Below are 144,179 nucleotides of genomic sequence, written 5' to 3'. Positions count from 1 at the left end.
GTGTACCCCTCTTGATGAGCAAGACTGGTAAAGTCATAACAATGGACGAGAAGGCTGAGGTACTCAAAAACTTCTTTGCCTCAGTCTTCCCAGGCAATCTCTCTTTCCACACCTCTTGAGGGGATGATCTGCAAGATGGGGACCGGAGGAGAAAAGTCCCTCCCACTGTAAGAGAAGAACAGGTTCGAGACCACCTGAGGGAGCTGGTTCTGCCCCTCTACTCCACTCTGGTGAGACCCCACCTGCAGTCCTGCGTCCAGCTCTGGAAGCCTCAGCACAAGAAAGACATGGACCTGTTGGAGAGGGTCCAGAGGAGGGACACAAAAATGATCAGAGGGATCATGGAACACCTCTCCTGTGAGGACAGGCTGAGAGAGTTGGGGTTGTTCAGCCTGGAGAAATGAAGGCTCTGGGGAGACCTTATTGCAGCCTTCCAGTACTTAAAGGGGCCTTCTAAGAAAGATGGGGACAGACTTTTTGGCAGGGCTTGTAGTGATGGGAAAAGGGGCAATGGTTTTAAACTAAAAGAGGGCAGATTTAGACTAGATAGAAGGAAGACATTTTTCACAATGACTGGTCATGCTCTATGTCAATGATAGGGGGAAGGACTTGCAGACCTTTGGGTCCAGAGCCCTGACATCTAGATTCAAGATGTTTGCTCTTCCAAAGAGCTCAGCTTGCTTTACAGAGCACACTTCAGTTGGCTAATCTCAGTTCTGGTAACGAGGACTTCATCTTGTCATTTGAATAAGTTGTTTTTGCTGTCACTGAAGAGGGTACTGAATTATCCTCGCAGTACCACATTTCAGCTTTTTTTCCATACGTTAGTTTGACTGAGTAGGTGACATCCTGCAGAAAAAGGAGATCTCATTTCTTAACAGAGATTAGAACAACTTATTGCTGCCTCTGGGACTGTGAGCTCATCTTTGAGTTGGCCTTACTAATTAGCAATATAAACTCCTGCTTCCCTTATGAGATTGGTTCGCAACTGGATTTTGACAGAAGCTCTGAGGGTCACGTAAAGAATGTTCTGAGGGACTCCTCGGGATGATAAATTAAAGCAAAGCTACTAAAATACAGTGCAATTCCTATTGTGAAACACTTAGTGTGAGATATTGCTTGCTGTGAAATATCTTTTGAAGTGCCTGTTTTCATGCTCTTTATTTCACCACCTATTTTTAAAACAAATTTTATTCTTAACACAAACATTTTTCCCATAGTCTCTTTGAATTTATGTTAGCGGGGTTGCACAGCACAGAGCACACCACCACCACTATTGCAGCATCTCTGGCAATTTATGTTAACCATATTCTGAGACAGCTTCACAGCCACCTGAGGCCACTTCATATTATGCAGTCCGAGACTTCTTGTGTTAACAGATTTAGCCCTGTCCAGAGATTTTTCAAGCTCACCTGCATTGCTGTGAGGAGAATGACCACCCCAATTCCCTGACAGCATTTAGTCCCAGAGTAATTTCCAGTGGAGATATTTTGCCTGCTTCCTTTGTTACAGAACCACAGCATCATTAAAAAGGAAGGGCTAATGCAAGTGTGTAACATCATTGCCACTTGTAAATTGTTTCATTAGCAGCCTGGGTGTATTCTTTAAACCCTGGAGTCTCAGATCATGATGTTTCCAGCTCTCACCATTGTAACAGATAATCACAAGATGTTTAAAAAAACCCGAAATATTTTTAATTTTAAACTGATCTGACTTTAAAAAGACAATATTGCGATTCTGAGTCCTACCACACAACTGGTAATATTTTGTATTTGGCACACCAGTTATTGTAAAGATGGTCTTGTCTTGTTTTCACCAAATAGGCAGCACAAACCAAACCAAGACAAGCTTAACCTTCTCGCTATTTAACAGCAGTTATATGTCCCCAAGTACTCTTTAATGATCTCTTTCAACCCCAAACTCAAATTTGTGGGTCTGGGGCAGCTGAAGACTATCAGAGCACCCATTGTAGCCTTTTGAGTCAGGGGATCTGGCAGCAGTGAGCAAGGGGAAGGAAACTCTGCCTCACCAACTGAAAAGTCACACCTGTGACTAAGGAGGTTTTTCCAGCCCTGCTGCTGCCATGGAAGAGAAACAGGAGAGGCACAGCCAGAATGTAAATGTATATGATACAGATTGTACTTTTGGCACCGCTATTCCTTTAGGATCCCATGTAGGTCTGTAGAAGAAAATCACCATGCCTGGGTTATACAGAAGTCTTTTAAGCATCAGCCTCAGTAGTAAAGTTTGGTCTGTAAAAAAAGGAATGTAAAATATTCCTGTGATTATTTTTGTCAGTGGATTATCACCACTAGAGGTGCTCCAAGCAGACAGAAAGATCCACACACAAAAAAAGAAAAGAAAGAAAAAAAAAAAGGAAAAAAATCTGCCTTAGATAGTTCAGTTGATGTTCTGAAGGAAAGGATCTGGTAAGACCTACAGCCATGGTCGGAAAGAAACTGGCTGATCTTCAGGACTTCCTGACGTGGTTTGCCTTCAAGAGGGTACAAAGCAGGCAAGAGAAAACCATCATGTTTCAGCAAAAACAAGTTGTATTACATACACTCAGTGCAGGTGTAATGATTTGATACTTACAGAGAGCATTTTCAGCTTCACGTTAAATCAAACCACAAGGAAAATGCTGTCCATGTAACAACCATGAGAGCAGACAAGGCTTCGCCTTTTCAGATTTATCTGCAGAATGCTTTATGTTGACTGGAGAAGCATTAACATTTGTAAGAGAGAAAACACCAATGTTCAAAGAAGAAGAATGGGAGTCAGGGTGCCTGTGTTATCTTCCCGGTTAAAGTCTACTATTAGATTTGTGGGATAACCAGAGCACTTGAGGACTGTTTAACCATTTGTAGTATATGCATATATGTTATTTACATGTACACACATATATGTGTGTATATATATAAAATAATATAAAAATATAGTATATCTATATTATATATGTATATGTGAATTTCAATATTAAAATTATTTATCTATAGGCATATATAAATGCAATAGTAAAAATAGTTTCAACCATTTCCTAGAACTGCAGGACTCGGTATTTGAAAGCTGCTTTAGCTCTAGGTTTTCCTTCTGGGAATTAGAAAGCTTGTTATTATTTAGGTACTTCTACCACATCCTTTCTTGGAGATGCAGGTAAGAACTCTCTTTGCATGGCACTACAGGAGATGTCTCAGAGGCAGCCCAGAGCAACACAGGTAATTTCTTGATTTGTCAAGTGCTCGTCCCCTTCTCTGCCTGCCCTCAGCTTGCCTCCTCATTGACTCCGGCCATGCACAATCCTACATCTATTTTTCCACTGTTGCATTAAACCCACAAATAACTTCAGACATGAGAAGTCCTGCTTGCTCTGAATCTTTTGCCCACGGAGACACCCTGAAGAGGAAGTACCTGTGGCCTTGGTGATGGCAAAGGAACCTTCAGATACTTAGGTAGATGTATCTTCTGAGTTGATTTGGCCCAAAATTGTACAAGGCAGTATTTTTGTACATGACAAATCACTTGGGAGCCCTTTCCAGGTCTCAGGGATATGATGTGGATTTTCCCCCCTCTGCAAACCTGGAAATTGCTATCTAGGTTTTCACCCCTATTGTTAGCATGATACATTTCCCAGTTAACCCTGAAACCTATGAGAGGTTTCACTGTTGGCTAAAGTTTGTGCTTGCAAGGATACAAAATGACAACTAACTTTTCAGGCTCCCTCCAGCAGTGGAGACTCCAGCTATGACACCTATGAGTTTCTCCCTCTACACAACATTTATACGTTGTTGGCGCAAAAACTGCTGGCCCCTCAAACACTGAAAATGAGAAACAAATGGAAGGGAATATAAGAAACACAAATGTTATTTAGGCAATTGTCTCAAATATGGAGGTTTTAATGATAATTCTAAATAATTAGCAAAATGTTGAGAAAATGGATTAAAAAGGGCTGGACTCAAAAAAAAAATTGGATCCATCATGAAATAAAGTTCATGGAAACTGTGTGTGTTTTATTACAAAATACTCTCTGACGTGAAAATGAAGAATCTGAATCAGAAATTCAGATGCTTGGAGCTTCATTGTAAAAACCTCAGCAGGCCCCATAGGGTCCCACATTCACTGAGGGGACAGTTGTCAATGCAGGAAATATAGGCAAGTGGAGACCATGTGATGGAGAGTGCCATTGGATCCTGGAGAGCAAAGACACCAAACAGCCAGAAAAGTTAAAACATCCTCAAGTGGCATTCTTTGACAAAGGAAAAGAAAGAGGATAGTGAAAGACTTTGCTAGATGAGAAAACAAATTGTTCTTCTTAATTCCAGATAATGTTTGAGGATTCAACCTGTAGAAAAGATAAAATAAAGTGTGGACAACCTGAAAGAAACAAAGCTCTGTGAGAGGAAAAAAGACCAAATTCCTCCCCCCTCCCCAAACCCCGAACCCAAAAAGCAAACCAAAAACAAACACACAAAGCAATTTTTCTAACTGGTGAGACAATAAAATCATTTTGCTTTGACCTTTTCCTCACCACTCAGACACAATAGCAATAGCTGCTATATATAAACCTTAGATGCTCTTCATCTGTGCTCAACCAAAGGATATTTACTTTAATTCCGAAAGGCTAGTGGTAAAAGGAGTTGCGGGATATTTTATTTACAGAGTGATAAATTAACCTATAGATTGCTTCTCTAAGGGTAGCTCTAGGAATGACTAGGATGCAGAGGGATCCAGATGGACTTTTTGACCTCCTTTGTTAAAGCTCGCTCCATGGTATTTGCTGGGCTTTTTTGAAAATAAAACGTTGGAGGACACAAAGCTTTATTCTCACATTTTAGTCTTCAGGCTTGAGAAGCTTCTGCATTTATGCCCTAGCAGTGTTTGCCTCCAGTAAATCTGAAGTATGCTGGACAGCTGTGGAAGGAAGGGGAAAAACAAAAAAGCCTTGCGTCTGAAACATTTGTGTTTGTGTGCATCCTACCCTGTACAGCTGGTCTGACTCAGCTCTGAGAAGATGCTGTGCAGCTGTTTCTCTGGAGCAATACCTGTGGGCAAACACAGCAGCAGAGTCCAACGTCTATGTACATCTTCCTGATCTCCAGAGTTCATTTTGTCCCTACTCTGTCATCTTTAATCATGAAGCGTTAGGCTTTTTCTTACTGGATATTCATGTGCATATGTTTAGAACTTACAGGGCCAATCGACCATTGTTCCTGTTTTCTTATTGAAGTCTGTCTTGAAAGTCAGAGCCCAGGGACTTGCCACAAGCCCAAATCCCATCTTTTCAAAACTGATTACTTCTTTGCTGGGACACTGTTTACTTTACTGCAATTGTCTAAGACGGGGTTCGGCTGGTGCAAACTGACTTCATCTCTTCTGTGAAGCTGAGGCAGGATTTAGCCTGTGTACTGTACAGCTCTGGCAAGTCAAGGCTGATGAGATGCACCCCTCTGGGTCAACTCTGCTGCTGCCTAGAGAAAGCGGCCCCAAGTCCAAAGTGGCAGTAGCAGCTTGAAGAAGCTCAGAGAAGGAGGCTCTAAAGACTAAACCATCTCATTCCAGCTCTGCTGAGCTCATCCAGCTGGAAAGGCAGGGAAGAAAGCAAAACAAAACAAAATAAGCATGCATTCCCATCTGAAGATGGGACCACTAGGCAGCTAGGCACTGACATACCATGCAAATGGAAATAATTAAGCACTAGAAGAGAATAATGGAGATATCAGTGGAAATATCGAAGGATTTTTTTGAGGAAAAATGAATGAATCTCCAGTGTCCTGAGAGATTTCCTTTTCCGAGGTAAAGCAACAAACCCCACAGAATAAATGGGGATAACCCTAAGGTAGAGTAGGAAAATGGTGAAATATTTCTCATGCTGGAAGGTTTCAAAATGTGTAAAGTAATCAATTTTAAAATGGTTCAAGTGTGAAAAAAAAAGCCTTATGGCAACCGAATATTGAGAGGAAGAGCAGCAGAACCCAATTGGCTCCATGGCAGTAGGAGACAGCAGTGATCCCTCTTCATATGGCTCAGAAAAAAGTGGAAAGAAATGACCGAATCATTAGGATTCCAGTGGGCCATGCAGCAATCTCAAATGGCACTGATCTCCCAAGGTTTTACCCACATGATGTTGTCCACTGCTTGGAAGGAGTAAATCCAGTGGCTGTGCAAAGTTGTGCATCTTTCACACATGTGTGTGCACACATAGAGTCTGTTAATACAAACTTTTAGACATATTGTGAATTCCAGAGCTTTTTATGAAGACTCATATCAAAAGGGAAGTAGAGATGAAGCATCATAGGAAGGTCATTGCTGTGCGTGAGTGGAGAAGAGCGGCTGGGAACTCTGTTTGCCAGGCACAGCCGCAGAAATTCTCTGCCTATCACACATGGCAAGGTGAGAGACAAATAATATAAGCTCCTTTCGCCTTTCCAAAGAACCTTGTGATTGCTTTTTGAGCTAGATTATTCTACAGTCTTTGTACTTGTAAGGATTGCTTTTCTAATGAGGCAAGAAAGGTCAAATGAAATTAATAGCCAAGATAACACTTATCAGTCTGATATAAATAAAGCAGCTTATAACACTTGCAATATGCCATAATCTGCAAGAGATAAAGGAGTCTAAAGTCAAAGGAGGGTTCAAAAGGAAGCTGATATTGGGAATATCTACACTCTAAATTCTCTTTTTAAGCAGATGACCGGGCCACAGTTGCTGTTTGCAGTTGTCGCTGCTGAAGCCAGTGTTGTCGCTGAAGCTTAGAGTAAGGACATCACTCACCCGGCACAGCCCAGCCTCTCCCATTCAGTGGCCTACATGTGATCCCACAAGCCTGTGCGCATGTCTTCATGCAACGGGGACCACATTTTAACCCTGTAAGTGAAACCACAGTGCCAGCAAACACTGGATAAGAGGTACACTGCAAAGCTCTCCCTTGCCTGCTTTCCTGTTTCTCCCAGGACCCTGCTGCGCCTTAACCCTGGAGACAGCTACATCACTACTTGTTTGCCTTTCTAACTCTCCAGACACCTAGATTCTTGTTTGTGTATCGTCTCCCAAAATGTCAAAGCAGCTCCTACCTTTATGTGTTTGTGACCCCAAAATAAATTTACTAGTTCTGCCTATATTCCCTTGGGAACCTCTTTCAGCAAGGTAGGAAAGTGTAAGATCATGTGTGTAGTAAGATATATGCCACACACACAGACACACAGCCCCCAAAGCCTCTTGAGAGGTGCCTCTGGAGCTTCTCTACAAAGAAGCTGAAGGCTCGAGTGTTGGGTTGGCGGTTGGACTTCGTGATCCTAGAGGTCTTTTCCAACCTTAATGATTCTATGAGAATCATTAGATCTAAGAGCTGAACCTCTGTGAGAGGCGAGTTTCAGACACAGATCTGCTCTCAGCTCTTCCTGATGATTAGATGCTATCCCAGGTGATGGGCTTTCATATGAATCATTTTCAGGATTCTAATTTCCTCCATGAATGCCAGATGTGTCTTAGGAACTGGAATTCACATTCCAAGCAAGGAGCCAGACAACTAGAAATGTAATTGCTACAGGACCTGATTTCCACTGCTCAAATTCCTCATGGGAGTTTGGTCTTACAAGCCATGCTTTAGTGAAAGGACTCCAAAGTGCCAGTGTCATTTTTGCAAAACCTTAGCTCTCCACTAGTCCTATGAGTTTTAAAACCATTTAGCAAAATCAGTGATGCACAGGTACCAGCATAACTTCTGCTTTAATTGGTTTAGCTTTTTTCCATACAGATATTAAATCTCTTTCACAATCACCTCTTTTCACTGACAAATATTTTTCCACAGTAAATAATTCATTCTCAGCTGCACACACTTCCAGACTTCTCTTAAACGTGTTCTATTGGCTGGATGGGTTTTTTCCCTTATATTTCAGCCCTGATCTTTAGGATCATTAAACATTTCCAGTGACCACATGATGCCTTTTTTTTTTTAACGGATAATTTATTTGCAACAGTAGTGTGAGATACAGTAGAATACAAGTGGGAACCAGATAATCATGTATTATTTTTATAGTGTATATTTCAGTAGATTATTCCAAATGTTACATATGGCAATTTTAAGTCCTATAACATTAGTTCTGAGATCATGGTGACTAAGCATTTCAACAATAAGCACTCTTGTGCAAAAATCATGTACATAGTTTGCTTTACCTCATTTGTCCTAAATTACAGGCTGCATCAGTATGACTTAGATCATGTGAGTGGGTAACAAATAGCTCAGTCTATATTTGCAGCTTGTCTATTTAGTAAGTCCTTGTAAAACTCAGATACACACAGGTTGATTTCAGATACAAAAAATTGTGCATGGTGTGTTTTCACCTCTCACCTTGGAAAGAAAGGTTCATGACGTAAATTCTCACATATTTTATTTAGATTAAAAATATTGGATGGTATAATATCCTGTATGTGTTACACAGACTGCAGATAAAATGTTGCAGAGGACAGAAGCCACTGCTCTGCCACCAAGCACTAGAAAGGCGTAAATTTGAAGGCCATCTAGCTTTCTAAGCAGATACTGTGGCAATTTTTAATAATCATAAAAACCCACATTTTGAAAAGCTTATATGTAAATACATGTGACAAGTCTAAACACTGCATGAGATGACTCTTGCTCCTGCTTCCACTGAATGAATGAAAGATACAGCTCCCAAATGTCTCCCCAGGAGAAGTGTAATGATGACAACTCAAATTCTGCAGGGTTTCTTTTTTTTTTTTTTTTTTTTTCTCCTGAGAATAGTTAGAATTTGGCTGATAAACTGCTCAGAATTCATGCAACCCGAAATGTATTTGTGTGCCTCAGGGCAACCACCCTTAGCTTCCATCCTTTCTTTTCTGAAATCCGGTATTTTGAATGTGTTTGTTAAAGTGCAAATATGGCGTTGGAAACAATTGTGCCATCATGGAGGAGTAAGAGACTCATCCATGGTTTTTTTAGGACCCCAGAATGATGAAATGCCTGGCAGACTTCCTGTGACATCCATCTACCATCACAAATGAAAGACATTTACCGTTTACCACCCCAACCACGAAATACTTTAGGAGGACACCACGTTATGTTATGAGGTGCAATTTAAGAGCTGAGGCCTTTAGAACATCAATCTCAAACAGTATTAAAGTATATATTTAAAAATCATATTAAGGCAGAAGGATTTCCAATCCATGAAAAGGTCATGCTAGTCTATCATTTAAGCAAATGTGACTATGGTAGAGTGATGATACCACTGCAAAACAACTTAGAGAAGCACACATCCCCGCAGGTCAAAGCTAAATCAAGTCTTAAGGGATGCTGAAGAGTGATGTTCCCTTACATGGATGGTGATCCCTTGTAGTGGAGCAGAACTGGCTGTGATGACAGCCACTTGTAAGGATTTACTTTAGGATGGGTCATAAAACTCAAGTCGAAAGAACTCCTTCCAGAATTAAGTATCTTGCTGAAAGACTCTGATTTTGGAAAAAACACAGTGAAGTGCAAGAGAGAAGCCATGAGGCCCCAAAACAGCTCAGGATCGCTTCCACTGTAGTCAGTGACAAACTCTTGCATGAGTCTCATTCTGTGGGAGCAGGAGCAGACCTACTCTATCTTGCTTTCCTACTAATGTCCAATGGCATGGCAACATCTTTTACTGTCTAGTGGTTTCTTTATTTTAGCTTCCCTTCTTTCCCCTCATCTTTTCAGGTGCCTCAGTATCTTACCTCCCATGCTCTCTTTGAGCAATGAGTTCTCCTAGGACTGGTTCTGAGCGTTTGCCACACTTCATTAATAGAAAGTGTTGCAAGGAAAAAAATCCACCTAACCGAGGTGGCTGGTGCTACGCTCATGTTACGCTCACCTTGGCAGCAGAATCAGGCTGGCTGAGGAAAATCAAACCATTTGTGTAAAGGACCCTTAAGCTTTAAAACAAATCACAGCTTCTTATTTAAATAACACAGTACCATGCAGAATCCACAAATTAAGAGGTTCTAAGGAGTGCCTTTAAATACAAAAACGCAAACCTTTGCTTAAAAATCCACCAGTGCTGTGTATTACTCTTTACCTGTTTAAGCCATGCAAAAGGTTTAATCAAAGTGTCCCTTTAACAAATACAGCATTTGAAGAAAAATAAAGCAAGCCAGAACAAATGCCTAGACAAAAAAACACCCGCAAGTTTTGATCTTTCTCATTGAATCTATTTAGCATGGTATTTACCCATCTGAGCAGAGGTATGCAGGGGTCTAAACACCACACCTGTGTTGCCTTTCCCCAGGAGACTTAGTCCTTGCTCTGGGAGGGAGCTTTTATCTGCGATTTGACATTGTCCCTTGCAGGTCCCTACCCATGCTCAAAGCCCTTGAACCGTGATGCTGTCACTGTGTCGGGGCACGGCTGAGGACAAATATCAGCTGTTTTACCTGACCCAACAGGCAGCTGCTGCTGTGATGTGATGGGGAGCGTGCCCGGCGGGAGGGCCAACGTGTTGCTGGGTCACCCAAGGAAGCCCTGTCCTGCGCCTGTGTGTTCTACACGCTGCGCCGGGGTGGAATAAAGGAGAGATCACGGCCCAACTGCAAGTGCATGAAGGAGTCACGAATCTCATGCTCGGTGCAGGGAGCTCGTGCCACGCTAACAGGGTTTAAGATAAGAAAAGTGTGAAACTAGGAAAATGAGTATGGCAGGACATGCTGGGATTATACAGCACTGCAAGTTGGGAGAGTAGTGTTACCCTTGGATCACAGTGCACAGATCTGAGGGTAGCGGTGGTTTATTATCTCGTTAGAAACGTCTAATTCCCTGTAATAAAGATTGCCTTTAGAGTATGTCAACGAACAGACAGGGCTATTACACCCACAGTCAGGTCTAATGCTTTTTTTCCCCTCTTATTGCTAAATAGGCAGGAATAGCTTTTCAATTTCAAAATAAAAACTATACAATTACAGCAATAATACCATGTTCCTGACTGCTCTGCAGCTGCATATTGTAAAACTCAAAGCCACTGATCAGAAACAAAAGCAGTAAGTCAGTAGCAGCTTTACAGAAATGTTCTGCTGGGGTGATTACATCTGTCAAAATACTTTTGTAAGGGAAAGACTGATTATGGAACATATTTCATGCCCCTTTCCCCCTAAAAAACCCTGCAAGTGCTTGCATCTTTTCCTAACAACAGATAAAGAAACCTTTGCCAGAGGTGTAATTAAGACTATACTGGAACAAGCACGGGTCATGTTCAAATAGTGAGGCATCAGTTACAACAAAAAGCCAGAAGCAGTCATATTTTCATCATCCGTTATAAAAAAATATTTCCCAATCAATGTTTCAAGACAGTTAAAAGTTAAAAACTCTCTACATTACTAATAAATTAAAAACCCCATATCTCCAACCATCTTGTAAGAAAGTAGGTAAGTAATTCAAACCTTTAGTTTACATAAATTGGCACAGAAATATGTATTTGAACAAGTGCACTGAAAACAGATATGCCTTCTTTTCTTCTGATATCTCTTATTTGAGTTATTAAGTAACAGGAAAGCCTTTTTTATTCTTTGCATGACCTTGAGAGTCTGCTAACACTAAATGGTCAATAGTCAACCCCCAGGAGAATGTTTCACTAGATAGACGATGACAAGAGGGAGCATGAAGTACAGTCAAATGCTTTGCAGCCTTATTACAGTAGGCTTCGAGATTCAATTTGAGCGTATGTACTCTCAGGAAGGGATGAAGGTAATATAGTTATACTGCAAATCACATGAGTGAAATCTGATGGGTTGATAGAATTTTATTTTTTTTAAACGCATTAAATTATCATTTTTTCAGAGGTAGTTTGCAAGGCAATAGTGATGTACATGAGTGAAAACAATACTCCTCTGCTTGACTATGGATAAAACTCTTAAATACTGTTGGTGCTGTCCCTGAACCTCTCAGAGAAAGCTTAACGGATAGGCTGTTCTAATCTGAGCTGACAACAGCCAATTAAGTGTCAGAAGAACAATCTGATAAGTAGGTCTTCATGTCTATAGGCATTTCCTGATAAGTCTTAACTGTCAATATGAATGTTAAACATCTCTATTTTTACCTCATTATTGACTGATTTATTAAAGGAGAATGCTTTAATCTCTCTTTTTTTTTTTTTTTTTTTTTTTTTTACTTTGGGGTTGTTCCAGAAAGAAGGAAAGGAGAATACTAGGCACAACTCTTAATTTGGAATAATAGATGGGGAATCCTAATTATAGCAAAGTCCTAATCTTCCAACTGAGCAGGCGTATGGTTCGGTGACACTGCTACCATGCAGCTGCCCACACCATACCTTTTAAGAAATGGTAGATGCTCAGTCTAGAGGAGATCTGTTTCTTTAATAGGTGGAAGGATATCTGTGGACGTGCTAGCAGGCTGCTCTCTGCTTTCAGTGCTTCTTGCTAGTCATACAGAAGACAACACCTCACTGGATGGATCTCTTCCCTTCTTGTCCTCACCACGGTCGATATCAATCACATGAACTATGCCAGGCTTCAGGATCAGGTCATCGGTCTCTACATGGCTCCTGTTATCGTCCACCTCGACGTACTTCCCTTTGGACGGCTGGGTAGCCTTACTGAAGACATCTTTAAAACGGCGCTTGAGTTCAACGTCTGGGCAATAGACATATTCATAAAGAGCACCAGCAAGGACTGCTCCTATTATTGGTCCCACCCAATATACCTGCAAAAAGAGGTGGAAAAACGACAGACATTAGGCTCTAGAACAAATAAAGAAGCCAAGGTGCCAGACAAAATCATGTCACTATAGACTTCACCTCAAAAAGTTCCTGCAAAATGCCCTGGCCCAATTGTTAAAACCAACTCTCCAGAAATGCATGGTCGCATAGCTCCCCGGCTTTCATGAACCAGGATGAAATTTGCCATCATACCAGTTTATGAGGCAGAGAAGTGTAACTACCGTAGCTTTCAGAGATGGCGACCTGGAGCTCAGTAATTAAGTGACTGCTCTAAAATCAGATACGAAGTTGGTCAAAAGGCAGTGTCTTAGGCAGTTAATGGCATTAGTCCTAGGTAATTTTTTTTTTTCCTTTCTGCCTCCTCCCAGTCTCTCTCTCTCACATATATTTCAACCCTTCAGAAATACTCCCTAGTCACCTTGAATCCAGTCATCTAAATCACCTTGCATCCATGAGTGTGGCTCTTTCCTAAAAACTCCCTTCATGCCAGCATTTAGGGAATCACCAGGCAGTGGGCCCCACTAAGCAGAGAAGAGGGACCTATACTGACAAGTCAGTGAGGTACAGTTACTACTTCCCTGATGCATGAAAAAGATTTCAGTCTACAAGCCTGGTTACCAATGCTCTGGGGTAGACCAGCTGAGTGGCAGTGAAGCTATGGACACCTCCCATGGACAGACATGCAGACATCCTCCCTGGCTGCCCTACCTTCTCCTGTTAATAGAAAGCAGCTTTTTTCCCCCTCTTTATGGGAGATTTAACTTATTTTTTTAAAACTTTGTCCAATAAGACAGAAGTATAGGTTCTTCATCATCCTTATTTGGATCAACCATAGCTATAACATATCTTGAGAGAAAAAAGGCTACAGATCCTGGTGGAGTCATGTATGACTTGTCAAATACAGCTCTGTAGTCACATGCAAAATATAGCTGCTCTGGCATAGCTTTGCTTTTAAACTAGCAGGAGTAAGATGATTGAGAAGCAGGCCCTCATCTTCAAAGAGAAATAGTTTTTGTCAAGTTTTATCGATCCATCTTTTTGGAGATGGCCAAGAGGCCTTCTCTACACTTTCATCGCTTATTGCCAGCTGTAGACAACATACATGGACTGTTTGCAAGATGACACATAAAATAAACACCAATGTAGAACACTGATTTTCTTTCTGCATTTTCACCCAAGGTGACAATGAATTTTAAGGAAACAAAACTTTTCCTAGTGTATACACAAACAGCCCTACTTCAGTATTTCAGATGCACATTTCCAAAATAATCCAAATTTGGCTTCTGATCCTGCAGAAACCAACAGGCAATCAGCTACCTGATTATCTAATTTGAATAAGCAAATATAACAGAGATACACAACTTTGTAGGGTCCCTATCTATTTCAGCGTGACATGACATGCAGCAGTTCTGTAACATTAGTAGGTGCAGAAGCCCACGGGCTTCTGTCAATGGCATGCCAATGTCACTGCTCTGGAGGAGGAGAAAAGGCTGTCTTTCCAAGTGACCAGGACAGTAGCTAAGCTTCTCATACAAGTTTCTCCATGGTACATTTATTTATTGTTTATAGCTTTAGTTATAAATTACAGGCTCCCTCAGAATATGGATAATTAATCTTGTGAAAAACTATGGCATTTTTTTGTACGAACAAGCCTTTCACTGGTAACTGGGTAAATCTGCCTCAGTAGGATAACTCTTGGGAACAAAGTTACACATGGTGTCATATTTGCAGAATTGGCGCCTCAGGGCCTGAAGACAATGCTTTTTCTGTTATTAGCTGCAGTGGGAGCACTGTGGGCTTCATACTTTAAAAATCACAAAAATCCTTATATGCACTGTAATATGGAGCTCTTACAGTCAGCATTAAAAGTGCCCCTAGAAGTGCTTTCCCTGTCTTTCATTACACAGAATCACTAAGGTTGGAAAGGACCTTCAAGATCATCAAGTCCAACCATTAATCCAGCGCCACCATGTCCCCTAAACCATGTCCTGAAGCGCCACATCCACACGTTTTTTGAACACTTCCAGAGATGGCGACTCCACCACCTCCCTTCATTAGGTGAGGCTGAGCTGCAATCCATCTCTACCTTATAAAAAGTGAATTGGTTTTTAGTAAGTTTAATAGTGGGATGCTATGGAAAATGACCACATCATTCACAATCTGTTTACCAAATTGTTTCCTGCGCAAACACTCCTAGTTAAACTGACGCTTTCAAATTGAAGCAGGTAACATCTGGTCTGGTCTGCAAAGACCAGACTGCAACCCCTTCATCTCTCACTGCAGGCATTTGCCGAGGCAGGTTCTCCCCCAGAAACCAGATCACAGGGGATCCCTGCCCTCATTTTACACGCCTGCCCCAGTTTGCCGCAGAAGCAGGTGAAACGTGAAGCTGACAGAATTACTTCCATAACTTCCTCAGTGTTGGTCTCTGTGGGATGTACTGGGATAGATAACTTAAAAGCAAATGATGAAAAAATCCTGACAGCCCTTTGTCGCTATGGTGGAGAAAGCGTGAAAGCAGAGTTACCCATTGGTTTTCCCATCTCCCCATAATGACGGCAGGTCCGAATGATCGAGCAGGGTTCATACTGGCACCGGTGTAATTGATCTAAAGCAGAGACAAAATGTTACTAAACTCTTCAAGATAGTTTTTCAAATTTCTACTAGTGCTTGTACTATGGGGACACCCTGGTTTTGCATGGCTTCTAATCTTGACAGCAAGTATTGTCACTCTCCACAGTCTTATCACAAAATTAACAAAGTCATCACATAAACAGGCAGAAAACCTCTGATGCAACACCCCACCCAAGGGGACCCTCCTGCTACTCCAAAGGGTTTTGATGTGGATCCATTAAGAATATAGCTGCTCTAGAAGCTACAAAGGTCACCAAAGTTTCCCTTTACTTCTGAAGTAGTCATAAAGGGACAAGGGGTCTATTTTTTATACAGACACCATTAACTTACAGCAAATAAGTGTCCAACTGCAACAGAAAATCCAATTGCTAAAGCTACTGAACCAGTGACATCACTTCGTTTTGAATCACAGCTGGCAAAAATAGTAAAAACTAGCTGAAATGTAATTATCAACTCCACCAGGAGTCCATGGCCAGCGGAAAGATCCCTGTGTACCTGGAAAAGAGGAAAGAAACACCGGAGATGAAACAAAGGTGATTTTGCAAATGAGAAAGACACCATATACATTAATTGTATTTCAATGAAAGCTATTTCTAAATGGTACACCGTGAAAGACAACAATGAAATTTAGAGGTACAGATTCCCCCCTCACTTTCCTCCCCTTTTTTTTTTTTTAAATTTTGAGAGCTGTGGAAAATTATCGCTGGACTGAGAACAGAAGGCTTAACAGTAACATCCAAGAAGAACTTCAAAGTTAGACTGCAGAAGTATAGTTTATTTTTACACAGGGATTTGCAAATGCTGCACTTCCCCTTCACCACTTTTTTCTTGGGAGCACTGTAATTTACTATTCAATTATAAATTCATTAATTAGCCCTGACTTAATTAATTTAAATTTCAATTAAAAATTAAGCAGTGTGCAGCTCAAGTGCATTTTTAATAAGTCCTGCAACAGGGCTAACTGATGGCATTCCTTATTAGTTTAGAACAAAGCTGAAATCTAAGCCACAATCTATTTCAAAAGTATGTCATTCTAAACTGATGTTTTTTCAATCCCATCAAAATGGCATAGAATTAATTTCCCCCTCCCCAGCCCATATAAAAATGGCATTTCACGCATATATTATTTAAATTTTGTATGTAAATTAACATTACCTGCTGTCATCAGATTTGGAGAAGTTCTGTGAAAGAGAACTTCTATAAAAAGAACAGCTATAGATATTACGCAGCATAAACCCATCCTAAGGAGAGCTTTAAGCCCCGTCTAGATGTTGTAAATAAACCAGAAAGCTCCTAAAAATCTCTACTTGAGCTCTCTTTATTCTGTGTGACACTGATTGTATTTTCTTTGGCTCTACGCTAGTCTAACTCAAGAGTGGGAGGAGAAGCGATTACCGCAGTGACTCCCAGGCCTCCTACCACGCTTGGCGGTGTGACGAGATAAAGGATGCCTGCGCCCACGATGGCTCCCAGGCACTGGGCAAGAATGTAGAAGACTGACTTGGCGAGGCTGATCTTCTTCGTGCAAACCATTGCCACGGTCACAGCAGGGTTAATGTGGCCTCCACTGATGTGTCCAAAGCACTGCACCATGGTTGCAATGCTGAGTCCAAAGCAGAGGGAGATAAGGACCATGTCGACAGGCAGGGGCTTCTCTGCTCCACCCCAGTTGATTGTGGAACCAAGGCTGAGGAGGACAAAAATGAGCATGGCCAAAAATTCTGCCGAAACGGCCTTCCAGAAGGGCTGAGTCCAGACTCCTTTAAACGCCACCATGATGCTCTCACACTTACATAGATGTCCACACTTACTGAAAGGGAAAACAAAGCTTCATCAGAAGTCACCAAATAAACCTTATGCTCTCCTGTTAGGGGGTTGCTATCCAGCTGACTTTGGAGAGAAGGTGGCAATGCTGAGTATCCTTGGGCTGGGACAACCACAGACTGCACTCTCAGAGCAGACTGCCCTTAAAGCATGACCAGTGTTTGAGTGTCTGCAGGACACAAGGTGACTAATCAGCCCTTGCCATAAGCCTGTCTGTGTAGCTTCAGTTCACAAAAAGCAACCCCTGTATCTTTTGAAATAAGTGAGTAAGAAAATAAGTGCATTCTTCTACACTAGCTGATCTCTGCCTGACTTAGAGTCTGTAAAGCCCTACTGCTTCCAGTGGCCTGTTGACCATCATGCTCATTAAATCAGGAGGCATCCTCGTTTTCTAAGCAGATTTGTACTTTTCACAAAGCAGGTATGACAGTTCAATAAAAAGCAATATCTTAGTCAAACCCTAATAGTTTTGATAACAGTGTAGTGTTGGGAGGTTGTCCTGGGAGCTATAAGAGAAAGTCTATTTGTTTGAACACTCACACAAACTAATATTTCAATTTATATTTATGCAAAGAACAGTTTCTTCACTGTGGACGTAGGATAAAAATTTAATTCAGACAGGAGAATAGATCCAATCCTAAATTCTGGTCTTTAAATCAATCATGCAATCAACAAAGTGCTTTCTTTTGGTCTAAGAGTGCCAAGTAAGCTGTGAAATACAGCAATACTTTCTGTACGTGTGGTGTGTAGAACTCTGTGTGGCAAAGCAAGAAGTGTCTTGATTTTCCTCTCTGTCTGGAGATGCTATTTATTAGCCTACACTGCCTTCCTGATGAGTTACAATTTTGCTAGATGTTGAGATACCTATGAAAGTGGGTCACCCAAGAAAAGTTATTTGTGGTACTAATAAATTAGGAGAATAAGCCAAAAGGGAAGCATTTTAATGAGTTTCTAAGGAATGCTAACAAGATTCTTCTCTAGAAACAAAAGCAAAAAACCTTCCACCCCTCCAAAAAGTAGAAAACAAAAGAAAGAACAGTCAGCTGCTACATTGGGAACAGAATTTCCAGCGGAAGATGGATAAATTTATGCTCAGTTATCTAAGGTAACTGAGCTACAATGCATATTTAATACCACTTACATCGGAAAGAAGCATAAAAAGCATGTGTGCCCTTTTCAAGTTATTGCAAGAGGAATGGCCCATGAATTTCTTAACAGTTGCAGCGAGTTAGGGAAAGGCAATTTAATCCTGTGACTGGAGCAAATAATTTGTTTCCCTGTCTCATTTCTTGTGTTAATTTACTGTGTATTTTGGATAGATCGTTTGAACTCTATCTCAGTTCTCTCGACTCTCAGATGAGAACAAGAATTACATTATCTCCTGCAAATGGCTGTCCTGAAGTGATTGTGATCTGAGAGACTTGAGTGGGACTTGCTCTGCTAGAGAAGAACTGAAGCCAGAAACTCAAAAGACAATAAAGTCATCCCCAAAATCTTATGATTTTGGGTCAAAGTTGAGACAAACAGAAGGATGTTTTTGTAAGATCTCATATTAACTGTCAGTTAATGACCAACTATCTAGACTAGGCTTTTTGTTCAAAATGGCTCCAAAACCATTGCCTCCCCCAATGATGAAGCTCACAGGTCTTTGGTCATTCTTACCTTTGAACCCCATGCTCAGATTCTCACTGAAACCTAAAGGCTTACCTCTGACATCCTTACTACTTCCTCAGTAATCATTTATTTTCTGGCCTAAGACACAGGTGCTGTATCTATATACTGAGAAAAGCTCATTTTCCCAGGGCATGTCCCAGGTGAACATTTCATATAGGGATGAAGCATAACCTGAAGCAGCCCATGGAAAAGAAATCTGGATGCACAGACCCACAAGGAAAGCAGGACTCATCTACGCTTTCACCCCCAGCTCATTTGGGATGCAACGTGTATTTCCCTGAACTTCAGCTTGCTAAGCAAAAAGGAAGCCCTGGTGTTATATTGCACACTTCTGCAAAATTTCCAGCCAACAAGGGCACTATAGGGGGTAGGTGTTTGGAGTATGGGAGAGAGGGGTATGGTGACTCCCAACTTCTTTGTCCGAGCATGCCTGACCATCTCTTTCTGTACGCAGGGAATAGTGAGATCTGCAAATTAATTACATTCCTTCATGCTGTAGAAGCTGGCAGAAAAGGGTGTTTGGTATTAAAATCGTGACGTTAGCTTCCTTCTAGTTGTGGAACGTCTTGGAAGAACACATTAAAAGTGAGTGTGTGTACACATGCGTGCACGTGTGCCAGAGAGACCCAGGGAGGGTACAGAAGATCACATCTTTTTCTGAACTGCTGAGCCCACATCCAATCAATTCAGTCAATATTATTCTACAGCCCTGAAAATGCAAAAATGCTGTATGCAAGCCAAAAGCATAACTCAAACACAGAAGCTTGCTCGTCAACAAAGTTTCCGTTCTTCTAAAACAGCATGCTACATGGAAAAAAATCAAAATGGTAGAACTAAACTGTCAGCTGTACTTTGATAGCTAATGATCCAAACATCTACTTTTAACACACACATATTTTTCTGAAGTAGTCTCTTTTTCTGTAATTTCAACACCCAGCAAAATGCCCAGCTGTCACGGCCAAATTTTTCTTTCAAATTGCACACCCTTCTTCCCCACAGCAAAAACCCGTACAAATGTTAATAAAAGCTTAATACTGTGTTGGAGCCCTGAGTCCAGGTTTTCCCTTAAATCCAAAGGCTATCAGCAACTAGGAATCAACACCACCTCCAACATCCACTGTTTTTTCAGCATGCAGTTAATTTAAAGGCTTGAGATGAGCCAGAAAGAAAGTGATGGCTGTGCCAGGTCTGAAACCAAAACGGGACATTCCAGCAGCTAGGATTTGCCATAAAAGTAGCAAAACAATTTTTTTAAGTAGTTGTTGTTCATGGTTGCTTTAGATAAATACAACAGAAAAACAAAAAGACACTTTCACGTTATGGTCACACATTAATTTCATGTGTAGGCACACTTGAAATTCTCTGGTCTGGGCTACCAGATTACACAGTGGACTGCGTCTGATAGGATCCAAGCTGGGTTTTTACAGGTCATGTTGCCATCAGGGCTGCAGGCATGACTATGGCTTAAAAACCGTAACAATATCAACAATAACAGAGGCTTCAGTACAATAGTCAAATGGGATTTTGTAAAATTCTTCCTTTTCTAACTAGTATCACGCCAAGGAGCAGAGCAAGCAGCCTGGAGGTGGGCTTGCAGCCAGCCACTCCACACGATGCTACCGTGGCACGGACGTTTTGTGCGTGGGACAGCTATTTACAGTGGCATCTCCGCGGCAAACCCAGATACTCCCCGATCTGCGCTGGCACAGCCGCGGCCCAGACGGACACCAGCCCCCGCTTGCCAACTTGGCGGGGAGGAGAGGGCCAGGCCACTGCCGCAACAACAACTGTACTACCGCAGGGCTCGCTTAGAGCCATTTCGCCTCGTTTTCCGATGGGCCGTCGAATGAGCGACCGACACGGGCACCCGCAGCAGGTGGGACGGGGAGGCGTGGGAGCCCACTACCGCCGCTTCTCGGCTGCGCGGGAGCTAGGCTTTCTGCGCACGCTTCTCTCCGTCGCAGGACCACGAGTGGCGAATAAAACAAAGTTTTAGGGTGCTGAAAAGGAGCGGGGGGGGTTGCAACCCTCTGCCCCCTTTCCCACCGCTAGTGTTACAACCCAAGGAGGGCTGAAAGGCGCCGTTCGTGCCTTCGGGGAGGGGGGAGGCTGGGGCTGCCCGGTGCCCTGGGAGCTGACCCTCGCTGCAAAACGCCGGGGGACGGCAGCACCCCCGAGCCCCGCCGCCGGCGCAGGAGGGCAGCCGGGCTGCGCGCTCCTCCCGCGGCCGGACAACTTGGGGGGGTCCCCAGGGGCGCGGAGAACGGGCGCCCCTCCCGCAGCCACGCACCCCCCTCCCCTCTCCCCGAAGTTTTGCCCATAAAGTCATCTTCGTTTCGGGTGGGCCGCCCCCTCCCTCCCTCCGCGCGCCGCGGAGGGCCGCGGACTCACCCGCGGCGGTCGCTCATGCCTCCCCGGCGGGCGCGGAGCCGCGGCGGCGCGGGCGCGGGAGCGCGGCGGCGCGGGCACGGGCACGGGGGCGCGGGCACGGGGGCGGGGGCGCGGCGGGGCTCCCGGCCATGGGGCCGGCCGGCGCCGCGCTCCCCTACCTGCTGCTCCCTGCGGGCGGGGGTGCTCCAGAAACCGCCGCCGCAGCCCCGGCTGCGGGTCGTTTGCGGCCGTGGGAGGATGCAGATGAATTCGGGTGGTCGGGGCTGCCTACTAAAAAGATGCAGCCAGGGCCGAAGCGAGCCCGCTGCGCTTCTGCAGCGGGGGGCTGCGCCGCATGGGGAAGCACTCAGAGGCTTCTCCGTCTCTTCTCTGCCGCAGACTGTAACGAAGGAAAAAAAAAAACCAACCACCCAAACCCCACGTCTAAGCAACTCTGCAGCCAGGAAGCTTTATCCGTCTAAAACTCCTATTAGAATTCTTCTGGTTACAAAAGAGGAAAAATGTTTTAATTTGTTGGAAGTTGCTAAATTCAACAAAGTTTTCCCTAGTGTGGAAAGCCAATGGAAGCCACTCAAAAGAACTGTTGGAATTAGACCATGATGCCATTGAGGAAATTCAGGTAGTCCTCACCTTTAGAAGAACCCATTGAATCTACAGCATGAAAACAACCCAATGAAAAAACAACCCTGCATATGATAAGAAAAAAAACAGTCACCTAAGTTGCCAGGCACAATTATTTTGTTAGAGAATGCATAGAAACTGTCACTTGAAGGAGGCAGGAGTGAAAATGGAACAAAGCATCTAGAAAATCCTTTTTTTCTCAGTGGCTTAGACCTCTGCATGCAGTAAAAGAATCTGTGCATAAGTTATATACAAAACATTTTAAGGGACACGTTCAAGTGTTAAAGTAGGTTAAAATAGCACGTACAGGGAAATTACATCTACAGCCATGCGTCCATGCAGTAACAGAGAAAGAAAGAATCAAAATTTGACATGATGATCAGCCAGCCTGTACTGGATGCACTGTGCCAGATAGCCTTTCTGAACATTAGAAAACAGTGCAAGAGCTAAAGATCTGCTTTGGGCATGGAAACCATGGACAGAAAGTAATTTCTTAGCTTCTGCTGGGAGATTGTAGGTGATTTACACCAGTGAAAAGCAAGTATAATGTATAACACTATCAGTTCAGGATGCCCTGGGCAAATTTGTACACATAGCAATAAAAATAGTCATGCCCATGTGTTAAATACTTACCAGGCACCATTTATGGTAAATGCAAGGTGATCATAAGTACAAACGTAGGTGTTTCTCTCATGTTTGCCTGCCCTTCCCCTAAAGCCGTGTCATAAAGGATACCAAGAGACATTCACAATCCGGTGGGAAAAGAAAAACAGCTGGCTGGATGTTTGCCTTTTTTGTTTTCAAGCTTCGCTTCATCTGCTTATGTCTTGAGCTTAGTCAAGAAGGAGTGCAGTCATCATTACACAGCTCTGCTCTTTCGTTTGGTGTGTTTGGATTTTCAGTCTATGCCCTTCACAACCTGCTATAGTGATTCCGGAAACTTCAAGTCCTAACACTGACCTACTGACCCATAAGCTGATCGTATACTTCATATACTCACAGACCTTCTTTTTATGTCAAGGCTGCAGGAGGAGTTCCTCACAGTGAAAGGATTTCAGCTAGGACGTTCCTCTGCATAAGATTTGTTTTACCCCTATTTCCTTTTCCCCCTCTGCCAGGAATTACTGTACAAAAAGCTCCTTTTTAGTGCTCTGTTTCAAACACCTGTGGATTCCTTTGATGTAGCTTGAACATGCCACATCTTTTCCCACCTGCATTTGGCAAAGTCATTATCTCATTATTTCTGCCTTTTACGTCATGGCTACTTCTGTCATACAAATCCTGTTGTTACAAAAGCTACAAAAGGCACCCGTACAAACATCAAATTTCTTTCCAGTTTTGGAGCTGCATGTTTCAAATCAAGGCTGATGTTGCTTTCATAGCTTTGCCCTGACAACACACTTGTTCTTCACACCTTGCAGACTCGGTTCCTGCAGCCCATTTCTTTGTTCACAAACAAAATTTACTTAGCAAAACCAATAATTGCTTTTCCTTGTCTTGCAGATAGCACATATCTGATCTTTTTGCCACTGCCACATGGAGAAGACAGAACATTAATAGCTTCTGTCACTGCTACCGTTCTTTTTGCGATAGATCTTCTGGAGGATTAGATGTGGCCACATAAACAGAGAAAGGTAACACTTTGGGCACAAACCTGGAGCAAACTGCACTGTGCCAGTTCTGATCAACACACAGACTATGTTCTGTTGAAAGCACAGAAGGCAATGAAGACATCCTTTGAGATGGCACTGAAACACAGGGGAAAGCTGCCCCAGTTTGTTCAGGGATAAATTTGTTAATGTTGGGAGTTGGGACCACAGAGACTCTTGTGCTTATGTACTTTCATCTTTATGAAACCTGGGTTAACTAATTTTGGACTTCTGCCCAAGGATGAAATATTACTCCTGCTGCTGGACTCAACACAGTTAAGGAAATAACTTGCAAAAGAATATATATGAAAAATTTTAAAACGGTGTTAATGCTCAATCCGTGTCTGAAGCGGGGGGGTGGAAATGTGCAGTGGAATCTTGCTGTGCCTCTGCTTCTCCTTCACTGAACATTAAAACTGAGTTTCTACAGTCATTTTTAGGGCACCATGAATTAAAGATCTCTGTAGGAACATAAGCCATGGTGAGGAGATGCTGCAACACGTAAGACACATCCCCATTCTGAACAAGGACTTCCCAGACAGTTGAAGCGTGATGGATCTGGGCTTTCGGTTTGGTCTGTTATGGAGGAGAGGGCACACTGCCAAAGTAGGAGAGGAATGTGCAAACAGCTAATTCCAGCTAAAACAATATGAGGGAGCGAGGCAGAACAACTCCTAGCACTAGATTCTGTCACCTCACCGAATAGCAGTGTGGGAAGAGTCCCTTCGCTCCTATGGCGAGTCGTATGGTTCCGGGGTGACTCTGTCAGATATGCCTCAGAGAAAAGACAGACCAAAATCCAAAAAAAAAGGACATATTTAGAAACACTGTGTGTTTTCTCAGCAGTCCTTTTCCACTTGTACCCAGAGGATCTGGACTGTTGTTCCTTACGTTGCTGTTGTCAAGCTCCTCAGCTCGCTCGGCTCCTCTCTCAGCACTGCTTCAGGCTTTTGGTTTCCAAAAGAAATGAGGCTTACATGCCTGTGCTCTCTCTTCCCCGCCCCCCCCATTTCTCTGGGTGTTCCTGCCTTTTCCAAAGTTGTTGAACCCACCGGCCAATTTCAGGGAGGATCAGAAGTCCCAAAGCTGTTTAGGTTCCTGCCAGCCCTGTGAGCATGACTGGCCAGGGAGGGCTGCAGGTAACCACAGCAGAGCAGGCTCCGGGAGGATTTTCAGAAGTGCTTGAGTGATGGAGGGACTTAGCTGCTGTTTTCAAAGTGGCACAGACTCCTAGGAGACTAAATTCCTTTGGCCTTCCCTGGCTCCTGTCAACAAGAGCATTTGAAAGCAGGCTGTAAGCCTTTCAGAAACCATTGACGCTTGCAGAAACTCTCAGACTTTCTTTTCTGACTGACTGGAAGTTTCATTCTGTTGCCACTAATAAATCCCCCTCCTCTCCCCAATTTATATTTTATAAGTTTGGGTTAAGCTTTGTCTGCTAAAAGGATCTTACATAAAACACCGCTTACTGAAATGTGATCTTTGCACATTTCTGAAGTTTTAATTTTCCTGCAGTGTAATCTTGTTACTTAGGTCATTCATTTTGTCACGCCTTGGTATCAGTCTGGTCCAGGTTTGGCTGCAGGGCTATGTTCTCCTGACATTTAGAGCAAGAATTCCCTGGGAAATCAGTCAAGAGATTTGACATTGCTGCTGGCCAAGCTCCAGAGGGTTTAGTTTTACTCTCCTTCCCTATTTATTGTGGAATCTGTCTGTCCACAAGCTGCACACCGAGTTCCATGCTGGAGAAGGAGAACTGAAAGGGACAAAATGGCCATTCATTTGGGAGATTCATTCAGGCTTTTCAGAAAGGTTTTACAAGAAGCTGTGCACTTATGTGACTGCTGAGCTTCCTTGGCCCTGCTCTATTACCTCCCTCATGAGACAATTTGGATTGACTGCGTTTTCTTTGCTCTCTCCCCCACCTCAATAGGCAGCAATTACAGTTGGAAAAGCAAAACTAAGATCTAGGTAGTATAGGAACCACCTGGAGGCTTTTCATCTTTAAAAATGGTTTAATTTCAACGTGGCATGGACAGGCCCTTTGCTGAGAATATGGAAAAAAAAAATCCTTTTTCTTGCCTCCTGCCACAAACTGCCACAACTCGTATTGCAAAAAGCTGCCTCAGCGGCAGAGACAGTCAGGATTTGATGAACAGGAGGGAAGGAGCAGGAAAGCAGCCCTGGGCACTCATGGGGGGGGTACAGGAGAGTTGGGGGGAGAATCCCAGGTCAACTGGAAATGGGGGAGAGAAGTAGCTCTCTTGTGGAGGGGGCAATGGCACGCAGCAGCACAGGACAGGGTGAAGGAGGGTCTGCATGTGCCAGGAGGGAAAAACAGCCCAATATGCTGGTGAGGGCTGTGTAGTCTTAGCCAGTGAGGCCAAAGAGACTTGTCTAATTTTGCTAGGTGAGACACTGGAATGTGGTTAAGCGCTTACAGATTCTATCGGCCACAGAAAATGTGGTGCTCCACTTTGTAAGTACCACTTTGTACTCTCTTTAACATGCAGCTACGCTTTCCTGGCTGATCTGAGTTGCTCTCCCTTACAGTCCTGCTGCTGTTTCTAAGCTCCTCACCTCCAAATGGTCAGTCTCTTCCCTCAGCACCGCTTCAGGCCTTCAGTTTCCTACAGAAATGAAGCTCAGTCACAGAATCATGGAGTTCAAGACCAGATGGCAACAAAACATTTTCTAGTTACATGTCATAGACCATTACACTTCACCTCATGACACATTTCATGAGTTCAATAACTTATATTTGGTTAAATACATTTTACAAAAAGCATCCTTGCTTGATTTGAAAACTCATGGTATAGAAAATCTACCCACTCCCTTGGTAACATTGTCAAGACTAATCATTTTAATCAGCAAAATTGGTGTTTGTCTCTAAACTGAGTTTGTATGAATTAATCTGCCATATAGTGGTTCTTGTTATGCTGTTCTCTCCCAGATTAAAAAGCCTCTTGTACTTCTACTGTCTCCCCATGAACTTATATAATGTGAGCAAGTCATGTCTTCATCATCCTTTTGATAAGCTAAGCAGGCTGAGCTCTCAAAGTCTCTCACTCTAAAGAAATTTCTCTAACTTTTTTCCAGCTCTTTTTTGTGCCTTCCCTACTTTTTCAACATGCTTTTTAAAATGCAGTTTTAATATTAGACTCCCAGCAGGCATATTCTGAAGTAAAAGCACTTCTTGCAGCACACCTAGGAATTGAATTAGGCCTTCTCACTGCAGCATCGCATTGAGGAAGCATTGTTCCTTGCTTCTCCACTATAACCCCTGAGTCCTTCTTGGGATACAGGCCTCATTCTGTAGGTAAGGCCGTTTCACTCCGAGACATGAAATTTTACAGACATTCTGTCTGACAGGCATCATGCTAGAGAGCAATCCAGTCTTCTGTGTTTGGCCATTCTTTGCTCTGGTGAGACCCCACCTGGAGTCCTGCGTCCAGCTCTGGAGCCCTCAGCACAGGGAAGACATGGATCTGTTGGAGCGGCTCCAGAGGAGGGACACAAAAATGATCAGAGGGATCATGGAACACCTCTCCTGTGGGGACAGGCTGAGAGAGTTGGGGTTGTTCAGCCTGGAGAAGAGAAGGCTCTGGGGAGACCTTATTGCAGCCTGCCAGTACCTAAAGGGAGCTTGTAAGAAAGATGGGGACAGAATTTTTGGCAGGGCCTGTAGTGATGGGACAAGGGGCAATGGTTTTAAACTAAAAGAGGGCAGATTTAGACTTGATAGAAGGAAGAAATTTTTCACCATGACGGTGGTGAACCACTGGCACATGTTGCCCAGAGAGGTGGTAGATGTCCCATAACTGGGAACATTCAAGGTCAGGTTGGATGACACTCTGAGCAACCTGATCTAGCTGAAGATGTCCCTGCTCCTTGCAGGGGGGGTGGACTAGATGACCTTTAAAGGTCCTTCCAACCCAAACTATTCTATGATTCCATGATCCTTTTCTCAACCTACTAATTTGAGTCATGTTCAAACTATATTGGCAGTGATTCTATATTTACTTCCAGATTTACTTACTGAGGAAAACCCTGAAGCACATGAGGCCTCAGAGTGATCCCTTCAGATCCCTGCCAACTGCTGCCATGACTACTCCATTAACTACTTTCAGAGATCTGTCAGCCAGGTCTGAATCCCGTTACCACTCCACCGCTAACGTACGGTGGTAATGCTTTAAACACATGTCACTCGGTATTGTGGTAGAGCCTCTAGAAACACTTAAACACATTGCTCTGTGCTGCTATCTCCGTCAGCCAATATGTAATTTTAAAAATTAAACCTCTTCTGTGTTGTTGTTGGTTTTCTTTTCTTTTTGGCAAAGCTGAGGCTCAGTGGCATAGTATATTTGACATGTGGCCCAATGCTAGGAATTTGTTCTTTGTCTAAGCTATCTGCTGTATGTAATAAAATTATAATATATATAATACATATATAGCTTCATAGCCATAGGATTTATACACCTAGTGGAAATGTATGCCATCAATGGGCTTATGCAGCATGTTCTGAGAAAGACAGTTTTGCTTCAGATCACTCAGGCTATCTTTGTAGATTATAGTAGTAACTGTCTTCTTAATTCTATGTGTTTTGCAGGGTTTTTCTTCCCTCCCAACATTAATACCTTCTAAAAGCTAAAACCTCAGGCCATAGACATGAAGATGTTGATCTTTTTTTCTATGCAAACGTTCATCTTTCATTGAACTAACTGAAAAGCAGGGTCTGACTATGAATATTTACAAGTTTGAGCTCTTTTGTCCATAAGGTTCTAAAGAAAATCTGACAGCATGTTTTTGTAGAACATTGGTTTAATTTCTGAGTTTTCCATGTTTACGACTTTAAAAAAAAATAGATGAAGCCTAATAACTAGTGATACAGATGCCACACTTTTACTGGACTACGAGAAAGGTTTTAAACTCGGAAATGGCAATTGGAGTTATTCAATCTCTTTTATGGCAGAAGCTGTACTGCTTTGGCAATTCTTGTGTTGGCTCAATTGTCAACAAAGGTAATAGAGATTAATACAAAGAAACAAACACTTCTTGCTGCCATCTTCAGCTTTACTGATACGAGCTTATAGCTACTGCATGGATGGATGGTTGGTTGGTGAACATAGGCGGACTAGTCAGATAACAATGTTTTTTCTTCAGCTACCGAACTCCAGTGGATGTGCTCTGGCAGCACATGCAGCCATAGAAAACAGTCTTTTGAGGTCCATAGCTCTAGTCCAGTATTCGCACGTATTTGCACCCCGCAGGGATGGAGAGTGAGTGGTGGATGCAATCTGCAAAGACTGGATGAAATCAAGCACAGGGCCAGCAGGCTCTCCTGTTTTATGCTACTTTCTCCTGTTTCTTTCTAAGCAACATTTTCTAATCTAACCTCTGTGACTGTCTTCTATGGGCACTTATAGATTGACAAGCTGCTTTTTTGCAAAGCCAACTGAGGGAAAAAAAGCTGCGAGCTGTGTGAATATTTAAAAACAATACTAAAAGACATTTATTCCAGAAGACTTTGGGGATAATAAATATTTTTTTTTACTTGTTTGCAGACTTATCTTATTAATACAGAGCAACTAGTCTGAGACCATTCTTCATGGCTTACCTCTTTAGACTCATCAGTCTTCTCTTTTCCTGCATCCACACTTTGGATAGACTATAGATAGCCCTGCTAAAAGTTGCTCTTCACATTGGATTTAATGAGTTTCATGGAGAGAACTATTTTTGTGAAGACAGGAATTGTACTATATCAGTGTTTAAAAAGGAGGCAGTTATGGCTAATCATACTTCTTCAAGGATACAAGCCAAACAAGTCTGATGCCTGTTCAAAAGAGATGTACCTTTATAAGAATGCACACAGAGAAAGGGAAATTTCTGAAGGGTTTATGGTTTCACGTGTCCCCTTTTGTATAAGCTAAACATCTACAATACCCATCTGATTTTCAGTTTCACCCTGCATCCTTGACTGACACGAGCACATTTTTCTTACCAGCAGCACAGCAAAACCAAGCCAGTGAAAGGGATTCTTTTCTGCTACAGGCTTCACCAGCACCGTTATCAGTGAGCATCCTGCCACGGCGTGGCCAATCCTTGTGGTGTGAGAGGTGGCAGAAAACCACCCAGCTTGGTCCTTGGTGTTGCAGGGAGCGTTTTGCAGAATGGGCTCTTCGAAAATGATTTCTGACTTCTAAATTGAACCTATTTGGTATGAAAGGCACAGAAGGGCAATTCCACACAGTCTCACAATGCAATTTTTGCTGTTCAATGTCAGAAACTTGTAATTCATCCTTAAATTCATCCTTGATCCCAACTGCATTGCCTCAAAGAGATGACAGTGTACCTGAGAAATTGTAGATATTTCTAAGTTTCCAAAACCATGAAGAGGTATAAAACACATATAAACTCCTAGTAGCCTGTAGCCAAGTCTTCCCTTCCCCTTCCCCTTCCTTCCCCTTCCCCTTCCTTCCCCTTCCCCTTCCCCTTCCCCTTCCCCTTCCCCTTCCCCTTCCCTTCCCTTCCCTTCCCTTCCCTTCCCTTCCCTTCCCTTCCCTTCCCTTCCCTTCCCTTCCCTTCCCTTCCCTTCCCTTCCCTTCCCTTCCCCTTCCCCTTCCCCTTCCCCTTCCCCTTCCCCTTCCCCTTCCCTTCCCTTCCCTTCCCTTCCCTTCCCTTCCCTTCCCTTCCCTTCCCTTCCCTTCCTTTCCCCTTCCCTTTCCCCTTCCCTTCCCCTTCCCCTTCCCCTTCCCCTTCCCCTTCCCCTTCCCCTTCCCCTTCCCTTCCCCTTCCCCTTCCCCTTCCCCTTCCCCTTCCCTTCCCTTCCCTTCCCTTCCCTTCCTTTCCCCTTCCCCTTCCCCTTCCCCTTCCCCTTCCCCTTCCCCTTCCCCTTCCCCTTCCCCTTCCCCTTCCCTTCCCTTCCCTTCCCTTCCCTTCCCTTCCCTTCCCTTCCCCTTCCCCTTCCCCTTCCCCTTCCCCTTCCCCTTCCCCTTCCCCTTCCCCTTCCCTTCCCTTCCCTTCCCTTCCCTTCCCTTCCCTTCCCTTCCCTTCCTTTCCCCTTCCCCTCCCCTTCCCCTTCCCCTTCCCCTTCCCCTTCCCCTTCCCTTCCCTTCCCTTCCCTTCCCTTCCCTTCCCTTCCCTTCCCTTCCCTTCCTTTCCCCTTCCCTTCCTTTCCCCTTCCCCTCCCCTTCCCCTTCCCCTTCCCCTTCCCCTTCCCCTTCCCCTTCCCCTTCCCCTTCCCCTTCCCTTCCCCTTCCCCTTCCCCTTCCCTTCCCTTCCCTTCCCTTCCCCTTCCCTTCCCTTCCCTTCCCTTCCCTTCCCTTCCCTTCCCTTCCCTTCCCTTCCCTTCCCTTCCCTTCCCTTCCCTTCCCTTCCCTTCCTTTCCCCTTCCCCTTCCCCTTCCCCTTCCCCTTCCCCTTCCCCTTCCCCTTCCCCTTCCCCTTCCCTTCCCTTCCCTTCCCTTCCCTTCCCTTCCCTTCCCTTCTTTTAACCTATTTATTTTTTTTTCACTCAAGTGAGGATGCTGAAGTGGAACAAATATCGAGTCTTGGTGGGGAAAATAATCACCTGAGTTACAGGCAAGTGTAATTTATTGGAAAAATGGAGAATTTAAGCCACACACAGAAAAGAAAATTAATGCAAAGCAATAGGGATCATAATGTAGCCCATAGTGTAGTCAAACAATTAGAAAAATGTGTCAGAGGTTTCTATCATGATCCAGAGCAAGGAATTTTTAGACAGGAGTCTGTCTTGATTAAATAATGGATAAATAAAATCCACAACTTTCCCCACCATTTCTTTGTGTGTAGAAGATACTGAAAGTCCTAGACTATTTCAGAAGTTTGGGCACACCATTGATTCACTTGGGTTTTGTGATGAGGCCAAAAAGAAAAAAAAAAAAAAAAAAAGAGCCTGGGAAACCCTATAACTGTCCCATCTCAGTGGTTTTGTTACTGCGCCAAAATAAGGGGTCAGGGCATAATAGCCCTAGAAAAGCTCACTTGCTGTAGGTTTTACATAACGAGTTCCCAGATTTATTCATTCAGCCTCTGCCTGGTTCTGCAACCAAGACAGCACAGAGAGCAGATTTCAGCTATAAAGGTCTCAGTGGGAGAGCTTGTTTTCCTTTGGTAAATTGTAATAAATTAAAGAAATGCCTCGGTGCTTGCAGGAGAAGGAAGGATGGAAAGCAAACCAGAAAATGCTATAAAGGATCTCTCAAAATGTCCTGAAATATTCCCCCTCCTTCTCCGTGGCTTCCTCAGAAAGCTATGGGTTTGACAAAGGATCCTCTGCTGCTTACAGTTAAAAGTATGTTTAGGGATATCTTTTTATACTAAAAAGCTGTTAGGTATGGTTTCCTCAGAATCAGGTTCTTCAGCCACACTTAGGAGTCTCCCTTAGGGCCAACCTGCTTTTCAGAGGTGGCTCCTGCAGCCGCTATGGATGTGCCTGGCCGCAGCAGTCGCTCAGCCCACCTGCAAAATTTTGCCTGCTTCCTCCAGCTGTTGACTTGTGGATTGAGTAGCCTAATGTATATCAGCTTAAGCTGGAAATTTCAGTCTTAGCATCACTTTTAAGTGATACATTGTGAAAATACATTGCGAGCCAGATGCTGCCTGGTAGCAGCACCTCCATTCGGGGGCTTTCTGTCTGCAGAGGCAGCGCAGTGCCCTGGTCCCACTGCAGCCACTCGGAAAGATTCAGGGAGAAATGGGAGAAGGGAATTTGTTGGCAGCGTGGCTGAGACACAGAACAATTTCGTCTAACTTTGGTTCTGTGTTTGTGTTTTCTCTGCTATCCAGGAGGATGTGCAGGGATCATGAGGAGCTGAGCTTTTGCTGTGTTGCAGTTTTAGAGCACTTTCATCAGAGATAAAATAGCAAAGCAGCAATTTCTTAGTGTGCACTGTCACCTCCAGCCACAATTAACATTTCCCCTTCTCATTAGAGGTTTTTCCTCTGTCCCTTTTACAGTTTGCCTTTTTTCCCCCTTTTTTTTTCTTTTTTTTCTTTTTAAGAAAATAGCAGAAGTCACAGCAAAGGTGACAGCTGGTGTCTATTGCTTGGAGTGCATTATAGGTGGTAACACCATAACTTCCTTGAAAGCAGAGAGATGCTGCAAACCCTTGCCCATTTCCTCCCCTCCCACCAAGTTCCCCACCAAAGAATCTCCCCCCCAAAACCTGTAGCTGTACCCATGATCAGAAGCAGGCTCAGCTGCCCAAACTGCAGACCCACAGACCTGGCAGCATCCTGTCCCAGGCAAGCTAAAGAAGCACAAAGAAAAACTGTGCAAGAGATAAACTTGCAGTTTACCTGCAAGTAGCTTCGGTTCATTTGGTATAACATCGTGGTTCTGCAACACACTAATAAAATATTTACGTGCCTATACAACATATGATACCTTTGCACATACAGTGCTACCATATTCATTCTCTGCTATAGCCAGAGATGAAAACAGAGTTAATCTAAGTTCTGCCTGTACATCCCAAGTGATGGGAACTCTGTTTCTTTAGAGAGTATGTATCTTAATATGTATTTAAGATCTTTAAAGTCAAATGCAGGACTTAAGCTAAGTAGCTCCCACTACTGTTGTTGAGAAACATTTGGCTGAATGTTATATGACTCACATATACGTATATTGTGTGTGTGCACATGCATTTATAAAACGTGCATGCATTTATACATGTGTTTGTGCAAGCTTGTGGGAAGGGAACTGCTATGTACTTGAACACAGCTCTTTGAACACACATTGTTTCTGAGATGAATTGTAACTCATTATCATTCCTAAAACTTAAAAATCTGTCTCTGTGTGTGTCTGCTTTTATCAAGAATGAGATAATTCAATAGGCAGGTGCTAGTCTGCCTACATTCAGTTTTTACACCCAAGTAACTAGCTTGGGAAAAATTAACCTTTAGTATTTAATACCATACTGACATATATTTACAATCCACTGAGGGCTGATTTACATCCCTATACGCTGAAATGCCTGGATAAACCTGCTCTGCTCCTACACCGTATGTCTCAGAAAGCTGTTTCTTGAATGCAAATTATATGGGACACTTCAAATTTGCAAATCTTGGGAAATGAGCAGTGTTGGGAGGTTCTGTAGAACCTGTGGTTTCTGGAGGGAATTTGAGAAAAAAACCACTGAGATAGGAGGAATTTCTACATGACAAGGACAAGACAGGTATGTGTGCACAGACGGTGACTAACAGTACTGTCCTCTCAGGTAGGCTTATTAGTGCAGCCTCAGTGCCATGATAACATAGATGTGCTGGGCTGGAGCTGGCTTACACCTGACAGTTGAGAGTGAACCAGCAATTGGTCTCACCCATTTGTGCTGATGAGCTTAAAGAGGGTGGGAAATTGTATGTGAGAAGACAGACAAAAGGAAGCAACAATTACATATACTAAAAAAAAAAGTTGTGGTCGTGGCCTTGAGATTTTTCCCCTTCCTTTTGTAAGGACTCATTCCCCTCTCTCAGGGTTGTTTATCACATAACTTTCTGAAGACAAATAGAAGCAACATAGCCTGTGTCAATACAGTCTCCATGTTATTAGTAGCCTCCACAGAGCCATAGAAAGAGCGGCTATGTTAGTAAGGAGACAAGTCCTGAGAGTCTCTAGCAGCCAAAGTGGAGACTGTCACAAGGGTTGGCACGACCTCAGGAAGGGCTGGGGGAACCCGGCCCTGGGTACTGGGTTATGCAGCCCTGGTGTTTGGGTGAAAGCAGGAGTTTGCATACATGGATGGGATCCACTGCTTCTGCAGAAATCTCTAGTTGAGCATCACTTTATTTAGCTTTACGGCACCAAAATAAAGTAGCTTCTCTTGATTTGGGCTCAGAATAAAATAAGACATGAAGATTCTCGCCCTGTCTCTGCTCTTCCTACAAAAGGAACTGGAGGGGCATTTTGCCCTGGTCAGACAACCTGGCACTGGTTTTATGCTGAGGCAGTGCCTGGGCAGGCTTGACAGATGCACAGTGTTTTGAAACAGAGCTCTCATTCTTAAGGCTGCCAACTGCCCAGAACAGAGCGGAATGATGCACTTCTTGGCTGGAACAAAGCTGGGAAGTCCCCAGTTTTCTCCAAGCAATTGGAAGTAAAACATAAAGAAAGGCCATGAACATCCTATGAGTTAAATTCCACACTAATACCTAATTTCTAACTGCAGCCATTTATCCACATAGTTCAATGATTTTAGGAGAAGGCACATGGTATAATTACCTTCCATTTACAGGACCACTTTACCGGTAGAGAAACTGAGGCAGAAAGCAGTTAACATTTGTCCAACAAGTCCATGAAGTTACAGAACTTGGAGGAAGATCCAGGTCTCTGAAGTCTGAGTCTGTTATTCCAGGTACAAGCAGAGCTACATCTAACATAAAAGAAACCTGTGGGACTCACTGCAATTAGCTACAGCACCAAGAGCTCAAAATAGATATTTTTATAAATACCAAATTTAATCTAAGACATTCTCATTAAACTAAATAATGTGGCTGTTTCCTCCACCCACCCACATAGCCACATTTCAGAAGGCAAATCAGTCCCAGGTATGTGGGGTTAGGGACAGATTCCCTGTGCTGAGTCAGTCAGTACTGACTGCTCCTGAACTGGAAATGACAGGACAGGCACATCTGTATTGTTTATGAAGTGTAGTAATTTATGGTCTGATTTTGGACATTAGGTTCCGAGGCCATATTTGTTTAGTTTTGAAAGCATCACAGCAGGTTATACATGTGATAAACTGGTTAACAGTTACAGTTAAAAAGTCTTACCTGATGTATTGTTAGCCTGAAGGCACGTACAACAAAGACTTTCAAATATAACCTACATATACACTAGAAAGCTCTAGTAAAATATTTTCCTCTCAGACTTTTGCAAAGTGTCATATGGTAATTTTCATTTAAATTTAAACTACATTCAAAATTAAAGTGGTGATCTCCAATGACACATCACCAAGATAGAACAGCCCAAGGCAGGAGTAGCTCCAATAAATTTGGCCTTTTGGGGGAGTTACACCAGAGGACATTTCAGGATGATGTGCCACTGTGGCTGCACACCTCTGACTTCCAGCAAGCAACAGTTTACCGGCAGTTTTAGAAGAGATGGGTAATGAACTTTGTCTGAACTTTGCAAGCCAAATCCTATCTGGAAAGAATGAAGCTGCCTTATGTTGACAAATATATCAGAATTTGAGAATGCATACTTCAGCAGTTTAATTTATTTTTTATTTTAATTTTTTTTTATTTATTAACGTTATTTTATTTAATACTGATTCATTTTAGAAGAAAGGCAAATATGGACCATTAGTTTTCAAAAATCAGGTTTTTGTTTCAGGAGGGAAGAACTACTGACTGGTGTTTGGAAGAGACAAATGAGCCAAGGGAGCACTCTCCTCCTGCTCCAGCCCTCCCACAAACTCCCTGTAATGCCTTTACAGCACATTTGACTTGCCCTGACAACTGACCTGCATGAGAGAAGTGCTTAGAGATCTTCAAATGAAGAAATATTCATAACTAAAAAACATTTACTGTAATGAAACCCTTTAAAAGAGGCTCTGCATGCCGCAGTTGATCTCTAATGTAAGTGTCATTGCACTGAATGTTGTGGAGTACATTTTCATTCCTCTTCTGCATACGTTCAATATAATTTTCTGAGTAAAACAAACATCTGTGGAGGTGGGAGTTTATGCTAGTTATAGTGGATGACCTTCATTTTTTGCTTTTGCCTAGCAGTCTTACAAAATATAAGCCAAGTTACAGCCCAACCTCACACTTTGACCTTTTAAGATTTACTTTTAAAAATAGAGGTTATCTTTTATGTTGCAAATTATGCCTTTATCTCTTATAATCCCATAAGTCAGATATCACAGTCCCACTTCAATTATGCTAAACTCTTATGTTAATTTTAAATCATGTAACTTAATTCCTGGCAAAGCAGGCTGGTGATTTTCAAAATGTGGTTAATGAGGCAAAGTACAATCTAGATTCTGCTACTGAGATCATCTGAATCCCTTAGGTCACTGAAGATGACTATGGAGAGGCTCTTCTTTATAAAAGTCTGGGTTTGATTTTCAAAAATGAATTTTTAAGTGCAGTTAGGGGCTATGGAATTTGAAGTTGAGCATACAAAGAAGTTAAATTGCTTTCACCAGAGCCATAGAACAACGGTGCAGCTAAAGCAATTGCGCTTCTGTGCACACATGTGCTTTAAAGGCATTAAGTAGTGTCCTCCCCTTTTAAATCACAAATGCAAACTGTACCAGATTTTCAAGATGTCAATCCAGGGACCTGATGTCTATGTCCATGGATGCATGCAAATCAATGTCATTTTCCCTCTCATTTACAGAAGGCAAACATTAGCTAATAACTTCTTTCACCCCCGCCCTTGACTCAAACAATCGCTTTATCGAAGATCAGTTAGTAGATGAAATCTTATGAGACTGTACAGCTTTTTCGACTACAGATTTTTCTTTTTCAAAAGAATCTCTTACATTCCGTGATCAGATGCTGGAAGTTTGTCACTAAAGCAAGCTCAAGGTTAAGCTTAAGTTCTTCAGAGATTTTGTAATTTACTACTATTTATTTGTTTGAGTTAAAGAATTCATATGAAACCCGTATATAACTTAACCTCCATTCTTTATTAGCAAGTTGAACTTTTTTTTTCTTTTTTTTAAATATATTGGTACATAAGCCATTTTTTGTCTGTAAATTAACAATTAACACATATCCACAACAGACAAGGCAAAGAAAATATATAGACATCAAAAGGTTGTTGTACAATTATTTTTTATTTAACATCTTCAGTGGTCTCCCTACAAGGAAAGAGAGATTCATTCAGGATTTGGGGTGGGAATCAATACTTACAAGAGCAAATGATCTGGAGAGCTCTGTTGCATCACTGGAAAAGATGTTTTTTACACCAAGGTCAAATCTAAGTGAAATCTGAGGCAGTTTCCACATGAGTTAGGAAGCTGGAGGACACAAAATAAAAACTCTGGCACCAGCTGCTCTTTAAAGTCTTCATGCATAGTCCCACTTGAGAAAAAGAGTCGTGAAAATGCATGGCCAAATTGAATTGTGGGTAAAGACACATGGGAACTCAATATCAGCCATTAACCAGCATGGTGCGCATACCGCAGCAGAAGCGTACTGGTGCCCGGCACGACAGTGCTGCAAGGAACCGCTTCTCCAGCATGGTGCCACGGGGGCCGAGCCGTGGGCCGTGGGGCAGCTGCACTCCCCATGGTGCCCTGCGCAGAGCGGCGCAGCTCTGGGCCTCTCTGCTCTGGGACGGAGCCCGCAGGGAAAACTGGGGATTTCTGCCAGGGAAGGTGGGAGTCGGACACCAACTTGAGTGTAAAGGGGGAGATTTAGGGAGAGGTTGTTCACCTGAGGAAAGGCATGCGTCGGGGCAGTGCGATGGTCGGATATCCCATCCCCAGCACCTCTGGCGCTAACACCTACGGGTCTGTCTAGGCATAGCAACGCCTCACACTGTTTATAAACAGAGAAGGACTGGTCAGAGAAGTGGTGGTCGGAGGCCGTCTTGGTCTTAGTGACCATGACATGACAGAATTCTCAATTGTGAGAGAAGTAAGGAGAGGAGTCAGCAAAACTGCTACCATGGACTTCCGGAGGGCAGACTTTGGCCTGTTCAGGTCACTGGTTGAGAGAGTCCCTTGGGAGACAGTCCTGAAGGACAAAGGGGTCCAGGAAGGCTGGACAGTCTTCAAGAAGGAAATCTTAAAGGCGCAGGAGCAGGCGGTCCCCATGTGCCATAAGAAGAGCTGGCAGGGAAGGTGACCGGCCTGGCTGAACAGGGAGATTTTGCTGGGACTCAGGAGAAAAAGGAGAGTTTATCATCTCTGGAAGAAGGGGCAAGCAACTCACGAAGAGTACAAGGATCTCGTTAGGTCAAGCAGGGACAAAATTAGAAAGGCAAAAGCCCAGCTAGAGCTCAGTCTGGCCACAGTTGTAAAGGATAATAAAAAATGCTTCTACAAATATATTAACAACAAAAAGAGAGGCAAGGAGAATCTCCATCCCCTACTGGATATGGCGGGGAACATTGTCTCCAAGGACGAGGACAAGGCTGAAGTACTTAATGCCTTCTTTGCCTCAGTCTTTGATAGCCAGTCCAGGTATCCGCAGGGTATTCAGCCCCCTGAGCTGGAAGATGGGGATGGAGAGCACAATAACCCGTAATCCAGGAGGAAGCACCTGGACACCCACAAGTCTATGGGACCTGATGGGATCCACCTAAGAGTACTGAGAGCGCTGGCGGAGGAGCTTGCCAAGCCACTCTCCATCATTTATCAGCAGTCCGGGTTAACAGGGGAGGTCCCAGAAGACTGGAGGCTTGCCAATGTGACACCCATCTACAAGAAAGGCTGGAAGGAAGATACTGGGAACTACAGGCCTGTCAGCCTGACCTCCGTACCAGGGAAGATCATGGAGTGGTTCGTCTTGAGAGTGCTCACAGGGCATGTGAAGGACAACCAAGGGATCAGGCCCAGCCAGCATGGGTTCATGAAAGGCAGGTCCTGCTTGACCAACCTGATCTCCTTCTATGACCAGGTGACCCGCCTAGTGGATGAGGAAAAGGCTGTGGATGTTGTCTACCTGGACTTTAGTAAAGCCTTTGACACTGTCTCCCACAGCATTCTCCTGGAGAAACTGGCGGCTTGTGGCTTGGATGGATTTACTCTTTACTGGGTGAGGAACTGTCTGGATGGCCGAGCCCAGAGAGTTGTGGTGAATGGCGTTAAATCCGGCTGGCGGCCAGTCACAAGCGGTGTTCCCCAGGGCTCGGTTCTGGGGCCAGTCTTGTTCAATATCTTTATGATGATCTGGATGAGGGGATCGAGTGCTCCCTCAGTAAGTTTGCAGACAACACCAAGTTGGGTGGGAGTGTTGATCTGCTGGAGGGTAGGAGGGCTCTGCAGAGGGAACTGGACAGGCTGGATCGATGGGCAGAGGTCAACTGTATGAGGTTTAATAAGGCCAAGTGCAGGGTCCTGCACTTTGGCCACAACAACCCCATGCAACGCTACAGGCTTGGGGAGGAGTGGCTGGAGAGCTGCCCGGCAGAAAGGTACCTGGGGGTGCTGGTTGGCAGCTGGCTGAATATGTGCCCAGGTGGCCAAGAAGGCCAACAGCGTCCTGGCCTGTATCAGGAATAGTGTGGCCAGCAGGAGTAGGGAAGTGATCGTGCCCCTGTACTCGGCACTGGTGAGGCTGCACCTCGAATCCTGTGTTCAGTTTTGGGCCCCTCACTACAAGAAGGACGCTGAGGTGCTGGAGCGTGTCCAGAGAAGGGCAACGAAGCTGGTGAGGGGTCTGGAGCACAAGTCTTATGGGGAGCGGCTGAGGGAACTGGGGTTTAGTCTGGAGAAGAGAAGGCTGAGGGGAGACCTTATTGCTCTCTACAACTACCTGAAAGGGGGTTGTGGTGAGGTGGGTGTTGGTCTCTTCTCCCAAGTAACCAGCAACAGGACGAGAGGAAATGGCCTCAAGTTACGCCAGGGTAGGTTTAGATTGGATATTAGGAAAAATTTCTTCACTGAGAGGGTGGTCAGGCATTGGAACAGGCTGCCCAGGGCGGTGGTGGAGTCGCCATCTCTGGAAATGTTCAAAAAACGTGTGGATGTGGCGCTTCAGGACATGGTTTAGGGGACATGGTGGTGCTGGATTAATGGTTGCACTTGATGATCTTGAAGGTCCTTTCCAACCTTAGTGATTCTGTGGTTTGATGGCCTGGCACATCAGACCCACTGGCTCTAGTGGACACCAATGCATAGTGTACCCTAACGCCATCAAGCTATAAAGGGGCAGACGTACAGACCCTGGTTGGCTATGCACTGTCACCACAGAAGCTGGAGGTGGTTTTTTTTCTCTTCTGAGGAGTAAACTGAGGGGGAAACAACCAGCAAAGGTATGTAAGAAAACGTCTCCTTTCAGCAGGGACCCACAATTACTGCTGTGGAAGGACTGAAGCCATACATTTTGCCTGAGAAGAGGCAAAGGACAGCAATAGCAGTAGTCATGAGTAGTGGTTGGGAACACAGGAAGAGGACATTTTACTTGCATCAGTTTTCCGCCAGGCTGTTTCCTTATTCTACAACTTGCTATATCAAGATGCCGGAAGAAGATGCCCCAAACCACCCCAGGAAGCAAAGAATAGGTGTTATCTTTATTTTGGAAGGGCACAGGGATTCCTCCTTACCCATTTAGCACAGATATCTCCTCCTCCTGGGACACCCTGGCCAACTATCCTACATCATGTGCAACTGTGGGTCACAGGAATGACTGCATGTGTTGGTCAGACAGCATGTGAGGAAGGAGAGGGAAGAGCTGGAAAGAAGGTACATTTCCTTTTATAATCAGGACTGCGGGACTCTGGACACAACTGCCTGTAGGACTAATCACCAATAACCCATCCCAAAACGTAACAGGGCAGCATCCATCCCACCTTGGGGTTTGCTGGCTGCTGACAAGGCAGGAAGGACAGCAAGACACTGGTGACTTCAGGAAGATCTAGGAACAAAACAAGTCCATGGCTTCAGGAGGTAATGGGCATACACACCTTCTGTGCAACAAATTGGCCGGAGCTAGACTGATGATCGCACGCTGGCAGACCAAAAGCAGTCACAGAGGTTGCAATGAAGTTGCTTCTCAGTACAGACTTTATAATGTAATGTACCATAACTACCATGCTAAGACTTTGCCCTACCACTAAAGATGAAGACTATCTTGAATATTGGGACCCCAGCATGCATGATGGTTGACTCCTGTATAAATTAAAATGTTAATTTTAATGTATGTGACAGTTCTCTGAAAGGAGGGTCATGTTTGTCAAATCTAGTGCATCAATCAAAATGGGTAGTGGACTGTGACTTCAGATCGCAGGCTTACCCAAACTTACTCTGCTCAACAGTTGAGCTGCTGTGTTATTTGTAGTTTTATGCATTTATATTTGAGAGCATCCTTCAATAAAAACCAACCAGGTTTAAAACCAGTGACAGTCTGATGGTAATCAACCAACCAAGCCTTGCAACTGAGAATGATGCAAACATTTTAGAAAATTAGCCAATGCTTCTTTATTAATAAGTGACAAAGTAAAAAATACATTCGAAAATAGTTTCAAAAACAATTTCTAAAGCAGACACACCGAAAAAGAATCATGCTACTCTGAATACTTTTTTCTTAAACCATTAAAAGAACATTAGGTAAGCTAATGCAACAGCTGGCTGCACTACCACTTCCACAGTATAATCCATAACAGTAAAAGCAGCTTTTTCAGACATTTTAGTGCAATTTATGCTGCTTACAGGTCTTTTTTGGTGCATTCTCCTATAATTTAATGTCAATTGATGTCACTCTAGCTTATAGAATCCCCACTAAGCCAAGACAACTCCACTTAGCAGTAACTTTGTTTCCTTTTAGGACTAATATCAAAGTAGTTGTTTTGAATCCCAAAATGATAAATATCTAATAGAAGCCTGAAGCTATTCTGGTGCTATACAATTGGTGATGTATAATTGAACATTAAGTAATCCAAGTAATAGAAGTCGTAGGTCAGCTGTCTCTCCTCCTTGGACAATTCCTTTAAGTATTGCCTCACTACTTCTGCACTTGTTCTCTCATCAGAAGAATGTCTGTCTTTGAATTTAGGAAACTTTAGCTCGGCTGGAGCACCTACCAGCTGCAAAAAGTAGTTCGCATCTTCTTCCAGGGTTTCAAACTTCCCTATAAAATCATAGGTGATGAGGCAGGGATAGCAGAGCTTACTGACTTGCTCCCAATGAATGTCCATTCCTACTGGGCGTTGGGAATCTAACAAATATTGGATAAACTCCTTGAATTTAACTCCCGATCCTGTTTTCAATGCCTCTTTGTTTGCATTGTGTCTATACTTCTTAATTATTGCCTTCCCAAATACTGGATGGTAGTAGCTGTTTGAATGTTCAAACTTATCTCTGAAGGCAGATACCAGTCTTTCCATAGGATCACGTACAAATATAGTCTTGGTGTATGTGTTCAAGCGTGTATATATCCCTTTTAGGTCATAACTGTCCAGTTTCCTTAGATGCTTTCCATAGTGCACATCGTCATGGGAGATGTTGTGAGCTGAAGCAGCAAGTCCATTGAGCACCATGAGGACCCTTTTCCAATTGGAGCAGCCTGCTTTTGGCACTTCGCAGTACAGGATCTTGTGCCTGTCCTCCACGTAAATTCTTGACACCAGGTGCATGAGGTGGGTTCTCAGCTTCTTTCTGCTGTTGTATTTCTTACAGAAGTCATGCAGGAAGGACCTGCGCTTTTCCTGGGCGCTATCCACGTCCTTCCACTTGCCACCCTTGACTAACGTCTTGTTTAAAGGGTGGAGCGCAGGAGGTAAATACACCCCTCCGAACCGGCTGAAAGGTGACTCGCTCATCTTCTGCTGGTCAGACAGTTGGCTCAGCAAGGAGGCAGCCACCACACCGAAAGGGTCAGCCTTGCCCCGCCAGTGCCTGCTGCCCGAGATGGCCATCTTGTGCTTACTGAGGCCAGGAGGAACGCTCCTGCTCCATGCTGCTCTCCTCGGTGTCCCCACAGGTGGGAGTGTGAAATCCTGCAAACATGGAAAGGAGCAGAGCTTACAACGCAGCGACAGGCCAGCCCGTTCACATTACAACAGCAACGATGGTGGTGCATGCTCATGGCCAAGCCACGTTTAGTGCTACAAATTCTCTTCTGAACCACTTGATCGATACGTCTAATTTAGCAAGAAGCTGGGCTAATTACTGAAATACACTCTTCTGAAGCTTACATGTTAGAGCACTGTAGGCCTTCCTACAAAACTAAATAGCTTAAGCCACACCTTTTAAGAAATGAGGAGAGGTTCATGCAGGGAGGCTGATAGCCCTGGTAGGGGTGGCCAGGCACTTTTCTCTACCAAAGACATTTTCCGCTGTGACAGCACTGGCTGAGTTGCACGGCCACTAACGGCTCTCTGGAGCGCACTGGCACAGTCACGTCAACAGCCGCTGGATCTGCTTCCACTGCTGTGGCTTGGAGCAGGCTTTGCCCCCCAGTGGTGGCAGGGGACGAACCCAGGGCTCCCAAATAGCTGACATCAGTGGGTTTGAGCTGGGCATTGTGACAGACAAAATCCTCCCTCCAAAAAGGTCCTATTCCTGTCCCCCTGCATATAGGTCATGGGAGTGGGATGCATTGGACTGCATGCGCATACAGGTGTTTGCAACACAGATGCCTGCACCTGAGCCAGCTGCTTTCACAGCTGATAAAGCAAAATAGGTGCCTTTAGAGCCTATTCCATCTGACTGACTTAAACATCAACATTAATGACATCAACTAACTAAACATCAACTAGTGACCCTGCAAAGAATGTGAAAAGATGAGACTTTCCTCCCAAACATATCTTCTGATGTCCCCAGCCACTGTGCAATCCACAAGCTGCAGAAATGGCAAAGCTCGGATCTGCCTTTTGCCGTCAAATTTGCCAGGGTCATGTACCATGTGAGTTAACTGAAGAGTTTCTTGCAGTTTGGGCATTTCTGCTCTCTCATTCCCAAGTGGATTCTCATGTGTCTACTAAGGCTTGTAGAGCTTTCCTGCTTTCAGTTGGCAAGCCTGCTGTATTAGGACTTCTATACAGCTGCCTATATTCATTACACTTCTGGAGAGTGGGGATGCTGGTCAACACATTTTTAAACATCCTGTTGAAAATACCAGATAGCCAAATGGGTAGATGGACACACATGCACAGACTGCCTGATTTCATAAGTCTAACTTTTTTGGAAACCTACATAAAAAGACTCTTCTGCCATAAACTGATTAAACATTTACTGGGAAGTTGATTTGTGGACTGGCAGATCGTAAGTGTGGATTTGGGGGGATGGGAAAGTTCATAGGCCAACTCAAATAAGCCTGTTAAAAATTCAGAGGAATAATGTAAGAAATGGTAATGCATGGAATACAATTTGAATTCCAGTTTGAAATAAAGCCTACAGAAAAACAAGCAGTTACAAGAAAAGCTAGCCTATCTTGCAGTGCAATAATTTTCAATGACAAAAACAAAACCGGGGGATCAGGCTATTCTGTGTTGCTGCAACCCCCTGACGATCAGGTCTTTGTTTTCACTGAACTGCTTAAAGAGATTTTTGTATTGGTGAAAGCAAATAAAAGAAGAGAGCCATGCAAGACTTGTACATGTATGAGAGAGTGCCTGTCCATGTTTTTAGAGATGCAAAAGGATACTTGAATTCTTTCAGTTTGTCCTGGTCTGTTCTTCTAATATAATCTATTTTTTAAATTCTGTTGTCTAATATTTCATTCTTTAAAACAAAAGAAACACATGTAGAGATTTATCCGTTTTGCCCTAGGATGGAAAGAATTCAGAAGCATAGCTGATGTGTAATAACAGAAGGTAGTACAGGTAGTAAAACAGGGGATAACTATGAGCCTAATGGGAATTTCAGCATCACAGTGAATGGCGATTTACAAGTGCTACCGCAGAACCACAGACTTGCAAATAAATTAAATGTTTTGACTTTAAAAGGAAAACCTGGAACTTCAAAAGGTAAAAATGGAAGGTATGGGATACACAGAAATCAGCCACACAATACCGGGCTCAACAGAAGTAGGAACAAAGTTATACTACAGTGCTAAAGTAAACTCATTGGTGCGGTTCTAGGGAATTTTATAATTTAGAAGACAGTCTCCAGTCATATGTGACTGTACTGGTGTTCCTCAATGCAGAGAAAATTCAAGAGAGAGTAGCAGTACCTCATGACTTCCTGTGGTATGTAATCTGAATTTAGCAGTCTATTTCAGTAGATATTTCAGTGTAAAGACACTTAAACCATCTGAATTTCAAACTAAAGCCACTAAAATGAGCCCTACAGCTCAGAGGAAAGTTCAGCCTTCTGAATTCAGCCTGCCATCCTGAATAGTGGAAGATGCCTCGTACCCACCAGGCCAGGAGGGAAATGGACAGACTGAAAGGTGTGTGTTCTTGATTTTGTTCCATTTTGAACAGTCTGCCTGGGATCAGGACCAACCTCAGGGGACAATCCAAGGAGATACCAGAAGAGGATTTGATCTTAGTCTCAGAAACTGTGAGTGCAGCTGTAGGTATCACTACTGAAGTATTTTTTGTGGGATTAAAGACTTCAGAGAAGGATAGGCAGAACTATTCAGAGAAATCTCAGGTAACACCCTAAAGTAACAACATATGCTCAGTGGGAGTCACTTGAAAGGGGCTCCCTCCAGGCAAGATGAGGCAAAAGAAGAAAAAAATCTATCAGGCAAAAAAAAGGCCCAAACAGGAAAAAAAAAAAAAAAAAAAAAAGAAAGACCTAGGGGAAAACCAATGACACAGGAAGTTCTGAGGACAAAAAAATTATCTCAATATGTAAAATACTATTAGTTGCTTCCCCTCTCCACTTCCCCTTCTCATTGAGACACATATCCCATAGTGAATACAACAGTATTGGCTAATACCTGTTATTATAAGCTCCGGAAGGGATAGTGTGCTTGCAGTAAATGCTGGCTGTAACTTCTTATATCTTATATATTATAAGAATGGGAATGGATAGTGATAATTTTCAAAGGCATAAAGGGCTCTTACATTGCCATGGAAGTTTTCCAACTAAAAAAACCCCAAAAAACCGATATCAAACCTTCCTATACACTTGCCTGAGCAACTAGGTTAGTAGCTAGTAAAGGTGAGATGAATGAAGGGATGAATCAAACTTTACTTTGATGAGAAATATTTAAGTAGAAAGTTTTCTTGTGAAACTAACAGAAATTGTTGAATAGATAGTGCCATATTTCTTAAGACTGTCTACCTGACAGTCTGGTGTATTTAGCTGCTACGACTCTTACGTGCACGAGAGATCTGAAAGCCACACACTCTAAAGGGATTTTAATGTTTTATGATACTAGGCTTACACAAAGTGAGGTGCTTTCTTTGGCTTCCTCTTGGTGACAGTGACTTTTTGATGTCCATTTTATGACACTTTAAAGATCTGAACATCTCCATGTTATGTTGATTTTTTTTTTCACACCAGGAACAGTAAAATAAGAAACTTGCAAAAGCAATAAACATTTTTAAAAAATCTCTTGTACATTACATTTACATTCCTAACAGTCCAACCCACAAGTTGCTGAGCACCATTATTGTGGAAAACGCCTGAACATACACCAATAACAGGCAGTACGCAGGTAATCCCGTATCAGTCACTAACTCTGGATCCAGATCTTCCCATGAAAACAGTCGTTACCAACTCTTTGAGCCAAGTGTCCGAGTACAGGGATGGACATTCATGGCTTTCTAAAGAGCAGCTAAGTTTGGCAGCTACCTGCCTGGCATGGAGATGAACTCCATGGGCACCTTGGATAGATGCAAGGTTGTCCTTGAGACGTGCTGACAACCTACAGCATTTCATCTGAGAATTAAAATCGAGTGAAGCGTTGCACCCTTGCCAGTCATTATGCAGAGTGCCTTTTTCTGTTTGCATTAACACATTTAGAAGAAAGTTAAGAAATCGTCATGAGTCTAATTTAGAAGAGTATGCACATAGCCTCTGTCTCCCTTTAACTAGGCAGGAACTGAAGACAGATTTAAAAATCAGTTTAAATACAAGGGAAAAAGGAATTTAACAGAGTGTTAGTGTGGTGTTTGGTTACTGGCAGACAACTCAGTGAAGCTGCTGAAACAAAGGATTTTTTGGACATTTTTATTACCGGAGATTTCCTGCTCTTCTCCCACCCACAGAAGGACTTCTTCTCACTGTAAAAATAAGTAGTCAATACCTTCTTTTACACACATTGAAGCTGTCCTTTCCTTTAATACTTTCACAAGCCACTGGGGTAGAAGAGATTGTCTACTGCCAGGAATGGTTAAGACTCATCCAATTATGCTTTGTGATGGTTTTACAATGCACAGGTGGGATCTCATCTAGACAGTTTGCAATTAGAGCAACCCACCATGCAAAATGATAATGATGTATTAGAAAGGATGATATTCCAGGGCTGATTTACCAAGATTTAATGGCTTGCGGTGCAGACAGTGCCTGGTAACTCCACGCAACACACCAACTCTCCTGTCCTGAGTGACCACTATAACAGACCGAGCCCCAAGTCATGGACTAGAAGGAACGCAATGGACATTTTGTGGACACTTCTGGACATGTTACAAGGGTGGTCCATAGGCTAAGGGAATTCTATCTGTGTATTATATCAAAGGATGGGAAGGGTGGTGGTAGTTAATGAGGATGTATTGGATAGTGTGGTACCTGAGCATGACATAAATGGTATGGAATAAGGGGTGCAGAATATGCTGGTTTTGGCTGGGATAGAGTTAATTTTCTTCATGGTAGCTAGTATGGGGCTGCGTTGTGGATTTGTGCTGGAAACAGTGTTGATAATACAGGGATGTTTTTGTTATTGCTGAGCAGTGCTTACACAGAGTCAAGATTTTTTCTGCTTCTCACACCACCCCACCAGCGAGTAGCCTGAGGGTGCACAAGAAGTTGGGAGGGGACACAGCTGGGACAGCTGACCCCAACTGACCAAAGGGATATTCCATACCATATGACAACATGCTCAGCCTATAAAGCCTGGGGGAAGAGGAAGGAAAGGAGGGACATTCAGAGTGATGGCGTTTGTCTTCCCAAGTAACCGTTACTTGTGATGGAGCCCTGCTTTCCTGGAGATGGCTGAACACCTGTCTGACGATGGGAAGTGGTGAATGAATTCCTTGTTTTGCTTTGCTTGCGTGCACGGCTTCTGCTTTACCTATTAAACTGTCTTTATCTCAACCCACGAGTTTTCTCACTTTTGCTCTGATTCTCTCCCCCTTCTCACTGTAAGGGAAGTGAGGGAGTGGCTGTGTGGGTCTTAGTTGCTGGCTGGGGTTAAACCACAATGGTTTCCTAAATGCTTTAGTGCTGGATTTTCATTTTTACTAACAATAAAATTAAGTGAGCCCAACATAAAACATAGGACAAAGAAGAGTGGAGGAAAGAAATATTCTGGTTTATTGTGCTTTTCTGTGCTGCCAAGTAACTACATTGTAAGTATCAGTAATGTATGGTTTGTTTCTCAACATCTAGCTAATATGTCTTCTGTCCTAAAACATGCTTCCTGGAATAGTCCTTTAAGATGCTTCTTAGTAGCAATGGCATGAATCACCTGTGAGCCTACTGTGCTCTGCTTTTCACTGTGGCTTGCACTTGAGTGTTTGAGTGCCCTGAGGACCCTCTCAGCACTATTATACTAAATAGCTAATACGGGTGCTCTGCAAACACATGGGTATCCAAAGATGGTAAAAACTTAATTCCTTAAGACAAAAGCAGGTTGAAATATTTTTTCCCAGATAAAACTTACAAAAAACAATTATTTAAAAGGACAGAGTATCTGTGTTTTCTGATCAATCCAGGCAGGGGGTTTGCAGTACATACTCACAGAAACTTATCCACAATAAGAAGTAAAGGCTCCTCAATGATGAGATGACAGGAGTTTGAAATACACGCTTGGAGTATATTGTATCTTCATTTACATCCCAGACCTTTGGTACTAGACCTGCTCAGGCAGTGCCAAAGTTCAGCATGAACTGAGAGCACTAGATACTTTATTTCACCGTATAAGTGTATTTCTTTACACTGCTTCTTATTGTGGGCATTGTGTTATAATGACCACATAATTTCAGGACCCTGGGATCTCTCTGTAGAAAACAGGCAGAGAAAGGCTCTTCTGAGACAAGATACATTTTCTGATTCGCTCTCTGATTCCTTATTGATCAGGGAACTCATGGAAATCAGTTTCTTAATTTGGGTATTTAGATGAAGGCAGCTTGAATACTGGAGGACTATAAAAGAAACATCCTCCTACTTGAATTGTAGGTACGTGTGAGTCTTTGAAAAGGTAATATATAGTTTCAGCCTAAACCTCATTGTCTTAAAATACCAAGTTTTCCACATAACTGGGCACAGTTAGAGGGATGTATTCAGTAGAAGTTCACAATCGTGGCAGATAGTTCAGAATTGATATGTAGTTGAAATATGAGGAAAAGTTTGCGTGGCTCCTATCTTCAGCAAGCCAGTGAAGCCTGGAGCTATTACTACCTCGCTTTAACTCTAAAAACATGTAGAACTATACTTATACATGTATGTGCAAGTTTTCTTAAGCCTGCCAAAAGTAGGGATTACGCTTAACTTTTTTGTGCTATAAGACTACTTGCAAAGTGTAATTCAGAATGGCCAGACTCCTCTACTACGATGCTACCTGAGCTAACATGCAAATATGCTCAAAACTTTCTCATATCATAGCAGCTGTGTAGTGTAATGTTAGTGAGCTAAACAAATCCCTACAGGAGCTCACAATGCAGAGACTACCCAGGCTGGCCACAAGTGACAGGAAATATTTGCTGATGAGATGTTTCACCTTCTGTGCAGTGGAGATAAACCTCCTGATTCATCACTTGTGCTTAAAACAAGCTACTCCAGAGATAGGCACCACTAACTCCTCACCTCCCAGTGGAATAATGACGTTTTGGCTTATCTAATTTATTTGGGGCAAATCACCACTGCTACTTTCATCACAACCCAGAGTTGATATATGTATTCCTTCTGAACAGTACAAGTTTAGCAGAGGTATTTCTGCCAGAGATACCTTGTGGTTCATACACAATTCCATCATGGAAAAGGAAGAACGAAACTTTGTGCTTTATACTTTCATAGTACTTTCTGCCACTGAAGTTCCTGAACACAAAATAGCAGCAAGCTTATCTTTCTTCTGGATTAAGATCTAGGAGTATTTTGTATGTGGAGCCATCAGTCCTGACAGGCAAAACCTTACTATAACAGACACCACATTTTCCTATGAGGTATGTATCCCTAAAACACATGTGCTTGTACCACACATCTCTAAGATGACTAAATGAGTTGGGGAGAAAAAAAAAAGAGTATACGAGGTGCTCAGAGCTTCAAGCAGAGGCAAAGAAGCAAACTTTATAGTTTGTAGCTGAAATACAACTAGGTCAAGGGAGGTACTTGTGAACGTGAAGCCAGACACAAATGAGATCAAGTTATCATAATAAGAAAAAAAAAATATGGCAGGTAAATTTTAATTAACAGATACCAGTAATTTTAAATGCTGCTTTTCAAAACACATCTTTGTGAACAAGTGACTATTGCCCCTTGAATCTGTTAGCAGAAAGCTCAGCATCTCACTGCAGGGTGACTCGGAGTCTGTGCAAGGGCACAGACAAAGCAAGTGAAGAATAAAAGGACAGAAGGAAAGAGATTTTTTTTTATGCGGTGTGGCCAAGTGTCAGGGAATGAGCTGGTGTGGAAAAATCTGAAAGAAGAACATCAATCCAGAGCACGAAGTCACCCATGTTAATGAGGCAAGACAGTCTGCATGAGCCACTTCCACAAGCTGATTCATATGGTCAGCAACTTGGATGAAGGAAATTAATCTCAAATTTTACTTGCCAATTCTTGTTCAAATTTGGAGTTAACTCCCTCTTGTTTCTTCCCTCACAGTCAAAACGTTTGGTTTCTTCAAAGCATACTCAAAATGGGAAGGATGAGAAAGATCAAGGCATAGTTTATAGAAAATGTACCAATAAAGATGCTATTGTTATAAGAAACTAATTAAGTTTGCATGACAGATTAAAAATTCACCAAGACAACTGCAACCAAGTAATGAAAATAAAAACAAGCACCCCATTCCCTTATTGCTAATAAAGAAATCATTGTCAGGGTTGATCGATGGTAATGATAAATTGGCTTCTGGATAGTGCAATGATGATATTACTTCTTTAGCTTTCTAACAACAGTTTCATGGGGCTGGTTCTTTGCAGTATAACTTACAGACTTGTAAATAAGCATAGAGGCACTGCAGCCCAGACAGCTTGTGTTTGGATGGAACCTGCACCCAGTTTGCATGGAGTGCTTGTCGCTAGATGTGTAGCTAAGATGCACTGGTAATAAAAGGCAACTTTCAGATCATAGGCCACTTAACACTTGGCTAAAGCCCAACCTCCTTCCTATGCAGTTGCACTCATTTTGGGCACAGGAAACCAGTATGTTCAAATAGCATTTAATTCTGAGCTCAGTCCTCCTCCTCTGTGTATATACTCTGTTAATAAAACCTAAGTAAGTCAGCCATTGCAGTCAGTGGCCAGAGATATTTATCAGCACTCACTCTTATTTCTGTACAGAACAATGTCATAGCAAAGCAGCTTAAGCAACCTGAAACTCAAAATAGACTCAAACTAAGCACACAATACTCGTTTAATGAAGAATAATATTAGAAAAAGACTCTCAGGTTCTACTGACTGGTGGGTTTACTACATGTATACACGAGTTTCAATCTGAAGATGACACTTTCAGGTAATCTCCATATATATAGTCTCTTATTTGAGTTCATTAAATAATATTAATGTGCTTACTTTTTCATAACTTAAAGCACAGAAGCAAGTCAAGTAATCTAAACAGTTCCTTCTGTTGACAAATGCAATTCTCAAAACTGTTACTTCCAAGTACATGGTAATTCATATACGCAGTCATTTTATGAAGAGGAAAATAAGTAATGCCTCATGTATGTTCACAACTCAAGCCAGGCAGGCATTTTGAGCACATTTAATATTTTAAACAACATCTATTTTCTTCCCTAAAGACAAGGGCTGATGCCTGAGGCTAGATGCCAACTTCTTTTCATCCAGAGGTATTAGGGACCATGTCATGACGCTTGCTGATCAACACCTACCCTGCACAGGGGAGACTCAGTCCCCATTGCCCAGTCTGCATGAGTAGACATATTTCCTGGGAGGGTGACCTAAGTGCTGGGCATTAACCCTGGAGGTTCACTAACCCTGCAGGCTGGGACTGAAACCCTGGCTCTCCTCTTCCAGGGAGTGCTGTAACCGCCAGACATTAGATAAGCTTCTGTCCCTAGTTCACTTTTATATACAGAAGGGATATAACACGGGTCTTGCAGGCAGCAGAAGCTGTAGGCCTGAATCTCCTTGGGTGCAGGAAGAAAATGAACCTGGACCTCCCTATTTCAGGGAATCACTGACTTTTCACAGATATCCCAACACCATGTCAAGAAGACCTCCTGGCACACCTGTACCTCATGCAGTCCAATCTGGCAGGCGTGAGCTTTCCCGGTGACATGGCTGTTTCTGGGTTTCCACCACACTGAGAAAAGAAGTACCTGGGTTGGATCAGTCCTGCCAACACCAGGGCACACCTGTACCCACAGAGGAACAAGCCCACAAGGCTCAGCTGCCTCCACCGGGAGGTGATGAATGAGCGGAGGTTGTCACAGATCTGGACTTGAGCTGGTTTCCTTCCAAACCTGCCCCCCCCGAATTACGGTGAAGATATAGTTACTTAAATAAAAAGTTGCTTAGGTATTTGTTCTGAGTAGCCAAATGTAGAGCTTGGATGCCCATTACGATATTTGGACTAAAAATAGGGCAAAGAGCATATGTTATATGGGCAAACAATGTGATTCTAAACCAAAAAGTCTTCAAGTTGGGTACCAAATCCTTTCCCCAATTACTTTAAAGGAATTACTTCTGCTGCAAATGTCAAGCTACAGACAAGCTGTTCAACAAGATGTTCTTACAAGTGGCAAGACAAGTGGTGGCCTAATTTTGGAGGGATTTCACATTTCCCCATTCCACCTTTCCCTGGCCATCACTTCCCATTCCTGCCTGCACCCAACTGTCAGCAGTGGGCAATGCGGTGGCTCACCACCTGCATTCGTGCTTGCCGGCCAGCCCTCTGCCCTCTCCTGAAATGGATATGGAGCTGGGATACCACTGACTGCCTTTTCCCCAGAAAGGACAAAATTTCTCCTTTGACCAGCCACCACCCTTCACTTCGCTGAGCTCTCTCTTATAACTGTGTCAAATTGGCTAAAATTGTCCCTGGCTTCAAACGTTACTGCAGGAGGACTGAGAGGGAGATGGCCTGGCAGTGTGACCGGACAGGTTTCCCTAAGGCACCCAGGGCATTTACAACCCGCGAGATGTAAAAGTAGAGATGATAAACAACTGTACTCCTTCCCACAAAACCTGCCATCCCCTTGGAGAAGAGAAGCCTGTAATGTAATGCTGTGCTGCTGCACACATGGCAGTATTTCTCACATTAGTGGCTATGGTAAGATCCACAGGGATTATTTGCTGGTAAACAGAAACCATTTCTATCTTGTCTGCAGGTAAACACACTTATCTTCCAGCATAAATGAGACATCTTGCTCTTTTAGAAATGGTAAGAAAAGTTTCAAATGAAACTAGGTTCAGCTGAAGAACATTAATGTATATTCAGGCATGAAGAATTCAATTTCCCGCAAATTGCTTTGGAAGAGACAGTAAAATCTCTAGAGGTCTCAAAGCATTTTCCCCTCAATCACAATTAGCATTTCATTCAAATTAGATTACTTCATTGGTAAATAAAAAATAAATAGAAATGTATAATGCATTCTAGGTTGGCAAATATATCAAATCTGTTTGCCTACATTCATACACTTTTAAACAAAGTGTTCAATTTTACAAAAAAATATTAATACTTGAGAACTGATTGTGTTCATAAATTACTGTGGGACAAAATAGGCTGTGAATTTACAAAGGGGGTTATCCACTGCACAGCTCCTCCTCACACTGACTGAAAGGTAGAATACCCTATTTACAGTGAAGGGGACTAACTCATGTTTGTCGTAGGCGAAAGTACATACCCTAGTTTATTCTGTAGCAGTTTTTTAGCTATCCACTTGGTATGCATTAATCTGCAAGTAGTGCCACAGATGATCAGTGTGCCATCCAAACACTAACTACTTCAAGCAAGATCCCTCCTTGAAGCAGAGGAATGATGAGAAAGAATGGCACTGTGGTTAAGGGTAGGTGCACCAGCCAGAACCAGTATTTGGTTTTGTAACTTTGAGCAAGTCCCTTGACCTTCACACTTCATTTTTCCATGTCTGCAAAACAAGGAAAGATAATAATTGTCTACCCCATGTGAATATTGTGATTCCTAATTTCTGATTAACACTGGTTAAATGGAAAGTGAAATAATAGTTCAGTTTTGTTTAGTGGGCTAAATGCATTAGCTCTCTTGAAGATTTTCAAATTCCTAATTTTGAGGGAACAAAGTAAGTAACACTGAGGAACATGACCCCAAACTGGGAAAATAGGAGCAAGGGATGTACCTATTAGATAACCTCAAAGGAACAGCACTTGGAAGCTAGCATACATGGACCAAACCTTTCCTAGCTAGGTCGTGTGAGAGGATGAAGGAAAACCAAGGAGTTTGGACTCAACTGTGAAGTTTTCACTCATATTAATATAGGTTTATTATATCATGTGCATACCTGAAGCACACCTCAGGTCTGTGCCTAAGTTATTCCCCAGCATGGTCTGTGCAATAAACTTACATTGTCATTCAATAGAGGTTTGAGTTTTCTTTCAACCCTTTACTTTGGCAGAAGGTGTACTGACAGTACATCAGAGCTGCAGTTATCCCTGTCCAACCCTAGCTCTAGCAAGTACATTGCTTCATCACAGTCCTTTCTGTATTACTGTTTCCCAACCCTATGTGCAGAAAGGGAAATGCTCCCTGACAGAGGTGTTAAGGGACTGACATGGATACACCACTGCAAGAGAGTCTGCACTGAGGAAAGAGGTCCTCAGGGACAAAACAGTGGGACAGATATTGTGGAGCACTCTCATCAGCCTCCTGACCCAATCTGCAGCTTCACTGCAGAAGTGACAGGCTCAGTTCTGAGCTCAAACACAGCTGGGATTTTAAACCAAAAGTCTATGCAAACAACTTCAGCTTCTAAATGCAAGTAGTGCACATTCTTCTTAGTCCTTCAGAGCTTCTGAGAGGCACTGCGCAAAACCACACGTAGGAGTACACATTAAGACCACAACACAGACAAATCTGAGTGGTAAGGATGAAACATAAATGATTGCCTTCAGACACATTTTGATTGGCGGTCTGTAATGTGCTTTTACAAGGCTGTTACACAGTTAGAAGCACAAGGTTTGTTCTTGTTGCCTTGCCTTTCCCTTAGCAGTAGTTAATATGCTACAGCTAATCAGGCTGTACATCAGTGCCAGGATTTCTGCTGAAGTTACAAAGGTAGTTAAAAACAGGCACTGAAAAGCAGAGTGCACACCATTTCTGGATGCCTCTGCTCAGGCAGAGTGGTAGATGACTGCTGCTGTTAAACACACATGCATACCTATATACATAAATGACAAAAACGGTACTTAAGGAAAACCAGGAAACACCTTATGATCAAAGGGAACAAGAGGCAGTGAAGATGGTAGCTGTAGTTAAAGGTTTTTGGAAGCAGATACTACCTTGGTGTTTTATCTATCACCAAACTTTGCTCAGGCTTTAGAAAGAGCTAAAAACCACACAGAAACAACAATGGTCTTCAAGATGTGTAAGGTCCCAGATCCCCAGAGATAGCGAGGGGTTTACTAGCAGGAGATCACCAGGACAGCAGCCTTATCCTTTCCCCATCCCCTCTCTGTTTCAGTTACCTCTACAAGACATTTCCTGCTCTTTGCCGCTTTGCACTCCCGCTCCTGTCAAGTTGTCATATCCCTTGTCTTTTACAGAGCCACTTCTCCTTCACTTAAATTTCTGGCAGCCAGTTTAACTCAGTGATGTTGCACTGACTTAAAGGGGACTATAGGATCTTAAGCCAGAGAAGTATTTGACCCTCATATAAAATTTCAAGTTCAGAACTGAAAATAAAAAGAAACCTTCCATAGGAGACATTCCATTAGGATCAGCCCAAGTTCAAATCTTTTTATTGAAGTAATATTTCTACAAATCAAATATGCAGTGACACTGCAATTGTGCCCTGAATGATAGACTTGAAAATGAAGTTGATTTCTCATTTGAAACATTCTTTCATTTCTTGTAGGTCTAAAGGAAGTTAGTATGGAATGGGCCATCACAAGCTTCACTAGTATCCATTTAAAAGTGAGTGTCTACCATTTGTCCCCAAATTAATTTTTTTACAGCTTTATTTAGATACACCTTCCTCATATCAAGACAATGCAATTTTCCTGCAAAATTAGATGATCTTAAGTTAACTGCAGAGGGACAGAGCAGGTGAGCAATTCGAGGAGGGCAAGGCAGTGGCATGCAGGAAAAGACCAAGACTGGATACACAAAGTAGAGTTACCTAATCCATCTTTTGCAACTGTGACAAATGTCCTTTTTATCACACTATGCTCTTCCTCAGAAAAGGGCAATGTCATCCACAGAGCTGATTTTGTCACACAGAAAGTGTGCAGAATTAGGTCTCCTATCAGCCATTCACAGCCCTGTCAGTATAGCCTCAAGTTGTTTTAAAAATACAACTGCCCCCCCTTCTGGTCAATAAGGACTCCCCAAAGTGGTTTTGCAAGATATTTCAGATTAATTTTCAAATGCAGTTTAGTTTTTAAAAGTTAATTAGGCTTGTTTTAGGATATAAACTCTCAGTCAAAGCACAGAACTTCCATTAAGTTTCAAAAAATTTCTACACTTACTTAGAAAACACAAAGATTTTCCTTTGCTTATGTAACACTATATTCTGGGCTAAATATGTTCACTCATCAGTTACTCAAGATAACGGGAAGGTTGTAACAACACTGATGGTAAAAAACTCTGGCTCTTATTTGGTGTCTTAAGACCAGGTTTCCCATAAGCTTCCAGACCCGCAAGAGCTTTACTCAGTCAGGAGCGGTGCCAGTTCAGGCCACTGGAAGTGACACAGTGACATCCATGCCATGCTCTGCCATGGCAGGGGAATTGCTGTTAGACACAAACCAGGCTGCTTTAGGTGGTCGGTCACCTGACAGGTTAGTCCTCCACCTAGATGATCAATTCACAGAGAACAGTGATGTAATAATGCAAGTGTCTCAATTTATAGCTTGAAAAGAAGATTACTTAAGGGAGGGTAATTGCTGGAATACGAAAGTTTTAACGACTGCTTTTTAAATGACATTTCAAAATAAATCTCACGAGCAGTACAGATGACACCCATTTATATGCCATCTGGATAACAGCGGTCAGTAAGAGGACAAGAAGCTGAGAATGAGAAGCAACACAAAGCTTCTGTACAAGTCAGGTCCTTTCAATCCGGAACAGGATGTAATTCAGGAAAGCAGACTCTGTGTTTCCTCCTCTCTTTCTGGTTAGGGGAAAATTTTTTTCAGTATACTTTCTATATCCTTTTTCTGATGCTGAAATGCTAAGTTGCAATATATAAAGTTTTTTTTCTAAATAATTACTTATAACTGATACAGTAATAAAGACAGAAAACGCCTACACAAGCAATGACACAGTTAAGTGAAGCCTCAGTGAAAATTCATGGCAGAAACGAAAACCTAAACAACATTGAAAGACACTGCTTACATGTGCTGTGCATGTATTTCATATTGATAGCTTTCTGTTTTTTAAAAGGAATATTAGCAAACAGAAGAAATAGTACTTTTTCTTTTAAAAAAAAAAGAATAATTCTGTGCCACAAAATTTATTGCCAATGAACAAACTACCTCCAGACTTTGTCGTTGCCATCAACACATTAAAAAGTAGATGAACTGAGTTGCTTAAATGGCAAATCTTAGGTTTCAATAAAAATGATGGCTACTCCTGTGAATTTGACACACCTCAGAGATAGGCAGTTGTCTGATATGTGGTCTTTAACATACTTATGTAGCTAATACTAGCCTGCCCTGTGAAGTTATCCTCTTTGTAATTGCTACAATTCTTCTACATGAAAAATTAAGTAACAAAAAGTATGAAAGTGTCAAAGTACCTGATTAATTATCTGTTGTCGTAATTTTTCTCCAGACTCTGAAAGAGAAAGAAAAGAGAAAGAAAATAATTAGTTTGTAAATATTTTAATGAATAGGATCATGTACGTACAGAACAAGTGAACTGAGCAAAAGAAATAATCAAATCTTATAATTAAGAAATAGAATTTAGCATGTACAAATGACTTGAAACTTCAAAATTAAATCCACCTGAAGTAAAAGAACACAAGCTCCTCTTGGTCAAGATGTGATAAAAGTAAGATTGAGATAGGTAGCCAACCTTGCTAACCTGGAACTCCACAAGGAATTACAACATTCAAAGCGAAAGACAACAAATTTCAAATATGTGCTATGAAGCATCTTAATGTTGTGAGATGTACTGCTGCATGTATACGTGCTTGAGAGGCTAGTAGCATCCAGCTCAGGATTTGTCCACTGCAGGGGAAAAGCAGCTTCTGCCATTACCCTAAAATAAAATTGCGTGCCGGTGTCAAGACTGAGGTTAGGCACCAGCTGGCTCAAGGGAGAAATTCTATCCTGATAATATCCACAAAATGGCAAGTTGAATTATGGCCTTGCTTCCTTATTCTTGCCTTCTGCAGTGTCCTTCAGTGTACTCCTGAGGACATGATCGAAGCCTAGACTTTGCTTCTCTACAGCCAGCTGGGACCCTAGCAGCAATGACACCTCAAACCTATTCTTTCCTTTTAGATCAAAAAGGGACAGTAATTTTGCCTCATTTACTGTTCCCATGCACTAGTTGTCAAAAGGGCAGCTGGTATCAATTACCCTCCCTTTGCTACTGGACACCATCCACATGTATTGGGGAAAGTCAGGAATTTCACACCTGTACCTATCCAGCTGGGCTACATGTACCCAGAGTATGTTCTTTTAAAAGTAATAATGATGGGACACAGTTTACAACCTGTCAGTATCACTACTAACTGTCAGGGGAGCTTCTTTCTGCCTAGCACGGGTGGCTGCCTCATCCAGCACTGGAAACGATACTCCATTTCAACAGAACTTTCTTCGTACTGGTATGTCTGACACAAGATAGAATTTTTAAAATGAGGTAAGGATATTTTAAGTGTTAAAATACAGCATAGAAACTCTATTAACTAAAAGAAAATGATCCTCCCTACTTGTCCATGAGAATACTCCTCTTCTCAAGGAAAGGATTTTAGATAATTCAGATAACCACTTGAGGCTATATTATAAAATTGTCTCTTGTGATAATTATTTCCTGCATGCTTGTGTTGTGTCTTATTTGCTAAATATAAAAATTACGCTTTTTTGGCAAAAACAAACCCACAAAAACTCAACTATCATTTAGGGGAGACTTCTCAAAATGTATTCCCTTTTTCACTTAGTTCATCTTTGGGAGAATTTATTCTTGTAACTAACATTTTAACCAAATAGATTGTTGATAATAGAAGATTAAAGGAGTATGTGTTTTTAGCATTCTCTAATGATACACAAGTTGCTAGGAAAGCAGTGTGTTTGAAATCTCTGGTTAGATCAACACTATTTTGCTCAAAGGTTTGTGGACTTTGAATACTGATGCTTTCCTGTTTCCCAGTACATTTGTTTTTAGGCTATTTTGATTCACTTTAAAGGAATTTTAATAACTTTCTGTTGACAGCATGGACAGCTGGTCTTGAGAATTAGTGAAAATTCACTTGCTGACTGAGGAAGGAAGTGACATCAATGAGTTTCTAAAGTCAGCCCAGGGGGAAAAGTGCGCTCTGCCAGAGTAGCCTTTCATGCCATTGTATTTCCAGTGATGCCTCGAGATGCAAATTGCATTATCAATCAAACGTGTGGTTTCTACCTCAGACAATTATAAAAAATGAACAGAAAGACTTGGAAAGACCTTTGTGGTCCTTCCTGACACTGCTGAGAAAAAGGTGAAGAATTTACAGTAGTTATCTCCTTGTTCACTCCTAGTTCTTTCTTTTGGTGATTTAAATACCATAGTAGCAAGGAAAAGGCAGTTGCCAAAGTGTCTGTAATGATGACATGGGTTAAACAGGACAGAGATTGACTAGGCTGTTAAGGATAGAAGAGAGATCAAATTCAAGGTCACCAGCAAATTGAACACTGTGTTCTCCATTTATTCGCTAGATGATCCTTGTCCTCATCACAGAACAACTACGTGAATTTGGCATAGTCAGCAGCTGTGCTCGGAAGGGGCCAATGTCTGTAATAACAGAGATGCTGCAAATTAGGGTGGAAATACATTGGCACCATTATATGGGGAAGCCTGCAAGGTCCTGATGTGTACTGTACTTTAATTTTAGGAGAAAAGCTACAAAAGGCAGTGAAAAACCATGAACACATGAAACAACACCTTCTTTCTTAGCTTGACTAGAACAGTCTCTTCCTTCCCTCTTTCTCACTGCTAATAGATCATCATCAAGTTAAAAAGAGAGATTCTTTCAAAACCAGAAACTATTGAATAAAAATGTCCCTCCAGAATTCAGCTTTAAAAAAGAAATTATTTTAAAAGGCACAAGAATGATACACCGTGACAACACCTACAGCACCGAAAGGGAGTTCAATTTGCAGCTGATGGCTAACAGCAGGGCAGTAGAAGGCTTCATCGTTGAAAGTAACCAGAATTTTGTTTGTTCTGCTTGCTTTTTTTTTTTTTTTAAATCCCCAGAATTCTCTTACCGTGACTAGTCTCTCATCTGTGTTTTATTTATGGCACCCTCAGTTTTGAGATTGATGTTTCTCTTTAGGTGCCTTGTGATGACTTGTGATGACTATAAGCATTTACTAGAGGGATTCAAGAAAAATCACTAGAGAGAGCGCTCCAAATTTAAAGGACACGAGGCAATGGGACACTGATAAAACCAGAACTGTCAGAACATGTCAGCCAGTCCCATGGGCAACACCTGCGTTAGTCTCATGAAATGCAGGTGCCAGGAGTTTCATTACCAGTAGACCTACACATGCTAAACTCAAAATTTACGACAGTTTTTCCAGAGCCACTGCGATGAGGTAGCAGCTTATTATGCAAGATGAACGGATACATGAACATCAAACTAACTGGGAAATCTATCGCCATCTGGAAATTTATATGGAAGCTGCCAGCAGGTAGCTGGTGTAGTCCAAGGGACACATCTTCTGCAACTCATACTGCATGTGAATGGCTTGTTCTTCTTCTTTATTTCTCCTGAAACTTCTTTTTTCTACCTCTCATCTGGCAAATTGTTCCCAAATGGGCTCAATAGCGTCATCTGACCCGCCTTGAAAATACAAGCAAGTGAAAAGGCTTTAATCATAGACAACTACACTTCACTGATACTTTGAGTCAAAAGATGTATTTACTAGTACAAACTATGATTCTTATTTGCTGAGGCTCTGCTCTCCTGCTGCTCTAACTGAGGCTAAACTGGTGCAGCTAGATTCCAATGATATTTTTCCATCACGACTGGAGAAACAGACCTCCTCCAATTCATTTTTAGTAATTTTATTTTGACTTTCCAGTTGCAAAAAGTGTAAAAAAAAACTTTCATGTGGTTTTGGATGGTTGAGATAAAAGGCCTTCTTGGGTTGACCTCAAGCTATATCATGTTAGAAAAAAAATCTTAGAGCAAGCACTCTTGAAAGATTTTGCTGTATTTTCATACGGCAATTAGTATACTAATTCCTGTTTCCAGGGCAAGTTGAGTTTTAAAATTTTTTCTGCTTCCTTGTTCTTACTACAAGGAAGATTACTGAGAGGAATAATGTATGTTTTCTAATGTAACTGACCACTGCAAGACACGAGAGCATGCCATAATTGATGCCGTCACGAGGAATTGCAACGCCGACTCCTCAACCTTACACACACAACCTACACAGAGAACAAAACGTAATTATGCACACTATGCCCTGCTTACCTCCATACAAAAGAATGTGATAGTTTTGCAGGTTTACAGATTAATCTGCTGTAATTCCTTTTAATGTTAAACTCTTTCCAGCTCAAATATAATTAAGATCATCAGGTACAAAAGATTCAGATTGGAAATATGAGTACACTCCAACAGAACAAATAACAGCTTGATGCTGTTTCTTATGTTCAAATAGTTGGATACATTAAGAATTTTGACAGCATGTTTGTTCTCTAAGTTTGTAGCAGAAGAAAAAAAAGGTTTCATTTCAAAAGGCAAAAGACTACTACTGCATTTAATTAGAGTGTAAAATCCCTTAAATACACAGATCTGCCAATTTATGTGACGTGACTGCTACAAGTCCTAGCAACAAAAGATTTTTTTTTTAATTTCTTTTTTTCCTCCCAAAAATCAAATCCCAATTTATACTTTAAGCAACCATCATCAACATCAATAAAATTAAGGCTTTGGAATAAAAAGTTTGTTTCCTTACGTCTTCAGATAATCCTACTAATATTTGTGTCACGGCAGCAAGGCAGGGAATGAACAGAAATTCTGGCTCTGCCTCCCTGTTCCCAAGTGTCTGAGAGTTTCCATGCAGACTGAGAAAAGTGGGGAGAATCCCAGGGGGCAAACGGGCCCCCCAGCCTTGCTCTGAAACAGCCATATTCACTTAACTGCAAGTGGGAATGGCACTACTAAAAAATCAGTTTTGAAGAGGGAATTTGATATTCTAATACCAGTTTAATTTTGTTTTTCCAGTTCGTGACAGAAACACTAACAGCTTTGGATTCTACTTTATTTTTATAGACATAAATAAAAACATATGCAACCTATTTGGTTATGTTCCACCCCACTTTCTTTACTGGTTTCCTAACCTACCAAAGCAGATTCTAAGAAGTGAAAGGAAACCAAAGTACTTGTTCATGACAAACTTCTGCAGCAATTTCCCATGGCACCAGAGCCTGAGGAAGAAACACTCAGATTTGTTTTTTGGACTTATAACTGGGAAGGTGTGGCACTAACAGATTATGTTGTGTGAAAGCCTGTAACTTGGCACACAAAGATTAAAATATTTAGGACAGAACCATAAATTTCCTATAAATTATCCACAGAATCTCTGAGATCTGTAGGCAACACAGCTCCTGCAGAGGTGCATAGCATTTTCCTCCTTCTTCTAACAAAGAATTCAGAAAACTGAAACTGCTCATTTATAGCATTGCCTTCAAAAACTAGTTTAGCTTACTTTTGCACCTCTGTGACAATTATGCAGCTGAATATGATTATAGTGGCCTAAAATGTATTAATCACATCTTCACAGTATTGCATAATCCTTCTCAGTTGTCACAACGCCAACTCATAAGTTGCCCTGGCAGTAGGAAACATAAAAAGAAACCCAAGTTGATACTGATTGAAGCAAATGAAGGAAAGTTGGCCATCTCAAACCACTGAAACTCTCACAGCATTCCAAGGTCTCCCTAGCTAATTTTTCGTGATTACTTTTGATATGAAAACAGACCTTTAATTGTCAGTCTCTAATAAGGATGCAGAACTGTTCCCTTGGAGGTTCAAAGGACCCTGGGAAACTAAACATTTACGAAAGCTCAAGTAGCCAAATGTCTTGTGTTGATTAACATACACCATTCAGGTTCCACCTAACAAAGTCCTAACAAGAAGAAACCCCAAAGGAAGAAAAAAACCGGACTGACAAAGAAACAGTCTTAATAGGACTGAGGGCCCTCCTTCATTAATTCTGTTGTGCGCAAAAAGGAGGTGGGGGGTTGTAATTCAAATCCATTCCTGGACTAATTTCTGCATTGACTAACAGTGTGTAGCTGTACTTACGGTAAGGAGATGTTAGAATACAAGTTAACAAAAAATTTGAGTTTTACCTGCCCTCTGCTTCATCAGTATTGGTAAATATTTTCAAATGACACAGAACTGCCAGGATGCCTGCTAACAGATTTGTTAGGCAGGCTTGTTTGCCAGTTTTCTTCTGAAAGATTGTGCTTTATATATCTGGGAAAAGGGAAAGCAAAAATTTGTCACCTTTTTCCTTTAAGGATGGAAGATTTGAGATAATGGAAACATGCCAGACAGCATATTTGGTTTCCAGATGAATGTCGTGTATATTTTCAATGCCTATTTGGCATTCATCCTGTATCTAACAACAAGAATAGTTTGTTTTAATTTTGTTTTACAGCTTGAAATACTTTTTCTTTTTTATCTAACTACTGCATGACTTTTTCAGATTCCTACTCTCTTAAGGAACTGAATGGAGCACATCATGGATTCCTGCTCATCTGCAATTAGGCTGGCAAAGATCAGTTAATTATGGCTTAGCAGATGCATTTCCTCAAACTCTACCACAATGTGATCCAAATCATAAGGTAGAAACTTCCTCAGTTCTCATTCTGCAAGGGCCACTGCTTTTCCACTTGGATCACATGGATCACCAGCCTCCACTTTTATGTTGCTCGCTAGGTATAGTGCTTTATATCATGATCGTCTAGAGGATGGGTCACATAATCTGCTAAAATGCCTTTTTTACTACACTCCAGTATTAAGCTCAATTGCTTATGCAGTTATCTTCCACAAAATAGGTTTCTCGGCTTTGACACATAAGAAGCTGTTTCCACCCATCAGCTGGTCCACTGCAGTTTCCTATATCAAGGTTCTCAATATGTGTTAAATGAGGGATGGCTGACCCTGATTTTTTTCTGCTGAAGGAAAACTATCTGGCGTGTACTCTAAGACCAGCACGGTAAGAGCTGTCATGATGGAAAAGACCATGGAGAGCAACTAGAGCTTGAATCTATATACTCAGACCCCACACAGAAATAAAGCCATGGACATAGAGCTCTCCCTTTAATATACCCTGTTATGGTCTTAGGTAGCTGAAGCTTTGCATTGCACTCACAGCAGGGCTGAAACATTGCAGTAGTTTGGCTTTGGTTTTGGTTCCTGCTTGGTTTCTGTCAATATTAAGAACATATGGTTGCCCCACCCAGACGAGGAATATGACTGCACATGAAATTTGCAGTCAGAATAACCATGTTAAGGCAAAGCCACATGTAGTCATGACCATTCAACCTGGCATATCCTAAAGAAGGTCAGCCGTTGGTCTTTCACATGTAGTGAAGATGAGTTGCCAGTACCTATGGGAAGCAGCACACAAGCTCCCACAGTGTCATGACCACAGAACCTTATTTTGACTCACCTGCTAGGACAACTGTACCACAAACAGCTGAGCTACAAAGCTTTTCTGGTGTGAATCAGGAGCAGTGCTGTGCAAGATGAGCACACAGCAAGCCCAAACAGGGGTGGAAAAATCCAGCTTCTCGGCACTAATTACAGAGTCGGGTCCCACAGCAAAGTCTCCATGGGAAGCCTTAGTCTACGGTTTCTGTATTTCAGATATAAAAAGGAGATGAATTGTCTATACAACATAAGGCCAGGAAGGGACCAGCAGTGATGAGAGCAAATACTCTTTCAATTTATTACTCATTCTGAGTTATGCCTACATAAATAAATTGTACTTGTTTGAATTTGCCATGTTTCCTTATTTGTCTAAATGTGCCAGTCTAAGGCGTGTTCTCAAATAACTTCCCTGAAATGATTCGGTTTGGAAGTAAAATATTCCCCAATGAGAATATGACTCTTATGTTTGCAAGGGAGATTACATGCACCAGAATCTGCAATTAATCCACTAGTAAAGAACAGAGGGGAAAAGGAAAAGATGAAACAGGAGCCCTTTGAAATAGAACCTTAACACTGGAAAACTCAAAAAATTCTCTAAAAAGGGTAGTTTTATGGTGAAAGAAAACTAGGAGGAGAAAGGCAAAGAGCAACAAACCTAGAACATAACCTTTCCTAATGAGTGGTTCTGAATTAAGATTGGTCAGATACAAAACAACAACCTACAGCAATCATTTGCTGCAGGGAGTACAAATTTATCTACGTTTTGTATAACTAGAATATGACCTTTCATGACCAACTCTTGTGCTTGAATTCAACTGTAGTTATTGGAAGTCATTTGTAAAAGGTCATCCATGACTGAGAATATAATATGAATCCAAGATGCACAAGGGTTCAGGTTTATTCTGCTCAAAAGAAATTGGGGAGCGAGAAGGGGTGTGGGAAGCTCAACCCCTGCTACAGATCAGTTCTCAAATGGTTTTGGATAATTTGATAAGAGTATTTAATGTAAGTCAATTTCTGATATGTGAATGTGAATTATTAGAGAACACACAGTTTTTACATTTGTCATTGATGGCTAAGTGACTGAAATGTTACCAAAGGAGGTTGTATTACCAAATAAGGCTACCTATTTGCTTATCATAATTTGAGTCAATTTTTGATGTCTAGAGCACCATAAAACCTCTTCTTCACACTGTTTGTCCATTCTAAGAAAAGATTATGGATGTTCAGTATTTACTATTATAAAGAAATAAGATTCTTAGATAAAGATAGTTTATAGTCCTATTAAACATCTATGCCTGACTTTCTGCATACACAACTTTAGTAGTTTGTTTTTTTGGTTTTGGGGTTGTTTTGTTTTGTTGGGATTTTTTTCTTTCAAAACAGTACTAAATGGATGATATTTTAAGGAGCTCCTTAAAAGAAGAGCCTATAATGATGTACAAGCAATCCTCAATAAGAGAACAAAAACATTTTAGTCATGTTCTCTGAAAGTGTTCCTTGTACATCAGAAAATTCAAACTGTATCCTCCATACTGACAAGGTAGCTGACTAGGAAAAAGAAGGATACAATAATTTATGGGTAGAAGTAAAATAAAATGAATATGAGAGAACTGACAGTAGTTACTTAATCAAGATCTTATGAGACCACCTCCCCATGGTTTTGGGTTCTGAAGGCCAGTCTGTAACGGATTCATCAGCACTATATGACAGCACATTTAAGCTTTTGGAAAAGAAAAGAAAAAAATTCTTGTATGCTTAATGTCTTTAAAGGCAAACCTGCAGCTGAAGCTTGCAATCTGCCCTACCACTAACTTTGGCTAGCCGAGTAGCAACTGAGTGTATGTTGCACATACTGTGGCTAATTGCAACCACCTCCTCTCCCGCAGGTGAAACACCTTGGTGCTCCAAGCCTCACAATCAGCACCACACTCTGCTTTGGCAGGAGCCTTCTGCTTACTTGAGAATGCCTGTTGTGTCTCCCTCCGCGTGCCATCCTTGCTACGCCAACTCGGGTATTGGCAGTGCTCAAAAGTGGAAAGTGGCAGGGGTTATGAAGCAAGTTCAGCTGCAGAAATCATTATGAGAACTGAACTCGCATATGTCACTGAAAACATGGTTAAATGTTTCCTTTTAATTAAACAGGGACTGAAAATAACAGCACTAAGGTAGTACCTGGTACCCAGAAACTGCAAAGTACCCCAACGCCGAAAGCATAAATGATGCACTGTATCAATTTCATCACTCGGGCAGAGCCTCAGTAGATGCTCTCGGGTACGGCGCACCTTTTTCTTGCACAGAGGGTGAATTGTCGAATGGGCTTTAAAACCACACTTGCAGGTTTTGTACACACAAGCATTTTCTGCCCACTAAATATACCGCTGCTGCTTGCAAAGGACCATATACATGTACCAAAAGCTGGTACCTAGGAACAATTTGCATCCATAAAATGTGCAGGTGCAGTTTTATGGAGACCTATGAGAAGAATGTGACCACATAGCCCACAACTACTATTTACATAGCAGCCTTCAGACAGCAAGCGAAGTCACCTTCCTGCAGGAGGTGACGTGCCAGGCATGGCGAGGGGAGGCAGAATTTTACAGCAGAACTTGCAGCCATGTTCATGACTGGCAGACTGATTTAAGAGACAAATCTACTCCGGCCTGGTTTGCAGACCATGGGTGTGTACTAATATTGGTAGCGATGACAGTACCCCAAACTGAGGGTGAGATTAATGTTTCTTCTGCAAGGGTGAAAAAGGAATTCTGAGAGAGTCCTTAGCACCAAGAGATTGAAAATACTTTTTATGACCGGAAAAACCTACCTTGTTCATTCTTCCACAGTGAACTGTAATCTTTTTCAGACATTACAAAATAATCCTGCGTGCATGACATGAATCAACATGTGAATTACTGACCAGGTTAGTTTCAGCAAGTACTAAGTGACATATTCATAATATGCTGCATTTATTCTCATGTAAATTACTAATTTCTACTGAATTGAGCACTCAGGATAAGACATTTCTCTATTCTTCTGACAGGGAACACAGTCAATATTGTATCTGATTATCAACAAAACGTAACACGTTATTGGCTTCTTGCTAGCTGCAGGGGAAAGGTGTTCACATATTTCTACAGATTAAGGTGAAAAGGGGTGAAAAGGCATATTTCCATTTATCTTATTATTAGTATTTATTTATAAATGACACAATTCTGTATATGAAATATAATTAAAGAATGTGAAAAGAAACACAAAGGACATGTGGAAAAAATCTCTTCAGATTAGAAAGTATTTTGGACTAAAGCCACACCAATTGTTATTATTTAAATAATAAGTGAAGAGTAAAAAAACCCAATTTGATGGGACTGAATTTCCTGCCTTCTGAGGGATCTAAAAAAGAAAATGTGATAACTGAGCATCCACCCCCCACACAACTTTTGGGCAGCAAAAACATATTGACCTACTGCTATAATTAAAGTGATTCATGTGCTTTGGGTTGTTTGCAATAAAAAGGGTAGGTCCAATTATTGCAAGTGTATGAGAAGCAAATATTGAGAAAAATTAATTTTACATCTTGATGTTGCTGGCAGGGAGGGAAAGAAGTGGCCATCATTTTTGAATGGTCTGTTAATTAGATGTACAGCCAGAGACTCTGGAATAGCAGAGCTGCAAACAGCCCAGAGTTTCAGATCCCCTCTGTTCATACAAACACATCAGTAATGTCCTTACTTTCAACAATACTTTTTGTCACCTTGGATTACGGATAACTAGCTCCCAGGATCAAGGAGAAAAATGGACACACTGCTGGTTGCTACTGTATAGCACCAAACTTAAGTTAAACATAGTAACACACACAGAGGAGTAAATGGAAGATAGACTTATATATCACAGGAGAAAGCCACACAGACACAAAGAAAATAAGTCATAAAGAAATACCTCATTTTTTAACTCTTGTTTCTGATAAGAGAACAGAACACTTCTATTAATGCAACATGGACTCCTATTTCTTTCCTGGAAAACAAATGGCAACATGCAACCACCTACTCATACTCAACACCCAAATAATCCTAGCTAAAAATACCACTTTAGACAAGCCACAGACACAGCTTTTCTTAGGGGTTGGTTTCATGATTGGCTTAAGCTGCTCGCTGCCTGGCAAAACGGACAGCCCCGCTCTTGCCGCAGCAGAGTGACACGCTCTTCCTCCTCCTCCCTTGTGCCAGCACTAGCACAGCTGCATCGCGGGGTCAAGACACATCACAGTCCTGATTCAGCTAAAAGTTCTCATCTTGCTTAATAGGCTGATTTTCAACCATATCAGCTGAGACCAGACAGATCAGCTGTGCAGATAGAGACAGACGTGTGGCTGGGAACAACAGTGCGGGCAAGGAGAAGTCCCCTTCTGGGGAAGCTCACGTGTGGATCAGCATAAACCTGCTGTTAATCCACACCCTCAGAGTCCTCATCTGCTCAGCTCCTACTGAACCATCAGCACCAGAATGCCAAGATTTGTCACAAATGACTCAATAGTTCAGATCAGCAACAAGTCTTTTGACTGCATACTACTTTCTTTCAGGGTGGCATTGTATGGGACTCCATTTTCTTTAATACGCAGATACATTGTCTATATGGGTTTCCAAAAGGTATTTGGTAACGTCTCTTCCACAAGATTTCTGAAGAAAACTCAACAGGCACAGAATCAGAGGGAACATCTTTGCATGGATTTATATAACAGTCAATTCTCACCATGGAAGAAAGTCACCAGCGGAGTCCTGCTCTCTCGCGTTGAGGCCCCACGTTCTTCAATGTTCTAAAAATCATCCCAGAAAGGGACCATACAAGGACATGACAATGTTTGCTGATGATATTAATTTATTTGGGGTAGAAATGATGGAGGCTAAAGAACTTTTTAAAAAAACGAGTTGGTAATAAAATGGTATGTGAAATGCAATTTATGCAAAGTGATGCTAGGAAACTTTCAGGGGAAAACTTAATTTCAGCTCAGAAGTGGTGTACTGTGAACTGAGTTCTGAGCTCATTGCAACTCAGGAATGAGGTCTTGGTGTGGTAAAACTTCTGCATACACATCGTCTCTGTGCTCACAAGTTAGAGATAGCAAATTAGACTTAGAGCAAAACCAAAAAGAAAACATGTTTCTTGCATCTTCAATATTACATGCAATTCTGATCCTGCCACTCATGGAGAACTGGAGAAGAACAAAGGAGGGTAAGGTGGTGGACTGAAAGTATAGACTGGCGTACAAGGAGCAACAGCTATGGAACCTGGCAAAGAAATGATCCAGAGGCGATATGATGGAGATCTGTAAAATCATAAGTGACATGGAAGGGGTGAATCAGATCTGACTGTTCGCTGCCTCTTCTAACACAAGGCCGGGGGCATCAGATGAAGCAGGCAGATGGCAGGTTCAAAACAAACATGAGGAAGCAGCTCTCCACACAACTGGGAAAGGAAACTCAGGAAGTCTTCGCCAGAGGGTGTTACGGCTGCTAAAACTTTACATGGATTCAGGGGACAACTGAACAAGCTGAGAGACGGGAAATCCTTCGGGGGTTGATGAGCAAACAGAAACTACCTCTGGTGCAGGAAGACTCTGAAACACAAACTGCTGGAGTTTGGGAAAATCACGTGAGGAGGTTTCACTTTGCAGCTAGGATATTGAGCAAGATGGAGCTCTGACCTGATCCAGTATTGCTGCTGCTATCTGCAATACAAGACACTAAAAAAACAGGCCCCAGTTTAAAATACTTCAGAGTCTGGACACCCTCAAGAGGTAGGTGCACCACAGCTTACTGACATGGCCTGCTGCTGGCAGGCAGGCAAGGGAAGAGAAAAGCTGTGTTCTTTATCTCACACTGCTCTGAACAATAGGGGTACGTCAGACAAACAGTGAAATCCTAGAATCATAGAATAGAAACATAGAATCATTTAGGTTGGGAAAGACCTTTAAGACCATCGTGTCCAACTGTTAACCTAGCACTGCCAAGTCCACCACTAAACCATGTCCCTAAGCACCACATCTACCCAGTTTTTAAATACCTTCAGGGATGGTGAATCCACCACTTCCCTGGGCAGCCTCTTCCAATGCTTGACAACCCTTTCAGTGAAGAAATTTTTCCTAATATCAAACCTAAACCTCCCTGGCACAACTTGAGGCCGTTTTCTCTCATCCTATTGCTTGTTACTTGGGAGAAGAGACCAACACCCACCTCACCACAACCCCCTTTCAGGTAGTTGTAGAGAGCGATAAGGTCTCCCTCCTCAGCCTCCTTTTCTCCAGACTAAACAACCCCAGTTCCCTCAGCTGCTCCTCATAAGACTTGTTCTCCAGACCCCTCACCAGCTTCACTGCTGTTCTCTGGACACACTCCAGCACCTTAATGCTTCTTGGCCACCTGGGCACACTGCCGGCTCATATTCCGCTGGCTGCCAACCAGCACCCCCAGGTCCCTTTCTGCCAGGCAGCTCTCCAGCCACTCCTCCCCAAGCCTGTAGCGTTGCATGGGGTTGTTGTGACCCAAGTGCTGGACCTGGCACTTGGACTTACTAAACCTTGCACAATTGGCCTTTGGTCATTGATCCAGCCTGTCCAGATCCCTCTGCAGAGCTCTCCTACCCTCCAGCAGATCAACACGCCCACCCAGTTTGGTGTCATTTGCAAACTTACTGAGGGAGCACTCAATCCCCTCAGCCAGATCATGGATAAAGATATTAAACAGAACTGGCCCCAACACTGAGCCCTGCAGAACACCACTTGTGACCAGCCACCAACTGGATTTAATTCCATTCACCACAACTCTCTGGGCTGGGCGTCCAGCCAGTTTTTTACCCAGCAAAGAGTACACCCGTCCAAGCCATGAGCAGCCAGTTTCTCCAGGAGTATATTGTGGGAAATGGTGACAAAGGCTCTACTAAAGTCCAGGTAGACAACATCCACAGCCTTCCCCTCATCCACTAAGCGGGTCACCTCATCATAGCAGGAGATCAGGTTAGTCAAGCAGGATCTGCCTTTCATAAAGCCATGCTGACTGGGCCTGATCACCTTGTTGTCCTGTGTATGCCACATGATGGCACTCAAGATGATCTGCTCCATAACCTTTCCCGGCGCTGAGGTCAGACTTGACAGACCTGTAGTTCCCTGGATCCTCCTTCTGGCCCTTCTTGTAGACGGGCATCACATTTGTTAACTTCCAGCCAACTGGAACCTCCCCAGTTCACCAGGATAAATGATGGAAAGTGGCTTGGTGAGCACTTTTACCAGCTCCTTCAGTACCCTTGGGTGGATCCCATCTGGCCTAATAGACTGTGTGTGTATATCTAAGTGGTGCAGCAGGTTGCTAACCATTTCCCCTTGGATTATGGGGGCTTCATTCTGCTCCCTGTCTCTGTCTTCCAGCTCAGGGGACGAGGTACTTATAGAACAACTGGTCTTACTATTAAAGACTGAGGCAAAGAAAGCATTAAGTGTCTCAATCTTTTCCTCATCCTTTGTCACTATGTTTTCCCCTGCACCCAACAAAGGATGGAGATTCTCCTTAGCCCTTCTTTTGTTTCCAATGTATTTATAGAAACATTTTTTATTGCTTTTTACAGTAGTAACCAGATTAAGTTCTAGTTTGGCTTTGGCCAAACTAGATTTTCTCCCTGCATAACCTCACAACACCCTTGTAGTCCTCCTGAGTTACCTGTGCCTTCTTGCAAAAGACATAAACTCTTTTTTCCTGAGTTCCAGCCAAAGCTCTTTGTTCAGCCAGGCCAGTCTTCTTCCTTGCCAGCTTGTCTTTCGGCACAAGGGGACAGCCTGCTCCTGCACCTTTGTTTCCTTCTTGAAGAATGTCCAGCCTTCCTGGATTCCTTTGCCCTTTGAGAGGACTGCCTCTCAAGGGACTCTGTCAACCATGGTCCTAAACAGGCCAAAGTCTGCCCTCTGGAAGTCCAAGGTAGTATTTCTGTTGACGGCCCTCCTTAATTCTCCAGGAATCGAAAACTCTATTATTTCATGAATGCTATGCCCAAGGCAACCTCCAACCATCACATCAACCACAAGTCCTTCTCTGGTTGTGAACGACAGGTCCAGCAGGTTGCCTTCCCTAGTTGGCTCCTTCACGAGCTGTGTCAGGCAGTTATCTTCCACACATTCCAGGAACCTCCTGGATGGTTTCCTCTCTGCTGCATTGTATTTCCAGCAGATATCTGGCAAGTTGAAGTCCCCCAGGAGAACAAGAGCTAGTGATTGTGAGACTTATCCCAACTGCTTATATACAACCTAGTTGGGTTGTCTATAACAGAATCCCACCATATCTGCCTTGTTGGCCTTCCCCCTGATTCTTACCCATAAACACTCAACCATATGATCACCATCATTAAGCTCTAGACAATCAAAACACTCCCTAACATGCAGGGCTACCCCACCACCTGTCCTTCCTTCCCTATCCCTTCTGAAGAGTTTATAGCCATCCATTGCAGCAGTCCAGTTGTGCGAGTCATCCCACCATGTTTCTGTGGTAGCAATTATATCACTCTCAGTTCTTGACCCCTGGGCATGCAAAGCGTTTACTGTGCTGTTTTCCAGCACTCACATTCCCTGCACATGTAAAAACCATCTTCTGGTCATGTGAAGGACCCCTAAACCCTGTCAGGGCTGAGCAATAAAGCAGCCTGTTTATACCTAAGCTCCTCCAAATGTTTCCTCTTTGCTTGTGCTTTCAGGGACCATGCTAGAGGGAGGGCTCAGAGCAATGGTCTTTTTTGATCCTACACTTCTGCTGTTAGAGCACATATGGGAGACCTTAAACATGGGAAGGCATGTTTCCCTCCTCTGCCGAAGGGGCATACACACACCTCCAACCACAGGAGACTGACAAGTGCTTAGACAAATTTCCAAGGAAGAAGAAGAGACTTGCTGAATATTAAAAGTATTAGGCTCTGTGCACAATGCTTTGCGATAAACAAACACAATGACCTCAGTGTAAAGTTACCTAGAAAATGTATTGAGAGCAAGGGATTGACCTGCAGTATCTTAAGCCACGTGCTAACACCAGATCGTTCTTCCACACCACAGGCTGGAAATGCCAAGTGTTTAGGAGGTGTTACAGGAATTTTTACCACCTGTCGATTTGCTGGCTTTCTCTTTTTGCTCCTTGGAACTGCACAAAAATCACTAGAGAAGAACAAACGAGCGTTTCTGAGAACTGAGCTGTGTTGCATTTTCTTTCATAAAGCAGGTATTAATTTAAAGAATACAAATAGCCCAACAGCCATTAAGCTGTTAACTCTTAAACACAATTTCTAATTATACTGCACTGATTAAATACAGTTCTATTTTAATTAAGCTTTTTTCATATACTAGTCCTCCTATGGTTTTTCTCTTCTAGAGATTCATTTTCATGGCAAATAATGCTTATCACCTCAGTTATTTTAAAAGTGAAAAACAAAATCTGTGCAAAACGCTGAGTATCTCAGTTGCGCTAGGCAAAATCATCTGTCAGCTTTAAAGTTCACCCTCACAGAGAACCCCCAAGTCAATGCTGGCAGCATTTTCATTCCACTCCTCTCATTCCAGGAGCCCCACTTTTAGCAGTTTAAGTTGTTACAACTCCAACTGCTGAGTTGTGTTAACGGATTGTGTGACGGCTCCCAGTCTATTTTGACGTAAAATCCGGTTACCTACAATCACGGCTGAAGACCAGCCAAGTGATGTGCCCAGCACCGGTACAAGGGAGAAGATATGCTGAATGTTAGCACCTACTGCCCTCTACCTGCTTCACCTAAAACGCATAAGAAGCAAAAACACAGAGAAAACGTCACTTTCCAATTTTTTTAATTCTCAGTCTTACAATATAGCTGTTCAAAACCACTCTGTTTGCAATTGATTTCTAATCTACTTCTTTTCAATTACAAGAGTAAGAAGCGTTATTCCCCTCCAGGTTGCAAGCTACACGAGGGAGTGCCATAACAAAATGTGCAGATATTTATTTTTTGCAGAAATTTATTCTTTTTTTATAAAACTTAATTTAAAGTTTACCTTAAAAACATTCAGTGGGACTGTGAATTCAGATGTCCCCCCTTATCTTTCCAAGAAAGGTGGTGGGAGCCACACTGCAGTGAAATTCATCATGATAGTTAGAGAAAAAATGAATTTCAACTTGTAAATCTTTGTCCTGCAATACGAAACACTTATACAGGCCATCTGAGCACCTGGCACATGCTACAGAAGGGCAGAGCTTGATGCCTGCACAGATAAGACTGCACCATAAAGGACACAGTTCCTATAAGCCATAGCAGATAGCCAGCACCATGAACGGGGACCCAGAAAAAGTTTTTCTCAATAGTTTTGACCTGCCATCCAGCCTAAGCGATGCTACTATGTTCCACAGTTACCATGTCTGATTTGCATTTTAAAGTCTCAGTTCTTCCCAAGAGAATTGTTTGAAATTCCTTAGCTATAGAGGATCAACAGGAAATCTGTTTTCCTGGGTTTTGTTAGAGGGCACACATACACACTGACCTCTGGACTTCAATGCTGCTTCCCTCTAACCTACACAATAGACTATATTGCCATTTCCACCTGTGGAGGGCCCAAAGCCATGGAGGGAGTGCTCAGAGAGCCAGACCTGCCTCAAGTCCATGAATGCAAAGGCAACGCTGTAGCTGCGAGTATGCATGTCCATTACCCACAAGCAACACTTCTAAATCAGAAAAGATACAGGAAATCATGGCAAACTGTTACAATTTTATTATCTCCCTGCAGGTCTTCCAAAATGCACTACAGCAGCGTTCCCTCCACGTGAGGTAGGAGATAGAGGGAAATAAAAATGCCCACTTAGATATGTAGCTACTTGAACCTGTGTTTTCGAAACTGTTTAAATTTCCAGGCTTCAGTAATGTTTCCAACAAAGACTTAATCTGAGGCAATTCAGTTAAAAAACCCCCAACAAACATCAACATGCATTTCCAGCGCGTTAGGTCCTTGCCACTGCTGCTGCTTCTTCCCCAGCTCTGTCACCCATGGTCTGGCAGTTACCATCCCTTCCCGTTCCCAGACCAGTCAGGTTCACACCTGGAATATTCACCTCTGGCTCCACTCTCTCATTACACCTGACTAATTGGATCACTAGCCTGTCAGACTGCCTACAGCAGCTAAAAAAAACCCAGGTTAACAGTGGACTGAGGCTTTCTACGGCAAGCTTTGGTCGGAAGCTGAGGACAACGCTGGCAAAGAGACACACTGCGACTGCGTGCCATGCTTGCGGATGGCGTGTGTAAGCTAATACTTGCGTTCTGCATGCCTCGGCATTAAGTGACCTGGCAGGCACGGTCCCCGAGTGCCTCCTTTACTTTCTGTGATTGGCAGTAACAGCCAGAAAAAAAAAAAATAAATACAGCAAACCCCACCCGCGTGGGACACCCCTCCAGCCCACTGTGACCATTTATCCATCCGAGGGGTAGGGAGAAAAGAGTTCGCACGGCAGATTCTCACAGCCGTGTAGCCAGTGGGTAAAATACGTTATTTCTCAACACAAAGACAGCTTTACTGGCGCAGCGGGAGCTGCCAATACGTCTGTGTGGCCAGGCTGCCGGCAAACCTTAAGCGTTCCGTCAGGAGATCGCTGGGGTACCGGGGAGCCTGGCAAAACAAACCACCGGACCATAACGAATCTAGATGGTACGCGACGAAGTAGATTAAACCCTTTCATAAAAGTGCACTCCACTGGCTATCTTAGGTGCTTCATGCCTGTATGTGTAAATGAGGGCTCTGTTTTTGTTTGCTTTTAACAACACGAGTTTTTGCATTTGTAAAATCATAGCAGAGAGGTTTTGATACTCAAGAAATGTATCTGTGTTTGTGATTATCCTCCCCCCCGCTGCTGAATATGATCATTTGTTCCACTTCAGGTTTTATTAATTAAATTAATACTAATTGGGCAGCCTTTTGGTATATTTTCAGCCTGAGCGGTTTTTGCGCTAAATCCTGTACACTGTAGCCTCCCCTTAGCCTTTCCTCTCTTTATCCCCTGTCCCCGAGGAAATGTTTCACTGCAGACCACTGCTCCGAAACTATTCTGTGTTTGCGGGTATTTATGGCTATACATGCGTGCTCTTGAATAAGTAATAAATAAAAAATCAACAGATATTTTAGAAGATATTTTAAAGACAGAAGCTGTTAATAAAACCCAACCACCCAACCACGGCTAATTTTGTGTGACTAAGTGCCCCCTAGTGATAAAGTCCAACTCCAAATAACTTTCACAGCCACTTCCAAGCCTTACAGTTTTGGTTCTCAATATCTCAAACATATTTTTTTAATTTTTTGTTTGTTTGTTTAAAGAAAATGAAAGAAAACAGCCAACCAAACTCTATCTATCTCAAAAAATATAAAGCGCTCCACTTAAAATCAGTTTTATTTATTGAAACATGACTCCAAGTGCTTCAGTCTTTTCCTGCATAGGTAGCACCAAATTCGATATGAATACTCCTATAACTCAAGAGAGATACATAGTCAGCTCCGTGGTGAGTTAAGTCACACAACAGCCGAAGAACTGATACGCTTCTGTTGCTTCTAAGAGCTGTCTGCCACTGAGCGGTGATGCTGCAAAAGTAGAAGAGATAATTAACTCTGAGCCGGCCCTGCAACCCTTGCCTCTTGCTACGAATCCCTCACCCCACGCTAAAGCCCACCTCAAATCAGTCGTTCCTTCCCCAGAACAGCCCACCCGCGTGCTGGAGCGAACGTGGCTAAAGGGTGTGCATGTAGCTTCGTCTGCTCAGTTAGCTTCTCCAAAGGTGTAAGCGGAAAACGTGTACTTAGGGAAGCTTGGCTTACAAATGAGCTCTTAGAAAACAAAAACACTTCCAAAAGCAAAAATCCCATTTTTTGTGTCTCTCAAACATTTTAAATTTGTGAAATTAGAGAAAACCCAGAAAACATACTTAAGTCTTTACTTTATACTGCTACTCATTAAGGTGAAAGCGGAAGATTCAGAAACTATTCTTGACATGGAAGAAAACTCTGTGTTGCACGCGCACGCTGTAGGTCTGTGATCAGGTCCGTGGGTGCCACTTCAAAACTGTTCGTTGCTCTTCTGTAAATAGGAGTTCTCCTGTTTTTTTCAAATGTTGTCTTGGGCTTTTTAATGTGGAGAATCTCACACTGACAATTACACTTCAGTTTGTAAAACAGCTCTAGGTCATTTTTTAAAGACCAACAACGACTAATTTATGTAATACTGTTGTCTGCTATGCATTTTTATTTTAAAGAGGATGTCACTTCAGTGAAAACATCTTTTTTGTCTCCACGCTTAATGAGCATAAATAATATTTTCCAGTTTTTCTAATGAAGTAATAACCTTACCACATTAATTTTCTTTGCTGCACTCACTGTATTTGCACTATTATAATCAAAGATCTTAGCTAGAAAAGCAGTTCGCCTGTGTGCTAGCAAGTTACTGTAAAACTGGGATTTTAGTCAAAAGTGTTCCTATATTCCCCTGGAACATTATATTGAAGGCTTAAAATACAGCTTTTCAGGAAGCAATTTCTTACAGAAGATAAAGAACAGCTCATAAAACAAAAAAGACATGGCAAAAGAGACATTGTTCAAATGCAGACAACATAAAAATGCACTGAAGTAAGTTCAAATCTCCTAAGCAAATTTTACTTCCTTGAACACAACAAACACCAATACTAAGATGCTCTAAATTGCAATTTGACCTTTCAAATTTCTGTCAAAAAAGGTACAGTTTTATCGTTAGTACCTGTTCTCAAGTTCTGGCAGAGTACTTACATTGCTGTCTCTGTCCATATTCAACATTGGCTAATACGGGTTAGAATTGACATATAATACCATGGACCGTAAACGCAGACTAAATGTATACCCAGGGGAAGGAATAAACCACCCTTTAGTATTTTCTCAGTCCTGACAGAAAGATCCAGTGCCTTCTTAAGGCTAATAAATGTAGACAGGAAACATGCTACTCTTACACTTTCATGAGACATAAAGCTCTGCAGTTCACTGTCTGTGGAAATTTCTTCTGAACATATTAAAATTATCTTAAGGCTCTACAGAAGCCCTGCTCATAAAACAAAAAAGCTAGGATAGTTAAAATTAATACATCATAAATAAAACATGCATTTCAGTATATATTAAATGACAGGTCTCAGAAACTCCACTGCTACACGCACGTTCACAAAGCAGCAAGAACACACGCAATTCATTAAACCCACTCAAGTGTGCTAGTTCTTCCTGGCATTATTCATAATTGAAACATTTCAATTTTAGTTAACAGAAAAAAAAACTAATTTAAAAGTGAAACAATGAAATTAGTTCTGTGTTTCTGGATTACAATCCCATAATGCCTTCAACTAGCCACATTTTGCCTCAGGGGGTTTAATTAAAAAAAGTTTTTTTTAAAAAAAGAGGCAATGTAGCGCACTTAAACACAAACCTTTGCAGACACAGATCTCTTAAATATTTTTTCCAGTATACCATACAAAGCCAGACAGAAAAACAATAAAAAAAGTCTCAATTTATATTTTAACTATATACCTTTAAAATGTTCCTTAAAAAGGAATGCTCTTAAATATGCATACGGAACAGACTCTCCCACAGATGGGCTTCAGGTCAGGTCCTCAACACAGGAAAATCCATGGCTTCTAGCAAAAAGCAGAGTAAGACCAGGGTATCCTGTAGGATATAGTACTGAGATGAGGACATGATAAGGTGAGAGTGACAGTCTCCCCCCACTTGTTCACCTGCTTTAACCACAAAAGCTCCCTGCCAAGCACCTCCACAGACACTACATGGCCAGGACACCTCATCTGGACAGCCTATGTGACAGCAGATGAAGCACCCCGAATGAAATGGATTGGTTTATTACAATGAAAATTAAAGCTGAGATTTAGATTTTGCATGCCAGACACAATATTCACAAGCCAGAGGTGCACATAGCATAAGCTCTGGCCCGGGTCCACCATTACTCGACATCTCATTTGATTTGATTTTGTTCACAGAGATGAGTGTGGACAACGTGCATTTCCCAATTCTTGGTCTGTTTTAGTGGCTCCACACTGCTGTCATCAGACAGACCCACCTTCTGAATGAAAAAAAATCACACCAAGATTTAGAAGACACCATGTGAAACACAGGAACACACTGCGAGTCTAGACTCTATAATGTCCATAAGTCTTGTCTCACTGTATCACAGAATCATAGAATCACTAAGGTTGGAAAGGACCTTCAAGATCATCAAGTCCAACCATTAACCCAACACCATCGTGCCCCCTAAACCATGTCCTGAAGCGCCACGTTCACACGTTTTTTGAACACTTCCAGAGATGGCGACTCCACCACCTCCCTGGGCAGCCTGTTCCAATGCCTGACCACCCTCTCAGTGAAGAAATTTTTCTAATATCCAATCTAAACCTCCTCTGGCGCAACTTGAGGACATTTCCTCTCATCCTATCGCTGGTTACTTGGGAGAAGAGACCAACACCCTCATCGCCACAACCCCCTTTCAGGTAGCTGTAGAGATATGTATGTTATAGCACTGCCCAGGGCACCAGCAGTTTGTAGGCAGAGCTGCCTGCACCTTTCCTAAAGCCCTGCTACAGTTCAGTGCTGTTCCCAGAAACAACACCAACTTTCTTCCACGCTGGGCCCTCCAAAGAACAAGGATAAAAATCTTTTTTTAAAAAAGTTATTCTGAAATCTTGTTAAGAGTATTACCTAAGTGGAACTGGGAGAGCCTTGGGGGAAGGGACCACAAATTTTTGCTTTATTCCTGCATTCTTCCCTTGCAATCTGCTTTTGGTTACCTTTTGGATCAGATAACTCAGCAGATTTTCTGCCTGGCCCCATGTGGCCTGTTATCGTTGGGCAAACAAGCAACCAAATTATGTCCTGCTTATATACAATCATGTGAAAGCTATTCCAGCGCAACACCAGATGCAGGAGGAGACCATTATTCTGGGCTGCGGTTGATGAATTCCTGAAACGTAGCTCTGCATTGTTTCTGTTACCTTTTATGAAGGTATAAAAAAAGAGGAAGAAAAAACCCAGGAAGTTCCTTGGAAGATCCCAATTTCCCTAAAAATCTTCTTTATAATCTCATCTCTATAAATGAATATTTTCACTATTTGTACAGTGAGGCAAAAGAGCTGTACACACTTTTCTGTTTGCATGATAAAGAATTGATTTCACCTGAAAAGGTTGTAGTAACACTTGAGCTCATCGGTCACATGGGGCCAGGAAAAAAGCCACAGTTATCATGTTAAACAACTCCAGCTTTTAAGTTTTGTGATAATAATAATAATAATAATAATAACAATAATAATAATGCTTAATACAGCAATATAAGTAAATCTTTACCAAAATGTCTATAAGTCTTTTTGATTTTTCATTCGGGAAAATAAATCGTTCTGAAAAACAAAACAGCTAAAATAGTTATCACGCCATTGTTTAATTAGCTCCTACCACAAATAAAAATATGCTGACAAGTCTACACATGTCCAAGGTCCACGCCTGCATAAATAAAAAAGACAGGTGAAAGTCATTCTATTCATTGAATAGTCACACGATATAAGAAAGGAGATAAAAGCCTATACTCTTAAATTTTGCTCTGTCTGTCCATAAAATAATCCTCATGAATTTAAACAGCAAGCAGTTTAGCACTGGAAGGCCGGGTAGGTACCTAAGTGCCATGACTACAACACACCAGCAAGGGGAGTAGTAACACTTCGAGAACTTCTGTCTTCAGCGATAGTAAACTATACATAAGTGTAATAATGTATAGAATATTAATGCCAGGCTGTAGAGACAGTGGAAGGGTCATTTATTCTACCGAAAGACTGAGAAATTAAAAAAAAAAGTCTTGCAATGCTATTTATTTTTGAAAATAAGGTAGAAGCGCACATAAACAGTCTTGCATCAGCCCAATATGCTACCCACCATGAAACCCAGGGCAGCAAGATAAAACCCTCTCAAATCTGAGACGGTTATTTATAACATATTTTCTCCTTTTAAATAGCAACGACTACATACTCCTATGGGAAGGAGAGACACTTTCTAGCTTCCTTAGAAAATAAAGGGGTGGCCCTGCTGGTGCTGGTAGGTAGGAGGGCGGAGGCATTCTCAAGCCTGAATTGCAACCCCTGCTAAGGAAAGTAGAAGGTGAAATTTCTTAAAGCAGGCTTTCACTTCTGGATTTCTTAGTTCATGGCAGATAACTGGCACTTTCCTAGAAGAGCACATTTTATAACTGCTGGTAGACTGATCTTTCAAATGCTCCTGCCCACGGCACTGGCACAGACCTGCTCATGCAGTAGTACGAAAAGAAGAGATGGACGTCCCTGAGCTCCCACCACAACGGAGGAAGAGGAGGGAGCACCAACACTGCCTCTTCGCTGCACGATGCCCACTCTTCCCTTTCAATCCTATACTACTAGAAGGTATCAATAACTCCGAGCGGTGGCATTGCCCAACACAACTACCGCCCAGCCACCGCACAGCAGGGGACCTCAGGTCCCAAGCAGGGAAATGCTGCACTAGAGAAGCAAAGCTGGGAAGAAAAGCTGCTGGCTGCACCCGGTTCATCACTGCAGCCCAGTTCCCACATTCATACCTTTTCTACGCCACTGTGAGATTTTTACAAAGACACAAGAACTCCTCTCCCTCCAAAATGCTTTAACTTTGTAACAACTGCTATCCAAGCAGGTAACCAAGACATTTAATCAACTTATAAATACCCAAGTGTGAAGACAGCCTAAGTACTAATCATGAAATTACTATGCATGACAAAACTCAGAATAGTGTTTTGCAGTAATTGTGCATAATTTAACTCAAAAAAGCAAGAAGACTTATATTTGGATACAGGAGAAAGAGGTCAATTTGATGAAGGGGAAAAATTGCTGTCATTTTTACTAGTCTGATAGAGAAATTCTTCACTCAGTGTAAGAATTTTAGGATGTTCCTTCTCCAGTGTGATGCCAGGGGAACAAGCCACCATCAACAAGGGGGCATCTAATAGTGGTGTTCCAGAGCCACATTTTTAATATAAAAACCTCACCTCTGTCACCTTGAAGCACATTTATAGCCTGCTGTGTGTTTCAACCATCAGAGGCAGACAGAGACCTGTATCTTATAATTTCAGGGTACAGCTGTGACAACAAAGCAATATAAAGTTTTCCTTCCTTCTGATAAGAAGGAGTGAAAATATTAAATAAAAAAACCCCAGATGGTGTCTGTAATTTCCTAATGATTTCCTAATGTTTCTGAACAATGGTCTCAAATTTCCTAATTTTGAGCTCGTAAGTGGGTGTTGATGGGGTTAACTCCAGGCCTGACTTGGACAGTTTCTTGTTTTTCTCCAACGGAGATTACGTGGGACACAAGGTAGCGTCTGTCCTTGACACACTGCAACTGAGTTGGTAGATGCTACGTGACCTACCTACAGCCTCCCAGCAGTGGTTTTGAGCTACCCAGTCGTGGTCTCTTCTGGCCAAGGGGCTGTCCAGCTAAGCAAGACTGTGTACAAATTGCCAAGACCAGATGAGGGGGTGTGTGGACAGAGGAGTCTGAAGGTCTGCCCACCCCTGCCAGGTCAGCCTGTATCCTCCTGAGCTCTGTTAACAGGGCACCAGCCACGAAGAAGAGTCATGGGCCTCCTGCAGCAACACTCAAATGCAGAATTTGCCCTCCTTTTGTACTCTTCCCTTCATTAGCACCAACCCAAAACACAATTACGTCTAATCCCCTTAGTGGCAGCAAGCCAGCAGAGAAAAATGAGCTAGTGTCCAATCTCAGGACTTGCGTGACAGAGAAGGGAAGGAAACCTCAGCCTGAAGTGCCCCCCACCGAGAACAGCTTGCCCCACTGCATGGGTCCAAGCAGCCTGACGTTCTCTGACACTATCCTGAGGATATCACTCCTTGGGGAATAATTTTTGGGCCAAAAGTAGAAAGAATATGAGAAAATTGATGTCCTAATATCAGGAATTTTCCCTGATATTCCTGATACTTCTTTCCAAGTAACCAAGCTCATAAAGGCAGCAGAGAGCACAGAAGCTGTTGTAAGAAACCGCCTTGATGCTAATGCAAATGGTGTTGGTTTCTTCCAAACAGACTCTAGCACTTGACCTTTAACACATACCTTTCCAAGAAAATATTCTCATTAAATCACAATCAAAATTTGTTTAGAGGACAAGTAAATTTCATTAGCACAAACCCATCTCCATCTTAAGAGGCAGACTCCTTGAGAGGTAGCTTTCAATGCACATAGATTGCAAAAATATGAGGATGGCTTTAAACACCAGTTTCCAAACTTGCCTAGATTGCAGCTGGGTTGGTAACTCTTCTAAAATTAGTAAAATGGGTGTATTTTTCCACTGAAGGTGTACACCTTCTCAACTTTTGGAGGCTAAAAATGTAATTCATTGATTTTGAAAACCTATGGAAAAATAATCTATTTTGGTTTATTTGGAAGAGGTAGTAACAGGATAACTTTTCAGGAAAAAAGTATGTGTAAATGCAAAGTTCTCTATGCAGGCATGATATATACCACAGTCCTGACTAAGATCTCACCTGCAGTATATACAGACTTTATTCATAAACTAAAATAGATCCCATGATATTCACGTAACCACGAAAGGTTTGCTTTTTGCCTGAAAGGATGGTGGCTTTAGACATTGTGCTAAGTGATCTTACCTGCACATCAACAGCCCCATCATAGACAATCCACTTCCTTTTGCAAATACCGATTTGGACTCCTTTGGCCATCAGCCTTGCTGGGTCAGCCCAGCACAGACAAGTCCAGGCAATCCCACATCCCTGGATAGGGAATGCAGGGCATGACTCCAGTTCCAAGTCTGCTAATCCTTCTTTTTGCCCATTTCTATCTTCCCAATTTTCAGTCTCTGTATCACAAACAGGCTTATGGTGACCCAGTTTTCCCTGTGTTATTCTTCTTCCTTACGTAAGTAAGCCTGAAAGCATAATTTAATTTGCAAAAAAGAGAACTGTCCTGGTTTCAGCTGAGATAGAGTTAATTTTCCTCCTAGTAGCTGGTATAGTGCTGTGTTTTGGATTTAGGATGAGAATTATGTTGATAACACACTGATGTTTTAATTGTTCCTAAGCAATACTTACATTAAGTCAAGGACTTTTCAGCTTCCCACGCCCTGACAGCAAGGAGGTGCACAGGGAGCTGGGAGGGGACACAGCCAGGACAGCTGCCCCAAACTGGCCAAATGGGTATTCCATACCATATGACGTCATATTCAGGTATAAGTTGGGAGCAGTTGGCAGAGGGGCTGGGTGCCCAGCTCAGGAACTGGCTGGGCATTGGTCAGGGGGGTGGCAAGCAATTGTATTGTGCATCACTTGTTTCGTGTATTCTTTTATTATTAACATTATCATTATCATTCCCTTCCTTTTCTGTCCTATTAAACTGACTTGATATAAACCCACGAGTTTTTTGGGTTTTTTTCTTCCCCAATTCCTCTCCCCCCATCCCATTGTGGGGTGGCGAGTGAGGGGCTGTGTGGTGCTTAGTTGCCGGCTGAGGTTAAACCGCAACAAGAATAAATACTCAAACCCATAAAAAAAGACAGGATGCTGGACAGAAATGTTCTGGGATGAAGCTATAATATGAAAATGAACACAGCCATGGCTGGATTTTTGTATTTCCATCATCTTAAAAAGAAAGACCCCTCTCTTTCAGAGCCTCCTAGCTCTAGAGTTTGCATATACGTGCCTTGCCTTCCTCCTTCCTCTTTAAGGTAGCAGAAAGTTTTGTCTCTATTCTCAGCCTCATCTGCTAGACAAAAATCCAGATTCAATGTTTTCATTTATTTTAAAAAAAAAAAGTATTATCAAGAGCATTCTTAATTATCTGTTACCTTGAGAGCTAAGAAACACTTTTCCTATCCTGGGAAAATATTTGGGGTTTTTCCAAAAAACTTTTGTGCTCCAAATCAGGAAGAAGAGTCTAAGATTACAATGGTTTTATAACAAAAAAAGCACTTTTGACTAGCTGAAGCTTCCAAATAATTTAAAAATATTTTGTCTTTTTTCTTAGGCTGTGGACTCTATCAAAGTCAGAAAAACTAAGAAAAGATCCTTCTATTCAGACGATGTCAGAACAATAATGTCAATACTGTTCTCCAAAGAAATGAATTTAAATAGAAAATTCATTTGAAACTTTCTTTCCCACACACTGTTTTACAGTTGCACTGAATCAGCATTTCTTTCTGAAGGAGAATGTTTTTTCAGAAAGATCCCTGATGTGCTCTAGGGCTCTGTGCTTACTTGTCTTTTAGCAACACGAGAATCAAGGCCTGAAAAGATATTTTTCTACAGTAAGTCCTGTAACCCTCCTCCTGTGATGCCAGGCCCAAGGCTGGTACGGCTCGGCTATGCTACCTTGGCTCAGATTTCGGAGAAAACCGCTAAGTTGTGAGGCAGGGAAGTGGGAAAGCACGTGGGCTAGAGCCCCGCGAGATAAGAATGGCAGAACTACAGACAGAGGTACAGTTTTTGAGCTGGGGACGGATGTTGATACAGGATTCGAGAGAAGAAACACTGACATGGAAAGTTATAAAGTGCTTAGGGGGTGCAAGAAAAATACAGCATCTTCCTTGCTTCTTTCTGTTCTCTGATTTCCTGAACTAATGAGTATTTAAAAAGAAAATGCACAAAATAGAAAACTAAATTGACTGCAGTGAAAGCTCAATTATAATCTAAAGTATTAGTTCCTCTGCATAATTTTAACTCATTTCCCACTGCTAAAGCAGATATTCACTATATATGAACATATAAAACAGTATTTAGTATTACCCTCAAATAATCTTTTGGTATCATACTTAATTTTTTAGCTTCATGCTTCTATGTATCTGATTATTCCCATTTTACTGCATTATTTATCCTATATCCTCATTTCATAGCTTGGAATGAATTACGGTAAATCTGTACATCTAGCGGCTTCCTGATAAAACACATTTTCTAATATTATTTTAAGCACTTACAATATAGTATGGCTAGGGGCACTGTGTGACAGATGCTATGGAATCACCGAACATTTGAAGATTACTGCATTAATTTTATAAGAAGTGTTATACATATCCGTATGGGCTTGTTAGTGATTGTATTACTGGCCCAGTGGTTCGGAGACGAGTTAACTGCAGGAACAAGTGATCAGTGGAGGCTGGGGATACTGCTACAGGAAAAGGCAGGTTCTATACCATATCCAGAGTAGTCTACAACAAGGACATATGCATTATTTTATATGTATTAATTAAGTCTCCCACTGTAGAAGACAGGTGACCTGCTCTTGACTAAGCATATACATAGCTTATTTATAACATGTTTTCTCTTTTCTGAATAAACTCTTTTTTGCCTTAGGAAACCCTACTGGTCACCATGTAAACCTGTCATTTCCAAATCTGGTTTAATATAAGGGAAGATGGGGCAGAACTGGCAAATGGGCCGATTACCACCACACAATCCAGGTCACAAGACATCTACATTTAGCTGGGAGAGCAGAGTTTGTGGTGCTGAATGGGAGATGCTGTTTCCAGGCAGGGCTCTGCAGCATGTTCTGCAAGGAAGGAGATACTTCAAGAATGTCCAGGCAATAAGGCACTTTTCAGATGACCAAAAGCAGATGAGGTGAAAGATGTACATTGGAGCCATGACACTCATCAGGGCTGTGGCTATCTTGGCTCTGCACTAAGATAAAAAAAAAAATTTCCATTTGCTCTCATAGCTTTAGTTCAAGAAATAAGATTGTTCTTCTGTCAGATGTTCTGACCTCTCATTTAATAGCCAAAACCAAAATGAACACAGCCAATTCCTTTTACTTAACACTGAACTGGGAGGACTTTTTCCTAAAGGTCTTTCAAAAAAACAGGCAGTCCACATTGACCACTACCCGTTGTATGCCACAACTCCAGCTGGTCTCAAATAGCATGTCATTCAAAAGCCTCTCTGTCCTTAAAGAACTAGCCTATGCATTAATGTATACTTCAGTTTCTTCAGAAACTATAAATACAGGACTTCATTTGCTGAACAGCATGGTATACAACAGACCGCAGTACCAAATTCCTAAGAGACGGTAGTAATTTTCTCCTGAATTCAAGGATGCAAAGGTTAGACGTACAACAGGACCACATCAGTCACACTCTGCCATTAGTATGATAGTGGATGATAATTGGCTTGATATCCATGAAAAATAAAGCAAAATGTTTATGCTAATTTATTGGATTAGACACCAAGTTGTTTGCATTACCAAGTCATCGAAAAACTGCTTCTAATGGTGCCAATGTAAGTTATCACAAAACAAACCATTTGTTTCACAACAGAAACTGTAGGAGTGTACAGTACTACCAGATATACTTCGAAGACAAAACAGTTGTCACTGTCTGCCAGTCTTTCAGACTAATTATTTAGTTTCCTAAATTCCACTAGTTATTTGTGGCATTATAGTGATGCATAATCTATATGCAACTCACATCTTTTACTATTCCAATTGTATTTTCTTCCTTTGTCTAAATCAAGCTATATACACAACTGTCCTGGTTTCAGCCAGGATAGAGCTGGTTTTCTTCACAGAAGCCAGTGTGAGGCTGTGTTTTGGATTTGGGATGAGAAACTGTTGATAATGTGCTGATGTTTTGGGTTGTTGCTGAGCAGTCAAGGACAGTCCAGCTTCTCGTGCTGGCCTGCCAGCGAGCAGGCTGGGGGTGCACGGAGAGCTGGGAGAGGGCACAGTTGGGACAGCTCACCCAGGCTGGCCACAGGGATATTCCATATCATACGACGTCATGCCCAGTACATAAACTGGAGCTGGCCGAGGGGTGGGAATCACTGCTCGGGGATGGGCTGTCGATCACTGGGTGGTGAGCAATCGCTGTACTGGGCATCACTTGCTCTTGTACATTCCTTTGTCGGTATTATTATTGTTGTTACCGTTGTTCTTTCCTTCTCTCTTGCTGTCCTATTAAACTGTTTTTATCTCAACCCATGAGTTTTTTCCCGATTCTCTCCCCCGTCCCACTGTGGGAGGGGGAGTGAGCGAGCGGCTGCGTGGTGCTTAGCTGCCGCCTGGGGCTAAGCCACAACAACAACTAAAGCTATATTTTTCACATCTAATTAACTTCATAATCATTTGTGTTTGCTCCAACTCAACCTAAAAGATGTGGATGAAAAGAGTTTTGTTTTTCTTTTAGCTTAGATTTAGATTTAGAACGACAAGCCACAGCAGCAGTGAGACACATATAACAGGGCTTAATTACATCTCATACAGGCTTAATTACAAGAAGTGGCAGAAAGAACCTGCAACATTTCATCACTAGAGAAAAGTTATCAACCACGTTTCCCTAACTTTTAGTGTAGAAGTGCTATTAATTGCTTACTGCCTGCATACAAGTTTCATATTTGCTATTCAGGCTGATATACATATCACAACTGCCACAAGAAACTGAGCAAAATTAGTTTGATGAATGTTGTAATAATAAATGTAGAATTTCCTCAAGATGTTTAGAGAATTGAAAGTCTGCAGTTACAAGTTCAGACTTCCGCAATAACTGGCTTGCCTTTTTTTCTTCTTAAATTCAGGATAAAATATACCTATTGTTAAATCCTTTGATATCCTTGTTTAATTCCCAATGCATAGACAAGTTATTCTATATGCCAACTTAAGTAAATCAGTCGTTTCAGAACTAGTGGAAATACACAATTTCATCCACAGACAAAACTTTAAACAAGCTGTTTTCTGGGCACAGAAACTGAGGAGAAATTAAAAAATAAATATATATTTCCACAGTATCCCATATGACAATTTTAAGAAAACTTTTATTATGAATTTCAATTTTCCATTATTTCATGACACATCAATTGCAGCTGTACACATTTATTTATGTGCAAGCGCTAACCTTTCATTACGACCCTGGAGGGACAGATTTAGGTGAAAAAAGCCAAAACTGTGTTGATTATTGTGTCATTGACAGATTCACACAGGCTTTTATCTAGACCACTTGTAACACACCATTATATGTTCACCTTACGTTATGCATTACGTGATTTATAAGGGAATATTAGCTATTGCCTAATAAGATTTTGAAGATACAAACAAGTTCCAGAAAAATTCCAATTATTATTTCAACACTCGGTGACAATCTGTCAAAAACACCCAAAACAAACCACCCAAACGATATTCCAGTAGTGCTGATTTTAACAAGAAAAGCACTTTTCACTGAAAAATAAACTGACAAAAGAATTCAGAGCAGGCCTAATCCATTCCTGCCTGCTTTGATGATATTTAGTATGGGATCATTTTGAAGACATTCTGCTATATTATTGTCAACATCTTTAAGCACCAGCACTACAAAACAGGTTATTCCACCTAAGATATTTCCTGGTCATTCTTCATAACACAGCTGAACACTTTTGCTGTGCTGCAGAGAGTATGTAGAAAATCCTAACTACGTGCAGACGTTTTCTCTTTCATTCCATGTCTTGAAAGAAGGGAAGACCACCACGTATCTGGCCCTGCTATAGGGTGTCGCACCTGTAGCACCAGAGCTGATAAGGAGGACAGGATGGTTTGGGGGCGAGAACTGGGGTGGTGGTAGCGCTTGCTATATAGGACACTGTCAGACACATATCTGGGGGTTAGACCTGTAGACAAAGACTATAGAGACAGAAGTTATTCACACCATCTTTCTTCACTCAGCACATTTTATGGCTTTTTTCCCAGAGCAGAATGGGATGTCTCGAGCAGCAAAGCTTTAAGTAACTTTCTTTAGGAAGCTCTTCAATAACTTGTGACACATCCCTGATAGAAAACTAAATTCCCTTTAATTTAAGGATTCCTGGAACCCACCTGAACACTTCTGCTACTCCTCAGTCACCCAATCGTTTAATCTACTATTCACTATACCTTTCTATGGCTATTAGCATTAGTAGCAAGTTCAATACTTCCTCTTGAAACAAAAAAGAAAAATAGAAGAAAAAAAATGAAAAAAGTGTTCTTTAACTTCCTTACTTCTAAAGTTTGAGCATTTCTAATAAGTACTTTATTTTGATTTCTGCCCAGGGCTAATCCCAGTAGGTGCCAATATTTTACTCACTGCTCATTATTTACGGTCCTTCAACTCATCTACAGTCTGTGTGACCATGTTTCTATCCAAGCCAGCAGGTATTAGTTATTCATGGATGCTTTGGTGAGATAGTATCAAAAGGTTTACTAAAATGCACATATTGTATCACTTGCCTTTCATCTGCTTATTTTGTAATCTTATCGGAAAGGTAAAGAAGCAATCTGGCTAGAATTTATCCTTTCTAAGCCTATTTGTCTTATTGCTTACAGTTCCATTATTAAAGCTGAGGAAAATAATCTTCTTTACTCCACCTCTCAATGCATTTATCATTTGCCTGCTTTTTATGGTTCTAATTTCACTAGCTCTTCCAGTTATAGTCACAAAACAATCTCAAAAATGGACCCTGCCATGGGGAAAGAAGGATCTGCACAATGGGGATAAGGTTTGTGGAAAGAAGCCCAGAAACAGAAGCCAAGGTATAGCAAATTTTGTTCCTAAATCTGCCTCCTCTGACCTTAATAAATTGCGTGTACTAAAACTCTGTTCTGCAGCAAGGAGCACAAATCAACCAGCCAGAGCACTTCCTCACTCCCTTAGCTTTAACCACATGAAAAGTCCCTCTTGACTTCAGGGTCTACTCAAGTGTCACAAGCTAAGTGCAAGCTTCACAGAAGGAAAAAATCAACTACAGTAAATCACAAGCCTCATTTATTAGCTCTGAGGGCCTACCTCCTGCAGATGGAGGAAGCAAGAATAGAAATTATGGATGCTAGTGCCCCTGAGGAGCTCCGAGATCTGCACAAGCCAGTTCTTACGCCTTTTTCTGTTACATCTCCTGACCAGCATTCATCCATATTTCTCATTCTCTTTATTTGTTGTTGGGTTCTCGAGCTTTGTTTTTGCCATTCCTTGGAAGGACCTGTTGTGTGACCTCCCTGTTATACTCTGCCCTTCTTACTAAGTTCACATGCAGATAGTCCCCCTCTGCACCTGCAAATGGCAGAAATGGTTTGAGATGTTATCTCTACACTGTAGACCAAGCAGAGGTTCTTCAGTCATTATGCAAGTCCCACTCAACTTTAAGACTTACCGAGTACAGGTGCAGCATTTTTCCTTAAGTATATTTTCCTTGAGACAAAATAAGTCCTCCAAGCAAAAAACCAAGTCACCTCCAAAAAACCCAACAAAACCAACCCTGCTAAAACCCCCAAAGCCATCCCAGTAGTCCAGAAAAACACACCTACCCATCACTACCACACTGTAGTAATATGATGACACTTTTTAAGTGGCCAAGGAAAAATAAAGAAAATAAATTAATTGTTATAAACTGAAAGAGGAACATCTGCCAATTCAGTTTCACATGAAAAAATAGCTTCTTCTCTTGGCAGTGGAAGGGTGATATTATCGTAGGCCAGTTAGGGAAACTCTGACCGAGCGCTGAATTTTCAGCAACAATAACAAAGGGTTGGAAGTGTTCAGCAAGAGAAATGTGTGAACACAGTTGAGGGGGAAGAGGAGAAAGAAAACTGAAGAGGTATAGTCAAAGGAGATCTGACTCTTAATATTAAGAGACTAAAAAAATAATTATATTAAAAATAAACATTATAGAGACTGATCTAGAAGAAAATACACCCAAATAAAAGGGAATACACTGCAGGAACTGTTGAAATCAAGGAATACTAAAGCAAATGCTGATGAACAAGCAGTGACAAAAGAGGAATAACAGTGTCCAGCCTGAATTGGATGTAGAAGCAATTTGACCCACTGTATTTACTTTCTCTTTTGTGGGTTGTTTTTTTTCTTTTATTAAATAAACTACTTCTGCTCACTCCAAGGAAAAAGAAACAAATATTCAATATTTCAGGTGTCTGTGAAACTGAAAACTCTGGAAGGCCATCCAGAAACAAAGTGGGTATGTTGAACAGGATTCAGTGAACAAAATGGATTTGCTCAGACTTCTGCGAATGTCATTCACCTCCACAAGAATGAAAACATTAAGATTAATGATTGCATCATAAGTGTTGCACCATTAAATAGATCCAGTGGAACCTTGAACCTACAAAGAAATGAGCAGCTCTAATTCTGTCTCCTGCTACTTAAGACACATGGAGCATGGGGTCATGCTGCCCAGTAACAAGCAATTTAGGAAGTGGAGCTCCCGGCTGGTACAATACCTTGTCACACCATAGGAACCCTGAGGGCATTTTGCAACACAGCAGCTGCAAACACAAGGACACCTGTTTCACTGATGGAAAATCAGAGCACTTCAGTGCTAGTCAGAGATACACATGCTAACGTGTTCTGGCAGCTGAGGGCAGAGGGGCAAAGCACACACATGCACGCACTCCGAGAACACAAAAAATCCCACTCATAATTCCCTCTACATTTCTCGGCCAAACGAGTCTCCTCACCCTTTTCAGTTCTGTAAGAAAAAAGACCCAGAACTATGATTCACACAGGGGCAGAAAGGATGCAGTTTCACACAGTTACCACTTTGCCTCAAATCCAGGTAGGATTTACAGCACTTTCAAAAAGAGGTTCCTATGAGGTGTCTCAGCTGAGTTACAAAAGAGGCAGAGACATTTGCGGCCGCACATGACTTCTGAAAATTTAGACTAGGTAATGTGTAATAAACACGTAATCACTCTTTCATTAGTAATTACTCAGGGGGCCCAGACCTTAATTACAGTCTATTTCGCTCACAGTTATCACAGCCACCTATTCAAATACAAAGGGTTGTGGAGAAAAACGGCACAGAAACATTTTCACACCTGGCTTTAGCCAATGTGAAGCCATATTTTTTTTTTTTAAACATTAGTCATTTTTAGTTTCGGAACCATTTTGCTTGCAAAGCCATGTATATTTCAGAGACGCATTATACCAGGAATTCTTATGCATTTGCAAAATTGTAGTGCACAGCTGTTTTGTTACTTATTCCCCATCTTAAAATTGACTGGTTGGAAAATGAAGCTTGTCTGAAAACAATCACTTCTGATCTCGTTTAAGTTTACAGAACCCCCTACAAAAGTCTCTCTTCTTGGAGCTGTAAATGTGATTCAGCAGCAAAATAAATACTGCCCTGAAACTGCAGTCCAGGAAGAAAGGCGGATTTCTATTTCATTCTTTTTTTGTTTGGTGCTTTTCAACCAAAAACCTACAAATGTATTTAAGGGCAGAAGACGGAAGCAAACACAGCTGACTCAAACTAGAAGGTCAACAAAGCTTGGAAAGAGCTGCATGAATATCCTGCACTGACTAGAAGCTGTAATTCTCAGAATAATTACCTGAGATACCAGTCAAACTAGTTTGTTGAACAGTCTTTGCTGAATGTTGTTTTAAAGAAGTAAAAGCATCAAAAGTTGTTTACGTAACTGATTATTTAATATAGGTTACAAGCAGATAGCTAAAGAGTTTTCATTCAATAGAAGTAAAGAAATAAGGGCACAATCTTATCTTGGGTAAATTGGTGGCACAACTTACAGTAATTTCAAGAGGAGGAGTCTCAGCCCTCAGAAGGATGGTATTTGTTTCCTAATCAGGAATTCTTCTCTCTACTAATACTAGAGAGACATGCTAGAGAACCCTCCAAAATGCTGGGTTTGGTGTTTAAATGAAGACAGAAAAACTAAAGACATGCCTTTGCGCCTGTGTCATCACCATCCTGTCAGCCCACATCCTTAGGTACACTACGCTGAACACCAGGCAACAAAATTAGTGCCTGCCATGCAACAAGTAGCTGCAGGTGACTGACAAAAGGATCAATCGTTTCCAGTTCTGTATTCAAGAAGGCACAAGGAGTAATACTAGGCAGCATTTAATAGTGTTTTGCCCCATAATTTATCCCTGCGATGTAAATTGACAGTTACCAGCTGCAAGCCTGACAAAGCAAAGGCAAACAGACCTGCTTTTCCATGATGGTCCGGCCCTGGCCTGCTGCCCACTCCAGCCATGATGGCTGAGGACCTGCAGAGCCACTAAGTGACATGTTCACAAGGGGGTAAGAGCAGATGTAGCAGACAGTACAGGGGAGGATACTGCTGTTGGTCTCAGCCAAGTCCCAGATGGATTCGGGTGATGACTAAATGGGGAAGAGGAACATCAGTTAACCAAGGAAGGAGTACAAGATAAGACCGTAGCCATTTTTTTGTGGGGCAATCTTACAGAAGGAAAGTTATTCCAGCAAAGAACACTATCAGCTCTAACAGCAGCCAAATACTGGGTCCCAACGTGTTACAGGAGGGCATTTCAGCTGATGAGGGGCAACCCTGTGAGGTATGAGGCAGAGATCCCCCACTACACCCTTAAAACACCATAGCACACCTACGCCAACATCTCTGCACACTAATGGGAGGTACCAGCTGTTACAGAAAAAAAGCTGCAACTTTCCTTTGAAAAAAGTCAGGACTTAAATAGACCTACTTACTAATTCAGGAGAACCACCATACTTTGACAGTAGGCTACCGAATATGAACAAGAAAGAAAATTCCCTATCAAATGCAGGAAATCTTTGTTTCAGCAACCAAACTTGGAATACCACCAGGCAGTAAAGAATTAAACTGTGTAAAGGAAAAATGACTAAAGACTGACATGATTGCTGGTGGATGTGAGCCCATGAAAATGCATCAAGACAGTTACAAGGAGCGCTGCCAACATTTAACCTTTCACAGTATTTCCTCTACAACTTCTGTAACATACTGAAAGGTTCACTTAGTCATTGAGCAGCAAATACAAATACATACCATCTGATGAACTGGAAAAAACATCTCTACTGATTTCACACAGAAGATATTGCACCATCAGTATAATTAAGTAATTTGAAAATACAAAAAAGCAGGTTCTGCGTGTTTTGAAGCACAGGACAGAAATCTGTGCTTCCGCATTATAATAGGTTATTTCTTCTCTCAAGGCAAATGTTTATGATTTTATTCCAGGCCATGGGATTGTCTCAAGATAACTAGATCTTCTACATTCAGCACACAAATACATTACTCCATTTTATTCCTATACAAACAGCAATTTCCCACTATTACAAAATGAGCATACAACGAATCCCATATTCGCCCTACTTCCACAGTGCCTCTTCTTTATACAGAATGAATACAAAATGGGAAAGAATTAAACTTGTGTGGACAACTCATTCTAACACTTTTTGAGTGCTTGAAAAGTAAAGATCTCCAATCTTTTATAAATATATAAAATTCAAATACATATAGATAAAATTCAGATGACTTTTATCTATATATATACACACAAAGTTTTAAGGAAAAGCTAAAAAATGTGGTGTTATTTAACACAAAATGCCCATAGCAACTTCCCCTCTTTTCTCTGCTAGAAAACTTTAATTATAAACTTAATGCCGTATCCAATGTTTTGTGTATTTTTTAAGTACAGCACTCAATACAAAAGTCCATTTCAGGCCTAAAAACACTGGTATAGTACTATAAAGCCATTAACTGTATATTAAATTATACTACATTTCATTTATACTACATTTCATTTTAACTGTGTTGGCCCAGTAATTACTACTGATTGTTTCTGATCTCTCACATATGAAAAAGCATGGCTGGTAAATTAGTGATGATAACCAATAATGAGAAGCAAGGGCATTTATACTTTCTCTTAGTACACCATTTAATTGTTATTAAAAAATCCATTATGCTCTGTATTTTACTCTGTAAGGCAGATTCAACCCATTAAATATATCTTTTATTTTCACTCCTTTTTTTTAACAAAGATCACAAGATATTATCATATTACCTTTTCCCTCTCACTGCACAGCCAGGCTCTGACCAACCAATTCTGAATTTGCTTTCACTTTCAGACATTTATCTTCATACAGTTAGGTGAAAGGTATTATTAATCATATCCTGTTGCTAGGCTACCTGGAGATGTTCATTTAAGCTTAATGTTTCTCTTTGTTAAGAAGTGCCATGAGAAACACACAGATTTGAGACAAGAAGACTACCCTGCAGAAGCTGCTTTAAAAAAAAAAAAATCAAGACTCTCATAAGAGAATATGCATTAACAAGAAAAATTATTTAAAAAACAGCAGCATAATCTACAGTTTGCACAGTACAGCTTCATTTGGAACATAGATCTTTTGTATAATTGAGATGCACAATAAGAATTAAAATTGAGGTTCAATGTTCAGCCTCATAGCTGCTGGAAGAGCTTTAAAGACACTACAATGTCTTTATTAGAAATAGTTCAATAATGAGAGTACTATCTAATATTCAGTGAAATGAACAGAAACATATTTACTACATGTAATTTCAAGAAAAATACCATATATGCCTAAGTAAATTAGCATACTGTTGATAAGTTTATTGGTATAAGCTTTTGTGAAGACTTACACCTCTGCATATAAATTCATATTCATTCTATGCCTTTACTACATCGTAACACACGACACTTATTTCACAAACACATTTTGTCAGGTAAAACAACTCTGAAATCCCACCATCCATATTCACCAGTCCACATTCACCTACGTAGCCACTCATTCCTGTGCATATCTGCCTCTAGGAAGAGTTACCAATGACTTGACAAGGGTTTAAGTTATATGTCACAAAATTCTGTGTAACAAAAGAGGTGAAGGAGCATAAGAGTGGGATGTGGCTTAAATATTTGAGTTTTTTTTACCTCATACCAGTCATTCAGTTGAATTGGAAAACACGAAGCAAAATCCTAGCACAAACATGGTCGTGCATAATTTTACTCCAAGATAGCAGGATGAAGTTCTCCGACTCTCTCAGTGTCTTTAATAAAACCTGCTCCTTCGTTTAAAAATCTGCAAAAGGCCTCGTCTAATGTTACAGCTTAAATCACATTAGTGAACTGCAGCAAGACAGGCCATATTATTTCCCTTCCACTCTGCTCCAGCTCATCTACAGAGAATTAAAGGCCAATTAACACACACCGTGAAGCTGATGTATGTAGCTGAAACATGCTTCTCTCAGAGGATTGCCTAAAAAAAGGACCTACTTGAATGACTTTCCAAGAATTTTGGAGTACTGATACCCATTATAATTCAAGTGGATGAGAATAAATCCCATCTCTGTAGGATCCCTTTCCATCACTGAAGACAGAAAGCATCAGCTTTCAGAGTATCAGTATCTGGTATATACGCCCACCTGGAAATTTGGGTTGTAGCCCTTAAAAACATATAAGCAGCAGCACCCTTTCAACACAGTGGGCACATCCTAATTCATCAGTTCTGCTGAAACGCAAAAATTCAGCATAGACTGGCAAATCTACTCTGTTTCTGAGGAAAGTAAGACTTTTTCTGAAGTTTTGCCCTGAAAGTGAGCACAGCGCTTTGACAAAGTGACAGCAAGCAGTGCTACAGAGTTTTCAATACAGGTTCCTGGCTTAGATAATGGTTATCACAGGAAACACAGATGGGTGCAGACAGTACCATCAACACCATAATGAAAGTAGTCTTCACCCTTTACAGAATTAAGAAATCAAAAATGACCTTCAGAGACCAGCAGTGACACTGGACTCTTTCTTAACTCCTGCCCCCTAATGTTCTGTTGCCTTCCAAATAACAACTGCTAACAGTTCTCTTTCTGATTCTTCACATGAAAAATGGATGCAAAATACTTCTGGAAGACACTACTTCTCTGCATTCATCTCTCACCAAAAAACATCATAAAAATGTCTGTAGCATGGAGGAGTAAGTAATTTTACAGAGTTTCCTTTCTAAAAGAAATTATTTCCAATTAACTTTCATGTCTCCCACACCATTCTCCTAGAGAAGGCGGTGGCTCATGGCTTAGACAGGTGCACTCTTCACTGGGTAAAAGACTGGCTGGACGGCCGAGCCCAGACAGTTGTGGTGAACAGAGTTAAATCCAGTTGGCAGCCGGTCACAAGCGGTGTTCCCCAGGGCTCAGTTTTGGGCCTGGTCTTGTTCAATACCTTTATTGATGATCTAGATGAGGGGATCGAGTGCTCCCTCAGGAAGTTTGCAGAAGACACCAAGTTGGGTGGGAGTGTTGATCTGTTGGAGGGTAGGAGGGCTCTGCAGAGGGATCTGGACAGGCTGGATCGATGGGCTGAGGTCAACTGTATGAGGTTTAACAAGGCCAAGTGCCGGGTCCTACACTTGAGTCACAACAACCCCATGCAACGCTACAGGCTTGGGGAGGAATGGCTGGCGAGCTGCCTGGAAGAAAAGGACCTGGGGGTGCTGGCTGATAGCTGGCTGAACAGAAGCCGGCAGTGTGCCCAGGTGGCCAAGGCGGCCAACAGCGTCCTGGCCTGTATCAGAAATAGCGTGGCCAGCAGGAGCAGGGAAGTGATTGTGCCCCTGTACTCGGCACTGGTGAGGCTGCACCTTGAACGCTGTGTTCAGTTTTGGGCCCCTCACTACAAGAAGGACGCTGAGGTGCTGGAGCGTGTCCAGAGAAGGGCAACGAAGCTGGTGAGGGGTCTGGAGCACAAGTCTTATGAGGAGCGGCTGAGGGAACTGGGGTTGTTCAGTCTGGAGAAGAGGAGGCTGAGGGGAGACCTTATCGCTCTCTACAACTACCTGAAAGGGGGTTGTGGCGACGAGGGTGTTGGCCTCTTCTCCCAAGTAACTAGTGATAGGACAAGAGGAAATGGGGTCAAGTTACACCAGGGGAGGATTAGATTGGATATTAGGAAAAATTTCTTCACCAAGAGGGTGGTCAAGCATTGGAACAGGCTGCCCAGGGAGGTGGTGGAGTCATCATCTCTGGAAGTGTTCATTGATAAAGATATTGAACAAGACCAGCCCCAGAACCAAGCCCTGGGGAACACCGCTTGTGACCGGCCGCCAGACGGATTTAACGCCATTCACCACAACTCTCTGGGCTCTGCCATCCAGCCAGTTCCTCACCCAGAGGAGAGTAAACCCATCCAAGCCACAAGCTGCCAGTTTCTCCAGGAGAATGCTGATTCTATGATTCTAATTGTATCTCATATCAAGAAAGGATGTTTTGTTGTTGGGTTGGGTTTTTTTTCCCCTCTCCCACCCACCTGAAATCTGAAGTACAAGTGAAAAATAAAGTACAAGGGAATTAGATAAAATCCTTCATTCTTAACTTATCACAGACAGTTTCGATAGAGGAAAAGTAAGTAAGTGGGATGTTTTGGTATACTTATAAGAGTTAAAAAGTTTTAGTTTTGAAGCTGGCAACAAATACCTTCTGTTAATTACACCTCACCAGAAGGAAAAAAGTTAAGAAGATTTTAAAATCTTAATGTGCCTGGTGGTCTGATAACCACAGCTGCCACACTCATCACGTGAAACATACCTCTCCACATGTCTTGGTGCCTCAATCAAGAGCATGAATAAAGATTATGCTACAGCACAGCAAACACAGCATTAAGGTTCCTGGGCAAGAAAGTAGTGATAGAGTAATGTTGTATGTCAGTAACATTGTCTGACATCATGCAGGAAAAAGGAAAAAAGAAGCTTTCATGAGATTACCACTAAGAAATATGAGAAGTAAGACACTATCCCACATCTGGTCTGGTAGCATGTAACAGGAACAAGTATGGCATGCTTCTGTACAGGACAGGGAAACCCTTACAGTATAGATAACAAATATACTGTTTAATTTCACACTCTCTTCCTGGGTTTCCACTCCCACTTTGTCTTTAGAGATAACTACTTGACAGTTTACCCCTCTTTTTTGGCCTCTCCTTCCTTTCCTGAATTGCCTTGTCCATTTTTCCCACCAGATTGTACCGGATAGGTCAACTGAGCTTTAAAAAGCCAAAGAACAATTTGGTCTTCTTGCCAGTACAGTGGACAACTAGCCTGGATCCAGGCTAAAACTTTGTAAAGTTTTACAATGCTAAGTTAGTGGCTGCTATCTCACACTTCAGTAGCACTGTGCTTTAATGGGCTGGAAGAGCTAAGCATGGCTTTTATTGGAAAGGATTTACTGGTTTGGAGAAAGGAACCTTAAGATTTTTGCATGCAGATTTTTATCTCATTCACTAAATTTAGGTTTCCTGCTACCATGGTCTCCTATAACTGTTGGTAGCGGTCTCAGCAATAAGACATTAGGATGGCAGAGATAGAGATGACATGAGCACTTCAAGGAATAGGTGCAGTGATACCCAAGTTTTCCCAAGAAGCATCAGTTTGTCAAGAGGCAACACTGTCGAAAGAGCAAGGAATCAGAGTAGACAGGAGACCTGTCTCCTGTTCTGTTGAATAGCTGCTCTAAGAGCTTGAAAAAAATAAAAACCCTTCTATTATTTGTATAACAGTATTTGGAACTGTGGCAGTATTTTAAATAGGTAGCATCTTGTTGTAAGGAACCCTAGCTAAAGCATGCAGAGCAAATTCAGTGAAGGACACATTTGCTTGCAGCCTGAGCATGCATCCCCAAATACAACAGAGAAAGCAGTGGAGAGTTTCCTGCCCAGCCAGAAGATAACTTCCTCTCATCCTGCTTCCCTGACATGGGGACCACACCAAGTGAAACGCTGCTGTAGGCAGTGTTGCATGGAGTCTCTTGTAGTCCATGAGTTTTACAGTTAACTTGTACAGCCCCCCAGAACTGCTCAATTTATAGCCAGCGGCTCCTCAAAAAAGTATCCCTCAGTCACATGTCTGTGAGAGCGATTTAAAGCTAACCAAAATTACTTTCTCTCCTAATGAGCAGCTAGTTCCTCAAGAACCTAAACACACCACACCTACTATTACATCTAATGAGTCACAAATGTGATTAATGAGTAATCTCCCTACTGCTGGTATTTTGAATTGAATTCTATTTCTACAGACTCAGCTATGCAGTATGAACCTCCTTATACTACCATGCTGAGCACGCAGGTTTAGTGCTCGCTTCTACAATTTAATGTCCTACCTGCAAATACTCAGTTTTGCGGTAACACCTAGCGCATTGAGGTGTACGTAAGTAACAACGCCTTATTTTCATGACATACTTATTTGCAATTTACATTCAACTTTGTCATTCAGCTAAAAATGCTGACTTGCCTTTTTCTGAGAGCCAAGAAGAGCTTTGGTTTCACAGACATTACCAAGACATCTTTCTGACTTCATTGCTCTTTATGCTCCTCTTTTAACCAATCAAACAAAAGCCACTTCCTGTAACAATGCATTCAGAGAAGTCTTTTCTTTGCGAGTAGGCTTTATCTAAAAGATTCTCATTTCTCCTACAGTACACTTCAGGTCTATTCCCTTCACTGTTTCCTCAGATATGCAAAAGAGCCTCAACGTCTCCTGTCTTGTTATCTCTGTGAATGCAGCTCAACACCTCAAAAAGTTCCAGGTTACTGCAACCGGAGTAAGGTAACTCCTGTCACTTTAAGTAACAGGAGTAACACATTAAGGTAAGTAAGGTAACAGGAAAGTAAGTAACTCCTGTTTCAGGAGTAAGGTTTCAGCTAATACCACGAGTGTATTTTCCAGAGCCACAGTCTCTACCCATCTTACAGCAACATCCAGATGTCTTGGCATGCTCCAAGACTGAGAAGTGGTTCTTTTCTTCTGCCTTAATTGAAAAGGAGATCTTTCAAATACAGTTTGTCCTTCTCAACCTTTTTTATCTTCATCCTTCATGAAATATGTCTCCTCATCTGGAAAACTCATTCAATTTTAATTCTAATCTGGTTCCACCTGACAGCAGCCCTCTCTACTTTCTGTCCAAAAACGCCTGTTCCACTGGCTCCAGAGATCTGGCCTTGAGACACTGCATTTGAGCTCTGATGGCAATGTACTGCTGTTCATATTACACCACTATAGTTGCAGTCTGAACTTACAATTATAATTTAAGCCACAAAAACTTGTTATTAAGAGGCAGAGGATTGTAACACCTTTTCCACATAGTAAAATAAATGCGGAAAGATTTTTATCTCTGGAGTATTCTACAAGCATGTAAGTTTTAGGGCATGCTTTGAAACACACTTTTGATTCAATTATTGTTAATTGCAAAATATGAAGGCCATGGTATGGACTATACATCTTCAAAATGTTTATTAAAGTAGCACTGATCTTTAACTTAGTCATATCTGCAGTGTTATTTTTCTCCTGCTACCTTCCTTCTCTCCATAGCTTTTCAGATTCACAGCACATTTTTTTCAGTATTCCTCCGTAGTGATTCTATAATTCATTAAGAGAAATGACAATGCAGAAAGAGCAAAGGGTTTCAATTTTTCTAGGAAGTACTGGGCTATAAAAAAAATCTAGCCATCAGTGCCTCTGTTAAGTGAAAAACATCAAAATAGGACTCAGACTGATTAAAATTACCTTTTTAAGCAAATTCAAGAACCAACATCTATGTTTTTAATACCTGCTTTAAGGTAACGTTTGAAACTTTGCTGAAAATCAAATATGTCAGTTGTAGGTAGATAGATGTTACCATCAAACTCCTATAGTGTCCTGCAGATTCTTCCAAGCCAAAAGTTTTTACTGCTACTATAGAAAAAAACCCAAAGATCTAGAAGAAAAAACAACTTTGAAAAATAAAGTACTTCAAAAAGACAACTATAAAAAAATGGTATATATAAATTAGAAGCAAACTTTCCAATATAGGTAGTCCCCTACAGACTGTCAAAGCTGTGCCAATAAGATGGAGGGGAACAAAACAAGAAAAACAACTAACTGAACACCGAGAAAACCACGTTTTATACCATGGCTTAGCTGTTCCTCAGGAAGGGAAAGGGGTGTGCCACCATCTTCTAAAGGAAAGAAAGGGCAAGACTTAAAACCCCATTTGTGTTCTGAGATTTCAACATCCACTGAGGAATTTAGCAATCTAACAACTTTATGTTCCATGTATAGGAAAACATGAACTTTGTTGTATTTTGCCACTCAGGTTTCTTTTATAACACAGGGATAATTTTTGAGATTATTTAGATCTCAAATGTTATGGAAAGCTTGAATCACTACTAAGATGTTTTACCCAAATTATGTATTTTTAAGATGCCAAAATACTGAATGCATAAGATATTTATGTTTGGAGACACAAAAAGAGTAAGAATAGCAGTTTAGTTGTTTTGTTCCTCTCTACCCTTACACTCATGCTCCTATGAAGTTGCAGAAAAGGTCAGTAACCCATGAAGAATGCAGTATTATATAACAAAGTATCTGTAAATAACTCCATCCCCATTTTTTCTGTCTGGTTTTATAAGGAGTCACAAAAATACTTTACACTGCATTATATGAGCAAAGTGTACTCTGTTTATGTCAGCCAACCAACCACTAAACTACCAGAAGTTTAGTCTTTTAATAATTTAAAGTGTCTTCTTACATCTATTCCTCCTGCCCCATATATAAAGCAAGGGCGTGGGAGGACAGATCCTGCAATTACTAGCCAGAAAGAACAGAGCATACTTCTGTTCACCAACCTCTAACTCTTACATCACTTGCAATACTTCAGAAAATCTGTTTTTTATAAAAAGTTAAAAGCATGGCTGAAGCTGTCTAGACTCTTGATAAGGAATAAACACTTTTCTTCAGTAAACATGACAAGATAATGAACTATACCCACTTGTACACAAAATAGTAAAAATAAAATAAATCATTTAAAAATAAAATAAATCATAATCATTATTATCAGCTTTAAGTTATGGATGCACCAGAGCGGACAAAATAAGCCACAACTATTTTGTGATAAATCCATGCTGATCTGGAAAGAAAAGTCAAAAAACCTGGAAAAGGAAAAACAGTATCCATATCTCATCTAATTCCAAGAAGATACTCTCTTCACAGTGCCCCAAGATCCTACTGCATATACAGGTTAAAGGGATGAGAAATAGTGTATAAAATAACGGTGTATATATATTGAAAATCCTGGTACCAAATGCAAGAGAAAAATACAATCCAGAGATTTTTTACTTTTTTATATTTCAAACAGCTAATGGAATTTTTCTCTTACGCAGAACTAAATGCTCTTGCTGTTTGCCCATTTTCTGAATTAGCTTTAACAATTAATTTTCCTTCCATTTCCCACTGTGGGCTCAACATGTACACGAATTTTGACATGTTGTTCCACTATCAATGTGGATATGTGGGGATTACCTGCAGAAAATGCTGAGCTATTGAGGTCTTTCTGAACAAGCTAAAAAGCTGCTTTTGTAGGAATGACATCTCCACTTTGCACACATATGATGGAGCCATTTCCTAGGTTCCCAGTGCCCTTCTGTACCGCTGCTCATTTGCAAGGACAAGAGACCTTCAAAATTATAAAAGAGCTGTACATATCTCAGAGACCTCAGGCCAGGCATCAAATGGCCAGTATTAGAAAAAGGTAGAATAATACTCAAAGCAAAACCCCATTCTACTTCTAATTAAGGTCTGTTTATGTAAATTCTCAGTATCATTTCATGCTCTGCAGTTTAATGAGTAAGTTTATCCTGGTAATGGTTTCTAGGTACAGATTTCTCTGGAACTTCAGTACCCGTGGATAGTGGGCATTAAAATCCATAGTTTCAGCTAGCAAGAAACCAAAAGCCTTGAAGGGCTTCCACCTTACATCACCAAGCTAACCCGATACAGAACTAGCATCCAAAGCAATAAATAATAGGAAACCAGCTTCAGAGGTCAAATACCATTTATTTTTTATTTAAGGACAGAATTAGTTGTCCCGTTCAAACAAAATTGCTGTTGCAACAAATAAGGTCTTTATGATGACAGTACTTTGGACAACACAAGAGGATACGTACAAATAGCCATGCTTTGTATTTTTGACCAGTAGTAAGAACATAGTTTTCCCTCACTCTGATTATTGGTATAACTGGACTCCTTTTTCACTTCAGCTTATACTGTAAACATTTTCTTTTAAAATATTTTTGCTACGAAAGAATATCCTAGCAATACAATATTACAACATTTATGTAAAAGGAGGAGGTAGTTTGAGGCTCTTGGGTGCAGATAAGAAAAGCAAAAGAAGTTAATGCGCTTAAACTAACTTGCTTTTATTTATTTATTGATGCTTATTGGTTCTGAATATCTGTCTTCTCTTACTTTAATATACCTTATATATAGCTGTTGGAATTAAAATTGTAAGAAAAGAACATTCTGCCTGAGGGATTGCAAGAGAAATGGAAGAACAAAAAGAAACAGTGAATCTATCAAGCTCAGATAAAAAGAATACTCAAAGAATGATGGGTGATTGATAGTTTGGATATTGCACAGAAAATTTAACAACTTTGTCTTGAGAAGGTATATCCTTGATAGTAAGAAGCATCTGTAGCCATGTCCAGTTGAGGTGTTAAACACCACAAATTACCATCTCTACCACTGCAAGGTGTGTTTTCTGCTGCCTTTGCCCCTTTAGAAAAATCCATCATTCAAGTGAACAATTTACAGCTCAAGTATGTAGAAAACATGAGCAAACCCATACATTTTTCTATATTAGGCTTAAAAAAAACTTAAAAAAATGCATCTACTTTGCTTTTGATAATGGAGACAACACAAAAGGAAATAGAACATGGTAAAAACTTGTTATATGCAGGAATATTCAGACATTACTAGGACTTAATCTACTTGATGCCAAATGTGTAAATACTAACATTAACCCCGGCCCCCAAGTAAACATACAATACAGATCTACGATATGTAAAGACGAATATATCAGGCTTATAAAGCAACTCTTGGTTAGACCACTGATCAACATTAATACTTTTACTGTAAACAGCACTGAAACATCTTCTACCACCATTGCTTTGGAGGGAGTGGATGCTGAAATACAAGACTGTAACCTTTGTATGTGTTTCTAGTTTAAATGATTAGTAAACTATAAATTGTATTTTTCCTCTTATTTTGGCTCTTAGATGTGTGAATACTCAAGTTAGACACAGCTGCCTTACAGATCTTGACATTCGATTTATTGAAAGTCTAATTGTGAATTTATTAGATTTAAGTTTTTAAATTTAGTATGTTTTATTTGATATTTTAATACTTAATATTATTTAATATTTTAAATCAAGCAATACACAATGTATTTGTTGAGGGTGCTAGGTTTTTTATTTTGCTTTATTGAGCCAAATATAAAAGGACATATAAAGCCAGAAAATTTGAGACAGTGAACAGAATTGGCTTCTAAATGCAGTAAACTAAATATTCATACTGACATACCACTTACTGACAGTTCTTAAATTAGGATAAGTAAGGAAGTATTTATACAGTTCAGATACTATGCACCACCTGTCCACTTTGCAACCACAGCTTCTGAGCCTGTATACAGTGGCCATTATCATTTACAAGAAATCATTTTATCTGACTAGGTAATACAGTTTGATAAGATAAATGAATTGGTTACAAGAACTTTGTAAGCGATGAAAGTAGAGAATAAATCTTGAGGAATGGCAAAATTCTATCTTAGGAGTTAATTCATAATGACCCACGTTTTCAGAGCTACTAAGAAACAACGAAATAAACAGAATTTCATCTTTCTGTGAAGAATGTTCTCTTGCCTTTGTAAGGAAGGGTCTCAAAGCACACCAAACATGAAAAAAACCCTCAGTTGAAACTAAGATGTCCCTGTTAGTATGGGATCCAAATACCAGAGGAAACCTCCAAAGCAGGACCTGGCCTCAACTCTGCTTTGCAGACAGGCAATTGGGGCATAGGAGTTTTCTGCATTGTTGAAGGTTTCTTAAGAAATCTATGGCAAGCTCAGATAGAACACGTTATTTTCCACCTTATCTAGGACCTTGATTAAGAGATCGCCCTTCGTCCCACAGGAAAAGGAGGCAAAAGAGTTTGATACCATAAATCTCTGAATTTGCTGTTTACCAGTTAAGCACATCACATGCCAAGTGAAAGCCATCTACCTTCATAAACCAGAAAGAAGCTTGCTGAATGTATAATGGTTGAAAGAGGGTACAGAACACTAAATAACCCTTCTCCTCGCAGCATTTTATGTTGCGGATCTATTTTGCATTCTTTTTTCCCCTCCTATATTCAGAGGAGCAGCTGCACTTTGTTGGTTAGCACCTGAACCAGTCTTTCAAAAGGATCTTAAAAATGTTAACTTGAACTATACAACACACAAAGAGTTAACTAAGCTGAATAACCATGGAAGAACCTGGCAAACCTTTGCAGTTTTATATAACCTAGCAACACGAAACCCCTTTCTATTCTCGGCTAGATTTCCTTTGCACATGCTCTTTAAAATGTTTATACAGAGCGAACACAAACTGTAGTACCTCTAAGGGGTGTTCACAAGGACTAAATTTAGGCAGTGGAAACCAGCCCCTTTCTAGACTGTCTCAAGCCCCTGGAAAGACAGCGTCTTCATAGGAGATGTTCAGAGAAGGATAATTAAACTGGATTTGTAATTGCAAGCAGCAAAAAACAAGAAAAAACCCCACTGTCATTGTGAAACTTCACAGCAGTAATTCACCTGCATCAACTCATTTTCAGCTTCAATCAGAAAAATGTTCCTGGGGGACCCAAGTCTGCCCATGCTCCAAACAATAAATATTACCAACACTCTGGCCCAACCTTAGTCCAAACCAGTGTGTGACACCAACCTCACTGACACTAGACCACAGGAAAGACTGAGCCCTGAAGTTATCTTCGACGACAGAAGGAAGCATCCCCCTCTCCACTTACCGTAGTGGGCAGGAAGATTAGCCTACGACTCTAATATTTCTTTTCCAAACTCCCTCCTATGCACCTTGTCTCCTCCTTTTGCCTGTATTTCATGACTCATATGCCTAGGCTTAAGATGCAAATCATGATTTGAAGTCTCTTTACATCTTCCTTGATGAATCTCCACGCACAAGTTACAGAGCCTACTATAAGTGCCCTTAGACCAATACAAAACTTCTCCCTTATTCATGTGTCACCATCATAGTTTAACAGAGCATGGAAAATCTTGATCTTCTCAACTCAGTTGGGAGTCAAATGACTCCCCAACCATAATCTACTCATGTCCCAGGCTAAAATACTACAGCAAAACTCCATTTTTATTTTTTTAACTTAGCACCTGTAAGAGGAACAGCACATACCCAAGCAGGGGTGGGAGAGCAGCACCTTCCACTACAGGACTATCTACACCCAAGGACATCCAGAGACACTCATTTTAGGATTCTATAATCAAGGGCTGAAAGCATTCAGGTGTCTCGGTGGCAACAGCCATGTCATGTTCAGTACCACGTGAGAAACTTGTTACAATGCGTTATTGCTCAAATCCAAAATACTTCAAACTTTTCAGACTAAAAGTGAGCTATGAAAGTGGTCTTATTTGCTTAAAGCATGAAAAGCGTAACATTGAAGTAAGCTGACATTACCCTCATTTCCATAAACCATTGCAACTACTGACTGACATTTTGCAATTTAAGCAAGAGAGGAGTCAAATTTATACTGGCATTTCTACTGTCAGGCACAAAAGTATGAAGCACGCATAAACCTGCAGTTCCATCTACCGCTTGTCACTGTACCAATGAAAAGCAAGTGCATTTGCCGCTTTCTGCTATCCATTTGCATTATATGTATAGAAGACACGATGCTTCATATCTTTTCAAATGCTGTTTTATATTCAACAGGGAGCCTTTATGGTTTCAGTAGAGTATCCACTAGGATAGGCTGTTTGATAGAAACTATCAGGTTAAAACTCGTCCTCAAAACAGTTGCCCTGGGCTTAGGCAACAGCTAGTCTTTTTTTAACTGAACAAAGTGTTTGAACTTCTTCATCAGAGATTCAGCAATCTGAAATATATATTCTTGCGTCTCTGAACTGGACGGTTAACTAAAAATAGACAACTTGAGGACTTCTTCTCCAAGAAAATTTACTCTTTAAGAAGGATATATTTTGTTACGAACACGAGGTTTCTCCCAACAACAAATGCATAAGAGAAGGGAGCAATAGAAAGAGGCTTTATATTACTTTCTGAAAGCTTTAAAACGTTTGATCAGATCTGCTTTGGAGATTATTTAACATGTGAATGTTGCCTTTTTCTTACTTTCAGGAATTGAATTAAAAAGGAATGAAACCTTTATCTAATAGTTCCAATAAAAGAGAGTACAGTTTCTATCAGAAAATGTAACTTAGTAGAATTAAAATACCCCACACACAATTTCAATGAAGGATGGATAAAACTGATTTCTCCATCAGACTCTCCAATTCATACTGCAATAAACTGCACAGGCGGACTTTGCTCACAAAATTCTGAGGTTTCTTCATCTCCAATCAAAATTTAATCGATTGCTGTTGCAAAGTCTCTTTATGAGAAATCATTCTTTAGAGGACAGACAAAATATATGACAATAGTCTATGAAGCTGTACCTAATTAAACAAAGTACATTTGTCAAATAAATGATACATTGCCATTTGCCTTCTCACTCTTAAATTCAAATACAAATATAGTAATCTATAATGCATCTCCAATATATCAGCATGAGTTTAAGGGGCCTTTGTTACAGAGAATAAAAACCTCAATTACTCTTCTGAAGGAAAGTCTGACACTCTAATATTTTTCCATTTTTAACAGCACACTGAATTTGAGCCACATGTGTATTGTTTTGAATCAAATACTTCCTTAAAAAGCAAAGCAGGTTATTAAATAATATAATTTTTATTACATTTTTCTTTGAAATAAACAAGAAAGAGCTTTTTATTGTATTTAGTTTCTACTTTGATAAGATTATATTTTCCAGTAAAAACTAATTCTGAAAGATTTTCAGAAAACCTTAACCTTTAGTTTCATAACCATTATTCTTCTGGGATGCAAAGAAAAACATATCCTTATAAAATTCTAAAAAAAGTCTTTACAATTTCATTTTCCAATTTTTTTTTTCAAGTGTAAACTCTTGTCAGGAAAATAAATGAAAATTTTTATGGAAGTTAATGTAGTTACTTGCCTCTATTTAGTGTTAAGCATAATTCCTCTTAGAGCCTTCCTTTGGCCCACCTAGGCTTGTAGGTTTTTTCCCCCCTCAAAAAAATTATGGTTATTGGTGGTTAGCTAAATCGCTTCAAATTAGTAGAGTTACTTTTTTCCATTCATGCATCCCTCACATCTGAAAAATTTCATTCAACAGTGACCATTTGACACTACCATCACCTTCCTCAGTAATTGCCAGCTAAGACAAGGAAATTGAATTTTTGTCTGCTAAAGTTTAGGCAGCAGTTTCATAGCTAGAACACCCTTAGTTGCTGTCAGATGCTCAGTTTCTGCAAGCTGAAGAAGTGAATTGGCATACCTATACCCACTAATGACAGACAGCTCTTTTGAGATGAAATGGCAGCAGGTCAGTTCCTCTAAGCAGTCAAAAGGGCAATGGCAATAGCTTCACAAACACTATTTAATCATTATTCTGTTCCCAAAGGTGTTGCAGCCGATTGATACACTAAAATTTCATTCTAGATAGGGATAAAAAACCCAAGCTATCCTACTATTCTATTTGCTATCCACACCCAGCAAATGTTTTGCCCAACTCAGACTGTCAGCTCCATTTCTAATCACTGTACAAGCAACATTAAGCAAATGTGGCATTCAGAACACTTGATATTTTATATAAAAAACACTGCAATCCTCACTTATTTCTCTCCCTCTCAATCTAAGAAATGCACGTTTTGCCAAAAGCATGGAAAAATGCCCATCTAATCAAAAACTAATCATTATTTCAGTCATGTTACTGACCTTATGGGCAGAGAAGTGCAGTTCTACCTGTTACTCATTTTTTAAAAATGCTAATCTTCCTCTTATGGAGAAAGTGCTTTATACGCAACCCCCTCTCTCCTCAAACATCTATCAGATCTCTGACCTGCTCTTGCCAAAATCTCTCTCCTTGAACGACAGCTTATTTACACATGTGGGAAGTCAATCCCAGAACAGTCATGACTACAGATAAACAGATATCTCCCCCTCCTTTAAAAAAAAAATTGCAAAACAACATTCTGCAAGTTACTATCAATTCTTTGATAGGTACAAAGCTGGAGTGATACAATCAATCATTCCCAACCTACAGTTTTTGCTAGAGAAAAGCACAAAAAAAGTACCAACAACGTAAAAAAGTAGCCAGGATGTTCTGCTGAGCCAATCACCCATTAGTCATTTTTTTATTTTATGATCAGTAAATGACATTCTTACTGGGACAGGAGGTGGAAAATCTGTTTTAGTGATCCAATGATATCACACCCTGGTGAATGTTTCCACAGAATTAAACAGCATCATAGGAAAAATGCTACCAGGAGTCTCCAGCACAGAGGCTGGGCACTCCTCAACAGTGGAATCCCAGAAGAAAGGCATCAGTCAAGGTGACACTGTACAAATTGATGGAAGAAGGGATAATACAGGACTACTGAACACATCTCCAACCCAGGAAGCCTTTACATTATAAATGACAAAAGGCAAAGAAAATTCTCTGAATTATTACTATAAGTTTGCCTCATTTTTACATAGTCTAGGTACTGTTGCAGAGACAATATGCTAAGCTTGAGAGACCTTTGGACCTGACCTGGTTGAGTTTTTCTTCTCTGCCAAAGAAAATTGGCTTCATAAGCCTCTGTGTTTGAGATAGTTGAAGCTAAAGGTGAACTGATATGTCTTATGTGGCAGATGGTGATGATCTTGCTACCACACTACCCCTCTGCTTAGCTTAAGTAGCATTTCTCTCTGAAACTTACAGCTTACAGGTTTGTAGCAGCCTGAATGCCTCTCCCATCGGTATTTATGGCAGTCTACAACTAAGTCATTATGTCCTACAAACATTCCTCATTTAAAAGACTATTCATGATCCACTTGATTAGACCATCCTGTTCAGAAAAGAAAACTGATGAGTTTGATTTGGGGTTTTTGACAAACTAGGTGGGTCCAAGGAAAGCAGTCCCAGGCATTTTTTGTCCCCCCAAGGGCTGAATGTCACATCACCAAACCCGTTTTACCTGCCTTTCAGGCTCTGTCTTCCCTCCCTTCCATCATTCCTCGTTCCCCAGCTCACAGCATCATTACAAGGCAATGCCTCCACATACAAATGCGTACTGTTACTTTCCATCAGATGTTTAGACATCAGATTAGGCCTCCATCCCCCCCAACAAATACTTTGTTTCATTAGTAGCTGGAAAACACTCCTAGGTAGGCACAGTTTCAAGTGAACGTTTTTGATGATAGAGTATTTGGCAGTAGGTGAAATGTAAACATATTTATTTGCTCAGTTTTATTGCTATTTATTTAAGAACAAACTGTCACTGTCTGTAGCAATGTGACCACCTGAAACATCACCTCTATGGTACAAACACTTGTTGCACAAGTGCACTATCACATCAGAGGAAAACAACAAAAGCCAAAGAAAAAGAATATTTAGAAAGAAAGCAAGAACAGACATCTAAGTACTTTCAATTGGTCAAACTTTAGTGTTCATGACACAGAAAAAGTCTTCGGTAATTCTACTGATCACTTGTATGATCAGTAGAAGCATCACCATTCTCTGAAGCACAGACCTTTTTGGTACAGGATGATCTCAACACAAGGAGGATATTTTTACTTCTCACCGTAAAAAAAGATGATACTCCTACACATTCACTCATTGTAAGCCTTTACAAACTGCAGCTATATTAGCTTCTTCCAGATTTTTGGAGGGCAGGAGAAGAAATAGCAGTGGGAGCTGTAGTTCTGGAAAAAACCTGAAATATCAGATGTTTTCTCAAGAAAAAAAACACAGTTTTGGCCAGGTTAGTCATAATGCACCTGCAATAATAATTCTACATTTCCTACCCTTCAGAATGGCTAACTGCGATGACAGCCTTCTTTTCATGGTGTCACTGGAATATGATTTAATGATAGAGAATTTAACTAATGATTGATATGTGAGAAACAGCATAGTCAAAGGACAAAAATATTTTAGTGATAGGAACTGCCAAGAAATAGTTGGACCTAAGTAATATACAATCATGAAAAACATTAACATGTACAATAAATATGTTATAGTATAAAGTACGTTTAGCACATTTCTCATAACAGAAGTTAGAATTAAACAACTGTAGTATCTGGCTTACCTTCCTTTCCAGTCACCAAGGATCAAGAAACAATTCACTTTTCTCCACTATTTTTTTAATCTCTTTTTTTTCTATGGCTTACCTCAGGTGGTAAACCGTAACAAAGCACATGTTTTAGTGAATGTGTCAACTTTAAGAAACACATTATTGAACAGACTGAACTAGCCTTTTTGATCCTTTCTTGGATCTTTGGCCCTTGTAGGGGGTACGACACCAAAAAGCTTCTGTGCTACCAGCTCTGGAGATAGATATTCTGGCAGCCCTCTGACCCAGAGGAAATACCTGGTCTTCACGTAGAAATGAATGTTGAAAGGATAGCAAAAATTTCCAAAATAAACAGATGACCTCCCCCACGTAATTAATATGATTGCCTTAAGTGGATACTAGTCCACATGTATTAGCTAAAATTAAGCTCTAACTTTCAACAAAGTTGAAAAGTTATTTTCAACTTTCAAAGTTATTAATTTGTGGCATGGCATTGGTCATTGCAGAGCAGTCTTTGCTTAAACTGTCTCCCAACTGTCCTTCCACTATGTTTTATTTACATGTTAATGCCAGCTGCACAATATGCATATTTTAGTAGCTGGAGAGGCAAAGCTGACTCTGCTTACCTAGAATACCTTGAATCCACCCGTCAGTCACAGCATCTGGCAGTTTTATCTGGGTTATATTTATATGTACATCAGTCCTAAACTTGATGTGAACAGAATTTCGTTACATTGCATGATCAATCATAACTTAAAAGGTAGCACACCTCAGCTATTTGCAGATTAATTCTACCAGAAAGGAATTTCTGCTCAAAGGTTAAATAAATCATGAAGTATTTATACCTCACTACAACTACCTCAGCCTACATAAGCCCAGTCTCATCTGCCTGTTCATCTTCAAAATAGACACACTGAAGTGAAAAATTGTAACAGAAAAGAAGTAGGGCGAAATTAATTTTGCCACCTGTAAGAGGATAAAGCAAATTAAAAAAAATAATCCCAGAAGTACAATAATCATGTCCATATTATTGCTTATATTTCACATATACTTTGTGTTGCCCCCCCAATACAATGAAGCTAATTTGAAAGTCAGGGGCAAAATCTCTTTTGAGAAATATTTACCATCTCCTCCTTTCTGTCACCAATCCCAAGACTGCAATAGCAAATCTTTGACATAAGATCACACAGAGGAAGAAGAAAAATCATCAAATAATTCTTGTAAAAATAAATTTGTTTTACATTTTGTTGCTTCATTGGATATCATTTCATCAGGTGCCAGTCAGCCAACTCTCACTCTAATGATTTTGCTCCTACAAGTAATTTCTTTAGTGATTAGGAGTCTATTCATATCAAATGGACTTTATTATTGCATTAATAATTCAGCAACTCCTACAGAAAAAGAGTAAAAAGAGAAAAATATATTCAAGTAAATTCCAGTCTCTCTACCAACCTGCCTGCCCTGTTTCTTTCCCTCCCTTCACAGAACATGATAGATTTGTTTCTTCCCCAGTGTCAGTATTTTACGTATTTGATGACCTCTTAGAGGACTGCTACTAGGCAGAAAAGGTTAGACATCTTGAAGATCTTATATTCCTATGAAAATTTCAGTTTCTAAGGAAAACAAATTTCTGTTGCGTTTATTAATAACTGCTCTGTGGGGCTACTCAGCTTGAATCTTTCTAAATAGCTTATAAATCAAGCCAAAAGTTCCTGAAAAGTCTTGATTCTTTGGCCCTACATCAAGAACAGAGCTGCAGATCTTTCTGGAAAGCGTACCATAATTCTTGACCGCAATTACGGAATCATCTTAAAGCAATGACATCTAATGAATTACGTACATAAATGTTTAAAGTAACAGGCTGCATTTTACACACAATTCAAGTATCATGACCTGTGTCAACAGATTGTAGCCCATTAGTAGTCAGTAGTGGACGAGGCATACTGAATACAATGATAGCAAGAAAGGGCCAGAAACGAACAAAAACAAAAATAAAACTAAATGCATCTACATATGTTTTCTTAATTTATCTCGCCATGCTTCACTTAAAGTGTATTGTAATACTTTAATGTACTGTAGTATGGTTTTTTGAGTATAACATTCCGGCAACACAGATTCCACTGCGTTATGTCCATTACTTGCTAACTAAAGCCTCTCCTTCAAATGCCACTGTTGTGAGGCCAAAGTCAGGAAGAATAAAATTGAAAAGTAACAGGTCTCAAGGATATTTGGTGGCAGAAACCAAAAGCTTCCATGACTAGTAGCCATCCTTTAATGAAAGAGCTACAGTTTTTCTTACTCCACTGTTGTCTCCAAAGCCCTCTATGAAGGACAAAGCTGGTGGCCTTTCCCCTGCCAATCTCCATGACAAACAGCTTTTTGGCATTCTAGTGTTTGTGTCCCTCATGAGCATGGACTTGATGTTGTGCCCCATCCAGTGGAATAGCTGAGCCTCCCATGAAGTTTGCACAGCACACATGCTACTCTGTTTTCATTCCCACTGAAATGCTGCCAAAAGCGGCAACAGCCGACAGCTTCCTCAGCAAACGAGAATGGTGGGAATTGTGCTGCAACCCACAGCTATGCAGAGAAAACACCGGTTGCACATCAGAGCAAATGGGTGTCTTCACTGGAGATCCATGGCTGCCATCCTAACACAAGAAAGCAACACCCTTGTTCACATTAGGGCTTGCACAGACGTGTGTTTGGGAACCATCAACAGCTGCATGAGAGCAGGAATGTACTTCTTTTTTTTTTAAAAGATAACATTACCTTCTATCTATATCATACTCTGGAAACACAGTATGGTTAATGCAAAGTCCCAGTAAACTCTCATAGCACACACCTCTGAACAACAGAAAAACTATAAGGCTTTGGTAACAATTCAGGAACAATTGTGTTTCTTTCCCAGGGTTTGTCCTATTTTTTTAAAAAAGTTAAGCAAGAATATGAAGTATGATCAGAAATCAGAGGGAAAACTGCCTTTGTACACAATGTTTACACATTTATAGTTTCCTATTAGATGTATTTTCTTTCTTTAACAGAGCTATTTTGTGGATGAATGGTGAAGCATCAGACACCGGTATTTTCCCATTTCTATTTAATACAACTGAGGGCTTCTAGCTGCAGCTAACAGAACTCACACACCACATCTCCCTGGCTGATCATAATAAAAACCCCAAATCCCCAAACCCTCTTTTCTTTTGCAAATAATTTACCAAGAGGCAATATGCACATACCTAGGGCACAACTGCATGACTCTAAACAACCCCAAGTTCACTCGAGCTGTTTCCAAGTGCATGCTTGTATTAAGACTAGATTATAGTATATCTGTAGCAGAAAGTATTACAAACCTTTAACAGCTTCTTCCTCCGTCTATGCCCTTACACACGTACATACAGCTGGGCAAATTCTTCTGTTGCTAGATTCTTCACCTTAGGCTGCTGATCTTCAGTTACTTTTCTAGATGTTACCTAGTGTCCGTGACATGCAGAAGACATCCCCCTAGGCGCATGTCAAATTTTCTGGCTATTAGGCTGCCATCAATCACATTCTAGGGTAATGCAATTCTTTGCCAGGAGACAAGTATTGCGTTGCTATCTCTTTTTCTCAAGAAACTGAGTTTTCCAAAGACCACAACTTTCTTCATGTTTCCCCCACCCCTGGTCACCTACTAGCCTCACAGCAGGTTTTGTGCATGTGAACTGAACCCCTTACAATCAGTTACCCCATATCCCACTCTTGCCATTCCAGGAGCTTCTGAGCTGCAGCATCCCTGAGGTCCCGCCGCAAAAGAAAGAGGGGAAAAAGTAAATTTAAATCAACTGTATCTACGTCCCTTTCCTCTATTACTAGCTTGGAAAGTGTTAATTTTGACCTGCTTTTTTTCTTAGAATATTACAGAACTGTAAACAGGAAAATTATTTAATAAGTGAAGTCTTGAGTTATCCCTTATTGTCCCTTGCAGATGGTGTTAAGTGTAGCTCATAGGAAGCTGGAGGATTAAGAGACAAAAACCGTGTTTACTCAGCCTGATTTTGCTAGAGCTATGCACTGTGACTCTCTGCCAGGATCATGTGATAGAAAGCTGCATGGTCAATACAAACAACATAATTTGAAACAACAAAGCTGTGAGGGACAAATTGTATTTGCTAGCAGGTATTACACTGGTTTAATAGCGGTCAATGATACTCTTGGATGTTGTTACCATGGGGAGGCTCTCAATGTGGTAAGGAAGCAATTGGTTTTGGTGGATATGAGTGGGACTGGAAGGAGTGGGAGTTCTTAAAAAATTCTGTAGGGCATAATAAGTTCTAGGTTGCAAAATACTGTTGCCACTTGCTGTCAACTACACCTTTGCTAAATCAAGATCAAACCAATCAAAATCCAAACCAAATGGATGCGTGTGATATTTTATTCCCCATCACTTTACACCAAGTGAGGCTCCTATATGCCTGGGAACAGTTTCCTCTATACACAGGGCAATGCTTAAAATACAGCATATTTTGCAGTTTTCTTGAATAATGAATATTTACAGTTTTACAAAAAGCAAAGTCTTTAAACTGATTTGGTCATTGACCCTGACTTTGGATAGAAATGAACAAACTTTGGAGGTTGTTTTTTGTTTTTGTTTTCCTTCTATTTAAACATAGCATTTGACAGTACCCAGCTAACTCTCCTTTGTGGCTGAAGACAGTAACATTCACTCCCACAGATACAGTCACAAGGCTCAAGGCTGGAGGAGATGAGAAGGAAAACACTATATGCTGATGTGACATGAATCTTCCCAGTTTCAAACTGATAGTTATGAAATGTCTTCCACAGAAATACTGGGAAAATGTAGAAACATTCTTTTTCTTTGAATATGCCATTAACATAAATACAACAAAAAATACAAAAAGGTATGGGAGACAGCTGCCTGAGGCAGCAGGGACACAAACTTGAAAGTCTAGCCCATCTCCATGCTGCTATGCCATAATGATTGCCTTTACAAATAAAGAAGACCAAAAATAAAACCAGTTTTTCCATGTTTATAAGAGTTATAGGAAATTTTCTTCATCCTTGAACCTTTTGCTCTGAGACATACATCACGTTTTTTCCAGCTAAATCATACGTCATCTGGAGGACTTTAATCCCTTGTACACCGAAATGACTCCCATTACAAGTAATCTGTCATAGACTCCTGTTGTTTAAATGTTTATTTCACAGATGTTGCATTATCAAGAACTATCTCTGATTTATAGCAATAACCTGTTTACAGTAATAGCAAATGAGTAAAACGGAAGCAAAAAGACAGAAACAAAGGCTCTTGTGACTGAACACCAAAACAATCCTTCCATTTAAACGGATCCCCACATATCCAAATGTCTGTGGCGAAAAGATAGGTTTCTGTCTAAAATATTACTCCTACCAGCAGTTCCTACTCCCACTCAAAGAAGGGAAATAAAAAGGATACTAAAAGTATACATACATATATGTATATACACTCACACTAAAAACAAATACCAGAATTTCTAATTTAATTCTAGTAAGAAACCAAAGGTTTCCCTTGGAATTTTGCAGAGGCCACGTCACATGCTTTAACAGAGCTGTTTGTAATCAAGAAACATATCAAAGCAGTTCAACATCAGAGGTAAGCAGCCTTAAATGTACTCCAGCAGCAACCACTTGCTATTCTGAAAATGTGCAGCACACTTAAGGGAAGCGGAACAAGTCAGGAACAGAGAAACTTATCATAAAGTTTTTCTATCATTATTTCTAAATGATGACCTGCCAGGTAAAATTTACCCCTCCAGCCTTCTTGCTTTGTAAGGCTATACATACGTCTTAAATGGTACTGCATCATATAATCAGTGCGCTGAAGAGACAAAACTGCAGAGCTTCATTGCCAGAATGATCAGCTTTTAAGGAAAGGGCTTTCTGGAACTGAAGAGGTGCTATGAACTGAAAGTTATTAAAAGCAACAACAATGTCAGACAATAACTTAAAACTGACCACTAAATGACAGCACATCTGTTAGAAACTTATACAAAAGTTGAATAGCTCATATTCTGTAAAAAACAGCAATCATTCTTTCTGTTAAGTAGCTATGCTAAGGGCTCCATGTAAAAATGACATTTACAAATGTCATCAAGATGTTCTGCTTCAAGGATCTCAATAACTGGGAAACAGTGTGAAGACTGTTGTCTGTATACATGTTTCATATCCAATTCAAAAGAGCATTTTGAAGACAGCGTGACTGACATTCCCAGGAAAGAGGACACCCCACTTTGTAAGTGTTCTAGTACCAAGACAAGAAACCCTCCAGCAGTAGTTGGAATACAAATTCTGGAGTGAGTCCAGTTACATAACTATAGATATAAGAAAGTTACAGTGGCCTCTTTTAAAAGTCCTGTTTGAAAATAGGTAAGAAACAGTATGTTCATGTGTTCTCAGTACAATTAGGGTATGTGCTACACCCTTCTAGAAGTAGACCTCTGTGGTCTAGGTATGAACAATGGTGGATGGAATGTCAAAAGCTTATACCCAATAATAAACAAAACGTCATCAGCTTCTGCTCCAACATGTTATTGAATATATAGCTGAGAGGACCCCAAAAAACCTCATCTCAGTTTCTTTCATACCACTGGTACATGGGAGTTAAATACCAAAGGATTAAAACATATCACCAACTTGGAAATGCTCTTCCACAAGACCCTCAAGAAAACAGCACAGCAGAAATTTCTTAAAAGAAAGATTTCTGAAATTAGATGCAATTTAGCTATAGGAATGACAAAACTAAAACGAATGAGATGCAAGACTGAAGGCTGCTAAACATCCAGACCTAGGAAGAACCTCCTCACAAACAGATAAATACAGCCTTAAATGTTACGTCCTGCAATATGAACTTTTAACTTCTTTTTCTTAAAGCTTATGTATTTTGCAACTGCAGAAGATAGGGTGAGACTCTACAATCACTAACTCAGAAAGCCATCATTTCTTATGTTTAGCTTTTACTTGTGTTTTTAGATCATTATGGTTTGACAAAGTATCAGTCCCTCCCTGTTTCTTAATAGAATTTTCTAAGACAACTGTTCTCTCCCTACAGCTTCCATTCACTTAGCAGGGGGGATAAAATCTTGTAGTGTTTCTGAGACTTCAACAACTGCTCACCAAGCAGCATTTATCGATCCTGTTAAAGCCTCCTTTGTACTTCAACCCAATAACAAGGCAGATTTTTAAAAACCAAAAGACAAAACCACTTTACACAGAGAAAACAGCATATTCTGACCAGAAGGCTAGAACTTGGACACACCAAACCTCATCAAAACAGCCCAACATTAGTAGCTGGTCATTGTAAACCAGGAAAATTTGCTTTGCCATACCAGTGGCATTCTCCAGCCAAACTCACAAGACTCCCATTAGGTACCCAAGATTTCTACAACAGAAATATTTCAAGGTTACTAAAAGAACCAAATTATTCGTGATTAATAACCATGATTGGGCAATGCCCTTTTCTCCTTTATTTAGAAACCTGGTTTCTACAAAAATATTAATTTATTGTATTTAATGAAGTCTGTCTGGCAAAACTATGACTTCTGAGTAAAAGGTCACCTTGCGATTCATTGCATATGAGCCTTTAAGCCACAGGATTGTTTTTGCATTTAGGCAAGGTTTAATTAAAAAGCAACGCACACAAACAGCAAAGACTAAATATTACCGTGGATATGCACACATTCATTTGCTACTTAGAGTGTCAAGATAAGGAACAAGGTTCCATGGACTCAAAATATCTCACCAGGTTACCAAAGGACCCCAAATATCCCCTTGGATTACCAAGTCTGGCAAAGTGAGGAAAAAGGCTCACCTACTTACGCTGAGTAGTATGGATACAGCCTGGAAAGCTACAGCAATAGCAAACTAAATTGAGGAAGCTTACGTCAGTTCATGGAATTCCAAACTTTTCTTAAAATTGGATTTTGACCTGAATTTTTATCCTGATTCTTCACAAAAAAAGAGCTGTGGCCTGAGGAATGGGGATGAGGTCTGTGTGATGAAGCTACTTAGGAGCTGGATACACGAAACTGCAGGAGAGCACACAGGCTGCAGAAGGATGTCTGGGCACCTGCAGGCTACTACAAAACTGGTACCTTGCAAAGGGAGGAGAAAGCATGCAGAAAAATCCCAGTATCCTTAAGGCGACATACAAAGCTGCTGGGAAAGAGATGAGGCAGACTTTCCCACCCTCAGGAACCAGAAATCCATGGGAGGAAAGCAGCAGTGCAGCCTTTTTTACATTAATTAGTGGTCATACTGCACCCCATGAAACACTGAAGTAGTCCTTCATAATCATGAATTTACTAGGCATACTTCACAAAAAATAATTACATAAGCTTTAATAGGAGAAAGAAAAAAAACCCCATACAACAAACCCAGCACACAGATCTATTCACGAAGATATTCTCAGATTATTATGTAGTAATCACGCTAAATCATATCAGCCCTCCCAAAAAAGAACAGAATTAGAATCTCTAACTTAAAACTCCAATTTACGTCCATAACATAGCAGGATTAAAATGCAAGTGTCCTTTGCACCGCACACGCCCCTTATTCAGGTGTTTCATGGTATAAAACTCAACATCAGCACTGGAAGACCCAGCAGTTTGCTTCCTCTATGTAAGATTAACAGTGTTGGAAATTACTAAGCATGTAATAAATAGTAATTGCTTTTTAATCAGTGTCACAATATTTGATGCTTTCACTGAAGAATGCAAGACCGTATGGAGAACTGTCAAGTAAAGCTGTAGGATTTAGCCGAATTCACATCAAGCTTAATTTATGTATATGAATTTATACATAAGTGAATATATTTATATCTGGAGAACTCGAAGTGCTCCATATATATTATGTTATCAATGTTGATGTCAATGAAGTTTTCAGCCAGATAAAGTCTGTATGTGTTGACACTCACGTCGGACTATTCTCGATAAATTTGTCCCTCAACTACTCCACTGAAGTGAACTGAAGACACCCAACAGAAGGACTCTGCTACATCCAAGTAAGGATACATCATCCTGTCTTTATATGCTTCATGTACAGAGCTAAACCAAGAAACTTGCCTGTTCTCTCAATCTGCTAATGTCTCTGAAAAGCCATCATAGAGGACCACCACGTAGCTAGCAGCTGTTTCTTAGACATCTCTAAATGAAAGATTTTCCTTTTCTAAGGTATAGGGATGATGAACGTGACTAGAAATAATCTGAAGAGTCCAAGCACAGTGGGAGGGAGCAGAATACATGGCTACACCAAGAGACGCATCCAGCTGCCAAGCCTGCGGGTACATCTGAAGTAGATGGGCAGGATGAAAGATTAGGGAAGGTGTTCATAGGCTGGTTAGATTTGAGTGATGAGGGAAGTTTGCAAAAGGAAATCAGAAAAAAGCATGCTTAGATAAGATCAGGTCTAGAGGAAAATAAGATGGGGGAATCAAATCACAGTTGAGATCTGAGAGATGTGAAGAGGAAGTAGAAAGAAGCAAGCCAAACAGAGAGAAAAAATTCAAACTATGAAAGAAAAGTGGCATTAGGTCTAGTGTGGAAAATTATGAACAGCTGGAAAGAGAGAAAGATGGCAATGAGAATGGCAAGCGTGAAAGCAGATAGTCTGACTTCTATATAGTAGGACAAACACTAATAAGGAAACTGTATCTTTCCATACAATTTTCTGATTCCCCACAAAATCTAAATCTGATGGGGAATCATTCACACCACAGCTAGGAAAGCCTGAGAAATAAGAATGAACATTACAATCAACAATCAAGTAAAATGTACTATCTCTTCCAGTGATTGTGATTTATAAAGGCTCCAAGTCAGATATTCAGAGGAATTTGGGTTGTAAGCAGCAGCACCTCACTGGTGCAAAACAGATACTTTCCTAAACTCAAATGCAGCCAACTTTCCATCCTTCAGCAACCATATGCAAACACGAATGCTGTAGGTCTTGAGCAGGGCACCGTAGAAGATAAAAATAGTTCTGCCTTCAACAAACACTTGTCTCTACAGGCTCACAGCACGGCAGTTGAGAAGCACGAGGCACACTTTCCATTTCTTAATAGAACATCAAATCACACGCTCAGCCACTTGCAGATTAAAACTAGCTGTCTTACAGCTGTGTGACTAGTGATACGATTAAAGGAGCACATAAAATCCTTGTAAAGATACTTGTCAATTTGGGATTCTCCAGACAGAGCTCATCCCTATAAAAGCCAGTGCACAACACGTGGCAATATGAAAAACACAGCAGAAGAGGGAAGGAAAAAAGTGTGCAAAATGCCCATAACTAAACTAATGGGTATTGCAAATATGTTCTACTTCATATTGACTCTTAAGCAACATATGGGAGAACATTACAGAACTGAGCTGCAGAGGTTTAGAGGAGATGCAGGTGTTTGAAATAAAAAAAAGAATTGCTCTCTACATGTTAAATTGGAAGAAGGGGAGGCAAGAGCAGACACCAAAGAATGATTCTTCGCCATGCTCTTTCCAACGTGCATGACCTAGCCACTGTAGGGAATGCCAAAATTCTTTTTTTTTTTTTGATCTTGCTGAAGTGTTGTCACAACAGCAGTCCAGCGAGATAAAAAGGCACTCAAAACTGCAGTCACACTTTAAGCTCACTAACCATTCTGTTATTCTCTGATAGTTGCCATTTTATTGCAGAAATGCTTTCACATGGAAATTGCTTATATGTACAAGGAGAAGCCTCTTTCCCGAAGAAGATTATGCCCAAAAGAACACAGTATGTTCTAATTCCCCCTTTAATATCTTTTTCCTGTTTGTTTTTAATGGTAGATACCTGCAGACAAAAGAAAGGAGTGGAAAAAAACCACAGTGAGAAATAGTAACGAGGAGCACTGCAAGGAAAGAAAGGTTAATTACAGCACAAGAAAAGATGCAAAGAATGTGAAGAATGTCAGCAAGTAAACAAATCAATAATCTACAGTCATCATCTACATTCCTGAACTACCTTGAAAGCAAGGATATCTGCCCTTAACATTCCTGACAACAGTAGGAATTTTGAAGGAAGACTCATCCGCAGCGCTCTGTTTCTGCCAGCACCCTTGTGTCAACGGCTGATGACAAGGGAACCTTTCCAGAGGGAGCCTGTACTACCTCTTTTAACAGTTCTGTTAATACAAGCTTGTAAAGACCTTGGACTAGCCCAGAAACATTAGCAAGCTGAAATTAATGTTGTGATCATTGCACTTAGTCAAAAAAAGCCTCAAGGTCAGTTTCAAAAAAATCCAGGAATAGTGCACTAGACCCACCCCCCCTCACCACCACCACCACCTCTGCTCTCTAAGACATACCAGAGCCCAGCAGCTCACACGGAATAGAAGCACAGATCGAAGCCAGAAGACAAATGTGGTTTTAGAGATTTATTTCTTCACAATGGTATCAGTATAATATAAAGTATCAGCATAATATAAAGTAAGAGTCTTACAGAGGGAATGGAAGCTGAACAATAGAGACAAGAGGACATGAAAGTCAGGACTTCTTAACAAGTTGGACACAGTCTGTATTGTTAATGGGGGGAAAAAAACCTAAAAACACCCCGCCCCCAGGGAGCGGAGGGAACAAACCACCGAAACAAGACAAGCATACAACTACAATCAAGGATATGCCATCAAATAACATGGCACAACAGAAGTGGATCTGCAGAGCAAAATAATTGGGTGTTAAGAACTTTACTGACATAACCCCACCTATACACATTTCAGGGGGGTACTAAGTCTAGACTGGTCCTGCACCCACTATGAGCTAAATAGCCTGGTTTAATTTCATCCATAAAGGAATCTAGACCAACCTGTGCTGCAAACCAAAATATGGTAAATGAGGAACAACAGGAATTCACTCAGAAGTATAACCCTGAGACAATGCTAACACAGATTTACCCAAAGCTGCACTATGATTCTGATGCTATACATAAAAAAAGTCTTGTAAGTCCAGTATCCAACCGTCTCAAACAAACAACTAAAAAAATAGGATAGGCTGATTCCACATGAGCATTGTTACTCAGAAGATCACTTCTGTCTACAAGACATGGCAGTAATTCTCCAAAAATTGCCTTGCCACACAAAATAAAACGTACAGCAAATCAGCATACAGAATTATTTCTAAACTGGACTTGTTTGGCTTCACGCATGCACAATATGCTTTTGCAACACTTGCTTTTGCAAATGAAGCTGATACGATATGATTAGGCAGCTGGGGGCATCTTTTCATGTGACTCAAGAAATTTCTTCATGCTTATATGAAGTGTAGCAATTAAAACAAGTCTGTTTTCAATGCCATTGTACTGCCAAACAGGGGGGACTCCCCCCAACTGTCCACATGTATTTAACAGACTTTACAATCATCTTTGAAGTGATGGATGCACTTGCATTAAAAAAAAGAAAGAAAACCTACTGTACCTGTATGTCGTTCTTCAATCCAAGCTTGCAGATACATGAAGAGGAGTAGACCAGCTACTCCAAACATCAGTACAGACACAAAAACTTGTCTTAGGTTCATGACCCTATCAGAGGGCTACTTTTCAGCTTTCAGAAGGATTCATGGCTCACTTTTCTGAAGTTTTCAGCATGCATGCATCTTCTTCAGTAACTTCCCCTGAGACACCAACCTGGAATTACAAGAGATGGAGCTAGTTCTCGTGTTACATTTTTATTCTTCACCAGAAACTGTGTAAGCAGCATACTATGTACAAGCTGGAGCTCTTACAAGCTATTACTTCCAATGCTTACATTTGTGTTCATGATCTCAATAGTCTTTCTACTGCTGGATGAGTTCCAAGCTGAAGTGTTTACAGAAGTGGCTGCAGAGACCATTCCACCTCCACACTGCTGGACATCACCCTCTGCTGTAACGGAGGGAGATGATGCCCCAGACGAGACACTCTGATGTCACACCAGTGTACCACCGCACACCAACCATCAGTGCAGAGAAGCTACAGCAGCAGCTGGAGTCCCCCCAGGTGGCCAGGTTGTGCCCTGGTGCTACCAGCCCCCTGCGATGGGCCACCTACCACCTCTGCTTCTGGGTTCTGCCTTGGCGTTGGCTCAGCCTGCACTTCGGGGAGTCATACTCTGATGTTTACCTTCAAATATGAATCCAGATTGAGTTTTTCAGGGCTAGGGAAGGTCAGCATAAGATGGTATCAATAGCACAGCAGAAAGCTAATTAATCAATCATCTTTTTACCCAGCTATTTTGCAACATGGGAACGACTTGTCAAGAACCCAATTCTTGTCAGTAACTTAAATGGAAGTGAGATCAAATGTAAAACCTTACCAAAAAGATTACCTTCTTGCACAGCAGAGGACTCAGAAAAAGGAAGTAATTTACCTGATACCTTGCACCTGCCAAAGGGGCCATAAAATTCAATTTATAGCAACAGAACATAGAAGACACTGTGGATCATAAAAAAGCCAACCCCTTAACCTGAATCAGAATGTGTTCACTTTGAAAGCACGTTACTGGAAGCTGAAGAGCAGCTGTTGAAACTGGCCTGCACAGCAGGAGAAGAAGTGTTGAAATTCAATACAATGAACACCCTTGTGAGTGAGTACCTGATAGAAGCATCTGGTAAACTACTGCAACGAATGCAAAGAAAAACCCAAGCTTTTAAAGGAAGACAGCCTACTGAAAAATATTTGAAAGAGAAATCTGTTAAAAGAACAGAGCTAAAGTATATGTGCATCCAAATAAACAGAAAAAGAAAATGCAGACATTTAGCAGTTATTCCTAAATGTACAAGTACTGTGTGTTCCACAAGTTTGTATTTTTAAATAACTCAGCACTGTAACATCTATAATTGCTGAGTTTCTAAAAATAAGCATACATGTAAGGCTCAGCAGGAACTCCCATTAAAAATAACTGACAAGAGTTATTGTCAGTTAAGAGACTAAAGATTGCAAAAGCAACAAAACTGTGTTCAGAACTTCACAGATTTTTTTTTTCACCGTTCTGTGCCATTAAAATCATACAGTTCTCCGTGAAGCACAAACTTGCCTGGAGAAAATATAAACCAGAGTTTAACTATTAATCGTTTTGTATGTAATTGTCCTGTAGGAGACAGATAGCTAGACATTAACAGAATGTAAATGTTCTGTCTGAAGTCTTTTTTGTATGAGTCATGAATTATCTGGTTTGAACCTGGAACATGGAATGAAGGTGAGCAGGTGCTTTATTCCATCTAGCTCTTTCTGTCTTGATTCTGCAGATAGAATTTCCTACACCTTATATACATGTACCTGTTCGCAGCTATTATGATACACAGGATTGGAAGGAAGCAGTGAAAATTGGGCAAAAGCAAGGAAAATGCTTGGGGAATTCTGAGAGATGCCTGTTGTAAGGGTGGGGGTAGCAGAGCCTCCTTCCAGCCAGCTCTTCATTAGCTGTTATCTCTTGTACCTTTTCCTACAGTGCCCTCAGCATTCCCAGACTTGCAGTCTTCCTTAGCTACACAAAAAAAGTTTACTTAGGTCTTTGCTCCCAGTCTGCACCTAACTTCAGTCCTGCAGCAAATGCACTGTTTGCATGTCTTCAGGGATCATTCTGCTGGCGAGACAGAAGCTTCCCAGCATAAGCAATGCTTCAAGAACCATTAGTCAAAGGACCAACGAATACAAACCTCTTCTGTTTTCCCCCAGACAAAAGCTGTGTTGTTCATATAACAGGACATCGACAGCATCTGGATTAGAAGAAAAGCGCCAAATAAATAAGACAGGAAAGTCTGAATGAGTGTCTTTGAAAGAAACAAATTAAAATGCAGTTACTAGAAGGCAGGAATCAGTTTCTTTTGGAAAAGTTGTTTGGGATTCGCAACTTTCTTATAATTAAAAAGCGAGCAATCCAGACACACACAAGAAATGGTGGCATGCTTACAAATAAGCCCACTTGTGGGGTTTTGTAACTTGTTTCCATCTCTGACTACAAAAAAGTCTCGCATTTTCAGCCCTCCTTTCTGAAAATCAGTGTCCTTGAGTGGGCAAGAAAATCTTTCTCAGGCCACATGGATGATGCTGAATGTCAAGTATCTCACACTACATCTCCATGAACATTTCCAACAGGTGTAGGCTGACACTGCTGCTCTCTCCAGTCACTTGCTCTCATCATCTCTGACTGCCCAGCTCTTGCCACCACGAGGGCTCACACATCTGCCCATAACATTCAGAAAGGTCATCCAGCTAAAAACTGCTCCAGAAAGAAGGAATGGCGACCTTACTGCCAAAGGAAGTCTGGAAACAACGATTTAATCAAACTACAACCTACAAACGATTTATCCAAGGAACAGTGTTGATGGTTTCCTTTAGCAATACGAGCCATCACATGCATCCATGATGGCATCAGCTATAAAGCTGACCTTGCCCAGACACCATTATTGTGCTGCATGCACCACAATGTACAAGCCCTACATCATCACTTTTCAAATGCACAGTAAAATCGGGAGCACTTCCAAGCAATTTCATCTGTGAATAAGGAAACAGATATTTTTGTACTAAGGTAGTTTCAGTTATCATAGAATCATTTAGATGGGAAAGGACCTTTAAGATCAAGTCCAACCGTTAACCCAGCATTACCAAGTACACCACTAGGCCATATTCCTAAACACCACATCTACATGTTTTTTAAACACTTCCAGGGATGCTGACTCCACCACTTCCCTGGGCAGCCTCTTCCAATGCTTGACCACTCTTTCAGTGAAGAAATTTTTCCTGATAGCCAATCTAAACCTCCCCTGGTACAACCTGAGGCCGTTTCTTCTCATTCTATCTCTGCTTACTTGGGAGAAGAGACCAACACCCACCTCACCACAACCCCCTTTCAGGTAGTTGTAGAGAGCGATAAGGTCTCCCCTCAGCCTCCTCTTCTCCAGACTAAACAACCCCAGTTCCCTCAGACGCTCCTTATAAGACTTGTCCTCCAGACCCCTCACCAGCTTCGTTGCCCTTCTCTGGACACACTCCAGCACCTCAGCATCCTTCTTGTAGTGAGGGGCCCAAAACTGAACACAGGATTCGAGGTGTGGCCTCACCAGTGCCGAGTACAGGGGCACGATCACTTCCCTACTCCTGCTGGCCACGCTATTTCTGATACAGGCCAGGATGCTGTTGGCCTTCTTGGCCATCTGGGCACACTGCCGGCTCATGTTCAGCCAGCTGTCAACCAGCACCCCCAGGTCCTTTTCCTCTGGGCAGCTCTCCAGCCACTCCTCCCCAAGCCTGTAGCGTTGCATGGGGTTGTTCTGACTGAAGTGCGGAACCCGGCACTTGGCCTTCTTGAACCTCACACAGTTGACCTCATTCCATCGATCCAGCCTTTCCAACCTTCTGTAGAGCCTTCCTACCCTTAAAGCAGATCAACATTCCTGCCCAACTTGGTGTCATCTGCAAACTTACTGAGGGAGCACTTGATCCTCTCGTCCAGATCACTGATAAAGATATTAAACAGAACTGGCCGCAATACTGTCCCCAAGGAACACCACTTGTAACTGGTGGCCAACTGGATTTAAATGCATTTACCACAACTCTTTGGACCTGGCCATCCAGCCAGTTTTTTACCCAAAGTATATACCTGTCCAAGCCATAAACAGCCAGGTTTTGAGTGGATAGAAGTTCCTAAAAGGAAACAGGACTTCAAGGCACATTTTTTTTTTAAACTATCAAAACACACCCTAAAGACAATTTACTCCACCATCACAGTCACTACAATTATCTTTGTATCAGGAGTTTTCATGCTGCTTACAATTAGTTTAATGTATTCAAATTTAATTTATATGAAACTGTATTCTGCTTTTATGTGCTGCCTAAGTTTTAAGATTAAACAAGGGTAACATTAGTTTTAATTAAGACTACCTATTTTAGCACAGGTTAGACTAAATATATCAAACCCACCCAAAATCTGACGCTATTCTGTTACCTTATAAGATTTTTAAAGGCTTTTAAGCTTGAATAAGTAGTTTAATTTATTTAACATAGCAATTTGTAACCCACAGATGAAAAAATGATAGTGGCATTAAAAAAACCTGTGTCTACAAGTCTTCTAGTAGAACTTGAAAAATGGTCACACAACAGTGACAAATTTGCTCCTTTGGTATTAAAAAGCAACGGTCATGGATAACACTCTCTAGCATCCTGGCAAAGAGGAAATACCTGCAAATATTCTTTAATCAAGACGAATGCTCTCTCGTGGCTGTGAAGGAAAAGCCAACAAGCAATTACTTTCAACCTAAATATTTTCAAAAGAAATCAGCTATATCCACACAGAGGTTCAGCATCTCTAGTTAAGCTGTAAGTCTTTCTTTGCTTCCAGGCCTAGGAAGCATGCCCCACAGGGCAATAGCTTGACCATCTTGCTGGATAGGATGCTTGCTACAGGGAAACTAATGCAGCCTAAAAACCAGCTGTCTCCATCTCACCTATGCTGAACTCGGTTCTTTCTTTAGCCCAACCTCTCCCCCCATCTCTTTTGGGATTATATACTCCAATGTCCCCTCCATTTAAACTCAAGCCTGCACTAAACTCAGTGGCCCACGCATCCCAAAATTTCAAGTTCTGAGTACTGGAGAGAGTTTACTACATATTGTTCTTATCCATCATGGAGAAACAGTTAATCCGGCAGACAAAAACACTACATGCCTTAGATGACAACGCAGAGCTCTTTGCAGCAAACACTTAGCAACTTGACAAGTTTATAATCATTAATTATATATATATATATATATGAGGCCAAATTGTTTAATTCCATTGCCAAATTTAAGAGTTTCAGGAATCCACATTCCACTGATGTAAAAGCCTTGCATTTTTCCCCATTTGTGTTTTGGGTCCAGTTCAAAGAGGCACATTCCTGTACAGGGCCAATACAAGCGATTGAAATAGTACAGCCACACAAAAAGGGGGAAGAATGCATCCTCTGCTTTTGGTGTGATTCCTCATTTCAGTACATTGTCCACCTTTCTCTTCCTGGTAAGGAAGAGGAGATGAGAGGCACCTCCTGCACTCAAGTACCATTCCTGGCTTCTTCCTATTCCAGACCACACTAAACCAATGGCATCTGGTCACAGTATGTTTGGCTAACTTCAGATTTCCTTACCACTATTACCCTCACCATCACCTAGTTCTGAAATCAAAAACATATCTAAGCAAAACATTAGATTGTCTTAAACTATTTAGACACCTTTCTTTTTAATTGTCCTCTACCTTTCTTCCTTCACCTGAAAAAAAAAAAAGAGATGATCTAGATGATTGGTTAGCCAGCAGAACACTGATGAAAAAACAGATGCTCTTTATAATGGTCAAAGCATTCATATTACTGTGGGTTACCACAAATTCCCACCCACTCAGCATCTCCTTAGACACAACTGAATTAATGAAAGCAAAATGAGAAAAAGGACACAGGAAGCTACTGCAACCCCATACATGGGTTTGTGGGTTTTTTTTCTTCCTTCCTTCCACCAAAGGAGCAATACATTTTCTGATGCCTCCACTGGTGTATCATGGCAAGAAAATTTTGCCCCGAGGAATGTCCTGCTGGACACTGGCCCAGGCTACTTTCAGCTCAGTCAGTTGAAGGAGACAAGGATCCTCTCAATTCAACACCCACCCCTCCGCCCTCACTTCTCACCTGTTAGCTGGTGCCTTACTTCACACGTAGGCAGTCCTCCAGGATCGCCTTCCCACTGTCCATATCTCAGCTTTCTGGCTTCACAACAACTAGTGCAAGGCACAGCTCTAGCTCCTAAAAATACTTGCACAGTTCCTCATATCAAGCAGTGCTACTCTTTGTTCTGGTTTATTCCAGTGCTTGCTAGGAATAAACATACAACATTTGCCATTTTCTCCCTGCAGGAAGTTATGCTGACTGTTATGGTTGGGTGAAGTCAAAGTCCTTACAGAAATTTGAATTAAGTGCATAACCCAATCAAGATAAACAAACTCAGTGCTGCTGAGAAAGTTTGTAGAAATAAATAAATAAACAAAAAAATTAAAACCAAACCAAAATCCCCATAATGTAGCCCTTTCTGCCCATAGGAATCTACTTGGGGGATCGGGGTGGGGGGAACAGTTAACAATCTGGCAGGCCTCACTACAGGGGCTGAGTACAGAGAAGGCAGTGCGGTGATGACTTTCTCTCTCACCCCATAACAGTATTTCAGCACCTGGTGCCAGAGGGAGATACCCAGCACCCAAGGCAACTGGTGCAGCAATCCTGCTGACACCTCAGCAACTCCTTCACCTGAAGAGCTGCTTATAAGAAGGTTGTTTCAAAGTGTAACTGAAGACAACATCTGGCCTGCACAACTTTTATTGCTGGCAATAACAGAAGATTACTGCCTACCAACCTTGCAAATCAAATTAAGATAATTTTGCTACAGAGTTCCATAAGAGAAAAATAATTAAATATTTTGTATGAAATACATAGGGATTTCTTTCCAAGGAAGAGAGCTGTTTAAACAAAGTGAGCATCCATCACTCATCCACTGAGAGTCCTAAAACAATAAAGCCTCTTTAAAAAATAAAGCTTAAAATTTAAAATTCCAAAAGCAATCAGGAAATTCCAAACATCAACATCACCAAAGTAACTTCCTACCCAGCCAAGCTGCACATATTTAACATTTTTCTACCTCATTCTCCCTTGTTACACAGCAGACCACAATGTTGTTATAGCAATTATGTTTTGTAATTAATGCACTTTATAGCATACAACATGTAATAGAAAATTAATAACATGGCAAAGAAAATATGGCTTGCATTTGATTTGGCCATTTTAATCTATTAAAGCCACTAGTTCCTCATTATCCTTTTAATGTATTTCCAAAGAAAAACTCCCTCTTAATGAAGCAATGGATGTAAACAAGACTCGTTTTAGAAAAGAAACATCTATTGGTTTCTGATGCCATTAAATCTTTCCACAGGAGTTGTACCAAGTGACTGAAAGCAGTCTCTAGCACTTACACTGCTTCTGAGATCCTGCACAAATACAACCACTTGGTCCTGCTCCTCCACCATAAATCCTACTGAACTTCAGACTATATTAGTTTAATCCACACAGCAACCCTCAGCTTCTTGTAGGTTAGTTTAAAGGTACAGTTCTAATAATTATTCTTCATAAAGAAACAAACAAAAGCTATGCTTGTGTTAACAAGAGATAAATGCAGAGTTGTCCTACCCATGAGTATGCAGGTTAACACATCACAAGTTTTCCTTGTCTAAAGAGGACAGAGGAGACACTCCAGTCATGCAGAAAACGATGGGTTTGGAACTTTACCAGTTTACCAGAATATTCAGTACCAAGGGTTTCATTCTACAGCAGCAGGACATCTCACTTCAAAGAGGAAGATGCATTATTATTCTTTATACCAGCTCCCAGTCAGGATCAGGGGAACCTACTGCACTTCAGCAGACAAAGACAAGTTTAGCATGTTTAGCTCTTACCTGCCTGCAGCACTGCTTGAAGTCAGCGAGCAGTCCCATGGAAGTCACCTGGATTTTGGGAAGTTAACCAGAAACAGGGCTCACGAGACAGCAACTGGATGGCTCTCACTCTTCTGGCAGGGTTGGAGGCAGACTTCTTTCCCTCCTCTTAGGATGGGGTAGATTAGAGAAAGGACTGTGTCAAAGCAAGACTTTCCCTTTTTTAAGTTAGCGAAATTACGTGATCTTCTTTACTGACTGCAGCGAAGCGAAGTGTTATCAGCATGCCAAGCAGACTTGCAGCCTGACCCACTCACTCAACTCTACAGCTTGAAAACGCGCAGGCAATACTAGCCATTTTTTGATTTTGAGACGCCCCAAATTCCCGCTATGTGACAAGGGGGGAGTGGGGGGTGGGTGTGGAGTCAGCAGAAAAGTTAGTCTTTCTGGAGAGCCCTGCCGCGCACGGTGCCGCAGCGGGGGCTCAGCATTCCCCCCCAACTTCTGGGGGACGCTCCGGAGCCCTGGGCTCCCAAAACAAGCCGCAGCCCCCCGGAGCGGAGGCGACCCTCGGCAGCCGGTCCCGGGGGTGGGAGCCCCTTGCCACGGCCGCGCCCGGAGAGCCACGGGCACACGAAGCGGGCGGGCGCTCGCCTCGGGGCGCCCAGCGAAAACATACCACGGGCGGCCGCCGCCTCCCCCCGCTGCCTGCGGGGCCCTGCGCCCGGGCAGCCGCTGCCTGCGGGGCCGGGGAAGAAACCCCGCAGCAAACCCGCCCACTCGCCCCCGCGGCCCTCCCCGCCCCCGCGGCAGCCCCTCACCTGCTCGTCGCTCCCGAGAGACGCCTCTGCGGCGGCGCCGGCACCTAAACTTTCACCGCAAAACTTTGGGGCCGGGCGGACGGGCTGGGGAGGGGCCCCCCGCCTTAACGGGGCACCCCCCGGTGCCGGGCGGGTGGGTCCCCGTGGGGCGGCCGGTAAATACACCGTTTGCTCGCCCGCCTGTCCCGCGGCGTCTGCAAAGCCCGTGTCATTGCGCGGAGAGCTGCTCTCCGTTCCTGCCTCCGAGTGCCCCTGAGATTAAGCGCTTTGCTAACAGGTTTTGTTTGCTGTTACATATCCAGAGGTAGGCTCTCCCTATGCGAGCAAATAAATGTATCTAAGCTGCCAGGTAGAGGCAAGTCATGGCTGGAATTTGCTACTAAAACAGGTTGCATAAAAACTTTATTGGCGTCTATGGGAAACGGGATGACAGAGAAAAATATTTAATTAGTGCTTATTAGCGCTTCGTTTGTGCCTTGCAAACATTATCAGCTTATTGTGACAACAGACCAGCCGTGTAGATAAATGAGGTTATCTCGCTTTATTGGGCACATCGCTTTGCTTACATTTCTTCAAGGAAGTCCTTGAAAAAATAGCTTTAGCTCTTGCTAAGGTGGGGTGTGCACAGAGGAGTTCTGGATTTCCAGACCCATGCTCAAACCACTTCTATCCAGCCCGCTCCCCTTTCGGCGTTTCACGCGGCGCCGAGTCCCCAGAATTACCCCAGTACTTCCTTTTGAAACGCTCCCTGAGTCACTGCCCTATCGCTCACCTATGGCATACGCCCTTTCTTGGAATAACAGTAATGTAACGCTTCACGTTTTTACGTCTTTTACCCTAACAGGTCTCAAATGACCTCATGCACTGTTACAGCCAGCGCACGGGGCTCACTGCTCCAACCAGCGAGGCACAACCGCCTTTGGGGTGAGCTGAACATGGCCAACCCGCTCGAGAGGGTGGTTCAGAGCAGCCAGCAGAGAGCTGTGTGCTGCTCTGATTTCCAGGGGGGGTTAACTAAGCAGAGCGTAATTGCCCCAACCAGAGCTTAAACATTGGGGATAACGCATGTTCGTTGAAAATGGCAGCCAGGACCTGTGTGCAGGAGTGTTCCCTATGGATTTCCAATCCAAGCGCTAAGCCATCCTGCTCCTGCTTCGTTTGGGTTGTGTGAGTACATACAGCTTCACCGTGGTGCTATAAATTTTCTCTCTTTTATCTCACTTAAGGTTCTATCCAGTCACAGTTCATTATAAGAGGCTAACAGCTCAGAGCAGACCTAGGGGAACAAAGATTTTTCATTCTTTTCCTTTAAAGCAAACCATGGATCCACTTCTCATGGAGTGATCCACTACTCATGGTGAGTAGACTATCCTTCACACTTCCAGCTTGTCTGGCTCCCTAGTAGAAACAAAGGGGGAGGAAAGAGGCAAGGAAATAGGTTTAATTGCCAGTTGTTTGCTATTTCAGAAGAGTTGAGTATGTTTTCTGTTTTAGACAACCTGGCAGGCATGTGGTACTATGATAACCATATGCCCTAACAAAAAATGCAACCTGAAATTTGAATTACAGATCTATTAATCCATGAAGGCCAGCAAGATTTTAGAGAAAAACAACATGCTTACTGAATTTTAGTTTCCTGAGGTAATATACTCAGAAGATTGTAATGAAGGTCACTGAAGCTTCTAATAAGGATATACAGATTAACCTTCTGAGTGTTGTAGATTTAATTTCACTCAATAAGTACATGCTGCAAACATATTTCTTCAGATTGATCTACTCAAGCTGTACCCATCAACTGATTAAAGTTATATATAACACTGAAAAGATCAGATGTCTTGATTTTTTTTTTCAGCTAAAGGAATAAATTAATTGCTTTGGGATAAAGCCAAATCTTGTTTTACAACTTAAAAACCCTGCACATTTAGCTTATATAATACTTGTTCCACCACAGGTTTTTCCAGTGCAGAGGGCATATTCCAGCTATAGATTTAAGAATCTTTACAAGATTAAAAATTCAACATGCAGGTGAAATTGGACACTGGATTCGGAAGCTCATCAGCTACGTAAATGTAACCAAGCACCTTCTGAAACCTGACATGTAGCAAAACCTAAATGAATTACGAAAAGGTGGCGGCAGTCTGTCTGCGTCAGCGGGCTTGGTTCGGAGCCAGCGCCTGCATCAGAAACCCTATTCTTGGCAGGTTTCTGCATGTTTCTTATGTCTCCTGGTAGACAAGCAGCTCAACGGTTAAAGTAGCAGTCATCTTCTGACGGCAGTGAGGCAGCGGCTGATGGTGTTGCCTCCTCGCAGTAACAGGAGTAGTCAGTGCAGCTAGAGAAGAAAGATAACAGATCATGAGTTGAAACTGAAACCTGCCAAAAATTACAGGTCAATTAACTGAAATAAACCCACCTTTACTCTACAGTAAGACCAGTTTAGGCTTTTTAAGCACATTTTCTGTATTTTCAGCTCGGCTTAGCGGTGACAGCCACGGAGAGAAATTTGTTGTGGAGGGTAGGTCACAGTTACCCATGCTTGCAACTGGTTCTCTGTGGGCTGCCGATGCACACTGCATAAGCCTCCTAAATCTCCCGTGGGCGCTCGGACTGTTCCTCCACAAGAGGTGGGACAGAAACCACATGCGCCATTGCTGTGAGCTATTAGGAAACCCCTCGCTCTTGCTGAACTTTCCACGTGGCCCAGTTTTCCACTTGACATTTTTCAAAGTTTTCAGCAAAGCTGGCTCAGCCACCTACACAGATATGCAAGTTTCAAGGAGTCAGAAGTCAGGATTCTTATGTTTAAAGAAAAATTCAATACAAAACCCATGACTCAAGTAGCAGTGTGGCAAAACTGTGCCTCTTTGGCCTGATCCTTTCCCGAAAGGGAAGGATTAGACCTTCAGAGGGTTTTTAAGATTAGGCAAATTCATTCCAAATGCCATTATCATTTACTGCAGTGAATTTTGGAATGGGCCACACTGGCACAGTTTCAATGCTGTGTGTTGTATATCAATATAAAATCAATTAGACAAACCTTTAGTGATTAAAAACATTTTATCATTATGAAGGTGTATTTTCCTCTAGGGCATAAACCATTCAGCAAGTAGTTCCATTTTATTTCCTTGAGCTTTTTTAATTTTCAGCTAATTAGCTAGAAATACACCACCTACAACATGCTCCTCTTCTCAGTTACGAGGCTAAAATTTGCCTCAACTAAGCATTGCTATGGGGCATTTGCTTGCTTCTTTAAAAAAACTGCTAGCAACTTCATTTGCTCAGTAACTGGCATGCTGGGCTAATATCAAAGCCTTTCTAAGCAAGTTGTGTGCTCATTCAAAAATATTAGGCAATTCAAAGCGTCTGTTGTTCTTCAAAGTTTCATTTTTAAGAAGTCTCTAAAAACAAATGCAAGCTGACTTAAACACTTCAATGAATTAAATGTGAAGCTATTTTATCGTAATGGGCTGCTGTCACAAAAGACGGCCAAAAGAAAACAGTAGCTGCAATATTTTTTTCTGAAGGTTAGTGCGTTACCTTACTCCAATTCTAAAATGTTCTTCAAATGGCAGCCACTACCCTGTCAAGGGCTGCAGTCTGGAAAATGCCTCAGGATATCTTGACAATTGATTTTCTGAAAAAGTGAATTCATTCTGTATTTAAAAGTCTGGTGAGGGCTTCTTGTCACAGGTGTAAATGGGAAGGTTAAGAATAGCTCCCCTTCTCTTACTCCCTCTGCCCTAGCACTGGGTGAGCAGGTTGTATGTACGTTCTCATGCTATTACAGGATACATCTACATGTTAGATTGAAGTATATCCAGTTTTGCAGATCCCATGCATGGAAGTTTTCAAGACAAGACTGGATAAAGCCCTGAGCAACCCGGCTTGACCCCATGGCTGACCCAGTTGTGTGCTGGAAGTGGGACCGCAGGCTTCCTGTGGTCCTATCCTATGTGAGTTATGCTATGCTGTCTTCCTGGATAGCACATCTAAAAATCAGAAGGTCACGCTTTCACCTGAAATGTCTTGTCTCACTCCAAAAACGAGATTTGAAGACTGCTACCCTGCTACAGAATCACAGACCTCAAATGAGTGAACAAGGTTCTTAACTAGCATTAGAAAGCTTTCGGTTGAAATGTGGTTTGTAAAACAATGAGGAAGTTCCTTTGAAAGCCTTCATCGCTTCCATGAGAAAATTCCAACAAAAGGCTGTTTTTCCAGGTCTTTTGAACCGTGTTTGTAAAAACTATGTAACATTGTAATTTCTAGTTTGCCTAGTTCTAGAGAAGAGGAAAAATTTATCTTTGTTCTGCCAAATACTGCTTGATTATGGTACCTCCTGGAAAAGAATAGCCTATTATATTAGAGTGCCTAACTAGGAGACAGTTTCTTTGGTGTTTCAGTTATCGGTATCATGGTGTTCACACAAAATTAGTTGTGAATTCCTTAACTGTTTGATTTAAATGCTTTTAAGGCATTCATAAAGATCTTGAAGGATATGTTCTTCATGCTTGTCTTTCAGTTTTGACTGAAGAGACATTAGCAAAACATCTCCATCCTTACTGTGGAGTCTGTATTTCTCAGCTATGTCTGACTGCTCTTAGGCATTACACAGACTGAAAAAAAACCTCACCAAAACCCCTCTTAGAGCAATTTTACTGTGTTTTACATGACTACTAAATGTCAGAGAAGTAAAATCTGAATATTGTGCTTTGGTCTCTACACATCCCCTGAATGTGAGACAAAATTCTCTTACTCCCAACAGCACTCTTGATAGTAGAAGGTTCTGCACTGATTCAACATCTGTTGACAAGCTGTCTGTATAAATCGACACAGAAACGAACCGATACATGAAACTAAGTGTGCCTCCAAAGTGATTCACAATCTGTTGAAACAAGATGCCATACCATTAAGTATATAGTTCCAGTGTTATGGTTCCTCTTCCATCCTAAAATACCTGGAATAAAAAGCAGAAATATGGTGACATGACAGTCTGGCAGCTGCCCTGAAGCACAGATAAAGAAGTATTGAATGAAATAAAACAGTATATAGTTCTCTTAGCCAGTGTCAGCATTGTACTACATGTTGAATGTTTGCATTGCTTACTAGTACCAATGGACATATTTTAAACCATTCTGACAGCGTGGATTCAAACATTGAGCAAATTATGACATTATAGTATTCATATGTGCCAGAAAAAAAGTTACTGAAAAATTCTAGGGCAAATGAGAGTGGAAACTGGCATAAAGACTAGGCAGACTGACAACTAAACACTGCGTAGTAGGAAGGAGACAGAAAGAGAACTACAGATTTATTTTTTTTTAAATCTAGTGTGAGCATTAGTCCCAAATATTTGGTCACTGTGTATTCACAAGTGGCCAAGTGTCAATGCTGTCCTATGACTTTGCACCTCTGCGAGGTATAGAATATATAAAGTATAGGATATTTGACCTTGTTTTCCATACACTGTACCTGTAATAGGTATTATAATATAATAGGTATTATATAATATATTGTAATAGGTATTATATAATACCTGTGCCTATTACAGGTTCATATATATATCTCCAGGTATATTCTATACTGGATGTAGGGTGCATGCTGCTTAGCCTAAGATTTGGAAGCAATTTCATAGCTCATCACATACTTCCCTTCAGGTAGAAGTTGAGATACATACAAAACAAAAGATAGCTTTTGAGGGGCATAACTAAGAGGGTCCTATTATTGCCTGTTTTCTGCCAAAAATATTCTCACAGCTGGGTTTTTAGATGAAGATATTACACTGAGACAACAGTGATTGCTCTGATGTGCCATCTTCTTTCAGCTACAAACTTTTAGTCTAATTACTATGCTAATGTAGCTAGATCTGTTGGCAGTATTTGATGGAGTTGACCATAATGTGCTGTTTTACATGAGATCTAGAAGGGTGGATAAAGCTGTACATCTCATTCTCTTATCCTTCCCTCCTCCTAGCCAGATCATTGTTTGGAATTATGTGTGCTCCTGGTTCTGGGAACATTCTCACATATTAAAAGATCTTACTTAAGAGAGATTCGGGAATCAGCAGCATGCATGGGCAATTAAACTCTGTAGCTTCATAACAGCATAATTGAGCTTTCCAAACACTAAAGTGCATAACTTTACAAACTAAAAGGAAGGATAGCCTGCGAAAACTAAATATGCCTCTAACATTGGACTGTTCAAAGAGGAGGAGGTCTGGAAGAACTGTTTCAGCTCAGGCTGGGAACCAGGCTTAGAGCTATTCTGGAAACAGGGGTGATGGCAGAAAGTTCTCTAGCCGAGGGGATTTCCCTCCTGTCACATACCCACAGCCATTTTTCCTGCCTTCAGGCTCTGCTACTGCAAAATGCTGTAGAAGAAAGTGCAAGTGAATACCATGATGAAGCCCCAGGATCATAAAATCCTAACACATCTCACAGGTTTCCTGCTAATTTCCCTTGGCTCAGCTCAGCTCAACTGTATATAAACCATGCTCTCCAGGATTTGGCTTACTTTCTCTCTAGTAATTAGGTTTCCCAGGAAGGTTTTTCTTTATTTTTAGGAAACTTTTCCTCATAACCAATCTAGTTTTCGCTCATTGATTTCATGCCCTTTTATTCTTGTTTTTTACCCAAAAGACACAGAATAGCTCACTATCTGCTTTGTGGTAACCTGTGACATGGTAAATCATTCCTTCCTATTAAGGAAACCGCAACCCAGAGCAGATTGTTTCCGTAATAGGAGCGATCACCCTTTACCCTATGTTTGAAATCTGCAATGAATTTATCTCACTGATGAATTCAGTGTAAGCCACCTTCTTTCTGTCTCTGTCTCATTGTAACCTGCCGAAGGTTTTCTCAAGGGTGCTTTAAATGACCCGTTCTCCTGGCCAGGACTTTCTTTAGGTTTGTGACTAATGAACTCACCTTTTCCAGGTGGTATCATAATTTTCCATATCTCCATCTTTGGAATGAAGTTTAAGAATACTTGATAAGTAATGTGGGACAGATTATGAACTTCAGCAAATGCCCTCGTGCAGTGCTTTCATTGCTAGAGACTTGTTATTCTACATCTGGAGAGGGGAATATATCTACCACCCCATCCATGAGAGAATCTGAAATAATTTTAGGGTGCATTTTTATGTAGGAAAACATCTATGTGTGCAATTTAGCACTTGCTAACAACCAATGCAACTGTAGCACATTCTCAAGTGCCTTTCCTAGCACACACCTGATCTGGGCTTCACAAAGGGAATTGTTATTTATACTTATTTTTAAGGATTTTTTTTTTCTATATGTGTGATTTGGAATTTAATCAAATTTTGGAAATGGAAAAGCTTAAATGTTTTCGTTGTTTTGTAATTTTGGGGATTATCTTAATTATTATGGGAAAACAGCTAAAGAATAAACAAAGCAGCCTGTAATTCTTTTGTTTGCTTTACAACCAAATGCTCTACTTCATAATTCCTCCTTTAAAGCTAAATGCTTAGGTACAAAATATATTGTTTAGGAAAGCTTTACAGTCATCATTACAAATATTTGACAGTACTTGTAGAACTAAAGCACAGACAAACCTGTTCAATTTATTGTTTGTAAACTGCAAAGTGTTTGGCCAGTAGAGATCGAAGGTTTTTTATCTGAATGTTAAACAGGAGAAGAAACTGCAAGAAATGTGTGCCCTGTACACACTTAGCATCCTTAACCTAACATTTGTGGGTTGTCATCAACCACATTTTCCAACTGCAGCTGTCTTAAACTATTTTTTGATCATATATGGTAAGGTCAACACATGTTTAAGTCTACACGCATACATGATGTCATATACTCTTTTGATTATAAATATATACTTTGTTCCTTGTTTCAAATTTGCAGGTCATCTAAAAAGAGTTGAGCTTACGAAACCAACTGAAACTTCCAGCAGTGAATTAAAGTAACAGGAATTTTTGTTTATTTTCCTTAATCTCTTTCACAGACATCAAATTGGTGTTAGGTACACAGTTGCCTGTGTCAGTGTAAAAACACCAACTGCCAAGCTATGTTTTCAAAAGCAAATAAATTGAAATAGTCAGGATTTTCAGGATCATCTGCTGTAAAAAAATCCCATATGTTAGGTAGCTCACAGGGAAACCATTATTAGCAAATCTCATTGACACGCTACTGTCAGAGGTCCACCGACCACACAGAACCAAATATATTCTTTCACTGCAGTTTGGATTTATTAACCTAGAAGTCCAGAGCTCCACAACATGAAACTCAGCTCCTATTGCATCTGCAGCCTGGGCCACTCCAAAGTTTTACCTGTCATTTCTCTTCTCACACCCCAGGACCTGTAGAAAATTACTGCCACCTCCTTTCTTCCAGGTGGAGTAACTAGCCAGCTGCTAGCTGCCGGCTGTGAAACAACAGATTTTATGGAGGGCT

General features: G+C 41.3%; 2 protein-coding genes across 3 annotated transcripts; both read right to left on the bottom strand.

The window, feature by feature from the left end:
* Positions 1 to 11,619: 11,619 nt before the first annotated feature.
* On the bottom strand, positions 11,620 to 17,138 carry AQP4 (aquaporin 4). Of its 2 annotated transcripts, XM_082014848.1 has the most exons (4): positions 16,731 to 17,126; positions 15,666 to 15,830; positions 15,229 to 15,309; positions 11,620 to 12,685 (listed from the first exon to the last, which is right to left on the bottom strand). In XM_082014848.1, exons 1-4 carry the CDS (start codon positions 17,109 to 17,111, stop codon positions 12,407 to 12,409), a joined length of 906 nt encoding a protein of 301 aa, XP_081870974.1. In that variant the 5' UTR covers positions 17,112 to 17,126; the 3' UTR covers positions 11,620 to 12,406. The 2 variants fall into 2 exon arrangements, with proteins under 2 accessions (XP_081870974.1, XP_081870975.1); XM_082014849.1 differs by lacking the exon at positions 15,229 to 15,309 and having other exon boundaries at positions 16,731 to 17,138.
* A 24,890-nt stretch (positions 17,139 to 42,028) lies between these two features.
* CHST9 (carbohydrate sulfotransferase 9) lies at positions 42,029 to 127,047 on the bottom strand (the record flags this gene model as incomplete). The annotated part of the gene is made up of 3 exons (XM_081996632.1): positions 126,939 to 127,047; positions 58,363 to 58,400; positions 42,029 to 43,126 (listed from the first exon to the last, which is right to left on the bottom strand). The coding sequence occupies exons 1-3, from the start codon at positions 127,036 to 127,038 to the stop codon at positions 42,029 to 42,031; spliced, it is 1,236 nt and encodes a 411-aa protein (XP_081852758.1). The 5' UTR covers positions 127,039 to 127,047.
* Between the last annotated feature and the right edge of the window lie 17,132 nt (positions 127,048 to 144,179).

The sequence above is a fragment of the Phaethon aethereus genome, assembly GCF_964289735.1.
Source record: "Phaethon aethereus genome assembly, chromosome: 2".
Lineage (NCBI taxonomy): Eukaryota > Metazoa > Chordata > Aves > Phaethontiformes > Phaethontidae > Phaethon > Phaethon aethereus.
This window is presented reverse-complemented; position numbering and strand designations above follow the sequence as displayed.

Bases quoted from the DNA above. Each gene is read 5' to 3' on its own strand.
- AQP4 (XM_082014848.1), bottom strand. From the start codon at position 17,111: ATGGTGGCGTTTAAAGGAGTCTGGACTCAGCCCTTCTGGAAGGCCGTT. The intron at 15,310-15,665 runs GTAAGTTAATGG...TCTCTGCTTTAG, and splicing joins CAGTTGGACACTTATTTGCT to ATCAATTACACCGGTGCCAG. The intron at 12,686-15,228 runs GTAACTCTGCTT...CTCTTTTTGCAG, and splicing joins GGAGATGGGAAAACCAATGG to GTATATTGGGTGGGACCAAT.